The sequence below is a fragment of the Pangasianodon hypophthalmus genome, chromosome 1, assembly GCF_027358585.1.
Source record: "Pangasianodon hypophthalmus isolate fPanHyp1 chromosome 1, fPanHyp1.pri, whole genome shotgun sequence".
NCBI lineage: Eukaryota > Metazoa > Chordata > Actinopteri > Siluriformes > Pangasiidae > Pangasianodon > Pangasianodon hypophthalmus.
The window spans coordinates 15,764,758-15,886,653 of NC_069710.1; the positions used below are offsets into that span (position 1 = coordinate 15,764,758).

The 121,896-nt window shown below is 37.5% G+C and overlaps 6 protein-coding genes and 1 long non-coding RNA gene across 13 annotated transcripts; 5 read left to right on the forward strand and 2 right to left on the reverse strand.

Annotated features, from left to right (window-relative positions):
- Positions 1–47,275: 47,275 nt before the first annotated feature.
- Positions 47,276–56,567, forward strand: LOC113534231 (endoribonuclease ZC3H12A). The gene is made up of 6 exons (XM_026926893.3): positions 47,276–47,498; positions 48,008–48,441; positions 49,249–49,388; positions 52,736–52,970; positions 53,210–53,316; positions 53,520–56,567. The coding sequence occupies exons 2-6, from the start codon at positions 48,104–48,106 to the stop codon at positions 54,509–54,511; spliced, it is 1,812 nt and encodes a 603-aa protein (XP_026782694.2). The 5' UTR covers positions 47,276–47,498; positions 48,008–48,103; the 3' UTR covers positions 54,512–56,567.
- Positions 56,568–58,261: 1,694 nt separating this feature from the next.
- LOC117598409 (uncharacterized) lies at positions 58,262–62,567 on the reverse strand. Its single transcript, XM_034308647.2, has 8 exons — positions 62,453–62,567; positions 62,148–62,259; positions 61,922–62,003; positions 61,447–61,631; positions 61,212–61,344; positions 60,946–61,084; positions 60,528–60,767; positions 58,262–60,400 (listed from the first exon to the last, which is right to left on the reverse strand). The coding sequence occupies exons 2-8, from the start codon at positions 62,220–62,222 to the stop codon at positions 60,343–60,345; spliced, it is 912 nt and encodes a 303-aa protein (XP_034164538.2). The 5' UTR covers positions 62,223–62,259; positions 62,453–62,567; the 3' UTR covers positions 58,262–60,342.
- Positions 62,568–65,931: 3,364 nt separating this feature from the next.
- LOC113533889 (autotransporter adhesin BpaC) lies at positions 65,932–70,557 on the forward strand. Of its 2 annotated transcripts, none has more exons than XM_026926325.3 (9): positions 65,932–66,071; positions 67,594–67,650; positions 68,192–68,383; positions 68,554–68,579; positions 68,680–68,778; positions 68,958–69,114; positions 69,271–69,350; positions 69,455–69,550; positions 69,794–70,557. In XM_026926325.3, the coding sequence occupies exons 2-9, from the start codon at positions 67,617–67,619 to the stop codon at positions 70,052–70,054; spliced, it is 945 nt and encodes a 314-aa protein (XP_026782126.1). In that variant the 5' UTR covers positions 65,932–66,071; positions 67,594–67,616; the 3' UTR covers positions 70,055–70,557. The 2 variants fall into 2 exon arrangements, with proteins under 2 accessions (XP_026782126.1, XP_026782128.1); XM_026926327.3 differs by having other exon boundaries at positions 68,195–68,383.
- A 1,479-nt stretch (positions 70,558–72,036) lies between these two features.
- Positions 72,037–98,085, forward strand: inpp5b (inositol polyphosphate-5-phosphatase B). Of its 2 annotated transcripts, XM_053227184.1 has the most exons (23): positions 72,037–72,356; positions 73,626–73,705; positions 75,099–75,196; positions 75,663–75,692; positions 75,834–75,944; positions 81,005–81,125; positions 85,579–85,656; positions 88,917–89,087; positions 89,530–89,631; positions 89,820–89,934; positions 90,215–90,331; positions 90,631–90,818; positions 90,954–91,065; positions 91,168–91,277; positions 91,406–91,541; positions 91,622–91,732; positions 91,843–92,008; positions 92,993–93,228; positions 93,510–93,617; positions 94,009–94,093; positions 94,199–94,326; positions 95,011–95,122; positions 97,171–98,085. In XM_053227184.1, exons 1-23 carry the CDS (start codon positions 72,300–72,302, stop codon positions 97,278–97,280), a joined length of 2,682 nt encoding a protein of 893 aa, XP_053083159.1. In that variant the 5' UTR covers positions 72,037–72,299; the 3' UTR covers positions 97,281–98,085. The 2 variants fall into 2 exon arrangements, with proteins under 2 accessions (XP_053083159.1, XP_026782125.2); XM_026926324.3 differs by lacking the exons at positions 72,037–72,356; positions 73,626–73,705; positions 75,099–75,196; ... (1 more) ...; positions 75,834–75,944; positions 81,005–81,125 and adding an exon at positions 83,714–83,885 and having other exon boundaries at positions 85,575–85,656.
- A 125-nt stretch (positions 98,086–98,210) lies between these two features.
- Positions 98,211–115,172, forward strand: mtf1 (metal-regulatory transcription factor 1). Of its 4 annotated transcripts, none has more exons than XM_053227287.1 (12): positions 98,374–98,489; positions 99,167–99,388; positions 99,878–100,409; positions 105,774–106,012; positions 107,104–107,235; positions 107,561–107,634; positions 107,897–108,030; positions 108,523–108,594; positions 109,598–109,700; positions 109,792–110,360; positions 110,935–110,992; positions 111,154–115,172. In XM_053227287.1, exons 3-12 carry the CDS (start codon positions 99,930–99,932, stop codon positions 111,561–111,563), a joined length of 2,271 nt encoding a protein of 756 aa, XP_053083262.1. In that variant the 5' UTR covers positions 98,374–98,489; positions 99,167–99,388; positions 99,878–99,929; the 3' UTR covers positions 111,564–115,172. The 4 variants fall into 4 exon arrangements, with proteins under 4 accessions (XP_034158924.1, XP_026782113.1, XP_053083262.1 ...); XM_034303030.2 differs by lacking the exon at positions 98,374–98,489 and adding an exon at positions 98,496–98,968; XM_026926312.3 differs by lacking the exon at positions 99,167–99,388 and having other exon boundaries at positions 98,313–98,489.
- On the reverse strand, positions 115,087–115,842 carry LOC113533884 (uncharacterized). The gene is made up of 5 exons (XR_003403465.3): positions 115,828–115,842; positions 115,616–115,759; positions 115,485–115,528; positions 115,304–115,414; positions 115,087–115,222 (listed from the first exon to the last, which is right to left on the reverse strand). It is a non-coding gene; the product is annotated as an uncharacterized LOC113533884 (long non-coding RNA).
- A 3-nt stretch (positions 115,843–115,845) lies between these two features.
- On the forward strand, positions 115,846–121,661 carry yrdc (yrdC N(6)-threonylcarbamoyltransferase domain containing). Of its 2 annotated transcripts, none has more exons than XM_026926317.3 (7): positions 115,846–115,935; positions 116,978–117,095; positions 119,092–119,287; positions 119,367–119,481; positions 119,592–119,711; positions 119,796–119,926; positions 120,865–121,661. In XM_026926317.3, the coding sequence occupies exons 1-7, from the start codon at positions 115,849–115,851 to the stop codon at positions 120,929–120,931; spliced, it is 834 nt and encodes a 277-aa protein (XP_026782118.2). In that variant the 5' UTR covers positions 115,846–115,848; the 3' UTR covers positions 120,932–121,661. The 2 variants fall into 2 exon arrangements, with proteins under 2 accessions (XP_026782118.2, XP_026782119.2); XM_026926318.3 differs by lacking the exon at positions 115,846–115,935 and adding an exon at positions 116,010–116,080.
- The last annotated feature ends 235 nt before the right edge of the window (positions 121,662–121,896 follow it).

Below are 121,896 nucleotides of genomic sequence, written 5' to 3' on the forward strand. Positions count from 1 at the left end.
ACTGAAAAGCCAGCTAGAAATTCATGATGCAGAGCTCTTGTTTAATGTGTTTACCAAATAGTCTTTCGTAACTTGTGAGGGTGAATATTTTGTGTGTGTGCGAGTGTGTTTGAGTGTGTGTGTGTATGTATGTGTGTGTAAATATATATATGTAAATTTATATATGTAAATTTATATATATATATATATATATATATATATATATATATATATATATATATATGAGAAATATTTGCAACACTGCTTTACTAAGACAACAATTCCATCTTTCTTGATTTCCATAGTTTTGTCCATAGTTCATAAAACAAACAAAAAAAAAGACAGCTGCCCAAAAAAAATGTACCATGCAGCGAATTATTGTGATTTTTTCCTAATGTAATAATATCTTGTCTTAATTTGGGGTCTAACACTAGCTAAGGCTCAGACTGTCAAAAATTACTGTCAGTAATAAATAAATAAATAAATAAATAAATATATATATATATATTTTTTTTTTTTAAAAGACCTTTCTAAAAGGTCTAGGTGAGCATGGAAGGTGCTCATAGCACAAATGTTTTTTGAAAACTGGGTGGAAACTTTCCTTTCATTCTATATCTTGCAACAAAAGTGAAAGAGTCTTTGCTGTTAGCAAGCTGTTATTTTTTTGTTGTTAATTCAAGGCTATCAGACTGTCAGGAGCAGAGGTAGACATGGGAGCAAAACCTGTCATTTCAGAAACAAGCCAGACTATAGAGGCATTACAGAGATCTCGAAAACCTGACCTCCAAACCTTACAGAGTAGCCTGTAACTCCTAAATGCAGAAGAGGTAAAGGAAATAGATGTCTGCAGTTGTTCATCTGACTTTTGTAAAAGGCTTTTAGAGGGTGAGATCTTTTCACAGATGCAATACCCACACTTTTGTATGGAAAAAACATCAGGAAGGACATTTAATAGCTTGACGTAGAAGTTAAAAAGTAATTTTTAACAAAAAAAAAAGAATCCATTAGTCATCTTATGTTGTCCCTCATGTCACATCTCATCAAGCTTTATTCATAAGAGAGCTGTTTGACATAACTTAGACTATTCTCTTAAGAAAGCCTGATATCGCTGGACTGAAAAGCCAAAGCCCTCTTTCCTGTTCAAGTGCTTCTTTCAATTACACTTTTGTTCATTTTGAGGCCTCTCCCTGGAGGACATGGGTTGCATTGTCAATTCCCCAGGTAATGAGGGTTGATCCTTCCTGAAGAAGAAATGCCTCTACAGGTGTCACAGTCAATGTCCTCCCCCGTCTTCCCTTCCTGCTATAAATAATCAGTGTGGGAGAGACAGTTTGCTGTGTATGAGCGGAGAGCCGTCACTCTCAGGAGCCGGAGAACGGCAGTTTCTCTAATCATATTTTCACAAACAGCACAGCGCTGAGAACACAGAACCCTGGACAGGGCCATGTACACCTGACAGCTTCATGGTAATGCCCTGACACGTCCCAACACAATCAGACGTAAGTGTGTGTCTGTACTCAAACCTAACCTTCAGTATTACAGTATATTATTCATTTCTGTATAAAGATGACAGAAAAGAGAGACAGAGAAACAGAGAATGCATCTGTGACGCATATATGGATTATAAACATAAAATGAAAATTATTTTTAAAGCATGGTATGAAGAGAGGATGTTCTACTTCATATATGCTGTCATGTCTTAAGCTGAGACTTAGTGGCACATTTTACTATCTGAGTGAAGTTATTTTGAAGTGAAACCAAAAAGAACTTGACTGTTCTGGAAGCTAAATTTGATAAAAGTGACAATAAAGCTGTTTTCTTCAAACCAGGAACACTCAAGCTGTCTTATTTGATCTTTAATCCAGGAAGCAGGTTAGTCTGTTCTCCTTTAAGCTTCTTTAATTTTTTCTGTCTCTTTATGTCTGTCAGATTGTAAATTCATAATAGCAGCTGCAAAACTGTCTAAACAGAACAAGAACAAATTATTGGTGAAGTTAGCCTTGTTACTGTTGCTACACCATCATGGACACATTGTTTTCCTGTTTTTCCTTGTTTGTATTTATTTATCTTTTTAAATGTATTTATATATTTACTTTTTTTCTAAGTGCTGTGGAAAGTATTACTTACCGTATATGATTCATATTTATCTCACTAACATGTTTAAATGGTTAATTGACCAACTCATGTGTGCTCCCCTTTGGCATGGTTTGGGCTTTTCCTGGCACCATGTGTTCAAAATCTCCAGACAATCATAAATCTGCTGGGTCTGAAGGTCAAAGGACAGACGAATGCCAGCATGAGATGTCACACCAAGAAATAACGTGGCAGCCATGCACAAAATTGCCTACACAGATCACAGACGTCCACCCATCTGTTGGAGGACAGGACGGAGAGAGCTCAGTGTTATAGTAAATAGGTTTCAATGGGCACGCACCAGTCGCTTTGACGTTTTGGCCAATTTGTAAATGAAACATTTATTCACCAAACTATCTCAAGTGATTTTCATGGTAGGGAGCAGTTCTAATCCTCATATGAGGATTATAAGTCACTAGAAAAGACAATATGGAATAGTGGTTACATGATTAGTAACACAAGTCACCGTCAGATAGATTTTAAAACTCAAAAAAAAAGTAAATGTTTCTTTAACACTGCATACAAATGAAGTTTATATTTAGTTCATGTTTCATATTTAATGCACAAACACATTTCACAGACTGAATTAATATACAGTATATGATATACTTACCATATATTTATAGCATTGTCTGAATTATTAGTGAAAAATTCCCTGAGTAGTTCATTACATCATTATCCATAGTGCACTCTAAATCCAGTGCCACAATTAACAGAAATTTCTTTCAACATCTACATGGATGTTGTCTATTGAGTACTAATGGCAAAAGATACTTGTTAGTGGTGTATTTAATACAGAAAATGAATTTTATTTCTCATAAATTACTTATTCTTATAAATTACTTATAAAGTACTGTAAAGTACTGTGATATAAGCAGATATACAGAAACATATAAATCCCAGATATAAATTTTAAATGTATAAATTTATCCCTATTGAGCAAGCTAGAGGCATCGGTGGCAAGGAAAAACTCCATGAGACGACATGAGGAAGAAAATTTGAGAGGAACCAGACTCAGAAGGGAACCTACCATCATCTGGGTGACACCAGATTTACTCATTTGGCTGATGCTTTTGTCCAACGCAAATGAAACAGGATACATCTGAGCATTTGAAGGTTAAGAGTTTTGTGATAAAAACCCAACCATGTTAGCTTGGCGGTGCTGGAATCTGAACCCACAACCTTCCACTCTGAAACTCAAAGGCATAGCCACTGATCCACTTTCATTGATTCCACTTCTACTGTGGAAATTTGGACAGTAGAAAGATGCTCAAGTTTCTATATATAGTTTTTACTAATATATATATATATATATATATATATATATATATATATATATATATATATATATATATATATATTTATTTATTTATATATTTATATATATATATATGTGTGTGTGTGTGTGTATGTGTGTATACATATATATATATATATATATATATATATATATTTAAACTCGTACTTAAAAGGTTTGTGTTCACCTTAAATAGTCCCTTAAAAAAGGGCACACAAAATCAATCCACTAATTTTCACATTTTGACACAAAGAGAATCTTTACCATTCTCACTCCCACCTAAAACATTAGATATCCCACAATGCATTGCATTTTCTTGTATTTTACTCCAAATCATATGGCAAACTGTAAATTCTTGTCTTTTAATACAGTGCTCGAATTGCCCATTTGTTTACAATACTCTGCTGTAAAATAAATACTGTACATTTATAGCATTTTTTTACAGTGTGAGATTCTGACAGGTCACAAATGTGTGTTTCTGGTGAGCTTACTAGTAAGTGTAATCTTGGTCTTGTGTCTCTGTTACTGTTACCCTATTTCATGCTCATGTAGGAAAGTCTATAGGGCAAATAGTGAAGAAATGAGTGAGGGAGCAATTTCAAACACAGCGTATGTGATTCTTACCAACAGAAAACCTTTTTCCCTATTTCAAAGCCCCATCAGCTTAAGATTTTTACTGTATAAAGGTCCTGAATTAGTGGATAATAAGCAGATGGTGAGGGCAATGAAGTATTTCTAATGCTTTGTAGTTCAGTTTCAGCTTCTTGCACCTGATGTTTCCCATCTTGAAGAAGCCAATCTTCTTCTCAAAGGAGGATCCCTACTTCCCCAGAGACATTGTTTATTCATGTATCAGATTTATTTTTTGCTACTGCAGCCTCCCTGGAATCACCCTGCATTTATTACTGAGAGTAATGAAAATTGAATTCATATACAGCAGGCTTGTATGTATTGTGTGACTGGGGTAAACTGTGAGCCAGACATCCCCACATCCTCATTCCTTCTTCAGACCCTCCACCTCCAACATTTCCACATGTACACAAAACAGACAAATGCATCTGACTTGCAAAATATATACATTATAATTAAAAAGAATGTTTTCCAAATTAATCTGAAGCACTGTGTACTATACATAAAATTTATTTAATAATTATAGTTCAGACTATAATATTTATAGTGTCCTATTCACTTGGCAGATATTTTGCAGATAGTAATCACTTGAAATATGGAAAATTATATGGCAATAACATAAGTTAATTCAAGCCAAAAATTGTAAATTGTCTATAAATAGGCTTAATAATAATAAATATTTTTAACCTAGCATTTTTATTTGCTACAAGTTGGGGGGAGCTTAATTTATTTATCATTTTCTTATCTTCCTTTGCATTCCATCATGTATAACTGCTTCTGTTTGTGCATTTTTTTAAACCATAAGTGGAATTAGCAGTAATTCAACACTGACAATGCCATTGCCATTACTGCTAAGGTGAAGTTTATCCTTTAAGTCCTTTATTAGCTTCTGTTTGTGTTAGATAGCACTGATAAATTCCAATACAGATTCTTCTGTCAGAATACTTGATAAGTGAGCCTTATTGAATTTTAGAGTAGCTGTAGAAGACTTTACTTTTAGTTGCTGACTGTCTCATTTATGACTAGTGAACTCCATGAGGAATCTGCCAGTGATGAATACTCAATACTGCAAACCTGTAGTGAGTGACAGTGAATATATGTGAATATATTTCTTGAGTCTGGCTCCATCCAACAGATACCTCTATCTACAGAATAGGTAGCCATGACTGAGCCGCTTTCCCTCATTAAGTCACCTTGCCTTTTTCTCTCACTCCTTCTTCTTCTTCTCACTCCACTGCCTGTCTATGTTTACTCTTTCCCTTTTTCCAGAGGCAGATCTTTAATTTATCACCCTCCACACCCTCTTACTCTCAGTCTTCTTGATGTACTTAGCTGCTCCAAAATAAATTTTAAGGGGGAAGACTGCTCTGTTACTTGAAGACTGTAGGCCCAGTGATGGGGAAGAGAATCAGGCTAAATAAAGATATAGCATAGATAGATAGATAGAGAGAGAGAGAGAGAGAGAGAGAAAGAGAGAGAGAACCAATGATTTTAAGCACTTACATGTGACCTGTAAAAGGTAAAATTGTGCTGCTTATTATGTTATCATTCATGTCCATATCATTCAGGACCTTCTGTTTGCGATCTTAAAAATATTTAGTCCTTAAATGTATTAATGGAGACATATCTGAATGAAAACTGCGTAAGAGATGTAGATAGCTGCATTTTTGGTGAATCAGCATGAGGAAAATCTGATATTGGCAGCAGAAGCTGATTACGCCTGTAAAATTAATTATGAAAAGTAACACAAATCACTGTAGTGTTTCTCTGTTACAACCAATCCTATTTATTATGTGCGGCCTAATAAATACAGATGAGCAGTATTTATTAGGCCATACATAGCATTACTGTATATGAGAAACTTTAAATTAAGGTTAATGAAGATAGAAATATAATAAAGTAATATGTGTAGTAGGGGTGTAACGCAATGCAACTATCTTCATCTGTATCTGTTTAGTGTTCTAAGTATTTGTATCTGTATCTGTATTCAGATTTAAACCCAAAGTCGACATGGACCGGAAGTTTTGTTTGTTTGTTTGTTGTTTGTTCATTTGTTCGTTTGTTTAAATATGAACCCTACCAGCTGGAAACACTGGAAACACTGGAAATGGTATGCTCTACTAGTCACCATCTTAATGTAGCCTGAGTGTACAAGCTGAAATCTGGGATGATGAATATATGCAGTTGGGGGGAGTTGGGGGGAGTCGTGGGCAGTCATGGGCAGTCGTGGGCAGTCGTGGGCAGTCGTGGGCAGTCGTGGGCAGTCATGGGCAGTCATGGGCAGTCATGGGCAGTCATGGGCAGTCGTGGCCTAATGGATAGAGAGTCGGACTTGCAACCCGAAGGTGAACCTGTAGGTTGTGGGTTCGAGTCTCAGGTCCGGCAGGGATTGTAGGTGGGGGGAGTGAATGACCAGTGCTCTATCCCACCCTCAATACCACGACTGAGGTGAGACCCTTGAGCAAGGCACCGAACCCCCAACTGCTCCCCGGGCGCCGCAGCAAAAGGCTGTTCACGGTGTGTGTGTTCACTACTGTGTGTGTGCACTTGGATGGGTTAAATGCAGAGCACAAATTCCGAGTATGGGGCACCATACTTGGCCACAGGTCACTTCACTTCACTTATCCATGCAGGATTGGATCAAGCTTTCTGTAGTAGTATGTAATATGTAAGTTCTTGTTGGTCCATGGGTGACTTTTTGTATCACTGGTTCCTTGCTCATTTACCTACATAGCTGTCCTGTTGGATTCACTGTTGTTACTGAATAATATGTAGTAGTTCCTTAATAATATGCTTCAAATGGCTGAATAATAAGCTTTGACTCCAGGGATTAATAATTTATTGTATTAGGGTTTGCTCCACTGTACTTTAACAGTCTCTTCCCAATAATGTCAGTACCAAATTATTAGTGCCGCATAGCCTTAGCCCAAAGTTATAATGTCAAGAGACATTATTTCCCATCCCATTATTTCCCATCTTCTCAAGTACTTATTTTCCCAAAAGGTTAAGGCTCTAGAGACAGTTAATGAGTACTACTTTCTTTACAAACCACTGAGACTTCAGCTGATATTATCAACTGCCAAACTGATATGATACATATTCATTCATTATATCCAGGCCTCAGGTCTATTGCTACTGAGAAAAATAACTGCAACACATAATAGATAAATTCTTTTTTCAGTTACATCGAGTTTCATATCAGATCATATTACATATTAAATAAATACTTCACTACTCTCACATGGTTCTATTTGGTCCAGGTTTATGTTGTGTTATACCTACTGATTTTTGATACTAATTGAAATCAATCATGAAATGGCAGAAATTGCCAGAAGGTTTCAGACATATTGTAAGAATTTAGTATCTTAAAATGGTCTGGCTAATTATTCTAGCTAAATAATCATTTACTAATCATCCCTAAACATGCAACAACAAAAAAAACAAGTCAAGACAAATGGTTAAGTGTTTGTTTTGTCTTGTTCTCATTACAAAAACAGCTTTTTACTTTAACATTAAGCATAAAGTATAATTTAATGCAATTATCTTAGTTATTTTGCTTATCATTTTCATTTTTTTAAATTTAGGTAAATTTACACAATTACCCCCCTTTCACTTTACATTCCATTTTGCAGATCATTCATTCATTCCTTCATTACAACATGTTGTTTAATGTGTACAACAGGTGCTCTGTTTCTGAATCACAGCAAACGATGCTGATCACTGTGACTAAAGTGATGTAACCAAAGCTGTTCAGTCTCAATTTGTTTTCACTGCCTGGCTTCATGCCTCTTTTTAGCATGTTAATCAAATCAGATATACTTCCTAATTACTCTAATTCATCAATTATAACTTGATTATGTCACATTACAACCAATAGATGCAAAACATCCATTTAGTTTATAAATGTAATGTCTTGTGCATATTTAAGTCAGAGCAGAATAAGAGTGTAGAAGTTGCCCATTTATTGGCAATTGTGACAAGTACATGCATGATTTTTTTTGTCTTAATCACCATAAATCCAGTCAAATAAAGGTCCTTTAATTCCATCAAACAACTAATTATAGGAATTGTTTGGTCTGCACAACTAAAATGCACTGCAATTATTTCTAAAATGTATTGTGCCTCTAAAATCTATTACACCTCCAACTGGGGCAGCAGAGAAGAAACTTTGGAATGACATATCTACTCTATATCCACACATAAACCACACTTCACTACATTTTTTAATCCAGTACTGTAGCCATCATATACAGAGTACGCTTTATCCATTTATATGGCCAAGACTCTAGACCGAAAACATAGACCTGATCACTCCTTTTGACTTAATTTGTACAAGATATATAAAACCTTCTGAATGTATTTTACTTGAAGACACTAGAGCTTGCTGATATGGACCAGAGAAGCTCTATGTATTTACTCTTACAACAAAGTTTATGAATATGAAGTTTAACATGATATTGTATTTAAATGCACTTCTGGGCATTTACTGCTGTGGGCATGAATGCTTTTTTTCCGCATTACACATAAAACACAAGTGCAAAGAAAAACAACAAACCTTTATGTCATTCATAGACTGGCAAACAGTAATCTTACTACCATCATAATTTGCAGGACTACATTAATATTATTTCAAAAAAACAAAGCTGACATTATTATTGAATAAATATGAAACAGTTTCTCATAATCAGTCCATGTGGAATCACAAACTAATAATTATTGCACTGACGCTCATAATAACACTCTGTACATATTTGGTGTATGTCACCTCTGGCCTGCAGGCATCCTTTCCAAATAAATTTTCAGATATAACATTTGACTTACAGTCTTGTTTATGAGTGTGTGGGCAGCTACACTGAAAAGCTAAACATATAAGACAGAGGGACTGGGCATGCCTTTATATGTTTTAGAGAGAGAAAAGGAAAGTAAAGGAGAGACAGAGAGGGGGTTTCAGTGAATGAGACAGGAGAGGAGGCTAAGGGGCACTGCCCCTTGGGGACCTCATTATGTGGTAAGCCTCCACCAGCAATGCTGAGAGGTCATGCTGCAGTAGGACGAGGGTACAGAGTGCATAGCTACGACTGACTCGGATGACCAACTTGGATAGTCGACTACTAAGGTTCTCCCACCTAGACTGCTCTCCACAACCCACATGCACATGGAGATGAGGAGCTCTCAAGCAGCGTCAGTGGAATACTGGCTTTGCATGCTTCTCAAGGAAAAGATTTAAGGCTTACTGACTACTACATACGCCTCACATTACTTCCAGGCCAAGAGAAATCTGGAACCTCAATCTATGTGCTGTCAAACACAAAAGAATCAAAAGCATAGTTTAGTGATGGCATATGGATGAATTTGAGCTGCTCATGTGTAATGGAAGCTTTCTGATCAAATGGACAAATATAGCTAAGTACTTCACTAATTAATTGGATATTTTACTTTTGCAGTCAGAAGTAAAGCACATTTAATTAACTCATTTGATTTCAGGTAACTTACAATGTGCAATCCTATTTCAATTTCATACATTTCCATTGTAGCACAAATAAGTAGGCAGCATGGTGGTGCAGTGGGTAGCATTTCCTTCTCGCAGCTCCAGGGTACCCAATTCAATCCAGAGCTCAGGTTACTGTCTGTGTGGAGTTTTGTGTGTTTTTCCTGTGTCCGTCTGGGTTTCCTCCAGGTTCTCCAGTTTTCTCCCACTTCCCAAAAACATCCTGGTATGTGGATTGGCTTACAAAATTTGCCCCAGGTGTGAATGAGTGTGTGAACGTGTGTATGCATGGTGCCCTGCAATGGACTTGCTTACTACCCAGGGTGTATTCCCACCTCATGCCCAGTGTTCCCAGGATAGGCTCCGGATTCACTGTGACCCTGACCAGGATAATGTGGTTACTGAAAATGAGATAGTTAGTGAGTTAGTGAGTGAGTGAGGATTTCCTCAATCAAACAATCAATCAATCAACAAATCAGTCAATCATTCAATCAATAAACAAACAGATGAACAAATAAGTAAATGGAGTGTGTATTTCTCCAAAACACAAAATATCTAAAAAAAAAAAATATCATTTTTATATTATGATTATAAATGATAGCAAAGAAAAAACAAAGTAAAATATTCAGATGTCTCACTGCACTATCCTCGTAGACAATGGCACTCATTATGGATACACTCTAAGAGATCATCAAGAAAGGCATCAGTAAAACTTATGGCTGAGGTTTTAGAGATTACTTTATGCTGCAAGCATTCAGTCAATGAGGTCACAAATGGATAAAAGAGAAAAAAACAGCATGCCATTGGCTTCATGCACAGATAGCATTGCAAAGGCAGAATACAATGATTAATCATATTTTTGTACCTGACAATGCCATTAGAAAGCTGGAATGTGTGGAACTAGGAGTATTGTCTACAGCAGCAGTCTTTACAATCTGTCATAATGTTAATGCATGCCAGAATTTATGTTGTCTGCATTGTAATAAGTGCAGGCAGTTACCAGTACTCAATACAAAAGTAGGACAACTTAGCTCTCCTCTTGAGTGTGCAGGTTTAAGTCATAAAGGTGTAAGGAAGTAAAAGACTGACAATAAAAACATAACTGAGGAATGGCAGCAGGGTGTGAATTACAGGAGGGCTCTTCATGAAGCAAAGAAAAAAGGTTGAAGGAGATGGTATTTCTTAAAAATACTCATATTATTTTATTAGGAAACTAAAATATTCCTACAGTTGTGTGAGAAAGACACATATAATGCCTCTGAGTTATTGAAATGGTTCTGAGCCCCAATGCAGGAAGGGACTCAGGGCCATTTTTGTTCCAGACCTTATTTTTTATAATAATATTCTTATAAATCAGAGATGTTTACCTACACTTTTATAGATATTGGCATTGATAAGTTCTTTTAAGTAATGCCGAGCACTAGTAAATGTGATGAGCTAAGCCAGGGTTTCCCACACTTTTGGAGTTGTGATTATTTACAAATGGGGTTGTGAGTGACTTTTTATTTTATATACCTATTTAACAAATGAAATAAGTGCACTATTTTGAAATGTTGCTAGGCATCACTTTCAATCAAGCCTCATTCAAATGAATAAGATACATGCTATTTTAGTCATTTTTGCTAACCTCAAACACTGCACTAACATAGGAGTTCAGCAATAAAAATGGGCAAATTTCTCCATCCATCTACCTCTGGTAGATTCTCAACAACACTGAGTGACTCTGACTCTGTGGAACAGAAGTCAAGAAAACAAAGACAAAAACATGCAGAAACATTTACTGAGTATGAACTTCAAGTCCTAAATTATAAATCTTTAATAGAACAAGTGAAAAGTTACTGAAATAGAGACCTCGCACTGTTTGTTTTTGCGGAGAACTCCAATAGAAAGCCATGTTCTTTAACAGTCTTTGCCTTTCAGACGATACTGTTAAAGCAGAGGGTGTGTTAGTGAACAGAGAGATCAGGTAATGTGGAGGTGTGTGTGAGAGACAAATGCACATTATATATAGTGTATTCTTCAGTAAAGGTCCTTTCACACTGAAATGATTTACAAACACTAATTTCTGTTCACAACTAACCGCCAGCTGGTTTAGAGGTGAGCCACTACAGATAAAAACACTGAAAGTTAAGAAAGCACTGTGATCACACAGGTGTCTTGTTTAAGGTAAATATAATACGACAGTTACAATATTCTTCTCAACGTATTTTCTGTTGGATCGTTTAGGCAGGTGTATTATTGTTTAGTCCTGCTGTGAACATTTACCTTATGTTCTGGCGTTGATATGGGGCGGTCCTGTGAAATGTATATGTATAATTTTGTTTAAAAAGTGCTCCTATTCATGATCTGCTCCTGACTATAATACTTGTGCTTTGTACTGGACACATCGACTAGGATAAAATACTATTTTTTTCATTTCTAATGAGTGTCAGACTTCAGTTCACTGAAGCACATATTTGTGTTACAGTGTGTAGCTAGGATCCCTGTACAATCACTGCAAGGGGAGAAAAATGAATACTCAAAGAATATTGTTGAATGGAAATCATTGGATTTGACCTACAGCAAAAAAAAGTCTACCTGTAAATAAGGAATTGTCAGGAGTTATATTTAAAGGTAGTAAAGCTAGCAAACTGCTTAAAGTATTGTTTATTCTTTTAAATGTACATTCCCTTTACTTTTGAAGGAGTAAATGACAGACATGACCTGAAACATTCAAACAATATTGTAACCCAAAAAAGAACAAAACTACAAGGGGTACTACATGTTTGTCATGTGTGTGCAAGGGGACATTAACCACAAATAACCTCAGTGAAACTTGGAGCTCAGTTGTAAAAGTTAAAGTTCAAAGAATCACAAGAAATGCCTAAAAAAATAAGATATTACATGAAATCTGGTGAGATACTTTTGGATATTATGTGGTGTCTAGAGGGGCTACTCTTGAAAAAGCAGATGCAAAACTGCATCACATTCAAAACTACAAAGGCTCAAATTCAGCAAAAGCATTTGCAAGAATCAAAATTCACAACAGCAAACATGAGAAACACAGTCATGCAAATGCAATGAGGAAACACCATGTTTAAAAAAAAAAGCTTAGAAAAGAAGGTAAATAAATGAAACTGAAAAAACATACAGCATGCAGCTGCGTAGTTTCAGCAAATGGTGTTAGAAAATCAACCACTTCATTTTTTTTTTTTTTTTTTAAATGTAAATAGAGTAAAATGCATAGTGGATGAAGATGATGTTACTGATCCAGCATGGTCTACTGCTTGCAAATGGCAATTCTTTCATGAGATCAGATTCTACTGATCAGCACAGCAGCTTGCATTTTTGCATAGTGCAAGTACAGAAATATAAACATAAACAAGAAATTGACTCGACCAATAGAGAACAATGATTGGGTTTATAAGTAGATGGTTCCACAGGCTAACTGGTGTGCAGGATAATATAATGCTGGCTGACACATTAAGCTGGTAAGGACACACTGAATTGGAAAGGTAAGGCTCATCAAGCTTTGGACCATGATCAGTGTGTTGAACTTCAAAGACAATGCAGCCTTTCTGTGAGGGAGATGGAAATGCTTGTGGTCCATGACAAAGACTCAATCTGGTTCTACCAAGATTTCTCCAGGGACATGGTAAAAAGAGGGAAATAATTCCACCCACTCGTCCATGTATCTCTTATATATCTCCTAAATATATCTCCCTTCCTGGGTAGGTAAGAGGAATTCATCTCTGACACTCTGAAGGATAGTGTTGAGATTTTGTTGAGATGGTCTGAGATGGAGATGTGAGATTGTGATAACAAACTAGATCTTATATCATCGTTGCATATCTATGTGATGACCAAATTATATGAGTTTGTTTTATTTATTTGATCCTGTCAGTGGTGAATGTTATTAACTAACTTGGTACTGGTTTATTTGGTTTTCTTTTGATATATTGCTCTTGGTAGAATAATAACTAAAATAATAACTATTGGTCCTATATAAATATGATCTTTTCTTGTACAGGTGGACATTGGGCCTCATTTATCATGCTGGATATGAACAGATTTATGAGTAAGCTGAGTATTTACACAAAAAAAATATTGGTATTCATAAAAATCTCTTAAATTTTGATAAACGTTTTTATCCTACTCCTGTTCGTGAGTGTGTGTAAATTTACCTATAAGAAGATTAACTAATGTATCTTGACTGATCTGCCTCAAATACGCATATATATATATATATATATATATATATATATATATATATATATATATATATATATATATATATGTATATAGATATATAGATAGATAGATAGATAGAATAGATAGATTGCTAAAAAAGTGTTAATTTCCACTAGTATGGAGACTTTTGGTACACACCCTGTATATATACATACGCACTCACTGTCCACTTTAATAGGAACACCTGTACACCTGCTCATTTATGCAGGTATCCAATCATTCAATCATGTGGCAGTAGCACAATGCATAAAATCATACAGATCTAGGTGAAGAGCTTCAGTTAAGGTTCACATCAAACATCAGAAAGAGGAAAAATGTGATCTCTGTGACTTTACTGGTTGTTGGTGCCAGACAGGCTGGTTTGAGGATTTCAGAAACTATCATGGGCGGAGTTCTTTTTCCAGTCTTCAGCTGTCCAGTTTTGATGAGTCTGTGCCCATGATTGCTTCAGATTCTTGTTCTTGGTTGACAGGATTGGAATCCAGTGTGGTCTTCTGCTGCTCTAGCTCATCCATCTCAAGATTTCATGTGTTGTGCATTCTGAGATGCTTTACTGCTCACCATGATTGTAAAGAGTGCTTATTTGAGTTACTATAGCCTTCCTGTCGATTTTATGAGAAGAATAACTGTCAAATAAGGCTAGTTGTTCAATTAAGATGAAATGGCAGCATATCAAATGGAAGATCTGGTCTGTGTAGATGGTAGCTGTAACTGATATTATTGAAAGAGTTAGCACATGATGCCCTTAGGAGGCAAAGGATATTTAGCGATCAGTATGAGTTTTGGGGGTTTTTTTTTCTAGAGAATGAAAGCGACATATAAATTGATTCCAATTGCCATGGCATCTTGTCAGTTTTAAAAAGCTTTGTCATGGTCTGGTCTCCTCTGGAACAGAGAAACTCGATTAGGTGTAATACTTTTTTACTCAATTTTTGTCAAACCATCTTCTTTTGACCTCACTTATACTGCGCTGGATAGACAACACCAAATTCACCTTCATTTTTTCTCTCTATATTTTGGCCTTTTCAAGTACTGTGACTATGCTGGATGTGCTGCTAAATAATATTTTTTATTCTCGTATATGTGAGTTCAAAGTAAATTCTGCCTCTTTTTCTTCATTTTTTTTTTTTTTTTTTTTTTTTTTGCTGTTTAGCAGTCACGCTTCACTTTCCGCTCAGTGAACTTGGCCTTTTTATGGAGTTTTGTGTGCAAATCAGCTGTGGCATGCACTTATGATTTATCAATATGCATTTATCAATATGCATACAAGAACATGAACAAAATCAGTGACACTTTTGTAAACACAGTATACATTTTTAGTTCATTTTGGCTTACGCACACATACAGCACAAACAACACAGCCTTACTTAAATATTGGTGAATTAGGCCCATTGTTATTTCATTGTTTTTAGCACCTTTCGCTCTGTAAGTTTTGTATTACAAATTTTAATTTAAACATGCTTATTGGAATTAAAATATTATATTACATAAAATATATTATTATAAAATAATTATATCTTGTGCAGAACCACCCACTTACATTTTAATTCATCAGGGATTTTAAAAATTGGTTTCAAGAAACAGTGAAAATATCCTGTGATGTGTTTGCCATAATTTCCCTACTACTCCTCCAGGCTGCGAGATGTGTGTTTCTCCTGTCTGCCTCAGACAAGCCGTTTGGCCTTGGGTGCTAGTCAGACATGGTGTAATCCTTGAGGATTAAGAGAGAGAGCCTCTTCAGTGCATGATTGCATGGTATTAAAAATAGAGTACTTTGCTGAACATGGGCCATAAACAAAGCCCTCCTGTCCCCACTTCAGTAAAACAAACATGGATACACTCCTGCTCCAGGCTACCTGTGCCTGGGAACGATCACACTATTAAATGGAGACAGCTTTGGTGAAGCATGGTTAAATATTGAACATCCTGCATGCATCTTACACATTTCCTTTAAGATCTATATTTCAGCATGCCAGTTTGCTGTAAACTGTCATTTGCACGTACATGTCGATCTTGATTATTGGCATCACCACTGAAGTTATAGAGACATATGGAGAAAGTGCTATATATCCTCTCAGCTATACTGTTTATGTTTTTGCCAAAAAAACTCCAGTTTGAAATCATTGATATGTCACAGCAAATAACCTTGACTCACTTATTAGTGTGAAACATTTCAAAAGAGCAGTCTGTTTGAGTGTAATACAGTTCTGAATCTAAAGTGTGCCTCTTATCTAATTAATTTTACATCCTAGTCTTAATAACACAGTTTAAATATCAGTAGATTAAAAATATTTTGTAGGCAATAAGTATCAATTAACTCAAAATTTTGGACACACTACAATATTTTTATTGGTTTAAAGACATTTTGATAAAAGCTTGCGGTTGAAATTAGTTTCTAAGACATAGAATACAGAATAAAAGTATAATTTTAATGCCCGTGTATAAACTTATTTCTGAGAGGTTAATAAGCGATTTTTACTTAAAAACAAGTTATTTTTACTTAAAATTGAATATTTGCCCAACCAATTAGTTTTCATTTAGAAAGCAGCCAACATGTGCTCGCCTATTTGTGAACTTCTGGGTAAAGTTCCCTCATGACGATGGTTAAGAAGATGCCAAGAGTGTGCAAAGCTTCATCAGGAATACTATTCAGAATATAAAATATAAAATAGTTTTAATTTGTTTAACACTTCTTGGTCACTACATCATTCCATATGTGTTATGTCATAGTGCTAATGTCTTCATTGTTATTCTATAATAGTCTGAAATAGTCAATAAGATCCCAGCCTAAGTCCAAACCTTTGACTGTGTAGGTGATGCATAATTTAAATATTGTTTATTAAAAGTCAACAATGCATTTAGCATTTGAATTATTTTATATTTATATTGATTTAGTTTTTTAAAAATTATGAATTGATTTTATTTCTACTGTATAACTCTATGAAATATAGCTGAAAAGGTACATGAACATATGTCTCTTGGTTATGTTTCTGAAAAGGAAGATCCTCTATCCAACATCAGCAAACATGTCAATTTCTAGAACAGAGAGAGAACAGCCCAACTCCCCTCCATCCCCAACCCAACAAACCCCTACATGCGCACACCAGCTACCCAGGAATCCGAAAGTAGATTGATTAGGTTCCCAAAAGAGCAGCAAAACAAGTGGGTTTCAAAAGAAATAAAGAATCTGCTCGAGGGCAAGTCAGCTCTTTCAGATCCCACTTCACCAGGCATCAGCACAAACCGAAGACGATGTCAAGGTCAGCAGAGATATTTTGACTTAAATTAATCATGAGAGGAGTCATCACTGGACAATCTCGAATGCATTTCCACATCATTGGGCCACAGAACTTGAAGCACTTGCTTTTTCTCTCACTCTGCATGTACACATAGAAATGCACAGCATTCATCTGAATTTATTCAAATTTTGCTGAATTCCTGATTATTATGATCAATTCTTGGTCCGTATTCACTGGATCTGGTGGTCAGCGAACCTTGTTAAAAAAATTCACTCATCTCTGTCATCTCTGTATTTATGAACAGTAAAGCAGCACCAGCCCCATTCTTAGAGAAAATTCTAAATGCCCTAGCAGAAAAGTCACATGAACCTCACGTGCGTAATCACACAATTCACACGTGATGAAAATTACGTGTGTTTTTGGACATATTACATGTTATATTTTTCACATGTAGTGCATTACATGTTTTTATTTTCACATGATTCTTTTTTAATATGATTCATTTATTTATGTGATTTTTCACATGTAGGACATGTGATTTTGTTTATAACATTATTCACATGATGTCGTGTACACAAATGCAATTTCAGGACATAACATTTTCACAGGCTTTTCATATATTACTGTGAGCTTATCAAATATTATTTACATAACCACATGAGATTATTATCTAAGGCTATCCACAATCATAAACATATCAATTAAATGAATAACTTTGGGCTCCATTACAGGTTAAAAGAAAAATTTAGCACATGGCATTTTTTTTTACATTCCTGAAATTCAGAAGTTGTGTTGAACCACCAAGAGAGCTAGAGCAATGTAAGATGTCGCTGTTATTCTTCTCATTAAATTGAGTGTCGTCCTCTTAACTTTCTTCTCTAAAGGGAGACACTTAGAAACGCAGGTACTCTTTGGTTAGCTCAATGTTGTTAAAGAATTTGAACTCATTGTGTGAGAAAGAGTCACTGGCAGGCATTGTGCAGCTGGGAAATGCTCTCCTGCAGTTTGTGCTGCCTTAACTGTGACTATACTCCTCATTAAATACAACTCGCACCCACGCAAATCTCTCTCCACCATCAAGCTTTCAGCAGCCTTTAATGGGCTATTGCCACTCACCAAGTCAGTTCCCTCCTCCATGGGATAATGGCAGTGCCAAACATTTTCCGAGATCATGTAAGTAATTATGATGAAAAACATTAATAAGACTCATGTCCTCCTTGGTAAATATGTTAAATATGTCTAAACTGTGTTTTTGTTCATTCGGCACCGCACAAATGGAACTGATTGCTATGGACTTCCCACTGAGACTTTTCAATGTGAGTGACCTAATTATACAGTCCAAGCTTTTTTGGGTTGCTGAAAATTTGTTTGTTATTGATCCATCTCCCACCTCCCCTATTGCGATCTAAAATGCAGCACTCTATTGATCCCAGTTTGGCATGCACAGTCTAGCAGCACTGTATTCTTTTACCCCAGTCATTAGGCATTGATCTAGCTAAACTTTTCATTTTCCAGTCAGATGAATTCAGTAGGCTGGATACCAACTTTCATTCCTACAGTCAAGAGGGAGTTGACTTTTTCAGATACACCGCTACAAGCCATGAATTTGGACGCAATTAAACGATTCAGCCTTTGTAATCGTAAAATCAATAAGTCATATGCTGCAAACCAAGTGTGCATTTTCTTTGTTTGATTGTATATTTGTGTGGAGGATTTAAGCAACTCTTTATTCAGTATTCATCTTCTAAATGTTATTAACAAGGTAACTTATGAAGCATTCCTGTCAAAAGACCGTAATAAATAACAGCCTTCCAATTTTCGAAATGTGGAAGAAACTTCAATGTAGAGCTTTTGTGGTTTTGATTTGCAAAGCTTTTGCTGCTGCACTGAAGAAAAACAGAGATAAAGAAAACAGTGTCTATTTTTGTATAACGACAACTCTCTGCAGTCTTGCTGTAAGATGTTAAATTTACAAGGCAAAGCCAGGCTGCACTGTGAAGGCTTGCTGAGATTCTCCTGACAGATGGGTGAGAAATGAAGGATGGAAAGTCAAAAAGGAAAGCACAAAGACCCTACAAGTTGAGGTAACACTTTGGACAAGCTGTCTGTCATGAAAATATGTAAGTTAAACAGCATTCATTCTGTTATTTATTGTCTTTATTAAGGATTTTTATGCCTGTGTAATGTGTTGTTCCCCAGTCCTCATATACTTTCATACACTTTCCACACCAAATTTATAAACACTGCGATGACCACTGTGATATGACGAGACCTAATCATAGCTAATATTCTTTTTATGAATTAAATTAAATTGTAATTTCATTTATATATAGTACTGAGCACTGCTTGTCTGACCCTTCTTACTTTTAGTCAAGACACAGTAGCTAAAGTATTGATTCAATACTATGCGGGTGCAAAATTGCTTCTTTATGAATAAAAATGGTGGCATTTTGTGGAGAAGCGAAGATGAAGCTTGTATAATATTTAAATTTTAGTAAGTCTGAACTCTAAGAAAGGACAACTACTTGGACAACAAAGGGTAACTGTTGTCATTGAGCATTTGTTCAGTTCCAGCATTATTAGTTGAAACTCTAACTACTACTTTCTGCTCATTGTGGTTTTACCTATGATAATGGAGTGTAAATATAATACTGCAATAATTCTAATGAGTGCCATAACATTACAACAGAGTTTATACTGCTTTGAGATATGTATCTTCCCCACTGCCTGGTTTATTCAGAGAAGTCCCTTGGTGTGAATAAGTAATGTTATTCTCTCACACATCAGCGTACATAAATATGTGTAAACCTAGAGGACTTGCTGTAAGTTAGAGACTTCTGAATTCATTTCAGAATGATGGAATGATGTAATAGTTTGTGCAATTGATCCATACAGAACTATCAATTCCATCTGCGTTAGAAATTCTTCCACACAAGGACCTTCATGCCTTGGGGAGAGATGTGTATTGAGACTGTGTGTAGAAGGTTGGCCACAACAGTGTGTGTGTGTTTGTGTTTATACTGCAGATCAGACTGGGAATGAAAGTTACTACACTTCCTCACAATCATGACAGTCTTAACACTTGTGTAAATACACACTGTCTACATATATTAAATATGTCATGCTGAGCAAGGGGTTAAAGACTTTTGTCGTCGTTGTTGTTGTTAAAATGAATCCCTTATTGAAAAGGTCACATCATTCCTCATTCACAGACAAAGTCTTTTGGAATGGCATAGCTATTATGGTCGATGGTGTGAAGGTTAATATGCATCCATCTCTGGTTCCCAGGGGCAGAGGAAAGACCTGCATGTGGCTGCAACTCAAATACAGGCCTCCGTCCCAGTGTGCCCATTGCTGCCTGAGCCTAATTAATGCCTCCTCCATCAGCACGGCTGGCACTCTCACTCTGGGTGAGAGAACCTCTGGCATGGCAAATTAGGAAGATTTCTGTCCTTCTGTTAGCCTGATGTTGGAGCAATGGAACAGCTTCCATTCTCACCCACCATGCAAACTGAAATAATTTTGTATGGTTGAGACCAAATCAATAGCATCGCCATATTCTCAATTTGTCTCTAGTCATCTCTAGTTTAGTGTTCAGAGATATAAATATATACTGGCCACAATTGATTAGCAATTTATTATCATACTCTGGCCACAATTTATTAGCAAATACTGTACATAATTCCTAAAATCGGGTTGAGATGTGCATCATCTGTTATTGTACTGTAACAGTACTAATTGCACAAGGATAATTTAGGCAGTATAAATAGCCTTGCACATGCGAGGTCATTCTAGTATTTCAAGACCACTATAAAACGCAGTTACAAAAATAAGAAGGCAAACTATAAACATTAAAACTGATAAACTAAAAAAAACGATTATTTAAAATAAAATATGAAAATTGTATGAATTTAGGAACTATTTGTGTCTGTGTTTGTGTGTTCTTGCTCCTGTGGATGGATTTGTTTCTGATCAATGTATAGCATAGCTTTATGAGAAATAGCTCAGAAATTTTTTCAGTCCATTATTGAGAATAACCTCCATGAGCTTGTGTTAGGTGAGTTAGGAGTGGTTATTGGGAAGGTGAGTCATCCACATCACGTGGGCTTTTGTAGAAGCCATATGAGTGCTGGAAGATATGAGAAAAGCCTGTCAGGGCTGGAAGTGCACTGCCCATGATTAGATGGGAGCTCTGCAAGCTGACGCTGCATTGGGTTCTTAATCTGATTACTTTTGCCTTGAGCAAAGTGGTCAGTCTTTCAGTCACCAAGGGGCAACAGCTAAAGTGTTTGTCTCTACAGAAGGAAATCATAGATGATCTTTTTCAAATGTGCTAGATGACATAATAACCATGTTCTTCAGACTAGTTATATTTAAAGGAACTAAGGGACTGCCTGATGCTGAATCCCTTCACTTAAATTACTGATAATTCCACTAAAAGACACAAACTCCAGATGGAAATCCAAGCTGTGTCGTATGATTTCTGAGACCAGTATAAATAAAAATGGATTTACTGTCATCTTTTCTGTTTATTAAATTTACTAGAAAAATGAAAATATATTGTGTCATTATTATTTTGTATGTTAATATGTAAACTTCCAAGATGCTTGCTTTGTCCAGACTTAAATTTCTTGTGTCTACTTTAATAAATAATAAAAATCTTGCTTGATGAATAACTGAATAATGAGCTCAGACTCTAAGAGTTTAACTCATTAGATACTCTATCAAATCCTATTTAACTTTTTTTTTTTTTAATTAGTACTATGCGACTTGACAAAAACTATAAATATTCATATCTTGGGGAAACAATGAAATGTTGGGGAAAGCAAACCACAAAAGCAGACAAGTTTTCAAACATCTGAGACTTTGGTCCGATTCACCATTTGGTTTCCTTAAACAAGAAAGCCATTAATTATTCATTTCATTCAATTCATATTTCTAACAAACATTGCTGACATTTTTATTATAGTTCTTTTTTCTATCACCTTTTTAACACTTTCTTTCATCAAATATCACATGGAAAGACACTCACTTTAAAGATGAAATCAGAGAGTTAGGTTTGTTGATTTGCAAAGTTGAAACATGACTACTCAATAAAAAATACTGAGATATGTCATTGAAAACAACGATCTGTTCCAACCCAACACACAGCATTACTTTAGCAAATAAATACTGTGTTTTATCAGAGCAAGATATTCGGAATTAACTTAGAGTCACTATAAATGATTTTATAGTGTATGAATATTTTTCTGAAGATTTTTAGCATGTATAAAATATGAGTCTTGTACTTACTTATATAAATGAATCTCATGGCTCAGCAAAATCTCCTTCAGTCTCTCTCTCTCTCTCTCTCTCTCTCTCTCACTCTGTCCCTCTCTTTAAATATGACCGCTAGCATGCCCGGGTGATGAATTGGCAAGAGTGGATAAAGTACACAGCAATAACCTCCAGGCAACCCTCAGTACAACAAGGCATGGGACCACAAATTTATCATTCAATTGTCAGAGGATTTTATCAACTATGCCTTCCACTGCATCTTTTGATTTATTTCACAATTTATTACTTTGAGTCAGTGTGTTCACCAGCGTCATGAATCGTCACTGGAGAAAAGAATACAATAATAAAAAAAAGACATAGTAAATTTCAATGTAATCCGTAATTTGAATGTTTTCCACACAACAAATACAGCTTATCAAAGGCTGGTATATACTAAAAGCTATTTGTGAATGTGTTTTCAAATAAAATGTGCAAAATCTAACACACTACGAGTAAGTATGTTATTTAAGCAAATTGTAATGAAGTGGACAGACACAGGTTCTCTGATTGCATTAAAACCAATATAGCAGACGAACCAAATGTGCACACACTTATTTATTAATTTTTATGAAGTATTCAGTGTAGTGTTTCGTGATTATTTTTGCTTTGCTCTGAGCGTGTGTTTCACATATCTTCTTCACTAAATTGTGTGGGTTACTTTGGAGAGATGGCATGGATGTGTGAGTGATTTCACAGTGTGAATAAAAAAAAAATCACCTCTGGTTTTGAGTTGTTTCAGGGTCAGTCAGCCCTATAAGAGCTTTTGGTGTTCTTTCCCAGCATTGAATTCTCCACACTGGTGTGCAATTAAACTGCTTCTGGAAAGGTGTGCTCTAATTGTTTATTTTGTGTGGTATGACATTCATGTGGTTAACTGTGCTAAATTGTTGCACACACCTCTTATAGGAACAGTATACATTTTTTAAATGCCTAACAGCAAACACCTCTTTTAGCTACATGACTCAAGTGATGAGGTTGTGGGCTGAGGATCATGGGAGTTAAGGATCATGGGAATTGCAAACATGGGTGTGACATAAATGAGGACTACAACATTTACAAATCTAGATGGTGTTAGTGATCACTAAATCAAAAATGATGTAAGTCATGTGTCATAGGTCTCTCTCAAAGAAAGCATAAAAGGCTCATTGTAAAATGCTGAAGCACCCAGCTCACACCCTTTTATTCATATAGGCAGCCTTATTTACTGTATACTTACTGATACTACCGAAGGTGTGGAGATAAACGTAATATACTTAGCTTAATATGCAAAGTTTTTTTTGTTTTGTTTTGTTTTTTCTTAACTAAAGAACTCCATGGATAGTTCTCTTATGACACCAGGAACTACACTACCCTTCTACACAAAAGTACACATATTCCTACTCCTGTAATACCTGTAATACAAGGTTTAAGAAGAGGCTTGGAAATGATTAGTTAACTGGTTTATTGTGTATTACCATTTCAATGATAACCCATGAAAGCACTGTATGTCTCCTACCAACTGGATGCTAGTGCACATCTCCCTGCCTGGTGTTGAGAAGTGGGTGTTCATGAGTGGGAGGCAGAAATCATAGGAGGAAAAAAAATCCTGTAGGCTACAAGTACATCTGCAGCCCATTGAGTATGCTCTTCACATACTCCACACTCTTAATAGAGACAAACCACAACTAAGTTCCCATATTTTCAATAATTACACATGAGGGGGTGATCCATGAGTACAAGGGCTTTTTTAATATTTTTTTGAAATTCTTTGCTGTTTACAATTTAAATGCACTGGTTGTAATTGTTTCAGCGCGGATTTTAAGGGCTTTTTGCGTTTTTCAATTTATTTTCAATTATTCTATTCCTTTGTTTCCTACATCCGTTATTTTACAGTCTATTTTACATTAAATACTTAAGTTATAACATATATACATTGTGACCATCCTAAGAATAATTAAGAACAATAATAAATAGTTTCCCTTTTTGTATAGGTATTAGCTTTTGTAGATATGGTGAAGAATAATTAAAGATATTGTGATTCATGAAAGCAGACAACTGAATTGTTTGGTTCTGTTCAAAAACTTAGAAAGGTTTTTAATTTTTTGGAGCTAGAAAATGTAGATGGGACCAAGAATGGGCTAACTGTTTTATAATAAAAACAATGGGACAGCTACAAATTCAACATTAACAGAACTACTTAAAATAGGTGAAGGCCTCTAAAAATGCAAAATATTTAATATGTTAGGGAAAATTAAGGCTAAGGCTTGACCAAGACTTCTATTGTATTTCAAAGCTAATTCTGTGGACTGATAAACAGTACTGAGGATGGAGCTGCTGTGGATAGTCCCACATGGACCATAAAAGCACTTCCAAAAAACAGTTTGTATAAACCCTTGCCGTAGCAGACAATCTCACCGTGATACTGTAGATTTGTACTTTTCAAAGAACTGCTGCTGTAATCATAGAGACTGTCCTTTCTTATCCTGGGACTGTAATTCACAATGGGCCATATTTGGAGTTGAGTTATGCTCACACAGTGAGGGTTTAATACTGAAACTGTGCACATCGATATTCAGACCTCAAACATAACTACAGACTTAAGTGCTATTCTGAAGTTACACAAGAGTTACGCACGCAGGGGGAGGTTTGAGTAAAACAGAGACGTGTCCCTGGTACTTGCGATTCTGAACTTGGAACATCTTTCTTACATGATATCGGCTCAAGCGAGGAGCAGTATTAAGTCCGGCACCACTAGAGGACAGTTTTATGTAATCATAATATGTCATGCTGAAATGTATGTTTTGGGCTGTAAATACACAGAAAAATAGAATGCTACTTGAGGCCCATATTAAACATATTGCGTCCCTTTTATAGTCCACAGGACGTCCACAGAGAACAATAAAGGAGACATCATCTTAATCAGAGACATTGCTTATCTCAAACACTGAATTTATTATATTACATTTATGATATTATAAATGGATTTAATATGGGTCCCTGGAGGACTTGTGGTTAGGCCACAGCGCTCTCACTGCTGCAGCTCGGGTTTGATTCCTGGCCAGGGGACCCACCCCAGCCACTGGGGTTGCATGCAGCAGTGTGCTCTCAGTGCAGGTCCCAAGCCCGGATAAAATTGGGGAGGGTTGTGTCAGGAAGGGCATCCTGTGTAAAAACTGTGCCAAATCAAATACACAGACCAATGATCTACTGTGGCGACCCCTAACGGGAGCAGCCGAAAGAGGAACAATAACAACATGAATGGACTTAATGTGAGTTGTAAATTTAGTAGATTAGTGCTCAGTCAGCTTGCTCTTGAAACTATGGGCATATTTTCTTCAAATTAGCCAAAATATTGGCATTGTTTTATTAATTTAATAACTTCAAATAGAAAATTAAAAGAGTGATAAAATAGCCTACATCCCACATGCATTATGATTTCATCACCCCAGTTTAGTATCTTGTTGTGTGCAAAATTTACTGTCTATGATGATATAAAAATAAAATGCAAAATAATAGGATATGCGGGATCAAGTGCTATTTTATATGTTTCTGAATAATGAAGGAGGAAGGAATATTGTTAAATTAAACTTAATTTGCAGTAATATCATAATTATAATTAGGACTATTCATGCAGAAAAATATTGGCAATATACTAGACTCCCTTTAGATTTTATTTCAATCCTTGCCATTTCTTCATTCATATATCATTATATTAGTCATTTTATTTCTTTGTTTTTAAATTGTCTGTTGCTTAACACAAAAAAACCACTAATATGCTGTGGAATGTACAACAAAGAAAAACAGCAAAGCAATCTGTACAGCAAAGTAATCTGCATCTTCAGTCCATATTTTCTATCCCTTGATATTTTTGTCAGGTTTTAAGGCAAGTACTTGTGTTTACAGTTGTCAAGAACAAAACAAATTAGCAGAGATGTGTGCACGGTTCAAAGTCTAAATTAATAACAACAAACAATGGGAAAAAAAATCCTAAAATCCAGTGAGCACAAGCAAAATTCAATTTCAGGCACAGAGTTAAAACCAGCAAGTCAAAGTCAAAACACAGCGATCAAAACAGACTAGGGCAAAAACCGAATGATCTCAAAAACGTGAAAACAGGGAAGTGAACGGTGGTTATAAAAAACAAGAAAATCTTAGAAAACTAGGCAATATAGCAAAGACCTAGCAATGAGTAATACAAACTAAAAGGTACATTGTATGTGGAGAGGCTGATTAACCAGGATGAGCTACAGGTGTATACAAAGGTGTGTATGCCACTGCATAATCTGACAACAGGGTTCATCATATGTCTCATTTTTCTTTTAATTCTGCTTCGTTTTTTCCCTCTAACACTTTCTTTACAATATTCTGACCTCACTGAATATTTATTAAAAAAAATCAGACTTTTAAAAGTTGTCAGTAGACATAAGCTGTCACACCCAATGTGGTATCATGCTTTCACATTTGTTAAAATTTGCACGTGCTAACTGATATCATAAACCATAAATGGTTCAGATGAAAGGAGGGAATCTTTTCTCATGACCTTATTAGTATGAAATACAAAAAAAAGGAAAAAAAATTGTGTGACACAGTTGGATAAACCATGAAAGGAATCATTTAAATAGTTGTAATTGGGTTACCCTGAGAGTCTTTATACAGTTACCCTGGCTGCGTGTGGGTGGGAGGATGTCTGACAGTCCTGTGCTGTTCACTCTCACATTAAGTCTGGAGACACAGCCATTGAGCACAGCAGGAAAGAGTCACCCTGCATCCCCTGTGTGGAACTCTTCTCTTGGGGCTGACATATTCATGCTGCTCCTCCTCCAAAACAGGGTTCCTGTCCTCCCTCCTTCTGGATCTGCCATGGCTCCACACCGATGCCAGCACCCGTGTGAGAGGGAGGAAGGAGGGTGTTGATGGATGACAGGCCTGTGTTCTCCATGCTCTAGAAGCACAGCAGCAAGCACGGACCAGAGCAGCTGCATCGACTGAGACAAAGAGTATTGCCACATAGGCATGCCAGCTGAGCTTTTCAGCAATTCCTGAAATGTGAAATAAATATGTGACTCAAATATGTGTCAGTGTTGAATAGTGTTTTTATTTTTCTACAATACTGATGCAGGGCATTGATGATGTTCATGAGGATGTCACATCTTTTTCTACTTTTTTTTTTACAGCATAATATGATCATTTTGGAAGCCATTTTATCATACAGCAGGCAGAATGATGTGCAGCAGTGTAGCATCAAGCTGTGACCAATGGTGCATTATAGTGCCATGAGGTTTGTGGAGTTCCCCAATAGCTCAAGCTCAGTTGTGCCAGTTCATCGCAAACCTGGCAATTTACTCCATTTTAGAATATAAATGTGATTTTGTAAGACAGTATGCAAGTGTCAGAATGATTGACTTAAATGTGTCAAAATTCTTTTGATGTTGCAGGAAGTGTGTGAGTAAAGGAAGTTCTTCAACGCACCGATGAAGTGGGAGGAAGTATCGTATAATTGGATTTTGATTCTTCCTGTTGTCATGGCACCCAGATTCTGTCTTTTCATGTAAGGTCTTCTTTTTTGTCTGTAGAGGGGAGAAATCGCATGAAAAGGGGTGATGTTCTTATTGGAGCAGGCAAAAATAAATAGGATAGTCAGGAATGTTGAGGGAAATTATGGTTTTTGGACTCAAAATAATGGGTTCAGAAGTGGCAGATCCCATTCCATCACATTTTAAAGTATCATGTCAGGAAAACCTGTCAACTCTGAACTTCTGAAGCTGTTTAAATTAACAGAGCTATACTGACCTTGCCATGTTTTTTGATAATGTCAACGCAGATCACAATGAGTCATTGCTGACTTCCTAGAAATCAAAAACTGCTCAACGTAAACTGAAAATTGAATAAAAATGATATAAGTTCAATGCCATAGTGTCATTATGTCAACTTGACATGGAATTACAACCCGATTCTGTCCTGGGGTAGCTTATTAATAGCATAGCTAACAAGCAGTTTAGACAGGTCGAGAGTAAAGGGAGCAACTGTGTCGTGATTGCGTTCAGCTAGATTCAGTGCAATATGACATGATTCTAACTCATTCTGCCACAAAAAGACCTTAATAAGCATTATACTACTGCGTGTTAAATGATGATCTTTGTCATGTGCTCTGGTGTGTAAAAATGTCTTTGCTGGTACATGGTTTTGTTTTACCAGTTCACCTCTTCAGAGAGTGCAGCTGTCATTGCTTATTCAGTTATACTCCCGGGATGAGCAAAAGCACGTATCAGAGAACGTCTGGGATTAATTCTCATTCACACAAACTAATCCTAAAAATCCCTTGCTGAAGCAAAGGCTATTAGCTAATCATTTCCATTATTAATACATGCTGAAGTCATCTAATGTAGCAGTTTGTCAATAAGGCTGGCAGTATTCAGGAATATTAAGAAGGATACACAGCTGGATTAACAGTCAATCCTCTCAGCAAAAAACAAATTGAGTTATTGGCTGTGTATGTGTGTGAACTCTAATATTGTCACAGGCAGGACAAAATGCACTGCTGTCCACTCCCAGCTAAGCTCTCCGTTTATGAGTTATGAGCTTGCCTATGTTGGTAAGAAGACACTAAAACACTGCACAGCCTGTGTGCTTATATATCGGCGGAGTCACGGAGGGTGTAGGGTCAAGCCAAAGATGTGAGAAGTGGTGGGTCAGAGGACAAATGTCAAGTTCTGAACGCGATAACAGTTGTTGTAATCTTTACACTACAATGCTTTTATAGATTTCTAATTATAGTCATATAAGCTCTGATTATTCCCTGGACACACCAACCAGTGTTCAAAATGTGTGGTCTCTCAGGGGAAGTCCAGCTCTCTTAGTTCCAGGCTCTGTTCTAAGTTTTGAGTTAAGCTTCATCATCCACTTTAACTTCATTATCCTGGGTCACAGTGGATCTGGAGCCTATCCTGGGAACACTGGGCACGAGGAAGGAATACACCCTGGATGGGACACCAGTGCATCACAGGGCACCATGCACACATATTTACACCTAGGAGCATTTTGTAGCATAGCTAGTCAACCTACTGGCATTTTTAGGAGGTGGCAGGAAACGGAAGAACCCCAAGGAAACCCATGCAGAGACAGGGAGAACATACGAAACTCCAAACAGACAGTAATTCAAGCCCAGAATCAAACTGGATACCCTGGAGCTGTGAGGTAGCAACACTACCTGCTACACCACTGTGCCCTGCAGAGTTGCCATATTTATTTCCAATCACACATCCTTGTTGTTTATTGTATTAGAAAATATATTATGTGTTCAGGTACATTATGTGTACACACTGGAAATCTTATTTTTTTATGACATATATTTTACACTTCTTTGAAATTTGACATATTCAAGAGTTTGTGTATCTGTATATTAAATGTGTGACAAGAACTGTAGTATGTCAGAAGCAGCTTTGGGCTGGAGGTTCTTACTCACATCATTTGTTTTTGTTGTTGTGTTTGTTTTTGTGGGGTTTTTTATTAATCAAATGGCACCATGCAGGCTAGCTTTTGCATGCAAGCTTGCTCTGAGATAGGATTCGAATTAGAATTTACCAATTTGGCAGATGTGTAGTGTAATTGTAATGAACAACTGTCTCTCGGGATGAAAAAATGTTTGTCTCTGGGAAACAAAAAAATCTGAAAATATAAAAAGTTATTATTTGTGGAAAAAATTAAAAATGCCACCCAACAGACCTATGTTACATAAGACATAGCTCAGTGCTTCAATATGTGAAGCATTCACATAAAGTAGAACTAACATGTTGAACGAGCCAAGCCAGCTTTACTGTGAGCAAGCTTCGGAAAGCACAGCAAGAAAGTCCAAGTTGGCAACGCCTTTAGTAGGAATAGGGAAAGGGTAGGAAAGGTGTTTTTTTTATCACAATTACAGTTTTCCTCTTTGTTACTGTGTTAGTTGGCCCAATGGCTAGTTTCTATTCATTTGCGTATAGGTTTAGGACTGTTGGCTTTACGTTCTGTTGACTGGAGTCTCTTGCACTCTCTTGTTGTTAAATATAGTAGCTGAGTTTATTGCTGTTTGTCTTCATTTTATTAAGTACAATCTACAGAATGTAGCATCTCACAATTACTGATTTATATCCTGACTCTGATTATGTTGACTGATTCTTCTTTTGGTTATTATCCTACAATAAAATTGCCTACACCCAAATGGGCATATTTGTCTGAATATGAGTAAAGTACTTTGTGAATAATTTTATTCCTATTATTCATATATTTCAAATTTATCAAGGTTGTTGTGATTTGCAACAAAACATGGAAATTGTAATACACAGTTCTAATAAAAGCCATTGTGTCAGGTCAACTTTCACCGCGACAGAGCCACATTGTGGGACCCTCTACAAGTTTCAGCATTCACACACTGACACCAAACAAATCCGCTTTGATATAAAAATATTCATCTAAAGCTGACTTAACTTTGAGGGAGATGAAAAAAGCATGCCCTTTATAGATAGAGAACTAAATCTGTGCTCTTTACTTGATGTTCTTTTGTTATGAGAACAAAGACACTAAACAGAAAATGAGTTGAAGCCAAATCATCATCCAAATTTAGAAACAAGACACTGGAGTTAATTACTTACCAGGGCATTCGCAGAGAGAAATGTCTGTTAGAGGAAGAGTTTGTTAGAGCTTAGAAACATCACAGGAATACATGATTTAGAACATTATAAACACTTCTCTAAATTTATATAGATTGTTGCTATGATAAGGATGGGATCTATCATGAATTATAAAATATCATAGACTATTATCAATAAGTATACTGTATGTCATTGTGCAGTGAATAAAATCATCCTTACCTGTTTCACAGTTCACTTATTCTACAGAATATTACAATGTGTTCTTCTAATATGTCCAATAATCAATTAGAAATCAGAGCAACCATTTTAGGCTCAGAAACAGCATAGATCATCAGAGCTGAATTTCATCACTAAGCATCCAGACACGCTGAATCCGTGAGATCAAAACGCCTTTGTGGTCTTTGGGGATATTTGAGACAGAGATTATCTCTAACGTCTTTGGGTGAACCGAGAAGATGAGTATCTCCTGAAAGATAGAGATGGAAGTTTAGGCTGTGTACACACTTCAAATATCGAAACGTGTCTGCAGTACTGATTATCATGACTCACTCAGAAGTTTGGAAAGTCAAGATGAAATATTAACAGACGTTTAGGGGGCTTTCTGAAATTTAAATTTAAGTAAAGTCAATCAAGTAACTGATGGTAAAGGAGAATGTTCTCTGGAGGCTGAAACTCAAGCATATTTGGCTCAGAATTGTCTGCTATCTGGGCATGCATTCATGAAAGACTCCACAAATGTGACATTAACTGACACTGGGTGGTCAAATGGCAAATGGCACATTACAATCTTTCACCAGGGATGGAAAAAAGTACTGAAAAATTATACTTAAGTGAAACTACAGATAATGTGTCATAATCTTCCTCAATTAAAAGTGGACATATCCAGCCAAAAATGAACTCAAGTTGCTACTTTTTAATGTTTTTAAATGTATTAAAGTATTTTTAGTTATCATTTTTATTATGATATTAAGTTAATGTTGTGTTTTCCTGTGAAAATTAGCACAGAAATCAGGCTAACTTACTTAAATATAGCCAGTTAACATTAGCAAATTAGCTAAACTTACCTCAGTGTGCTTTTTTAAATTAAAGTAAAAGTTCATGCCTTTTAGGAAGGCAAATAAGACACCTCATTTTAGATGAGTCTCTGCTTACCCCAGCTTATTGAAACATTTTACTGAGGTAAGGCCTGGGGTGCTAGTGGAGTCCAGTGACTTACCCATCTTCAGATGAACACGGATAACTATAGCACGAACTTCATTGTGGTGCATGAGAAGGTCAAAGCACATAATGAATTGGCATGGTTCTAGATAGATTTTTTTGGCTGCTAAATTGAAATGATTGGACACCAAACTGAGCCCATTCTTTTGATGTATAGTATACAGTCATTGGCTGGATGAAAGAAGAGACCTTTGTGAATTGTAACAAGTGCTTTAAAGGTCTAAATGAACATGTAAAGAGTAAAAGGTTTTGTTTTTTGGTTTTTTTTTGGAAATGTAATTAAGTAAGAGTACAAGTATTCCATTTCAAAAATACTCAAGTAAAGTATAAATAGACCAAAATAAATCTTAAGCATAGTAGTGAAGTACAATGGCTCAAGGATTTCCACCCCTGTCTTTCACTGACTGGCTGTGAACAGAGAGGAGAAGGGTCCAGGTTTGAACAGTAGTGAGAGGAGAAGGGCAGCAATTGCCAGGGGCATATGGGGGAATTCTGAAAGATTGATGAGGAGAAGACGTGGATGGTGAGATTGCCAGTGTAGATAATTGGACTAATCCATTCAATTTTCCTTAATGGATCACTGCTGCCCCTTCCAAGTTGCACAAGGTTTTCTACCAGCTCATTAACCTGTTACACTAAATGGCACAATGTCTCTGTAGATTTGTATAGGCAGGCAGTAGTCAGTTCATTTCCACTGTCTCAGGACACTTCATCTCACTTCCCTTCTTAAATACTTTAAATAGAAGAGAATCTTAGAAGAACCTATCCTGCATTTCATTGTTGTTTCCTTACTGTCTGTCTGTCTCTCCCTCTCTCTCTCTTTCAGGCACACACAAAGAAATATGCTTTTTTCTCACCCTATATTTCCTTTGTGATAAATAAGAGCATATTTCAGGACTCAGAGTGCCCCCTGCTGGATCACAGCACAGCATCAGGGAACACGCATCACTGCTGTGTGTGAAACCAGCCATGAAATCAGTCTGGCACTGGTCTTGGCACACAGAGCCAGCGGGCCTCTTATTTCCCCCAAGTTCCATCTGAAGCCTCCAGGGAGTCGAGCACTGGACAGCAGGCCTGAATGGGCTGCATTTCCATCAGCAGAGCCCTGATCCATGGGGACAGGACACAACCACTCCTCAAAGACTTCACATAATGCATCATCTCATACTCCTGTCTGCATTCCAGCAGTCAGAGACAGATGTTTGTCCTGCTCCAATAATCTTGATCACCTTTATTTACCGTATTCACTTTTATGACACATTTTGTTTTACATAAAATTTATTTGGTGGTTCTTTGCCTTTTCATTCAATTCTGTTTCTGCCTCTTGCATCATCTCATGTACGATGGATATAAAAAGTCTACACATCCCTGTTAAAATGGCAGGTTTTTGTGATGTAAAAAAAATAATAAAACCAAGATAAATCATGTCAGAACTTTTTCCACCCTTAAAGTGAATTTACAACGTATAAAAATTAAGTGAAGAACAATCAGAAACATTTTAGAGAAAAATAGGAAAAGTAAAAAAGTTACAATAACCTGGTTGCATAAGTGTGCACACTGATAATGTGCTCAGAATGAACCAATTACATTCTCATCTTCAAAAGTAATTATCATACAGCTGTCATCAATGAAATTATTCTGATTAACCCCAAATAAAGACCAACTGTTTTTGTAGAATTTTCTTGACATCTCCTTGGTTTCATCTGACTCCTGGTGCCATGGTCTGCAAAGAGCTTACAAAGCCTGTACGGTATCTCACTTGTCGAAAGATATCGATCAGGAGAGGGGTATAAAAGAATTTCCAAAACATTAGAGGTACCATGGAACACTGTGAAGGTCATCATCAGCAAGTGGAGAAAATGGGATACCACATTAGCAAGAACAGGACGTCCCTCCAAAATTTACAAAAGGACAAGATGAAAACTTACCAGGGAGACCAATGCAACATTAAAGGAGCTGACAAGTACTGATTACTCTCTGCATGTGACAACAATCTCTTGTATTCTGGGGTATAATAATTCCATAATTCCAAAATGTATGTTTGGTGTCACCAAAAGAACACCATACCCTCGGTGAAGCATGGTGGTGGCAGCATCATGCTTTAGGGGTGCAGTTTTCAGCCAGAACTGGGGCTTTTATGAAGGTGGAGGGAATCATGAATAGCTACAAATACCAGCTGATATTAGTACAAAGCATTCAGGTGTCTGCTAGTAAGCTGAAGATGAAAAGGAATTTCACCTTTCAGCACAACAATGACCCAAAGCATACATCCAAATCAACAAAGGAAAGGCTTAACCAAAAGAAAATCAATGTTTTTGAATGCCCAGACCTCAATCCAACTAAAAATCTCTGGAGTGATCTGAAGCAGGCTGTGCACAAGAGATGCCCTTACAATTTGACCGATGTAAAATGTTTTTGCAAGAAAGAGTGGGAAAATATTGCCAAGTCAAGATGTGCCACACTGATAGACTCTTATCTAAAATGACTGAGTGGTGTAATCAAATCAAAAGATGCTTCAACAAAGTGTTAGTTTAGGGGTGTGCACACTTATGCAACTAGGTTTTTAATTTTTCCTTTTTTTCCTACAAATGTTTCTGATTGTTTTTCACTTTATTTGTATACTTTGCAATTGCACATTAAAGGTGGGAAAAGATCTGACATGATTTATCTTAGCGTCGTTCTTTTACTTCACAAAAACCTGCCGTTTTAACAGGAGTGTGTAGACTTTTTATAACCATTTGTATACACTATCCTTGTGCTCCCCAAAATTTTGGAAAGTTTTGGCAAAACTGTCTACTTTTGTCTACTGCTTCTTTTAACCAAAAGTTGTTCAAGTTTTTGTTTAGATAACTGACATGGCTTCTAAGTTCTTCTCATAAAAAGAATCTTTGAGAATATTTGTGCACGCCCAGCCAGTGCTAGAGCAATTTCATAACCCAAGAATAGCTCAAAGAGCTTTCATTACAAATGAATAATTATTTTGATATACTGAAATGTGAACAGTGTGGTTTTAAAAATGTGTACTTAAGTGTGCCTCTGTTTCAGTCCATACTACACACTGCTGTGATGAACTGAAATGGTAGATGAACACAAGGATAATCACTTTTTAATTCATTCAAGTTCATCTTCAGTAATTGCTTTATCCTTGTCAGGATCATGCTGGAGCCACAGCATGTAACAGGAACACTGGGCATGAGGTGGGAACGCGATGGGATGCCAGTCCATCACAGCGCACCATGCACACACACACACACATTCACACACTCATTCACACCTAGGGGCCACTTAGAATAGGCATTCAACTTGTGGGCTTGATTTTGGGAGGTGGGAGAAAACCAGAGAACCCAAAAGAACCTCATGCACACAGGGTGAGAATGTGCAAAACACTGCACAGACAGTAACTCAAGCTGAGGATTGAACCAGAGACTTTCACTTTTTATTAATTTATATTTGTAACTTCTTGCACTTTACATTCTAATTTGATTTATTACAAGTTGACTTTGATATGAAAGATTTGTCCAAATTCATGATTATACAAAGTAATAAAAAGCATCCATCAGTGTGATTAATAAACATACTGTGACTAACAGTCAGTTGCTGCAGTTTGTCAAGCATTCGGTTATGTGAAAACATTGTGTCAGATTCAGAATATTATGTACAGCATTTTCAGGATTTATAAAGAGTATTTGTTAATGGCCTGAAGGTCACTGCAAATATTAATATGTAATGTGAGAAATAGAGAATAATTTCGTTCAGCATTTGCACTGGAGAGGCTGATGATATAAATGCATGCAAAATTGTAAAAGCCCAGGTCCAAATTTTGTGCACACAAGTGTATTCTACACATGCAGACACCCACGCACAGAGAGAGAGACAGAGAGAGCGCTCTGAAAATCCTCATGTTAGTCAAGCACTTAGCACTCATGAATATAGTTCCACCCTGAGTAATTAGGTCCACACTAACTATTGCGCAGAAAGTGTGTGGTGGGTGGTGATTTAATCGGTATGCATGTTTGACATATAGTTAAGCTCTTGAGGCCTCTCAGCAGCAGTTATGGAATTGGTTAAATGAAGCGACGCCTGTTTTTTTTATTTGTTACTGCACATTTTTATTTCCATTGATTTGTCAGTTAGGTCAGAGAGTCCTTCATTTGTATTAATGTATTCTGCCATTGCTGTCTGTTTTGAGAAGTCTCTGGTGGAGTAGATGGTGCTCACCTACCACAAGGATTTAACTGGGTCATGGCAACGCACCCCCAGGCCATGTTTTTATATAACTCTTCATTTAGACGCCGTTTCAAAGCAGCAGTGATAGCAAAGTTCAATTTCACACCAGCCTATAAAAAGCATGTTGTTCCGTGCAATAATACAGGCTCAGACACCCACAGTCATTTGCATACAAGTTTGGAATTCAAATGTGGAAAAATTGCATAATGCTGTAGAGTAAGCAGTACAAAATGGTAATGCCTAGAAACGTAGGTTTTTCTCCTCATACTATGTTGAACTGTTTTATTTTAATGTGTAGTGTAGATGTCAAATTATGGTACCTTGCTATAGCATAAGGAATTCTGATAGGTGCTTATATGCCAATATTGTATTCTCACATTTTGAGATGAAAAAATATCAAAGTGTAATTGCTAAACAAATGTATTCACACCACAGGGAAATATGACTGATATATGCGCTGTACTCATTTCACGCCTGACGGACTACCACCTTTAACGAGGGTGGGGTTTGTGTTCTCCACAGTTTTCAGGTGCTACCATTCCAATAAAGCAATAATAAAGGCGTTCTCTTTTTAATTGGACGTTGTTAGACTGGCAAATCAATCTCACTGCTGGAATGCCCCTACCATGTAAATTGTAATTGAAACAGCCAGGGTTGCCATATGGGACAATAAGACTGCTTATGCATGGTAAACACACCCCTCCATTATAACCCTACATGCATATTTACATCTTGTTGTAACGTCAGTGTTTATTTCATCAATAATTTGCATCTGCTTTTTTAGCTTCTGACAACAATAAATGACGGAGGGATGCAGGTAGCAGGTAGCATTGACACCTCAAAACCCCTGTGTCCCCACTTTGATCCTGACCTCAGGTTACTTTTTTTTTTTTTATTTAAATTTTTCTAATTTTTTTTTTGTGTGTGTGTGTGTGTGTGTGTGTGTGTGTGCATGATACCCTGAAATGGACTGGTGCCCTTCAGGCTCTGGTTTGACTGTGACCCTGAACAATATATAATGGTTAATGAAGATTAATAAATGAATAAATAAAGGCTATGTAACACTGTAACCGTGTTAATTGTGCAGAAATCTTTACCATGACACATGTTGGGAACTTGGGATGCATCAATAATATTTTGTTTTTCAGACCGAGTAAGAGTGCATGTCTTTTTGGTACTTGACAATACTAACAAAATACAAAATAATTAACCTACTTATATGTGCAAAGTTCAAGAGCTACTAAAATCCCCCACTGACAACCATGCCCTCCTCTCACCCAAGCTGAGTGAACTCTCCTGTTCACTAATAACTTAAACATTTCTGAAGAGGTCTCTAATACAACAGATTGGTTGTAAAGCAACCAAAAAACAAAAGAAGGAGAAGAGCTTGTTTGCTCCCAGCCCTCATTACTAAGCCTATTTTGTCCTTAGCAATCTGCCAGCTGTAATTACAATACCATTCACCTAAAAAAACATGAGATGAGTCAGTGGGACACTGAATAACCAGGATATTTATATTCATTTTGTTTCGCCAAGTTTGTCGTAAAATAGGGCATCTTAGGGAGCAAACACTTTGCTATGCAGCTACACGTTGCACAATCATGACATCTCTGTAGATTATGGTTTTAACTGCACAGCATATAGATTTCAAGGGTGTTTTTATTTTAACTCTAATGCGAGTTAAAAAAAAATACATATGAAGCATAAAACAAGAGCAGAGCTGATGTAGAAGGAAAAGTTTTAAACAACAAGTCCAGTGTAAATTAGCCTTCGGAATTATTTATTTAGGACTGTTTATGTTTTCCCAGTTTAAATAATGGCCATGAAAAGCACACGTGTCCACGCACATACACTAGGCTCATGCTTTATTACATTAGCTGGATCAAGCAGTATTGTAGTGGAGAAGAACAGAGTGAAGATTCACTTCAGAGAAGCACTTCTATACGGCTGTACATAAAGCACATTTCATTGTCTTCATTGCATAGGAGTCCCTCTTTGTCAATGATAAGAAGCATTGTTTGTAGACATTTTTTCCTCACCCAGTCATTTGCTGCATCGTCGCTGCCATGTGCCACTAGCAATGAACGCCTCCTGCTGAGTTTCATGTTTAATATGTTTTATCAGGTTAATTGTACACATGCGGTTTGCACTCTGCTTTGCTTTGATTGCCATCATTAATCATACAATATGTCCAGATTTCATGTGTCTATTCATTATAGTGACAATGTGCACTAGGCTTACGTCATATATAGTATCACCTGGTATCAGACATAAGTATCAGTACATTTTTATGCGTATGGTTATGAGTAAATGATCACTGTATTGGACTGATACCAGTATTGGTATCAATGAATCCCTATTGGATATCATGTCCAGTGCAGATTTTTCAAAGCTTTAGGCATACTAATTCAGTTTGACAAAACACTTAATACAATGCCATTAATTACTGATTGCTACTGATTGATCTCATGATTAACTGATGATTAATTGTTCATCCTCAATAATGATTTTTTACTGAAAAACTAAACCTAGGCCTTTTCCCATGCCTTTTTCCACAGAGACAAAAATATTTACATTTACATTTACATTTATGGCATTTGGCAGACGCCCTTATCCAGAGCGACTTACAATAGTGCTTTGAAGTCTATCAAAAATACATTCTGATATTGGCTCGGTAGGTCACAAACTAGGAATACCATCAGTCCAAAACTCTGTTGGGGAGGTTTTTTTTTTTTTTTTTTTTTTTTTCTGTGAAAGTGCTAATTTAAGTATTTTATGAAGAGGTAAGTCTTTAGCCGTCGTTTGAAGACTGCCAGTGACTCAGCTGTTCGGACATCTAGGGGAAGTTCATTCCACCACCTTGGTGCCAGAACAGAGAAGAGTCTCGATGCATGCCTTCCTTGTACCCTGAGAGATGGAGGGACCAGTCGAGCAGTGCTAGAGGATCGGAGGGAGCGTGGTGGCGCTCGAGGTGTGATAAGTGCTTTGAGATAAGTGGGTGCTGGTCCGTTTTTGGCTTTGTAGGCGAGCATCAGTGTTTTAAATCTGATGCGGGCAGCTACAGGAAGCCAGTGGAGGGAGCGCAGCAATGGGGATATCTATTTACCAAGTAAAGGTAAGACTTCCAGTGGCTGTAAATGAGGAAAGAATGGAGACATCACAAACAGCACGTGGCAGATGAGAGATACATGCTGTACTTTTCGGTATGTTTGCGGTAAGAAGATAAACAATAGTCATTGTTTTTGTAGACTTCAGATTGACAGTAAGGAAAGCACACCCTAGAGCAATGTTTAAGACCAATGAATCAGGAGAATTGACAGGAAAATGGAGCAACAACATTCCCTAGTGACTAGTGCCAATTTTTAGCTGAGAACTCTTCAGTACTACTAAATGATTTAGTGATCATAATGTTGTGGCGTTACGTGAAACTAGCTAAATCTCATATACCTCATGTAGTCAATTAACAGTCCATAATGCCTAAGAGGGGTTATTATTTCTAACGGATGGCATTAATCAAAAGGGTTATCTGTCTTTCTCAAGAAAAGAGAACACACATCATCACTTTTCTCTGTGGGGAGCTGTAACAGTAATGTCATGTTCACCTGTTCCAGTAATGTGTGATCTGAGAACAGGAGAGATTTTCAGAAATGACTTCTCATCACTCAATTCTATATCCAGTATAGCTGCAGCGGCTTCTCCATCCTTAACTACCAAACGGTACTCTTTGTAACAATGTTATTTAGCGTGTTTCATCAATATGAGCTAAAAATGGAAGGTCATGTGAAGTCAGGTGCCAGTATTTAAATAAACTATATGACCCCATTCACACTGCAGTCAGTATAAATTCAAGAAAATACTCAAATCAGTGCCTCTTAAGCAGAGAAGGGAACTGAGTGTTGGGATGCTGATACTGGTTCCACAAATCCCCTCCTTTCACTCCCATGAGAAAGAGCAGGATTTCTGCTGCAGGCTTACAAGCATAAGAGCACAGAGTCCAAGGTCTAATGGTTGAGTGTTGCAGTGAGGTTGGCCAGGCCAGAGGACTCTTAGACCCACTGCTCCTCTGGAATCTGGCACCAGAGATACTGTTTATATGTGGCTGGCACTCATTCATCTGAGAAAACATTCTTGCTGAGTGCTGGCAGAATCAGGCAGAGGTCAAGGGAAACAACTCATGCCAACATACAATCAAACCAACACAGTTCATTGCAGTAATTCATCATATTTAGTCTCGTCTACAATCTATCTATCTATCTATCTATCTATGGTTTACATTTTATTATTATTATTATTATTATTATTATTATTATTTTGTTATTTTTCTATTTCATTTTATTTTTGTTACAAATTAAAAGAAGACCTTCCCTTTTGATGATATTAAATGTTTTATAAGGCAGAATATCTAATGATTATGTGCATATACATTATTGTGCAAAAGTCTTAGGCACATGCAAAGAAATGCTGTAGAGCAAAGATGCCTTCAAACATAATGAAATTAAATGTTTCTACAAAAAAAAAACACTTTAAAGGGCAGTACACAGTAATAAATGAAACAAAGTCAATATGTGGTGTGATGACCTTCTGCTTTAAAAAAAAATTAATAGTCTCAGGTACAAGGAGCATCTTGCAGCCCCAGCCGTATTTCTGCTAGCCCCTTTGACCAGTCTCTGTGGCTCACAGACAGAGCCGCCTGAGTCCGAGTCCAGGCTTCGACAGACACACCAAGCCACACTTCCTCCCTGCCCTTGTTGTCCTTCAATAAAACCTGTTTAACCTTTTGTCCTCAAGTCTGTGTTCTGCTTCTGGGTCCAAAACTCTTGTCTGCCATAACACATACAAACATACTTCTGTAACATTTAATAACTAATGTTTGGAAATCTAAAATGTTTTTGTACTTACTCAATAATGTAGAAGTCATAAAATAAAAATCTGTAAATATATAAATCAATCCATGGTTTTGAATATTATGCACATTGATAACTGCATATGACACATTGATTTTCTATTTGAGAGTCAACATAAAATGATGTCATATCCTTGCTAATATGCCATATTGATGATTCAGTGCTGAAAGCTGAATGAGAAAATACCAACCCTTTCATTTTATTTCAACCCTAGACTTGTTCTTATAGGTGCTTCTTTATTCTCTTAAGTGTGATATTTGCATATTTAGTAACTAAGCAATGAGCAATCTTTTTTCATGCTGTTCTCATCACCGTCTGCAGACGAATCATGGTGCCAACTTCTTGTGAAACAACAGAGGTCAGTGCTCCTAGTGTACAGCACTCTTGTCTCTCTCTCTCTCTCTCTCTCCCTCTCAATAATCTCTATTGACAGAGAATATGAATCACTACACAGCCTACACCTTAAAGATTATGAATATCAGCTGAATATCATACTCTTGCTATGTGATAAACAACAGACAGTAGTGGAGATTCAGCCAGTTTTACTCTACTTCTCTGATATCAGCGTTAGTGAACATCTTGGAGCGGTGCCACCTCCACTGAGCACAGGCCACCATCAGAGAGAATGTGTGTGTGTGTGCGCGTGTGTTGTTGTTGGCCACCGTGCTTATGTGACATGCAGAGAATCCAGGTAGGCCATTATGACCCATGGTCCACATGGACAGGCTTGATTAATTAGAATTCAACCAAGAGTCCTCACTGGCCAGTGGGCATGCTGTGCCATACACCTGCTGTGGCTTAGAAAACATCTGCAAGGCTTCTCACTTGGCTCAGAACTCAGCAAAAACCAACTGTAAAGCAGTCTGCCATTCAGCTTGGCCAAAAAGATAGTGTGTGTGTGTCTGTGTGTGTGTGTGTGCGTGTGTGTTCCTGTTTTAAGTAAGTAAAATAGGCAAGCACATTTTTTATAAAGCATTATTTTTATTTAAAACAACTAAAGTTAACCAAAGTGGTGTACAAAGTTTTAATTTGGCATTGAAATTTTGCATATTTCTGTTTCTGTCAGATTGATACAGTAACATACAAGTACATGTGCATTATTATGAGCTAAAAATGGAAGGTCATGTAAAGTCAGGTGCTACTCTTTAAATAAACTTGATGGCCACATTCACACTGCAGTCAATATAAATTCAAGAATTTACTCAATGCCTCTTAAGCAGAGAAGTGAGCTGAATGTTGAGATGCCTGTAATGGTAACACAGAGTCCAAGGTCTAATGGCTGAGTGCTGCAGTGAGGTTGGCCAGGCCAGAGGACTCTTAGACCCACTGCTCCTTTGGAATCTGGCACCAGAGATACTGTTTATATGTGGCTGGCACTCATTCATCTGAGAAAACATCCTTGCTGAGTGCTGGCAGAATCAGGCAAATGCATGGTTTTAAATATTATGAACCTTGATAACTATATGATACATTTACTACATATTTACTACATCTACTTGAGTGTTAAAAAAATGTGGTCATGTGCTTCAGTGCTGAAAGCTAAATGAATAGCTCTTTCAATCATTCAAGTTCCATTCCAGACCTGTTCTTCCAGGTGTTTCTTTATTACTTTAAGTGTAATATTTGCATATTAAGGGCTAAGCTATGAGCAATCTTTTTTCATACTGTTCTCATCACTGTCTGCAGCATGGTGCCCTGGTGAAACAACAGAGGTCAGTGCACCTAGAGTATGAAGCATAGTATGTTGAAAGTGGAATTAACAGGCAGGCATATGAGAGGAAACCATTTCACATAAGCAGTAGTGCATGTTTTAATAAATAGATTGAATTAATCAAACAGCATAATAAAATAATAAAAAGCAAAATGCCTAGAAAATACAGACAAAAAATAACAGCAGTTCAAAAGAAGCCCAATTCCATGATAAAAAAAAAAAACAGGCAGACCTGGTTCCACAGGTGATTTATTTTTAATTGTCTTACTGAAATACTCACATACACACACACACACGTACACACATACGCACACACCCTTTTCTCTGTGAGGCAGCACCAATATGCATTCCTTTTAAATGTATTCTCGTAATAGGTACAGTGTGGGTTTGCTGACTAGTTGCAGTCTGTCCTGCATGTTATATTTCTATTGATTGGAACAAATTCCTACATTTGTAGGTTTGTTTGTGATGTGAAGCGCAGCATGCAGGGTGCAACTGCAGTATACTTCAAAATGTGAAATAGTAATTACATATTTTCTCAGGCCCTGCCACCATTTCTGTCTCCATATGTCAATGAAAATGTATGGATAGTTCTTTGACAATTAGTATGCTATCACCTTAAAATCAGTACCCTCTCAATAAGAGGTGGAAGGTTCAGTGGCTCTGTGTGATTTTTTTTTTTATTTTTATAGTGCATAACAGAGTGTTGAAGTCTGCCAAAAGAACACAGCAGACCCAGGGTGAGTTGAAAGCTGAATGGTTTTATAGGTTAATGGTGCCCTTTGGCATGTATAGAGCATACAAAACGAAACAGACACATAGTGACTTCCCTTCTCATTGCTTTTGTCACCTTTGCATGCCAACCTGTCAGTATTACAACACACCCACAGACACACATACACACACGTACACACACGTACACACACACACACACACACACGCGCACCAGGAAAAAGAAGGTAGTTTTAGTGGCATTCAAAGAATTTAATTTTGGGGGAGGGGTGGGAGATGAGGAAGTAAGCTAAATAAATCTGTATCTATCTGAATATATCTGTACGATCTGTACAATTATGCTGGTAAGAGTGATGCGCTCATACATTTTGGGTGGATGCCAGACAGTAGTAGATGTGGTGATAGCACAAATTTGTTATTTAAGCATTTACCATCAACCAATCTTGCCATTTAAATAACACTGCAATAAAATACTTTGATGAGAGTTTCACTGAAAATGAATAAAATAATATGTCAGTAATAGGCCAAAATGGTATTTTATCTTATAAAACCATATCTACTCTCCTTTTTCTCCTCCTGCAGTAAACCTTCACAGGCCATCACCTCAATATCTCAGAGTGGGGATAATCTTAAGCAGTTCCCAAAAGACGCATAAAGGAGTGGGAACAAAGTACAGGTCATATGGGTATAAGGCGTCATGTTCAGTGGAAGGACATTAGTAAGGTAAATCACCGTCTAATAACAAAAAAAATAGTAGAGAGTATACTGTCATAAATTATTATTCATTCATTCATCTTTAGTAGCCACTTTATCCTGGCCAAGCTTATGGTTGCGATCAGGAGCCTATCCCTGGCAGGAATACACCCTGCGGGGACACCATGCACACACACATTCATTTGGTTATTTTTTTTTTTTTAATACACTATATGTTTGTACCAAATGGTTGTGGACACCTGACCATCACACCCATATGTGGGCCTTCCCCAAACTGTTGCCACAAAATTGGAAGCACACAATTGTATAGGATGTCTTTGTAGGCTGTAGTGTTACAATTTCTTCTCAGTGGATCTAAGAGGCCTAGTCCAAATATGTCCCAGCATGTGCACAAAGTAAGGTCCATGAAGACATGGTTTGCCAAGGTTGGTGTGGAAGAACTCAAGTGGTCTGCACAGAGCCCTGACCACAACCCCACTGAATAAGTTTTTGTCGACATTTAGGTATTGAACAAGTACGTAAAAAATGCTTGAAATCATGTTTGGACAATGATTTAAAGAATATTTGAATGATGGATTGACTTTAATTTGCTTTAAAAAGCAGGTTCTGTTGATTAATGCTGAGTTGGCCTGCCTGATTGTATACCACACACCACAGTTACAGGACAATACATGCCACAGCCACTATGCCACGTGTATGCGTCTCATTCCATTGTATACTGTATTCAATATACTATACTATGCAGACCAAATTTCAAAAGCTTCCTGCAAAGTCTGTCACAGGTTTTTAAAGAACCTGTCTAAACTGCTCAGAAACATTTTAAATGTCACATTCATTTACTTTCCTTCCGCAAACATGGTATCTCTTATAAAAAAAAAATCCCTTGCAACACTAAAATTGGTTCTTTCTAAAGACTTATCAAATAAGAACGGTGCAAAGGAGCTTAGGAGAAACTGTTTGAGTTTGACAAACAGGTTGTGTCATCATTGTCAGAATCCATTACTATCACTTCTTTTTATTGCAGTACCACCAAAATTGTACTGTATCCACAACACTAGTGGGAAAAAAATAATAATAAAAATAACATTTTATATTTCAGTCTGTACTGGTGCATGATGAAATGGAGTGAGGAATCGTTTACTGAGATGCAGTAAATACTGAAGGATGAAAGGTAATTTCAGACAATAATGCAAGGATGCAAAACTCCAGCCCAGGAGGACAGGAATCCAGCACATTTTGGTGATGTCATCTCGACATGTGTGGATTTCCTACTGAAAATACCTTCAACTGTAGTGCTCACAGTATAGTGTGTATGACAGACTCAGAATATGTGAGAAATGACCGAGATTAATGGCGTGTATTCAATTAAAAGCTCTGTCAGCATGTGTTTGTAGGAAAAAGAACAGAGCTGTTGTGTTTGTACAGAGCGGATCTCTTCTGAATTCAAAGTCTGGCTAAATTGGAAATCATGAATCATTGTGGCAGCTTGGGGTAAAGGGCTCTCACTCATTTCTTTTCTTTTCCATTTTTATTTCTTTATTTTTATATTTTGGTGATCATGGGAAAAATTATTTTCCTCAGTAACTCAAATGACCTTGAACGAAAGGAAAAACAAAGTCTACTTCATTAGTGCAACAGCCAAGGACATTAGTAGCCACACATCATCACATGCTGTGTTTAATGGGCAGTCAAGGGCATCTCCATTTGAATTCTGAAAAAGATAATTTGGAATACAATTCTGGAAGATTTATTTTTATTACAATATCACCTTTTTTAACACAGTCCAGCAGGATTGCTAGACTGAGGTAAGGACAATTAGACATTAAGTATGACAGGAGAAATTTAACTGTGACACAAATAGCAGCTGTGAGAAAAGCAATAGCTGTCATGACAAGGTAAGTAGGGCAGGTCGCACAGAACTCCGGCTTAGAAGGTAATGGTTTCTACACATCCCACTCCCCTCTGTAAATTCTTAGAGCCTCAAGGAGGGTTTCCATGGTAGCTAAATGTGGGAAAGATGGAAGGAGGGAAAGAGGGGAAGTCAGAGCAGGGAACTCATCTCTGTTTGCTCTAGCTCATTGCCCTGCAGCAATATCAATGCAGCAGACACCTGGGACCATGGACACCAGAGCTCAGAGGGTGCAGTGGACTGGCAACCTCTGCTGATTAGTTTCTCCAGGACCCGGAACTTCACTCCATACACGCCATTAACCTGCAGCCCAGCAGGAAGGGCACATTAGTGATCTCACCCATATTCACCTGTGCAGAACCACACAAACCACACATGCCAATTACTACGTACACGCTTACGCTTCTAACCAAATCCAACTGTCTGGATTAAAAGTTTCATACTGAGAATCTGATATCAGGTTCAGATTTTAACAATGTTTACTGATCTATCCATACAGAGAACCGTTTTAAGTCAGTGACAAAACAGTGTCTGTGAAAAGTGGGTCTATCTGTCTCGTTTAGAAAACATTCACAAAATTAGGGAAATGCTTGTCTTGTGGTAGCACTTTTCCATTTTCCTCTGACCAGAACAGTCTGTAGAACGACCAGCTTTGAAAATAATCTGCTAGAAAGCCTCAGAGAAAACGTAAATCCTGTTTTGTTTTGTTTTTTTCCATTTCTGTGGTGAGGAAAGTCGGGCAGCTGGACACAGCGCCATCTTGTGTCACGTGAGAGGAAGCGCGCCCCTCGCGCATGTTATATTTATAAATAGTATAGTAATGCGGTATGTTTTATTTTATTAGCTTATTGTTAAATGATCGTGCTAACACGTGAATATATCCTGTGGTTTTGGGTTTTTTTTTTTTGTAGGCCACACCGGGGCGTCAGGTGACACAGGTAGGCCATTCTGTGCTTCCGGGAGGAGGTGCAGGTTAGGTAGTGCAATATGGCTTTACCAGGAAGGGAGTATGAATAAATACCCTGTGGTGAAGCAGACAGACTTGCCAGAATCGTGCTATCAAGATTACCTTAAGGTTACTGTTTGTTTACTGCGATTAAATGCGATAGCTAGTAGTGTAACGACAACTCGACTGAAATGGGAGGTTCATGAATTCAGCAACACGGTAAGTCTTGGGATTTATTTATGTTTGGCTAACACATGGAAAGAGACGTAATGTTATTCTCAATTTCTGTACATACTTCTCTTCTAGCTAAGCGTTCAGTCAATGAAAGATAAACATACACTTAACATGTTCAAATATTGTATGTGTATATTTGGAAATATTTTGTGTTCCTTTACTTTTCACGAGTTGTCTTACTGGCATAGGCTACAGTTATCCCTGTCTACTTCCTGATGGGAATTCATGACGTTGTTCTGTAACACATTAATGAAAGCTATCATCTTTTAGCCTTGGCTGTTACTCAGGAGCTTTAGGATAGCTTAATAAGAATGAAGAAAATTAGCTTTGCGTAGACAAAACCTTCTCCCTTCAAGAAGTTCAAGAAGAATATTTACTTTTCTAGCACAAAGATGAATATTTTGACAGAAGTATGACTTTTTTTGGCTGTAGCTGTGGTAACTGAAGACATTATGTAAGTGTTTGACCCTTGTGCCCTGCTGTTTTCCTCACAGACACAGAAGCAAGCAAGCTCTACTCGTATACAATGAGACTGAAGTTGGAGCTGTCTTGATGTGCTGCTCTTGTTGAACTCCAAGTGCTCTTACAGAATGCAGCCTTCTTGCCAGCATGGCCCCTCTGAGCTCCAGTTGAAAGTGGACTTTTTCCGTAAGCTGGGCTACTCGTCACAAGAGGTACAGGCGGCCCTGCTGAAACTAGGCTTGGACACTGATACGAATGCTGTCCTGGGGGAGCTGGTGCGCTCTGGAGCCAGAGACTCACCCACAGCAAGTCAGGAGAGTGATGATGGAAGCTCTGGATTTAGCCACCGTGGAGGTGGATCCAGCACTAAAGAGCTCCACAGGGACGTTCACCGCTCACCAGCAATAGATGAAATTGACAACGACCTAAAACCCATCGTGATTGATGGAAGCAACGTGGCTATGAGGTACAGTGAAATAGTTGGTTAGTACGTTGAACTGAATTAGTTCGTTAATTCAGAGAACAAATATCTTTTTTTTGAAATTAAGTGACAGAAACGTATGTAATTGAGCTTCAGACAGGATCAATTACATTTAATAAGTAAATAAGAGATGCCCAAAAGCTCTTGCTATTTATCATAATGTTAAATATTTTAGTTACCTTTAGTCTACTTTAGTTATTATACATTTCTCCCTTGTCCTTGTATTGTTTTAATTAGAGCAAGTGTTTGGGGAAAGTCTGTAACCTTAGTCCATACGTATAAATGTTGTGCAACTTTCACGCATGATAAGTATTCTCTGTACATGTAGGCTAGTTCTATCCTTTGACCTAAACCTGGTCTGAATTTTTTTTTTTTTTTTTTTCCCCCCACTGAGACAACTCTCACCTTCAGTATTCAAATCATGGGGCAAGTGATCATCTATATGATAAGCCAAGAAACATTGCTACTTTAACACACCAAAGTTCTATCATATTTTTTAAATATTTCTTAATAAAGCATTTCCAGAGTCATTTCAAAAGTATCGTCCACAATATGCCATTCGTGCCATATTTCGCAGTGTGACATTTAAGAGTTATGCAAATCATTGGAGTCGGCTTTCAAGAAACATGCTGTTTTGATAACTAAACAGATGCGTATTTGGCAGTACAGTCAAATAGTTAAATTAGCTTTATGTAAATATTTATGAATGTATTTCTGCTCTCAAATCCTCATCTCTCTCTCTCTCTCTCTCTCTCTCTCTCTCTCTCTCTCTCTTCCTCGATTTCTCGTAAGTCATGGAAACAAGCAAGTTTTTTCATGTCGCGGAATTGAGCTGGCAGTTAACTACTTCCTTGAGAGAGGACACAGGAACATCACAGTATTTGTGCCCTCATGGAGAAAAGAGCAACCAAGGCCAGATGTCCCCATTTCAGGTAAAGACACTCCCTTCTCAGCAAATGAGTCATCAAAGAATCGTGTGTGTGTGCACATCCAAACCTCGCCAGTTGCAATGTAAATACACATCACATTTTGCATCTTAGATGATGATGTATTGGTGGCTGTTTGTTTTTGCCTGATAAAGGCATAAGAATGCATTGATGTAATGAACTGGCATGGAGGTATGCATGTAAATGTGTTTTATTGCATTGTATTGTTCTGCATGAAGACTGACGTACAGTTACAGATTTATTAGATAGCTGCACGTCCTACTGTCACGGATTTACATATATTGCGACAAAGAGAATGCTAAATTACATTTTTTATGCCTATATTATATTGTGTCTTATTAATCCGACGGTGATTAAATAACAGTTTTTGTGTGGATTAGCGGAGGATACTTTTACACTCTCTCTTGTTAACTATTTTGAAGTAATTACTATTAATTAGTATTATACTGCATTTCAGGCTGCATCTACTTTTTGTGTATTTAAAAAGTGAATATGAACACAAAAATAGTGATGCGTTCTTTCACCGAAGAATTCCTAATTTAAGTGCTCATAATATTCTCATTAAGACACCACTGGTGTTTTAACAATTCAAAACACACCTCAGACCATGATCATTGCATGATCAAAGCATTGTAAGTATTCCATGTTGGATTTGTGAAAGTCATAAGCCCAGTTATCATTAAGTTATCATTGTCTGTTGGGTACAAAGGTGATGTATTTTGCTTTAGAATTCTGAGAACAAAATAGTTGCTTCCTTGTAGAAATCAATCTGTTATATCAGGAAGAATAAACCTCCCTTAAGGCTGCTTTGGGAATTCCCCCACAAGGAAGTTCAACAATATTTTTCTACTTCCTTCTGTCACTCTACTGGTCCCTTTAGGAATTTGCCTCCAGTCATGTACTAGGTGTGGCTGCTTCCTGTTGTAGAGAATGTCATATCACCTCAAGTATATCATTGTTGGTCTGTCTAGCTTTTTTTCATTCTTTATAACCTATGTGTATAGACTAACATTAGTAATGCTATGTCTTTTCTGTTAGATCAAATAAGAAACTTGTTAGACAAGGATGCAGGATAAGAAACTAGATAATAACATAAACAAAACAGAAATACATTAGGATGATGAGAATGTAAATGACATGAGAACTGCTTTGTCTGCCGTTTGATTGGTTGGATGATATTAAACTTTTGAATGATTATTGTGTTGGAATTTATCCTGCACTTCATTCAGACAGGAAGTAAAATTGATTTTCTTTCTTCAGTTTTCACTTTAATGTGAAAACTTTCTTGAACTCTGAATGCACTGAATTTTTCCAGTTTAGAATTTGACATTTGAACATTGGATTATTTGTCTGGGCATGTATGATGAAAAGCATTGACTCTCTGCACAACAATGATCTCCTTAAAAGTCATTTGTAACACATTATGCAAATAAATACAAATTTGATGCCCTTTATAATAATAATAATTTAAAACTGTAATGTGGCTCTAAATCTAATGGAAACAGCAAACAGATCTTTCATATAGCAGAAATGTTCAACATTTACTATGAAATATTTGTAGGCTAGATGATTATCTGGCATGCAGAGAAGTTATGCACCAACTTTAGTTATGTTCATGTGAATGCGCATCATGCTTGTTTATAGAGCTAGGTGTCAGAAAAGTGTACAAATGAGGACAACCTGGTTGTTAATGTAAGTCATGAATGCTACACGTGCTACTTAATCACAGTGAAGTGCAACAGTGCCAACAAACCAAAGAGAACACTTCATTTTGGAGCACAACTTTTTTTTTTTTTCCACTTATGACCAGGCATGAGGCAAGATTTCATTGTCTCATATATTGCAATACAAAATACTTGCGAGACAAATTTTGCTTCTCAGAGGTATATCACAATATTTCCATTTAATATTCATTATGAGCTCCACCTCATCTTACACACTTGGCAGCAGCACCAGAGCTAGTTGCATACAGAGCATGATGTTTGCAAAAAGGAACTGCCTCGAAGCATGCTTACTTATTAGTCCATAATGTTAAGCTAATCAGAAGGAAGCATTGTGGCGCGTGTCAAACACAAGGTCCACACGACAAATCCAGCCCACAGCCTCGTTTCTTTTGGCCCAGATGAGCTTGGAAAAATAATGCTGAAATGGCCCATAATACACTACTGCTCAACGTTTTCCACACTATCCAGAACTCTCAGCAAATCCATAGCGTAGCTATTCGAAGGGCAGTTACCATAAACCGTCATATGTACGTGCACTCCGGTTTCAACCACAAGGGGCTTGTCCTTGATCTGAAAAGCAGGTTAAGATCAATGCCCATGTGCTGCTTGATGTAAGCCACACTCTCATCTAAAAATGATTCAGAAGCTGATTGTGTGTTGTGCTGGGAGTGGCATAACCATAAATTCATTTCAGAAAGATGAGGAAGTATACAAAATAAAGTCAGGACTTTATCTCTCATATCTAATCTAATATCTTTATTTTCTCATCAGTACAGTTAAATTGGTGAGCATGACACGCTCGTGCATTTCTGGTCGCTGTCAGACAGCAGTGGTAGTGGCGATGACACAAATTGGCTATTTAGCCTAATCATTTAAGGAACAGTCTACCACCAAACAATCATTCCATATTAATAGTGTTGCCATGAAATACATTTATGACACTGAAAATGATTAAAATAATATAGCAATAATAGTGGAAAATTACATCTTATATCATAAATCTTGATCAGCTTCTTTTACAATACAATGTATTGATATTGCAGTGATCTGATTTGTCATCATTACAAAATAAATATATTTTTATTTATAAATTTTATATTTTATTTGTGTCAATATTGCCTCCTGAAGCCTATATTGGGATATGTCTCATATCATGTGTATTGTCTAATACCTACTTCTGACATTTATATAAAGAAGCACTTACCTATGTTTTGGTGTTGTGTTTGATAACCCTTTAGTTGTTGTCTCCTGTTTTGTTTTTCCTCCTGTCATGATGTCCATGTGTTTTTGATGTACATACACACAGTGGATATAAAAAGTCTACACACCCCTGTTAAAAGTGTGTTTGTAATGTCAAAATGAAACCAAGATAAATCATTTCACATGAACTTGAACAACCAACAAAATTCAATTGAAAAACATCTAGAATCTTTTAGGGGGGAGAAAAAGAAAATGTACCTGTACATTAAAATACAATTACGTACCTGTGCATTAATATGTGCACTGAATACGCCCAAAGGAAAGAAACACAGAAACCGAGATATTTTGCCATTTAAAGGAGATGCAGAAAAAGTCATTGAATTCTGACGGTGTACGTTCTGATTTCAGATCAGCACATTCTAGCAGAGCTGGAAAGGAGAAAGATAGTTGTATTCACACCCTCCCGGCGGGTAGGAGGCAAGCGAGTGGTCTGCTATGATGATCGCTTCATCGTCAAACTTGCTTGTGATCTGGATGGCATTATAGTGTCCAATGACACATACCGTGACCTTCAGAGTGAACGGCCTGAATGGAAGCGCTGCATTGAGGAGGGGCTACTCATGTACTCGTTTGTCAATGACAAGTATGTGATCAAATCTTTGAAACATTCTTTTTTTTTTCTCCTGTTAACAGTGTATGTACAATGTACTCAATGTACTTCTTATTCTTAAATATTAAATGTATTGATGAAGTTTTGTGAAGAATATTGCTTGTACATTATAGTTCTGTTTGGTTTATTATGGTTTATCATCAGGACTATTCCATGTGTCTTTAAAATGAAAGAGTGTCTAATTATCTTTATTCTCATGTGCCCTTCCACAGGTTCATGCCACCAGATGACCCTCTTGGTCGCCATGGTCCAAACTTGGATAATTTCCTCAGAAAGAAACCTCTGCTACCAGACATCAAACGGCAGCTTTGTCCTTACGGTAGACACTTCTTTTTTTGACAGTATAGATCTTTAATTCTTTCAGTTATCATTTTAATGTACATACTGGAGTAATCAATAATTTTGTGTTGCGTGTGATAACTACCAACTATGGGTTTATGTTTAGAAATATTTCATGCTGTGGAGTTGAGGAGTTACGTTATTGTCCATGATGACTCAGCTGGACTTCTTTTTCTCTTTTAGGAAAGAAATGCACATACGGAATCAAATGCAAGTTTTATCATCCTGAGCGAACCAGCCAGTCACAGCGTTCTCTTGCAGATGAACTGAGGGACAATGCACGTCTGTCCAGTTCCGTCCGCTGCTGTTCAGAGGAGAGCCGAAGATCAGGATCTTCCCTCAGAGGGCCCTGCCACACTGAGTCTGGCTTTGGTTCATACTTTCCCTCTTTAGAGCAAGAGCTGGAGTACAAGCTAACCCTGGAACCTGCTGTTTGTGTACCAAGAAACCAACTCAATGAAAGCATGAAGCACTACTGGGATGATGTTCCTACCAAGTACCAAGCCAGCAACCCAGCTTGCCACACTCCTCTGGACTGGCATAGTCTGTACTCCGCATACCTCAATAATCCTTCATCTAGCTCAGATTCTGGCCTTGGCTCTTACGAGAGCCAGTTTTCAGAGGCATCTCAAGGACATGATGATTCATACAGGATAAGCTCTAGGCATAATAGGTTTTATGAGCAGCAAGATGTGCCTCTTGGTTGCACTTGCTCTTCTGAGCCAGTTGTCCAACCAAGCATCCATCAGTACCCTCTTTCCCAGCATCCATCCAACTGCTTTGATTATGGTGCACTCCAGTTCCATAGGCCCTCTAGCAATAAACCCTACAGCCTTCCCAATTACTTACAGGCTAATGGGTACCATCACAGCCAACCAGAAGTGTGTTCTGACAGAGTGTGGCTCCCTCAGACTCGCACACCTTTTAGTTTACCCAACTCTCTCCATGCTGTTGGACGCCACAGACCTGCTGACGTTTATGGGTGCAGCCAGGGAGCGCTCAGTCCAAACACTGTCCCAATCGAGGCAGAACGAGCAGAGACAAGGAAGAAACTCCATGCAATTTTTAATCCTCATCATGTGGATAAGGTTATGGGAATGTTCCCAAAGCTAAAAGATGCCCAACAACTTGCAGCAGAGATTCTCAAGCTCAAGTCCAAAGGAGAGTTGTACTAATTACTCTATGCTCTGTTGTGATAAAGACATACTTTAATAAGAGCAGAAAATATTTTTTCTCATATGAAACTGAGCTCAGGTTTAAACGCTGAATAACTCTGAATCTTAGGAAATGTATTTTTGCTATCTCTCTTAACAATGTTTTAATTCTTTTGTTGGATTGTTTTGTCTTTGGCTTTGGCCAGAAGTTTTAAGGTTAATTATACCTGAATGTCACATCACATAGTAAATGTGATGACTATGTATGACATGAAAGTCAAGTTATATCTACAAAACTTGTTCCTATTTGACTACAGCATCTGTATCATTCTGTATTGTTAAATGTATTGATAAGAGTCATTCCATATTGTTAAATGTTTGTCATTGATGCACATTGCATCCTTTAATATTTCTGATTTGGTATGTTATGATGAAGTATTGTGGCCCACAGATGTTATAATATTGCTCAATGTGTGTGGCAGATGTTTAAATGACTTTTAAAAATATAATATTGTAAAAACTGTATTCAGCTAAACTTTTTTGTACAGTAATTTCAGTTTTAACACTAATAAGTGGTGATGCATTTTTCTTTAACCAGTGTAAAAAAACAAGTTAATTTACTAAAGTATCAATTAATTGTTAGTAAATTTTAGTTAAATTTTGCAGTGCCACAATTCATTATATATGACATTCTACATTCTATATAACATTCTTTGGTATTATTTTACTTCAGTTTCCATCAACTGACTTCCATAAATTAAAAATATACAGGAACACAGTGGCATAATTTTGCACATTCTGATATCTGTTCTCATGTAGAGTCAGTCCCACTTTACCGCTTCCTAAGCTGTCTGTAGTCTGCTCCATAGAATTATGGGATTATTGGCACCGTTCATAATAAATGAGCAAAATGATTGTGTAAACTAAGCATTACACACAGTAAGTTAACATTCAATAAATAGGAGAAATTGTTAATCTTTGTTCTAATAATAAAAAAAAATCATGAAAACTACTTATTTTTGAAACAATATTTTCCACAAAAATATACATATGTAACAACATTATTGACTCTTTATTGACATCTTTTTATTTTTCATTTGCTCTCAGTCTCCAGGCTGAATTCTGTTGTTGTCATTAGCCATGTTCCCCTGTTTCCCTGGGGTATAAATATGAGAGAGCACACATGTAAAATCCCTTTCTCATGGATTACAGTGGGTGAATATTCAACACAAAATTGACAGATAGTTATTAGCTTACACAAATAAGGTAATGGATATAAAACATATCTACTAGTGTTGGGTTCAAGACCACCTTAGCTGAGACCATGTTAAGACCAAGACCATAGCCAATGGCGTCCGAGTCAAGACCGAGTAAGACGGGGGCAAGACCAAGATGAGACCAACACCTCACATGGTCGAGTCCATGTCAAGACTGAGACCAGATGCTAACGTGTTAATTTGCTGGTTGTAGCATTCTCCTAACCTGACATGAAATTTCTCTTGAATTAACTAAAATATCCCTACTATTTTGGTATTATTATTTTGAATAAATTAGTATGCAGCACATAGGACATGTTAAGCATAGCCCATTCTTCTAGCAAGTGCTGCAGTGTAATGTTATTTTATATCATTGCATTGGGGGTTAGGGAGCATGTGTGAGATAAATGAAATGACAGAGTTTGCTATACAAAAGATTTTTTTCTTTATTTTTTTTTTAAAGAAATCTAACAGCACGTGTAAAGATTCGCAAATAAAAGCCCATTACCTTTGATTTAAGCACACAGCAGGTAAATAAAATGCATTAAAAACTAGAATTTGTTTTGGCTCGTACAATTTCCTGAGACCAAATACAGCTGTGCATTACAAGTACTTGTGCTGTATTATTTTGAACAAAGAAGACAGTATTTTGAAGTATAGTCACTTGACATGTATAGATGCTATATTACTCCACATGGAAAGAGAAACATTTAGATTTTGTACTGTATTGGGACCATTACAAACTACACGTTCATGAAAATGATGTTATGGTTTTGGGTGGTGTTGGAAAAATATATCAACCGAGACAAGAGCGAGTAAGATTTCACCCAAGTTTATGACAAGACCGAAACCATTGATTTGTGGTCTCAAGACCATGACCAGTCTCGAGTACCACAACACTAATTTCTATGCACTTAAAATACCATTAAGTACAATTAGTCCATAACAAAAAGGCTTGCATGTCTGAGACAGTTGGAAATTTGCCCAGAATTGGACCCATGGACACACCGTCCTTCACTTAGTGAGGAGGATGGTGAAGGATGGAGCCCAAAGATGTGATATTTAGAATTCCCAAAAGAGCATCTCACAAAAGCCATCACATCTGAGCAACTGAACTTCACCAAGCATCATTAGGACTATAATTTGCATTATATATTGTGGTCATTCCCGTTAGCATGTTAACAAAATAGGACTGCATATAAGGAAAACTTGATACCCACTGTAAAATGTGGAAGATCAGTGGGGCTATGTTGTGGCTGGTGGATCAGAGGCTCTTGTGAAGCTTGATGGCATCATAAATTATGCTTGTAAGTACGAGGATATTTCACCCCAAAATCTGGTTGCCTCTGCCAGGAGGTTCAGACATGGCAATAAATAGCTTTCAAAAAGATAATGAGCCACACATACTCCCAGATCAACACAGACATTGTTAAAGAAACACGAAATCAGTGTTTTCCAATGATCATTTCAGTCTCTCAATTTGAACCCCACTGAAAAGCTGTTTGCACAATCATAAGAATATAAAGGAGCTTAAAATGTTCTGCAGGGAGGAGTAGACCCACTGACAAGTGTCTTCAGCTTTGTAAGACATATTAATGTGAACAATGAAAAAAGTTCTCAGTCATGCAGGTGGTTGTCACGGAAATTGTTTTTCACAGTTTCCTGTCTTGATTAATTTAAAAGACAGAAACTGAACTGAAGTGTTTATATCCTGCTGCTTAATGCATACTTCCAAGTCTAGTAATTTGGATTAAAGCAAAATATAGATCACTATTTCTCTTTATTTAAGCTAAAATTGTAAAACATGGGTGCTTTAATAGTAAGTCAGTTAAATGTTCAGATTAGCTGACAATAAAATTAAATATTACTCAGCACAGTATTCAGTAGAGAGTACTTTGTATGCCTGCATTTCAGCTGTGTTATGTAAAACCCTGTATGTCCAGAGATGCCCCTGCCTCTTCTGAAAGTAGGCTCGTGCAATCAAACTCAAGAGATATGATTTTATGTGCATAAGCTATTCTTTTGCATGCCTATAATTCCTATTTTATAGGAATTCTTATTTTAGAGGAATTACACAGGCACCTTGTTTATTTAGAGAAAAAGTCACTGGAGAAAACTGCAGCTTTTCAAGGGGGGAAGTTTACATAGTTTTAAGTTGTCCACCTCCAGCATAAATGTATGCTCAGAAATAGCATAAAAGCAGATCTGTGAAATCACCCTGTGATGGCTTGTTTACCTCACTGTTTTTCAATGAAATATGCTATGTTTTTCCAAGGCATGATACAAATCCACACAGGTGAATTATGACAAATACATTTATTTTACATATATATATATATATATATATATATATATATATATATATATATATATATATATACACACACACACACACACACAGTGTTTAAACAAGACCAAATGAACAAAAACCATTTCTCATGTCTGTTCATGTAAAAGATCCATAAGTTACACTAGGGACATGTCCCTACCACTTTTTTATATGCCTGGTTTTGTCCCCACCACTAGTAGGCGACATTAAAAATCTTATACAATAATCAGCCATAACTTTAAAATCACCTCCCTAATATTGTGTAGGTCACCCTTGTGCCACCAAAACAGCTTTGATTCATCAAGGCATAGATTCCACAAGACTTCTGAAGGTGTGCTGTGGTATCTGGCACCAAGAAGTTAGCAGCAGATCCTTTAAGTCCTGTAAATTGTGAGGTGGATTGGACTTTTTTGTCCAGCACATCCCACAGATGCTCTATCGGACTGAGATCTGGGGAGTTTGGAGGCCAAGTCAACACCTTGAACTCTTTGTCATGTCCCTCAAATCATTCTTTATCCTGCTGGAAGAGGCCACTGCCATTAGGGAATTGCGTTGCCATGGCGGTGGACAGGCGTCAACATGGGCACTCTGACTGGATTGCAGCTATACAGCCCCTATACAGCAAGCTGTGATGCACTGTGTGTTCTGATTCCTTTCTATCATAGCCATCATTAACTTTTTCAGCAATAAGTGCTACAGTACTGCTTCTGTGGGATCAGACAGCATGGGCTAGCCTTTGCTCCTCCACACGTATCAGTGAGCCATGGGCACCCAAGACCCTCTCGCCAGTTCACCGGTTGTCCTTCCTTGGACCATTTTTGGTAGATACTAACCACTGCATACCAGGAACACCTGCCAGGAACACACAAGACCTGCCATTTTGGAGATGCCCTGACCCAGTCTTCTAGCCGTCACAATTTGGCCCTGGTCAAAGTCGCTCAGATCCTTACCCTTGCCCATTTTCCCTGCTTCCAACACATCAACTTCAAGAACTGACTATTCACTTACAGCCTAATATATCCCACTCCTTGACAGGTGACATTGTAATGAGATAATCAGTGTTACTCACTGGTTTTAATGTTACGCAGTGGTTTTAATGTTATGGCTCATTGGTACTCATTGGTGTAACTGCCAGCAGTGGTGAGATTCACCTGGGTACCTTCTTGTGTACATGTGCTCACATGCAGAGCCTTTCCAACAAAGTGATGTTTGATGCACTATTTGCAATAGATACCACAGGTAACAACTGGTACTAACAATTGCTAACAATAAGTGTGCTTAAATCAGGCTTGTGGAGAGTCCCCTATATCCTGGCATAGGTGTCTCACTGCCAGGAGTGAGATTTCAATTGGAGCTACCCTTGCATAGGGACCAATATATGCAGATTCCAATGCTAACAGTCAAATAGCTAATATGTAGTTGGTGCATGCACATGATGTGATACTGTAACCTCTCACTAGCATGTCATCGGGGTGTCTGCATTCAGTGCTCGGGAAGGCCCATATAAGTGTAGAGCTTTGCCTGGTGAGACCACCAATGATGCAATGTAGGTATCAACTGTAGGCGTGTGACCCTCTCTGACCTGATAATGATCTGTCATATTAGCTAAGATGCACTTCACCAGTGCCAGAAGCTGATCCAGACTTGTTTTAAGACACTACTGAGGCCAGAGTTGAACATAGTAGTTCAATTCGTGGGTCATTATTAGCCTGGAAAATCTCTCAGATGTTGCTGTAGACATAACAGTCTCTCATTCCTAAAAAGAGGAATGGGAAGGAAGGCCAGTCATTGTGCTTTATGGAGGGCACCTTTGAAGGACATGAGCTTCCACACTGTGTGGTCTCATTTCCAGTACAGTTTAAGCTGAGCCACATCTGCCACCTGGTTGCCAATATGCTTAGAAAACAACTGAGGCTGCTTTCACAGCTTCTTAATATGCTTAATATTCATTGTAGACATTGGAGTGTTGGCAATTTGTTAGGCTATGATATTTGGTTCTGGGTTTGGCACTGGGTTCAAACACTGGCAAGACAAGTGGAAGTGGCTCATTAAATAACACAGTTAACCAAAAAGAGTATGTTGTGGTATGATAAGGCAAGACGAAGGTAGGGGAAATGGCTGTAGGACAGCAGTATTTATTACAAATACTGCATCATACTTTACTTTGTGACTTTGTTGAAAAGTCTCAGCATATATGCGTATGCTCACAAGGTGCCTCTCACCGGCCCTGGCAGTTAGAAGGAGTGAGAAAGAAATAATTGATATGTCTACTCCCAGGCCAGTAGTAGCTTGCTGAATGCCACAAATGCACCATGTCCAGGCTTGCTAGAGAGAGAGAAAGAGAGAGTCATATTATGAATAATAAATACTTGTAAATTCTTGTGAAAATTGTTGATCATTCTCTGATCAATTCTTTGTCTAAGAGATTAATTTTTGCAGCAAGGCCTGTTACCAGTCAAAGTAGCACTGTCCCTCATAGGTGCCTGCTTGCTTTGTATTCTCAGCCAGTTCCAGCTCCACACCCAAATAGAAGTCAGATGATCCATGTGGTCGGCCCAGATAGCGCAGGGTTCCAGTGCTAATTCGGCCTGTAGGGAGCAAAACCCTGACCCTGTGGCCAATCTGCAGGTCCATTGGAGAATGGGGCACAAAGGCTCTTTGGGGACGAGTGCCACTTCTCCATGAGCCCACACTGAATGATGAAAAATAAATTAAGGTGAGCAAAAAATAAATCAGTGTTCTGAGAATGAACCCTAATATTAGTAAACATGCATTCTGTGACTGCACACTTCTTTAAATAACAAAAATGCAGTTCACAATCTGTTTGCTTTTTCTAATCCTGTGAGTGTATATTGAGAGCTTGCTTGTACCTTGTGTTGACAGACATGGCAGATGTAGATCTGGAGTCAGAAGTAGCACAAAAGGAGTCCTGACTGCAGGGAAGACTGTTTGCGTAAGCCACATCGTGCAGTATTTTCATATCCAGTTGGTGGATTTTGTTCAAGCCACCTTATAGAGACCAGCAAGCAACAGTAATTAATCAAGAATTAATCTTAAGAGTACTGCCAAATGTAGCTGAGGAAAATCAACTACTCTTTGAGGAGAACCAAAAATTGTTGTCAGTCAAATAACTTACTGGACCAGCTACGTTTCTTTTCCTCAAAACTGTGTCCATTCTCCAAGTCAGACTCTCTGAAGTTCTCACTCATTTCTGTTGAATCACTTGCTTTGTGCAAGGCACCTGACCTAGTGACAATCTCAGAGTACAACTAAAAAGGATGCATTCGCATAAATTTAATTTCCAAAGTGAGTTTATCACCAGTCTAATTTAACAAATGCATGTAGTAACTACAACACAAATGTGCACATACCTGATCTCTTAGATCATGCTGTCTCTTCTGCAGCTCCATGAACCGCATTTCCCATGATGCCCTTTGATTAGCAATCTGAGCTTTCAGATCCTGAATCTCCCCCTCAGCTTTCAATAGCCTCTTGTATAAGGTACAGCTGTGCTCATGGTGACCTGACTTCTCCCAGATGTGTTGTCTCTCAGATTCTGCAAGAATTTTTTTCCCCAGAAATTTGTAAGGTTAGTGCAATGTGTTGTTTTTTCACACAAGAAGCATTTGTAATGTAGCCATCCTGCCACCTGATGGGCAGGATAAAGCATAGCATAAATTTACAAATTATAAAGTGTCACAGATGGCAATCCATGTAACACCTTTCTGTGACAATAAGAGTGCATTACAAATTTGGTTGCTACTGGTAATGGGAAAAAAAAACACTGAAATAAGAACAACAACTCATACTAATAAGTTATGTTTTATATTTAAAAGAAAAAAAAACCTGTAAAGTGTTTCTGATGGGTGCAGCTTTCAGATTCATGTGGTATCCGTGGTGTAGATTTTAGGGCACAGTATGGGTTTACCTATAATACAACCAACATAGCATATCCGAAAGATTTTTTTTTTAAAGATATTTTAATAGGAATAAATAGCAATAAATATATAAGAGACAAATTGAAGTATTACAGTAAACTGTGAATTAATTAAACGAAAGAAGCCATGCTCACCCAGAAAAACCTCCAACAGCACAACAGGCCATTCAGAGTCCAGACAACTGCTGACCACAGGACATATGTCACCATATTGAGGTATTTTTACTGGCATATGGTTGCCAGTTATCTGTAAAATCAGTAGAGCTGATCTGGTGAATGTTCACCACAAGGAAACATTTTAGTGGCATGAATGCAATTCTCCGCATACCACCATACAATTGCACATACAATGTTTTAAAGTTTACAGTTCTTCCCAAACATGACACATTTACAAGATTAATCACAAGAACAAATAAAATAAATATAAAATTTGGTCAAACCTTGATGTTGTAATTCCTAGTCTTGTAAGCTGTTAAGCATTCCTACACAGAATAAAAACTCTCTGTTCATTTTTCAGTCACACAATGGTCGTATGCACAGGATAATGTGTTGCTACGACTGAGACTGCTGATGCCAAAAAACGACCATGGCTGTAAATCCTATATAATCTGCTTAGGCACTGAGCTGCATGGTGCAGTTGTGTCCCCTCACATACTAATTTTGGTCTCTGATCCTATTTACACAAGTCCAAATAACTGTGCATTGTGGAGAAGTGAGGTCTTGTACTGCATGTAAAATCCTTAAGCCATCACATCTGAGAATTCTGTATGCATTTTGCGTACAAAAAAAAAAAGATTTAATTAGAGTGCATGGATAAAATTTAGTTTGATTGACACTTTGACCAAGGATGTTCTTTTAGTAAAATTGTCTTCTTATTCAAAGGCTCTTGCTGTTCAGCAGAATTGCCACAAGAGGGCAAAATAATACCTTTCTGAACTGTCTAGACTGAAAAACAACAATAATATGGATTATTATGTAGGCTGCTTAATCTTCCATTAGTGGACTCATGGGAATTCAATAATTGATTTTCCAAATGAACTCACATTTCATCTTTGTTACTCAAATAGTGTTGCTTGGATTGTTTATGTACAAACTAATAATCTTCACAGGATGAATAGGATCATTTTTGGAGACGTCTCCTATATAGAATTTAATAATACATAGTTTCAGTCAGCCTGTACTGTAGTAGCTGGTTCTGTCTGTTCAGTAATCGTTAGTAGTTGTCAAATAACAAGGACTGTTTATCTGATTGGTCAACATCAATTTTAAATTCTAATGCTCTCACATATCACCATAGCACATATCTTATCTGAGGCTATTGTCTGGACCCATGAATCTATGTTTAAACATGCCAATATTCATTCTTACTGTTAGGAATGGATGTCCTCAGGCAATAATATTTGCTTTATTTATACTGTTTGCATAGCATAGTGCTGCTTGCCATCAGGACATCAACAGCAAATGGGCAAATAATGGTGGACTTCATATTAACTAAACCCTTACCACAAAGGAGTAGCCTGGCATTTTCCTATAGGGATTTAGTTTATGATATTTGCTTGTTAATACAGTGAATATTCCAACGTATTTAGGATATGCTATCGAGGTAGTAAAAATGGCATGTATCATTAAGCAAACCTCACCATTACAACTTTATCACCACTAATGATGGAGATTATTGTAGTTTAACCTCGTGAACATGTACTGTATATACTGTCATGGATCAAGCCACCTTCTAAAAGTGTTGGAGGACAATGCTTCTTTCTTTAACTTTAAGGTTTTAGCTTGATAGTATTCTTAGAACCTAGCTTGAGGATTTGTTTGTGATGGAGACTACAAAGCACTTCTTTGTAGTCTCTCTGGATAAGGGTGTCTGCCAAATGCTGTAAATGCTGTGTGGATAACTGAGCTTACATGATAGTCTAAAAGCTTATAAATAAATAACTGTGATGCTTGTGTTACTGTGCTGTTCAGAAAGGCCACAGTTCAGCGTCATCTTCCAAACAGGAGGGTAAATACACTGAACTGAGGCTTCTTTCTCAGGGGCTTCATTAGTCTCCACTAGCCACGGAGAGCCAGATGCCGTTGTCTGGTTGCACTGTGTCTTCCGGGAAAAAGGCAGGAGAAAGCTCTACCGCCACCGCCTCACCACCCTCTCTGTAATATTTGCCTTTGAGATACAGCAATCATATACCATTCATTGTACTCTCACAATAGAAACAAAGATTACTTTTTGTTATGTCCTGCCACCTGTTCCACGCTGCTTTTTTATGGAGGCCTGGCTGGTTCATGTTCAGCTTGTGTTTATCTTGCCTCTTAAGCACTACAATGCGATGACATTGAGTACACATTCAAAAACTATTTTAATTTAACTAATTTAAATTACCTCTGACTTTCACTTTTAAAGACAATTATTTGTATATACAAACAAAACTCCAGTACATGATGCAAGCATTTTAAATTCATTACATACTCAAAGAATTTAGAGCAACATATATTTCATAGAGACACTAACTAATAATCTTGCGTTTATTCGTTTCCGAGCAGTAGGAACAAACCTCTTCTCTCTTTTTTCTTTTTTTTCATATCAGTAGAGTGGCAGTGAATTTGCTTTGCTCTTCTGAACTCATTCAGTGTACCTTCACTCACATTTACATGAAAAGTAAGGAGCAACATCACTGCATTTGTTTATAACCAACATTGTTTATGGAAATAAGAGAAATGGAGCAGAATAGCATGAAAATTCACAACCAAATATTTTGAATGCAAAATGTACCCAACAGCTGCATTATTGCTTTTGATACATGATTTTTCCCTCCTGCTATTTTTCCCTTTAGTGTCAGGCAATCACTTGCCATAACCTGCCTTTTATACTCGAAACATTATAACCTTTTGTATTTTCAACCACTACTTTAAGAGCAATACAGATCAGATGAAGAAGCATGATCTGGGTGTGAACTGTAATGTGGGACTTCTGTTACCTGAGTGACTCATATTCTTTTGTATCTGGGGATGGGTTTATTCTTTGCATTCCATAACCCATATCATTACAAAGGAACAATTGTACTCATGAGGTACGTGTATGGAGCATGGAACAGGGGAAAGTGTGATTTTTTTTTTAAGAAATTGCAAACACATTCCCCAGACTGCACGCCAAAATATAATACATAAGAAATATGTTTATATATTAATTCTTCTTAGTCTTTATTAAGCAATGTTTCTCTGGACTGCAGTGAGTGATGGTATACACCTGTATGCACCTAAGACTTTTTAAATTGAGCTCACTGGCTTACTGAGTTAAATGAAGTGATTATATTGATATTATATATCATAGTGCTTTAACTGCTTAATTACATTTAAAATTCTATATTTTAGTTTTTAGTGCAAAAGATAACAACATTACAAGCAAAAATAATCATTAAAAATCATTAATGTTGTTGTTGTTGTTGTTTTAAGGCCTTAGTGTATGCACCTGGAAAGAGTGATGATGCTGATTCAAAGCATTTACAAAGCATTTAGGTTTTATTATCATTTACATTCTATAAACAAAGGCAGACATTGCTAAATTATTGGATAAGCTTGGGGCGGGGCCATTATAAACCTATAATAAGCAATGTAATTGCAATGCATTTTTTGTAATTGCAGTGCATGTTTTTGAATTCTGATATTTCATTCGCATATATCACTGATCCCTGTTAATGCATGTTATTCCAGATCATGGCCTTTTCTTTCAATAACATTATCCATATTTTAGTCATTAAAATAGTTAATGTAGGAGTGTGCCTTCTGCCCCACTGAATGGACTGATTCTTCTAGCACAGCTGTCCAAATTCTGTCCCTCCCCTCCTGTTTGGAAATGCAATTAGGACACCAGGCCACAAAAAGTTTCCACTCATTAGGCTACCTCTCCTGTGATGTCAGCAGAAAGGTAGCAACAGAAGTGGGGAGAGGGAGGGAGAGAGAGGAGGGCAACGGGAAGAGAACAGGAGAGCCCAGGCACTTGACTTCAACCACAGCTGCCACCTCCAGGCAAAACATCACTATCCTTCATTCTCAACAAAAGTAAGTACAATTTCACCATAAATATTGTCTTTATAAAGATTACAATTTGGTGTAATGTGCAGATTCCCAGGGATTCCTCTGAAAGATGCCAAAGTGCCAAATGTACTGTGTTGCTATGGTTGCAGACAGGTGCTAGAGCAGGCACGGGAATAACAACCTTTTACATGTTTGCAGCAGACTAAAAGAAATGCAGACCCAAATATTACATATTTCCTTACATGTAATTATTTATTTCTTTTCTGAAACAGTTTGGAACGAAATGTTTAACATCATGGAATATATTCACCAACAAGTTTCTTTTATCATAAGGAATGCCTAGTCATCGTTATTCAGTCAGCTGTATAATTGTGGTGATATGTGATAGAGAAAAGAAGAAAAGGTTTTACCAGCCATCCTGTTGACATCTTATATTATAATCAGTAATAAATATTTATAATGTATTGCAGCCCTATCATGGAATTTGTGATGCCCTACCACAGCCTAAGTACCTCCAATTCTCTTGCACATTTGCATGTTAGGCAAATTTAATTACATACAGACTAAATGAACAGTGGCTAAATAGAAAAGTTTGCATTTTTTTCCCCACACACACACACACACACACACTCACACACACACACAAACACACACACACACACACACAGTAGTAGTCCAGGACAAACTCCATTATATGATGTTCTTCTTCCCTCTATTATATTATCACCACAATTAATTAATTAATTGCAAAAAGTGTTTCCTATTTTCTTCCTTTAATTGAAGTCAAATTGTCCTGTAAAAATGTAGAATACATGACAGGCAGATGAAGAGAAAGAGAGAGTTCGATTTTGGAGGGCCTGTTGACATATAAAGTGGTTTCCAAAGCAGTTTCCTGAAGGAGGTTATGCAATTTCCTCTGGGGATGAGTAACAAGCTGTGCTTTGCTCTTGTACCCATGGGATTTTCTAAGAACAAACAAGTTGTTAATTGTGTATGAGCAACAGGTCCCACTGAAAGTGAGCATTTTTGTAACTAAGGACGTGAGATGTCTTCCAGTACTTTTCCTAATATGAACCTATGAGTGACATGTTGTTTATCAAGTATACTTTGTAATAATCGAAACAACTTTATTAAAATAATTATTAAGACTGTTATTAATAATGAAAGAGCATTATTATTGATAATTAAAAACTGATAAATGCAGATGCAGGTTTTAATGAAGCAGCATGATATACTGCATGTTTCCTGGAATAATACAGATTAATTGGCTCTATAATAGCATACCTATAGCTAGGCAAAAGGTTAACCAACATGAAAGATGAGGAAATTTTCTAGAATGATTAGATTCACATCACATAGAGTTTATTTGTTAGGCATTTCTGCAACTGGAAAGCTTTAATTAATCAGTTGTTTGTCATTTTCCAAGTACCAAATTATACTGTCTGAAAATAAATGTGTAAATTAATAGGCAACCACTGTAAAAACAAATTAGAGTAGCAACACGGCTAGGTTATGAATAAACTACCATGTCATTGTGTGTTTACAGGTGAAAACAGAACACACCAAAAAATGAAGGGCTCTGTACTAATACCTTGTACTAAAGGTAAACATAAACCAAAATAACATAACAGATATGACATATAAACTATTCCTTTTATTAAAAGGCCATGCATTATTCCTGCCATTCAATCCCTGCCATTTATATTCAATAAATATGACAAACGTTATGAGCATGGACTTTCTAGGTTAAACAGTAGAATATGTGATATATGACATTATAAGGACATTTTGAAAAGGAACAAAAACTAGTAATAGCAACATTGTGATTCCCAAATATGAAAGTTACTGTATTGGGAGACAACTGTGTTGTATTTTCCAGTGAAATAATATATATAATTATATATCCACTTTGTAACTTTGTAATAAATGTCACAAACTTCACATTCAGGGTGTTTACAGATGACAGTATCTGAACTATTCCCAGCCAGCATTCAATATAATTAGTCCTCATCTGAAATTTCATTATATGTCAAATTGACATAGATTGATCATTCTGTAAACCTTTCCAAGCCTTAGCTCAACTGGTCTGTGCAAATAAATTGCATAGTAGTCAATGCAGTTTGACTCTCTGTTTCTCTTCCCAGCAGGTTTCCTTCTTTTTGTTTTATTGCAAACGAGTTTGATTCTGTATGCAAGTGCACAGGAAAATTCCACAAATTCCACAAATTCCACAAGCAGCGAAACAGTTAGTCCTGTCAATGTGACCTCACTGACTAATCAGACTGTAAATGCTACAGTGACTCCCTCGGGTAATGACACAAGCAATGGCAATACTGGTAAGTGGTCATGTTATAGCGATCTGATTATTAATAACTTTAAATATAAAAAATGCTCCCCAAAATAACCATTACGCAGCAGGCACTGACGGCATGTTATTTTATGTCATCTGACATAGCACTAAGAAAAGTCATTGACTTCAGCTCCTAATTTGGTATATTTTTTGTAGGCACAAATGGCACAAACTCAACAACGGTGAGTAACAGAAGAAGCATGGTAGCTTCAGATATAATAAACAGACTGGAGTGTTTTCTGAGGCTTTCTTTTTATTCAGTTCTTGTCTGATTTTCAACAGGTGTCCTGTCGAGTCTTCTCTTGTAATTACTCAGCATGCTACAGTACTTTCACAAGCACAAATGTCACCACTTGCTCAGCTCCTGAAAATTTTTGTGAGGTATAATAACTCACCACATGTATTATATATATTTGCTGAAGGTGTGTTAAATGTTGCAGATTTATTACAATATTTCTTTCAATTCCATACCCCACCACACTGTGGATAGGGTGTGGTTTTCAAAGCAGGTGTTTTGCAATGTTAATGAATCAGCTGATTGATATTATGTGGTGTATTAGCTGAGAAAAGACGGAGATGCGACATATTCGGTGAGGTGCACGAGCAGCTGCCTCAGCGCCTGTACGAACTCCTCTCAGAACAACTGCTCCATTAATTGCTGCTCCAACAATTGTGTCAACTCCACTCTCAACAGTCTACTCAACTCTTCCATCATAAGTACTCCTTCTCCCACTTTTTCTTTTTTTTCTAATCTTAATTAGATTTGCCTGAAGTGCAAAGTTATATAGACATTCTGTCGTGTAGGTGGATAGATGTGTATGTGTAGCCCTGATTCTTATTATTCAGTTCTTCACCATTTTGTTTTTCAATCAGTGACTACTACAACAACCTCCACCACCACTTCTACCACTGCTAGGAGTTCTACTGTTGCGTCCACCACCATGGCAACCAATGTAAGAATGAACAGAAAGCTCGCTGCTCTAGCAAAGATAATTCATCTCATTAGATTTATTTTATACACTGATTGTTTTTTTTTTAATTATTACAATTATTACAGGGCAAGAAGTGCCATAAGTTGGGCTGTAGTGGAGACAACTGTTATCAAGGCAATACTAATGTTGCACTGTGCGCTCCTGGTCAGAACTTCTGTATGGTAAAAAAAAAAAAAGCTCTTCCCATATCTTTCTATGCACTTTTTGCTAAAATAAATTTTTAAAAATCACAGATGTGCCTGCAAAATATTGTGAATTGTGGTAATAATGGTGTGTATTTAGTGTATATTGTGATATGAGATATCAGCGCTGGTTCTAGTGAGTCAGCTTGCTGTACAGGCTACTTGAGAGTGAGCAACCAAAAATACATTTTATAAAATTTTATAACTCTTTTTCCCTCATAGCTGAAGAAGACACTGACTGTAACAGTGACAACCTGGACAGCAGGCTGTATCGAGGACTGCAGCAAAGAGACAGTGTGCACCTCCAGCAATAACAACTGCATCCTAGAGTGTTGTAATGCTACCACCACAGCCTCCTGCCTCAAGCTGAACGGCCAAGTAAACATTGTCGGCTCTGGCACTACGGCTCCAAGCTCTCACGTGCCACTCGTGATATCTTCCTTCTTCCTCTGGTTGCTGATCATGGGCAAATCTGCAGATTAGATTATAAGTGTCCAATGAGCATGAGCACTAGCTGTTGATCACTGATGGGAAACATTGTGTGTGTATGTGTATGTGTGTAAGTGTATGTGTGTATGTGTTTGTGTGTGTGTGTGCGCGCATGTGTGTATGAGGAATTGTGTGCTATATTTATTTAACTGCATGTCAACTGAAGCGTATACACGATATGTTCTATGAAAGAAAATATACTATATGATGAGAAAATGTCTATAATTTAATGATGTATAATCCATACCTTAAGCTACAAGCAGCATAGCGGGAACAATTGCATTAGTGCTGACAAATTCATTATATAGAAATATATATTAATTGTCTATCTTAGTTTAGTATGCTTTCGTTACCATTTGCATATGACAACATGACTTGTTTTGCAGCACACAGTCCAATCACTTAGATCCTTTTCGATTGGTGTCTATTATTTTCAGATGTTTGGGTAATGTGGATCACATTACCTGTTAAGCAGTCGTTCTTTCTCCTGCCAAAGCAGATAATCCAAACCTAACAAACAGAACAAAATGTTTTAAGGCATGCCCATTAAGACTATTTGAAAGAACACTGAGGATATCATCAACATACAGAAATGACAAGCAATGACAACCAAACAAAAAGGAAAAAAAATATATATATATATATGCACTTTATACTTATACTAGATGAATGTAATCTAAACAATATTTGCATATGTGAAATGGCTGTGTGGCAGAAGACTTTTAGGTAAAACTCAAAAACAAAAAACTTTATTTTTGAACAGACACCTATTGCACTATAAGATTGTATACATATATCTACATTTTATGATACAAATTAAATAATTATGGATAACATTTGATTTTGCATGTTTGATTTATAAGGATTCTTGTATAATTAGAATTAAACAAGTCCAACACCTAAAATACCTTGTCAGAATTATTCAAAGGACTTCTTAACAAAACTTTGAAAAAGAAATTTTAATAAGGCAAAAAAAAAAAAAAAAACACACACAAAAACGAAATAAAATCTAAATGATTTAATAGTGTCCTATACAGGGTCTTCCCGGGCTAGGCTTCAGATTCACGCAACCCTGAGCAGGATAAAGCAATTGCTGAAGATGAATGAATAATTGAAAATGAATAATTTAATACTTACCACACCTGCAACCTGTTTGTACAGCATTTCTGAGGCCTTCTGTGTCCCTCTCTCTCCTCCCTATCAGCTGAAGAAATTCTAATGACCCTTAAAAGCTCGCCACTACAAACTAACACACCCAACACACACACACTCACTCACACACACACACACACACACACACACTTCTTGCTCTCTGCCCACTGGAACAAACCAGACCATGTTTCAAAGGTTGTCTAATATATGACCACTGGCCATTACTGCACCTAATCAACAAATAGGCCACCTCTGAAAAAAATCATTTGCATTTTAAACAGACAGTGTGATGTCTCCTTGCTGTCTGACAAAACGACCCAAGCTGTCACGCAGCTTCTGGCAGTTGATATAAACTCCTGATCAAATATTCCTTACAGTAGTTCACTTTCACCCTAAATGCTTACACTTCTCTAAATGTGCTGTTTCTCAATTAATACCATAAGCATTAAATTCAAAGTCACTGATCTCAAAAATGAGTCACATAACAGGCTATATTAGACTTATGACTCAAATGAGAGAAATCTACACAAATGCTATAGTACCATATAGTAGGTAGTTACATTAAATTGTACTTTAATGCATATGCACTAGTGTGCAACTGTTGGCAGTCAAACCCAAACCCATAAAATGCCTTTTTCTTTCCAACTTTTTTAAAAGGCAAAGCAGCAACACGTCAATCTGCGGCTGTATCCTACCGCCCGGATAAGTGCACCAGTTGCTGCATGGAAAGTAAAGGATTCTACACCCTATGTAGTGCACTATTTAAGCAATAGTCTGCCGTTCCGGATGCGGCCAGCGCACAGCGCGAGCTGTGGGCGTGACGTCATCTCCAGCTCGCGAAACCTCTGCGTGGCAGAGCAACGGGAGAGAGACGACGAGCAACAGCTGGAAAAATCAGAGTCATGTTTACATGTCGAGTGAGAGCCTGTTTAAAACGCTTCCAACTTATCATGCGACGACGGAACATGTAAACAACGATTTAGAATTTGCAAATGCAGTGTCTTACGTGGTTTCCTAAGTTTGTTATCAGCTCGGGGCAAGCTAGTCGCATCAAGCTAACGGTCCAAGTGAAGTTAGCCTGAGCGAGATGGATCAGTCTGTGGCGATTCAGGAGACTCTACATGTCGGCGAAAACTGCCTTATAGTATCCTAGCTTTGTTAACGTGAAAACTTGTTTTTACAGTATAAAGACTTCTGTTATTTCTGTGAAGTTATTTCTCTGTGGTGAGACAACTAGTTAGAAACGTCTAAAAATAGTTCAGCAGTAATGTTAAACTTGAGTACTTCTTCAGCATGCAGGCCCAGGGTTCAGCTCGTATAACAATAATACTAATAACAAATGTCCCATACACGTGTGGTTATTAGAAGTACTTTAACTGAAGCTTATATTGTGGAATATATTGCACAGGTTTGGAAAAGTACGTGTTGCAATACTTGAGAAGAAGAAGAAGAAGTAGCTACAGTTGGTATTTCTCCAGCCGCAGCAGGATGAAGTCCAGTCTCAGCTATCTGTCAACTAGCAGCTGTGTTACTGCAGTCCTCCTCACGGGGGCGCTCATGTTCAGGCTTAATCACGTACACATGTGAGGCTGTGGGGCTGATTACTAATGGCAATAAAAAAAAAAAAACACACATGTAAACTGTGGGTTGCATGAATAAGGATTTAAATCCGAGTTCAGACTTAATCAAGGGATTGTTGAGCTTTGTTTTGATTTGTGTTGATTGTGTGGAAGCTTTATTTTGATTTGTGTTGAAGCTTTATTTTGAATTGTCTTGCACTTTAAATATGGACTGGTACTCTAGATACTCAGTAATGCACTTGTAGGAAAGAAGAAGTGGAATGGACACTTGGTCTAACTGCTATGCCGAATTCACTAATCATTATCAAAACCTATTTTTTTCTCCTTTCTGAACAGAAACGGTTAACACTTCATATTAATGCTCCCTTAACTAACATTAATTACTTCATATTAATGCTCCCTTAACTAACATTACATTACTTACTAACACATTAATTGACATTTGTTTAAATGTTAACAAAATACACCTGCATTGACTAATGTTTATTTGATCTAGACTAAAAATAAGTCCACATAAATTAGATCAACTTAAATTACAGCATGTTCGTTAATGCTGATAACTTAAAGAACTCGGATCTCTAGGCCTAAATATTAGTAGAATTAGTAGATTAGTAGTAGAATTAGTAGAATTTAGCAGCCGAAAGAACAACAACAACAACCACAAGCATGTTTATTAAATTGTTTGTTAATTATGGTCATTTTTTTTCACTGATGGTATGAACATTGCTTTCGACAGAAACTATTCTTTAAATTTTTCTTATTCTACTAGAGCTAGTTAAAATTTCTCCTACATTGTAAGACTGATGATGTCCTTAACCAGCTGCTTTATCCAGGCTGTTCAGTGTCTTTTACTGCTGAATAATGGCACAGAAAGCAGACTCCTGGGGCTCGTGGAGCATAGCAGAGAGCATGCGTAAGACTCCACATCACACTTAGAGCACATTCCTACACTTACTGGCATAACTTGCACTTGGCTTTCACCACTTTTTGAAAGTATAGTCAGTTAAAGTTTTTTTTTTTTATGTAATAGAAAAAAAACAAACATAGAAACATATCCAAATGCTTTCTAAAAAATATGACTTGAAGGTGCATTAGTTAAGATTTGTGAAAAAAGGTCTCTAACAGTTAAATGGGTGGAGCAGAATAAGATTTAAATGATTTTTTTACTCATTAAGCCCGCCCCCATTTCCACCCATGTACACAAAGCTCCGCCCCAAAACCTGTGGTGGTTCAACTGGAGTTAGCATACTAACTAGAGTTACAATTAGCAAGGAGTGCCACTTCATCACGTCCAAGCACATTTGGACATTCAGCTGATTGAAAGCCAAGTTACGACTCTGTAAACATGCACCTTCTCCTGATAACGATTTATCAGGATATGAAGGGGCATGGGGGGCGTGTCTATAAAATGACATAGAAGAGGCCAATCCAATTTTATTTTATATAACTATGTAATACACTTGTTCCGAGATGATGGCTTAAACTATTATTTTTTATCATTTCTACATAATTTTTCCCATTATTTGTATTAGTAAGAAATGAAATAAAAATATTGACTATTGCACCTTTAAGGCCTATTCGTATTGTTAGTTTACATATGTAATATAATGTCTCGTCTATGATAAAACTGTCCTAAAGGCTATAAATTAATAGTGAGTTTCTACAGCTTAGTTTTCCTGCAAACACGAGTGTTTGAGTCACACATAGCTATATGATCTGGTTATTGTATTGCACAAACTTTTTTGTTTTTGGGCAAGCAAGATTGCGCAAGCTTTTTTCCCATTCTTGTCCCTACTACTTTTAAAATGAAAGTTATGCCCATGCATACACTGTTACAAAGCCAATATTGTATAATGTTTATATTACATACAAAAGTTTAAATGTTTTAGATAAAACCACGTGTATTATGAGCCTGAAGAATCTATGGTTACAGAAAATAATATTAAGTAAAAGATTTAGAACTTATTTAGATCTTATTTAGATTTAGATCTATGATTAGCCTCTATGCAGATTATTTTATCCTTATCTTCTACATGTTAGCAATCTACATTGAGAGATCTATGCACTGCCCTGTCAAGTGTGTGTTGTTTTATTTTTATGGCAGCATAATTATTATTTCTCCAAATGTACTATAGCACTAAACTGCAGTGTCAAGTGCAGTGCCGGTATGGGCCTAATATTTGATATTAATATTAGAAATTTTGTTCTTGTTTGATTCAGTTATAATACTGGTGGAATTTAGTATATCTGCTATTTATATTTGTACATATGCAGTGTTTATATGCTCTGTTCCCTTCCTCTTTCAGATTATTCATATTTACCCATAGAAGAATGGCAATCACTGGCAATGATGTAACACTGCAGGAAATCATTCCTATTTCATATGACTTTTCTGTTGTTGAGGGTAAGTCTCAACACAGCGTTAATGATAAACAAATTTTCTGACAGTTTTTGACATTTGTGACACTGAATTTCTGACATTTTGTTCATGCACAGATGGATTTTGAATTAAAATGCTGATGCTTATAGATACATTTAATTATTCATGTTTCGAATACTGCAGTCAAAATACAAGGCAAGTGTTGATTGTTAATGAGGGAACATACATTTATTACTTGTTCACTGCCTGCATTAAGAATACAAGCGCTCACACTTTGCCAACTTGTTTGTAGTACTAGCACCTGCGGGTGAGTAATAGCTAGCATCAAATGTGCCAGAAAGATATTCATTAAAAAAATGAATTTTCGGTCTGAAACAATCACTGTAACATTCATTATTAGTATCACTGTAACAGAATTAGAGTGGACTGTTTGCTGTCTGTGATTTACGGGTGTAGGATCCTAGAGAGCTTCTCTCTATCTGTTTTTCAGTGTCATCTCCTGATGAACTTGCTGTAGTTGGTAAGTACACAGGTTTGTTTTAAATAAATAAAACAATAAAACAACAAAAACAATTTTTCTGTCACTTTAAATCAAGTCCAGCCCAATCTGATCATATTTAAAGAATGCACTGAGTCATTCTACTTCCTTGTCCTCTGTAAGGTGCCGATACTAGAGTTAGAGTAACATTCCTTAATGAGGAGATGGAGCTCAAGTTGCCTTTCGGTTCCCACACACGTCTCTTCCTCACTGAAGTCAACAGAGCCTGGTGTGGTAAGACTTCACCTTCTTCTTATCAGCAGCTATCGTTGGATAGACTGGACAACCTTTTAGTCAATTCCCAGCTCTGAAACCTCTGCTTTTTTTTTTTTAAGACTGCAGATTTTATTATTAGAATAAGAACTATGTTCAAAGCTACAGCAGGTAGCATTGCCACTTCATGCTTAGATTACTGTCATTGGGGAGTTTCATTTGTTCTGTCTGTATCCACGGGGGTTTCATACGGGTTGTCTGGTTTCCTCCCATCTCCGAAAAACATGCCGGCAGGTGTAGTGGCTGTTCTAAATTCCTCACCTCACGCCTGGTGTTCCCGCCATAGACTCCAAAACCACCACAACCCTGACTTGGCCTAAAGTGGTTACTGAATATGAATGAAGAACAACTGAATGAATGAATGAATAAATGAATAAGAACTATGTTATCGAAAACATAAGTCAAGGCAAGAGAAGCTGAAATTGCCTTTTTTACCGGGTTTAAAAATTAGTATGTAATAATAAGGTCTTCCAAAATTAAACGCGAGTCAGGTCCAGTGACACAATTTTCATAATTTTGCCTCTGTACATCACCACAATGGATTTGAAATGAAGCAATCAAGATGTGATTGGAGTGTAGGCTTGATTGCTTCATTTCAAATCCATTGTGTTGGTGTACAGAGGCAAAATTAAGAAAATTGTGTCACTATCCAAATACTTATAGATCTGACTGTACTTAGACTTATCATACTATTTGCGCTTTATGTTGTCCTGTGGGTTGAGTTCCTGTATTGTCTTATTTGTTGCATTCTGGTCCTGGAGACATAATATTATCCTGCTGTATAAGTGATTTGGGACTTGATAAATAAAGTTAAATTGATTTAACTTTACATATACAGTGTGTTTTACAACTTACCAGACTGTAGAACTGTATTTACAAGGAATCCTTATTCAGGATGTTGTCTGTAATAAAATATTGGTTTAAATATACATTTATATTGATATTATTACTTCTTCTGTTAAACCTTTCCCATCCCAATACAGTAGGTAGGATTCTGCTTTATAAAGCTTTCAGTCAATCAATGCGTTGATTCAGTGTGTTAGTTCAGTCTTATTTGCAATGTCAAAACTCTGCAGTGATCCTTGAATGGTATTGAATAAAAATCTGTAGAGGAAATGTGTATAGACTTGGCAGGATGTCACTTGGTCTCTTTTTGGTCATGCTTAAACAGTTGGTATTTGGTGAAGTGCGGCATGAGTTTTATCTGCTAATTTTTTTGTTTGGTTAATGGTACAAGCTTGTCTGTGTATGAACGTGAAAAGGAAACGCTTACTCTAATTCAGCAGCTGAATTTAGCACACACGTGTTATAAAACACATGCCACAGACTAAAGGCGGGGTGAAACGCTGAGGGTAGAAGAGAACAAGGCTGAGGAGTTTTTCTTCTGGTTTGATGGTTTATAACTACTACATGTGAATACTGAGTGTTATCATAAATGAGATCTTTTGTTTCCTGTAAAAAACATCAAGCTGCATGTTGTTTTGTTTTGTTTTGCTTTTTCCAGTTGCAGCAGCCCTGACTTACTGAATGCTAAATGTATAGGAAGTTATTTGTAGTCAAAGAGGAAATGGTTTTTTTCTGATATTAACTTGATAATGTGTGAGACATTTGTTTTGTAACTGATGTCTCACTGATATCCCCAGCAGATAGTTTTATTACCAGGAAGAACATGAGAAACATGCAGGTTAAGCAGTAGCACTGAAGTCTGTCTTAGAAATTTGTGGTTGAACCGAAACACCAGGAAGAATTTTTCTAGAAAGGGAAGTTCATGTCTTTTGTGCATGACAGCAAGAGAAGAAATGAAAGAATGAGTTAGAGTAAGTGATCTTAAATTCTTCATTGGACTGAGTTACATAATTTGGTTAGAATAAACAAATTTAATTGTTTTCATGTTTGAATTGCATAAAAGGCATGTACACCACTATCAGATTCTGAAAGATTGAAATTGAAATTGTAAACATTTGTGCTTATATCATCACATTTTCAAAGACAACCACATTCAATGCCATTTAACACTAAAATGGCACTGTAAGTGTTGAATTATTTAGCTGAGGAAGATACTAGGTCTTTTAAGTGGTTTTGTTGAGGGGATTAAGCATTTTTAAAGTAACTTAACTCATTTTCCTAATTAGTTTCTTTTTTGCTATAGCTTCTGTGGTGATTTACCACTGACTGCAAAAGTGTATGTAATAGTGTGTGGTAATGGTGAGCAGTTCTAAATCTTGTTTATTTTTTTTTTTTTATATTGAAAGAAATGAGAATTAGCAACGTGGCTGCACCATGATTCTGATAAACCCAATCTATACCTGGTAGGGTAAAAGGTGGCCAGGCTGCGCATTTGGGTTAATTAACTCATTTTAATAATACTTACTGTTTAGGCTTGAACACAAGACAGTTTCTGACAGTGTTTTTCACATTTTAATGAGAAAATCTCATGAAGTTATAAACAAAAAAAATGCAATAAAGTTAACCTGATCTTGCAAAGCTTCATCAGCAAAGTTTGCAACCCTAAATTAATAAGGGCTCACCGTAGCATTTAAATGAGAGGAGGATAAAGCTAGAAATACAAGGCAATATATTTTCTGTGCAGAGAAGTTGGTTTTAAGGGATGTACTTACATAGGAATAGCATTTGTGCAATGCCATCTCTCAACAGTGTGTATGTATGTATATATATATATATATATATATATATACATATATATATATATATATATATATATATATATATATATATATATATATATATATATATATATATATAGATCAGCCATAACATTATGACCACCTACCTAATATTGTGTTGGTCCCCCTTTTGCTGCCAAAACAGCCCTGACCCATTGAGGCATGGGCTCCACTAGATCCCTGATGGTGTGCTGTGGTATCTGGCACAAAGACGTTAACAGCAGATCCTTTAAGTCCTGTAAGTTGCGAGGTGGGGCCTCCATGGATCGGACTTGATGGCCAGCACACCCCACAGATGTTCGATTGGATTGAGATCTGGGGAAATTGGAGACCAAGTCAACACCTTGAACTCTTTGTCATGTTCCTCGAACCATTCCTGAACAATTTTTACAGTGTGGCAGGACACATTATCCTGCCGAAAGAGGTCACTTCCATTAGGGAATACCGTTGCCATGAAGGGGTGTACCTGGTCTGCAACTATGTTTAGGTAGATGGTATGTGTCAAAATAGCATCCACATGAATGCCAGGACCCAAAGTTTCCCAGCAGAACATTGCACAGAGCATCACACTGCCTCTGCCAGCTTGCGTTCTTCCCATAGTGCATCTCTTCCCCACGTAAACGATGCACACGCTACACAGCCCCATACGCAGCAAGCTGCGATGCACTGTGTGTTCTGACACCTTTGATCATAGCCAGCTTTAACTTTTCAGCAATTTGTGCTACAGTAGCTCTTCTGTGGGATCAGACCAGATGGACTAGCCTTCACTCCCCACATGCATTAGTGAGCCTTGGGTGCCCATGACCCTGTCGCTAGTTCACCGGTTATCCTTCCTTGACCACTTTTGGTAGGTACTAACCACTGCATACCAGGAACACCCCACAAGACCTGCTGTTTTAAAGATGCTCTGACCCAGTCATTTAGCCATCACAATTTGGCCCTGGTCAGTCTCTCAGATCCTTACACTTGCCCATTTTTTCTGTTTCCAACACATCAACTTCGAGAACTGACTGGTCACTTGCTGCCTAATATATCTCAACCCTTGACAGGTGCTATTGTAACAAGATAATCAATATTATTCACTTCACCTGGCAGTGGTCATAATGTTATGGCTGATTGATGTGTGTGTGTATATATATATATACATACATATATATATATATATATATATATATATATATATATATATATATATATACATTAATAAAATTCTTAAATGTTTATACTGTTTCTCTTAGTTTATTTATAAGGCTATGCAATGAAAAAAAAACAAGATGACATCATTAAAGACTATGTAAGTCTGTTTAGGACTTAAATATGTTACTAAAATTGATTATTTGCTAGTTTGTACTTGCATGCTAGATAGATAGTATTTATAGGGGTCTGTGGGTGAACCAGCAGTGACAGAGATAGCTAAGTGCCAACAAATCTCAACCCTGATGTGTGCTATCTGGGTTGAAGTAATGATGTATTTGTTGAATACCACCAACTTTAAGGACTCCTTTAACTGTAAATGCAGCTGCAACTTTTTTCAGTAGTTTTTGAGGTTGTATGTCAGAGAGAGAATTCCTCTTATACAACAGCAATTTGCCAAAGATCACAGTTTTTTAGTTATTAGCAACATCACGCATTTTAACTGTTCATAGTTTCATTTAATGTTACAGAACGTCCACGAGACTTGAGGAATTTGCACTTTGCAGTTTCTCTGTAACATGACAAGCAGTGGGTTTTTTTGACTCATTAACTTCAAGCGGTAAAAAAAGAGGCTGGTGAGGGAATGACTGTATATAGCTCCTATACCGTAAGTGATAACAGGAACTAACTTGCTGACATTTACAAAGCCATGACACTCCTTCCATAAATGTCTGCTAACAGAAAACTTCACCATATCAATGATTATACACTTTTCTTTGTTATATAACAACACATTTTTATCCATTTATTATTAGGCTTAGATTATGTGGAGCGTCTACCGTATAAGTCCCTGTGGATGAGCTATTAGAGGAATGAAACATAATAAAACAAGCACATTAATATAAACCTGTCATTTATGTTAGTCGTAAACATTCAGATCAATGATGCTTTAGAAAATTAATCAACACCTTCTGATCCGAGAATTCAACCATGCTATGTTCTAAATATTGCAATCAATACATAATGTTGGTTAAAATAAAGGTTATTTCACTATCATTCCGGTGTGCCATCATAGCTCATGGCACGTAGCTCATCGTGAGATACTGTCATAGCAGTACACTGTCACATAGCTAATCTTGAAAGTAAATAGTGTATACCTGTACGTTTCATTTCCTTTATTCTCCATTTTCTCTTTATTTTTAGATGTCTGCGAGCTGTACCCAGAAGCTCCCACGTTTGCCTGGCTTACTAAGTACCAGAAAAACTCCAACGAGCCTGGATCATTAACACCTAATGCAACACGGAAGATTAAAAAAAGAGGCAAGTGATACTTGTGCTCTCTTACGAGAGCTTGTCTACTTCTTTTACTCATTCTGTTTGATTGTATACTGTACATAAATTAAACATTTTACAGAGTTTTCCAGGCATGGGTAAACATACACAATGTTCTCAGATAGCTGCTCTGATGTTTCCCCACACTGGGAACATCATTTAGGTTTATATTTAAAGGTTGAGCGTGATTACATTTAATTGTAATGTGGTAGTATTTTTTAACAACAGTAGTTGTAACAGTAGTCATGCTGAATATTGAAGGGAAGTGAATTCAAAGCTTTAGCTGCATGCATATAAAAGGCTGCATTGATACTATCATTTTTTACTTGTGAGATCTGATAAGTTTGTTTATATTAACTGGACTTTTAAAATAACCAATCAAGCCCTCGGAAATGAAGAAGTAGACCTGGGTTTTTAGGATGTATTTTGGAAGCCACCAGTAACCAAAGAGTTAATTGTAGTAAATAGTTAATATAATAAACACATTTTACATAATGCTAAATGCTAATAGTGATGTGTGTAGAGTTTTTGTAGAAGGCCTGTAAAAGGCTAGAGAACCACATGCTAGAAACGAAATATCTTACAATTTGAAGTAAGGTGAGAAGAGAAGTATGTATATAAGTATTATGTAAGCATCATATGTAATGGCAATATTACAATGGATTAATGTCAAGCTTCACTCTGTCCCATTAAATAACCTTTCAGACAGAGACAGAAGAGGCTGCGTGTTCAAAGGAAGCTGTGTGAGGCTCACAGTGTGAGTGACATCATTCTGTGATGTCAGATATGTGTTATGTCTCTCGACTATGTTAACTAGACATAGTATACTTTGAGGCTGTTGCTGAGTCAAGAATAGTTGCCATGTTTGTTTTTAATTTACGTTAGCTGTAGGCTTTTAGCATTTCCAGTTAATCTCACCAGGCCACCTGGGGTTCTTTTTTTAGAAAGACAGTGCTGGTTCTTTGACCATTTGGCAAACCTCCCATACAAAACCAGACCAGTATATCAGCATACCACATTGTAGTGTCTCTTTCCTCTGAATGAACAATGGCCTCCACTTGGTATCTGTGGTATCAGCTGTATCAGATCTGAGTGACCTTGGTACGAGTAAATTCATATATGAACAATCTGAACTTTGAACAAAGCTGTTTGGTCTATCAAAAAAAAAAAAAAAAAACAAACAACAACAAAAAAAAACACCCCAGATAAGATATTCATTATATTGTGTGTGTGTGTGTGTGTGTGTGTGGAGTTTATAGTAGATGATCACTAATACCCTTTTCCAGACTGCAGTATGTTTAATGTTTAATTATGAATGTTTATGAGATGACCATATATACAGTACTGTGCAAAAGTCTTAGGCACCCTATTTTTTTTTTTAGTACAAACTTTGTTATAGATTTTTATTTTATTACTTCTACATTATTGATTCAGTACAAAAACATTTTAGAATTCCAAACATTAGTTTTCCAGCACAAAATTAAATGTTACAGAAAAATGTTTGTATGTCAGTAAAGAAAGCAGAATATTACATAAGAGACACTTTTCAGACAAAAAAGAACATAATGAAGGCTGCTGGGTTTTTGCTGCAAAAATAAGAAGCGAGTGTGACAGTCAAAGTCTCCAGAAGAACTGTGGCTGCTTCTGCAAGACGCTCAGTAACACTTACAGCTCATTTCCTTATAAAACTGCACACATTGTACCTGAGACTACTATTTTTTTTAAGCAAAGGATCATCACACGAAATATTGACTTTGTTTCATTTATTACTGTTTACTGCTCTTTATAGTATTGTTTTTATTATTTAATTTCATTATTTTTGAAGGCATCTTTGCTCTACAGCATTTCTTTGCATGTGCCTAAGACTTTTGCACAGTACTGTATATAAATGTGTATGTTTGCACTGATAGTGGTTAAGATGATTATATTGAACACAACAGACTATTATTGCAAATGTATAATAGATAAAGTGCCATTTTTTTGTTTATGCCGGCTTTACACAGTAAGGTTTTTGGCCGTATTTTGCTGTCACATCGTGAGTTGAGGTCAGTGGTCTTAGAACGCCTAATGTGTTGTGCTCACCCATGGCCAGTTTAGTGCCACTGCAACCAAGGACATCCAATGACTAAGTTCTGGCAGTGTCAAAAATTTGTTATTAAAATCTGCTGACAATGAAAAATGACAATTATCTGAAAGACAGCAATAGAATAGTATAAGGTGATGCAAACTCACAGGACAGCTATAAATACTGTGGTGGCAATAGAGAAACATAAAGGAAACATGCTAATGGACAGAAAAATAATCCTTACTACCCCAAGCTCCCTTCGAAGCAGGAATGTAGAATGTAGTGATTTTCTTTAATCACAGGCCGGTCTTCAGATGATTTCATTCCCATGATATCGCACAGTCTGTTATGGAATCAGAAGATTTTTAGGGGGTTATCTAGTACAGTGTTAAAGAATAATTGTAAATTACAGCTGTAATCGCGCAGTGTAAAACCCCGGCTTGTGTTTACAGCCCGCTCATAACGTGGCAGCTCATTCAGCTGTGGGTTTTCGAATCGACTGCTCTGTTGATCGACTGCTCGTGTCTGAGTGTGCTTTGTGCTCACTCATGCCTGCGGTTGCTGATGTTCACAGTGCAGACTGACACTTCAGCTCCATGGCTCGAGCGGCTGGTGTGCTGTGGTCGTTACCTTCTGCAGGATGCCAGTGAGAATAGAAGGAAATGTCTGATACTGGCGGATACGTTGGTGAGGAAAAAGGCCTAATGTTGTGTATTAACAAACTGATTAAGACCAGTTGAACGTTAGAAAGCTCTTTACATGCTTTTGCTTTAAGACGATGGTCGTAGGCAGCGCATCGATTTTTTAATTTCCTTAAACGTAAATGAATGTCGGTAGTAACCTCGCTAACTAGCTTCTCATATGGTTTGATAAAGCACAGCGAACGCTGAGGTGAATGAATACTAAAAGTAAGCTACTGTTGAGAATACAGCTACAGCTTGAGCCCATTTAGTGCTAGCGTACTAGCTAGATAGCTAATTACACTGATTTCCAGACCTAATTAGTTAACCAGGAACATTAATGTGTTTCTGCATTTTATGCTAGCTGATGGATCGTCTGACACTTCAGATCGATTAAAACTGGGAATATTAGTTGTAGTTTTGACTGAATGAAAAGCTTCACTTGGGAATTACCTGTGTTATAGAAATGGTACCTTAGAGCTCGTGTTTGTGCAGCGATTATCCCCATAGGAAGGTTTTCACTGAATGGGATAATACACATACACTGTCTGCAGAACAAGTACATTTGAAGTTTTGCTGTAAATAACAGTGTCGTTGTGCACTGGTTTCATTTGTCACCCCTGTCACGTGACGTGTCCTCGATGTTGAGCTGAGGGCAGGACTTGTGTAAGTAGTGCAGGAGGGTTTGCTGTGCTGTGTGTGCTTTTTGTGCACTTTGTCTTGTAGCTATCTCTCTCTAACACCCTTTTCTTCCTAGTGCTGTTTGTTTTTCATTTCCATTGCTGCTGGAATTCCAGTAGGTCTCACCACAATATTTTGCATTTTATTCTATGGAAATCACCATCCGTGTTGTGGTTAGTAATCATTTTGCTTCTGAGTAGGTAGGAAGGCGATGTGTTGTGCAGTTTTGTGTTGGAGATTCTTGTTTTGGGTCCTCCCACCTTTAACAAAAGTGAAGCTAGTAAAGCTGCTGAAAATGCAGAGGAAGATATGCAACCAAAAAAAACACTCTGGCATTAGTGAAGAGCATGCTATTACACTACAGTTTAAAATTAGGATTTGTTGCATTTCATGATTGAGCGATATGATTTTTTAATTCTCGATCCCACCTGTCTATTGTGTGTTTTGTGGTATCATTGTTGCATGTATTACAGAAACATAGTAATATTTGTTTGTTCGTGTATGTATATTTGATCTAGCTCATGATAATCACGCTGTGTCAGTTTCACTGTTACTGCAGGCTGTGTGCCGTAGACCAGTGGTTCTCAACGTGTGTAACTAGTGCAGTAGGGTTTGTTCAGGGATTCTTGCTCTCCATGAGCAAATTGTATTTATTATTAAGTAATTAGTCTGTTTGACTCGTCACTTGAATGAAATGGGTTGAATGCAAACTTTAATAACCATAGGACTATAAATAATGACAGCTTGGGTCTAATGTATTCCAATAAATGGCTGGAATATTATTGTACACATTTGAAGAATGAGCCTACTATTTGAATAGTTCATTAAATCAATCTGTACTGAGGGGGTCCGTGGCTTTTATTATTATTATTATTATTATTTTTATATCAGAATGGCTTTGTGGCTGCAAAATTTTGTAAGAACCCTTGCCATAGACTAACTGCTGGACTGAAGTGCTTCCCAGTTAGACTGAATATTGTGTCTGATCAGTGATAATTCCCTGTGCTTCCTACAGACAGATCCCACACTGCACACAAAGAACACAAACACGCCAGTACCAGCACGAAGACGATCAGAGGAGAGAGTCTCCATGAGAGGTGGGCAATGTGAAATAATGAGTTCTAATTACAAGTGTAGTTGTGTATTTCATTCATATATCTATGGCTAGTTAAGAAATTACTGTATAGGCACAGATCAGCCATAAACACCATGTAATATATAAGGAAAAATGTGCTGTTATAGGAAAATAATCAGAGACATGGTGGTGTTTGATTCTTCTTTTACCACAGCAATCTGCCAGTGATCAATTTTCTATTAATCAAAGAGTGACACCTTGTACTTTTATCTTATTATAGTTATTTAACGTTGTTGAATGTCTACAGAACAAGTTTGTACCGTATAACAGCTATAAAAAATCATTCCCTCACCAGGAGTTAATAAGACAAAAAACAAAAAAATAAAATGCAGCTTGTCATTTCACAAAGAATCTAGAAAGTGCTCTTTGCTGAAGACTCTCCCCGTAGCGGAAAACTTACTGACCATTACAAAGCTCTGACACTGGAGACTCCTTCCATAAACGTTAAATAAATGCGTCCTTACAGAAAGCTTCTATAGCAATGGCTATATATTTTTATTTGTTAAATAAGAATCGCTTTTTTAAAACCTGTTTATTGGTTTTTTTAAGTTTAGATTATGCGGAGTGTCCATACAAGTCTCTGTGAATGAGCTGTAGAAAAGATAATGTTTTAGAACGAGTGCAGTTGTATAAAGCTGCGATTTGCCTTGCAGCCAGAGCTATTGTCAGAGCTGCTGTTATTTAAAAAAAAAGAAAGAAAAAAAAAGACTAAACTAAGAATTCAGCTGAGCTGTGATATAAATCATAATATTAAATATTTAGAATACTTAATAACTGCAAAGGAGATCAAAATGTTAACATACTGTTGTTACTTTGTGGGCAGCCTACAGTGCCTACGACTGAAATTCAGATACTTATAAAAACATATTACATATGTAATATGGGTAATATTACATATACATGATCTAAAAATAAAGCTGCTTTTTGGACCTCTGTGATATTTATAGTATTTCAAAATAAGACTGGTCTGGGAAAATGACTTTTCACAAATGGCATGTAGGTTTATAAACCATGGATTGTTAATCCTCAGCTGACTGAGTTTTCAGCTGAACCTATTACTAGACAAGCGCTACTCCACCCTTAAGCATACCAAGATAATACGTCATCATATTGCCCAACCCTAGTTCTAATGTTTGTGTTTGCCAAGCATTTGTGATTGAAGTGCCTGTAAGCTAAAGGCCATGTGTGTAGTCTGATTGTATAGCAGAGTTTTTCTGCTGAAATATGACACCTCTCCAGTGTTTTAATTTATAATTAAGTTTAGATTTGTCTTAGATTTGACAGTACAGGGTTGTTAGTAGGGGTGTAACGGTACACTGCAGTCATGATTCGATCTGATTCATGATACTGGCTTCATGAATCATGATTCAGTTTGATTCTCAGAATATTTTGAACAAAATTAATGAAGAAATTTCTGAAAAAACTCCTCCTTTTATTTCTGAATCATAAACAGTGCAAAACATTGTGCATTTTTGTCTGTATAAAACTAATTGAATCAGAAATTGCTATGAACAGAGGTTTAATATTGTAAACAAAATGTACTACAGATTCACCATCTTAAAAATAAATAAATTTATAAATTCTCCCAAAAAAATGTTTGAATAAAAAAAGTCTTTGACCCAGGGAAAATAATTGATTGAAACATAATGAGCTCCGTAGCAGCGTTTAAGACTTCATTTTAACAGGAAATAGTGCTTCAAAGTGGGCTAAAATGCCCTACTTCCATGGCCTCGTTCTCAGACACTGTAGATCGCAGGGCCGCAGGGCTGCGGAAAGCAACCGAAGAGCTGTTTTTAACTGTTATAACATGGTTGTGTAATGGTATAACTTATAGTGCGTGTCGGTAGCTGCAATCTGGAGTTATCAGTCAGCACGCTCTCTATATATTTTATGGGTTGCGCAGATTGGGACCTCATCTGTTAAAATGCATAATTAATAGAATGCTGATATGCACAGTCGCACATATATGGATATGTGGATCGCACAGTCCCACGATGCACTTCATCAAAATTTTGCATCGTGATGCATCGTTTTGCCTATTTGTTAGTGATTTGCCCTCATTAAAAGCTTTTGGAAAATGATTGTCACAGTGAACATTATTGTGTTCATCGCTCTCTATAACACCCATTTTGTACTTAACATGCAAGGCTTTGTGAGCACTTTTGTGGTGTATAACAGGATAGGAAAATCCTGAATTAGACCACTGATTTTCAGATGCTGTGATCTATACTGAACCAGCAGCTTCTTTAAGCTTTGATTTCAGCTTGAACTTTGGCTCTAGCATTTTCTGAATAAAAATGTAGTGACTAGCTGTCATAGTTTCTTTCTTACTTTTCAGAAGACGTTTTTTTTCTTGAGGATACAGTGTAAGAGGTAACAGTACTGTTTTAACCCACAGCAAGTTGAGGTATTAGATGAATTTTTATTTACTTACTTACCCAAGGTAATCTTTAGTTGTCACTTCTTAGCTTGATTTTATGTTTCTTCTCTGAGATCTAAGATATTCTAGTTAGAGGAAACACACTGTCCTTACATTTTCTCTGAGAAAAAAACATCAACATCACACATTTTAACAATAAATGAGATATGCCTGGTTGCACATTCTAAAATCTCTCTTTTTTGTGCGTTTATTATGAGTAATATATTACTGTACACGTCTATCACCGGTCACCACCTGATTAAGTCCAGAGAAACTTGTCTGACTTTCACAGGTAGAGTTATGTGATGAGAAGCCAGCACACACTCGGCCAGAATGTGGATATCTCTGGGTCTCTGGCGGAGCTGTGACTAGCTGCGTTGCTGGCACTTATTCTATAACCATGTGTAGATTTACTGTGTGAAAATGCAAGGATATTTTTCATAAACTGAACAGGATACATCAGTGAGTTCAGTTGCATCTCTGTATTTTCCTACAACTACCTTGTGCTTATTTTTATTTTTACTCAAATAATGGAAATTTACTGTAGTCCAATTCCAGTCCTGAGGACTAGAATCCAGCACAATTTACTGATTTTCCTGGTCTGACACACCTACTCAGCCCGGCAAGTTGCACCAGGTCTCCCAGCAGGGAAATTACCAAACTGTATTCTGCCTCAATTCTAGGTCATTCTGGTAAAAGTGTCTGGCAGATAAATACATGTCAATGTAAATTTTCTAAATATGGCTGAGGGCCTGTTACTTTTGGGATCATTACTGATGATTGCATATTGAACTTTGCAACAGCCAGGAGAGAGAGAAAGTGGAAGTAAGGAATGAGCTGGTTCGCTCGTCTCAACACACTGTATCCAACAAAGCCCAGATGCTCACCATGCCCCAGTTTGGCCTACGTGACAACCTCGTCAAGTGTGAGCTCCTTAAGAAAGAGGAAACTTACACCTACATTGAAAACTTCAAGTAAGGGCTTGATCTGACACATGGCTTTGTTTTCTTTTTTGAATGCCATTATTCACAAATTTCTGTTTTTTAAGGCAAACAACCTTCAGTTGAAAATACAGAATGAAAGAAGACGTTGCATGGAAAGTGTGCTTATGAGTAGTTTTACAGCCATTGTAATAGTAGCCATGACTGAATGACATGACATTTGAATGTGTTTGCTAAAACCTCCAGACATATTAGGGCTTATGATATGTCAGTACTGCCCCTTTAGGATACATTATCTCATTGGTAAATTTGTATACACACATTCACTTTACAGTTCTTCCATTTCCCAACTGTAAGATCTGCACTTATGTTTTCAGATGGTATGTGAAAAATATTCTTGATACAAATATCTGTATATATGTAAATATAAATGTACATAATATAGCTGTTATTTGTTTGTTTGCTGTTTCATCAGCTTCTTCCTGGGTACATACAACGTAAATGGGCAGACGCCGAAGGAGTCTTTGCGCACATGGCTGGGTTCCACTTCTCAGCCTCCTGATCTCTACTGTTTAGGGTAGGCATTAAACTGTTGCATTCTTTGGCAATTTTGCATCTTTCCGTGCACTGTACTGAAAGTTCAGACAACGGCAAAACAAAGAACTCCTTCTAAATAAGATAAGGATTTGGCATATGTGCACTAGAACCAACATAAGGGATTCCTGGATGGGGGAAAATGCTTACATTATTGGGTTTTCTCACTAGGTTCCAAGAGCTGGATCTAAGTAAGGAGGCATTTTTCTTTAATGACACACCCAGGGAGCAAGAATGGATGAAGGCTGTATCGGACGGCCTTCACCCAGACGCCAAGTATGCCTTAGTAAGGACTTACCCTCACCATGACAAATATCTGACATTAGTTTATCCAGTGAATTTTCCTGTTTTTAAATTTCATCACATAGTCATGTACTGTTTGGAATAAACAACATTCCATTTTCAAACTACACAGCATTAAAATATCTAGTATTTTAAGTGAGCAGAGTTTAAGGCATTTACTTTGTTGATTCACTGTCAAATATAGGTTAAACGTCTTGTGTTTTCATTGTGGGCTCAGAGCTTGTGTGAGAGAGTAGCTGTTGAGCGTTTGCCGTGTCTTACAGATAAAGCTGGTACGGCTGGTGGGGATCATGCTGCTCTTCTATGTGAAGAAGGAACATGCTAAGTACATCTCTGAGGTGGAGGCAGAGACTGTGGGCACAGGCATCATGGGAAGAATGGTGAGGTTACCTACACATTAGATCCTCAGAGTATGCATGCTTGCCTATAGAGTGCCATAAGCTACTGGGGTGTCGAAAGATCTTGTGACTTTATGATGCCATTGCTGGTCTGGTGTTCAGGTAGTTATAAGAACATTATTATAACTGATTATGGTGACTTCTTTTCATATCTATTTAGTTTATACATAATGGGAATTTAAATGACTAACCAGAACAGTATAGCGTAATCCCAATTTATACTTTTTATTGTTGAAGTATACTGAATATTGTACTCAATTAGTCTTGATCTGTGCTTTCAGGGTAATAAAGGGGCTGTAGCAATTAGCTTCAAATTCCACAATTCAGACATCTGCGTGGTGAACTCCCATCTAGCAGCTCATATCGAGGAGTACGAGAGAAGGAATCAGGACTACAAGGACATCTGCAGCAGGATGCTCTTCAGACAGCTTGACCTGACACTTCCTCCACTCACCATCATGAAGCACAGGTAACGTTCACCACCACCAATTTTTATTTTCAACCTAATTCCACTGATCAGCAAGTACAGCCTGAGGTTCGCTTAAGCACACCTGATGTGGTTGTAAATAATTTGGCTTTACTAAATCCACTGTTCTGTCTGCAGTGTTGTCCTGTGGATTGGTGATTTGAATTATCGAATAAGTGACCTTGAGGTTGACCATGTAAAGTATCTGATATTGAAAGGGGATTTTGAAACACTTCACAGTCATGATCAGGTAGACGCTAATGCCTAAAACCTTTTTTGAATGCAACATGTTTCCAGTTGTGTTTTCAGTGTTTTCAGTGTGTGTGTGTGTGTGCGCATGTGTGTGCTTTAGCTGAAGAGGCAAATGGATGAAGAAGCTGTGTTTGTTGGCTTTATGGAAGGTGAGATCGATTTCCAACCAACATACAAGTATGATACTGGCTCAGATGAATGGGACTCCAGGTAAGAGTACATCTGATCTGGATTTTATTAGTTGCTGCTTTGTTTTGTATTTGCCGTAATATTTAACAAGAGAAACAGCTTCAGGTGAGGGTGTGTGTGTCTGTCTGTCTGTGTGCATGTCCACTCAGTGAGAAGTGTCGAGTCCCAGCCTGGTGTGATCGTATTCTGTGGCGAGGGAAGAACATAACCCAGCTGAGTTACCAGAGTCACATGACTGTGAGAAACAGTGACCACAAGCCTGTCAGCTCCCTGCTGGAAATAGGGGTGAGAGAGGCAGCCTAGCCTTAGTCTGTCTGCTTTGAACACTTATGGCTGTGCATAAAATTTCCCATTGCTCTTTATAGATCAAAGTGGTGAATGAAGAAATCTATAAAAGGACATTTGAGGATATAGTGCGGTCTCTGGACAAGCTGGAGAATGAGTGTATTCCATCAGTTTCTCTGTCACAGCGAGAGGTGAGAGTACTGTGTATAACCAAGAGAGTGGAAATGAATTTGGTTTATGGCTATATTCCCACTATTCTTCTGTAATGCATTTTTATTTCTTCCTTTAATGTTTCTTTCAGTTCCACTTCAACAATGTGAAGTTCATGCAGCATCAAGCACAAACTCTGACACTTCACAATGACGGACAGGTACCATGTCAGTTTGAGTTCATACAGAAGCTGGATGAGCCAGCCTACTGCAAGCCCTGGCTCACGGCCAACCCACCCAAGGGCTTTGTGGCCCAAGGTAAGCACACTGCTCAAATGGGTTTTGTAATTCATAAGAGCAAAGTAATTATAATATGCAATGATGGTTTGAAATATAACAGTAGATGCAAATTTTGTTGTCCCATGATGCTACACCTCTCTCTGCTTGATACTGGTGAGCATTTCTGTGAAGATTCTATAAAGTTATTGAGTTACTTATCAGGTGAATTAAGTGTCAAGCCCTCAGCTAATTGGCTTCACTAATTGCAGTGGGTGCACCTATTTGCATAAAACTGAATTTTTGCCACTGCACCGAGGGAAATTTTGCCTTCTCGCAACTGTCATGCACAACAAAGGTCTGTCAGAACTCCACTGAAATTATTATTATTATATATATATGTTATTATTATAACATTATTATAATAATGTTCAGATACATGTAGTTGGTCTAAAAGGAAAGATGAAGTCTGTGAACATTGAACTGTTGGAATTATTTAAATACAAACACAACACACTGAACATCAAAGATTTTGAGGTTTGGTAAATTAAAGCTCCTGGCAATTTAAATGTTTTCTTTTTTTTAATGTCAAATGTTAAATAAGTTCAAATGTTTAAAAAAAAAACTTTGATGCTAAAGAACTGTCATTAAATAAGCAGTTACCAATAGAAGTTCAAAGAAATAAATGGTGTTTTGTAACTGGGGTTTTGTATAGATTTGTTACAGTCACTTTTACCAAATATAGTCTTGCCTATAAGTCTAACTGGCCGAAAGAAGAAAAAAAAAAGACCAAAATGTTCTTTCTTCTGTAGTTACTAGTAAATTCACCACAGAATGGATAACAGCAAGGAGCTAATTGTGGGCAGGGTGGGCAGGGCTTTACGGTTTTAATAGGGCATTTAGTGTATCTGTTTGTGACTGAATATTACTTTAAAATTTTTCTCTCCTAATGCAGTAGTCTGTTAAAGTAGTTGAGCTGTAGGAGTGGTGGCTATTAGAGATTTGGAGCTTCTTTTCTGGCTGTAGGGGCCAGTGTGGACATTGACCTGGAGGTGTTTGTGAATCGCTCTACCGCTCCGGAGTTGAACTCGGGCCAGCAGAAGCTTGAGGACATTCTCGTGCTGCACCTGGAGAGGGGCAAAGATTACTTTATCTCCATCACAGGCTCCTACTTGCCAAGCTGTTTCGGCTCATCCATCCACATGCTCTGCCAGTTGAGGGAGCCAATCCAGGAAATGCCTCTGGAGACCATCCACAAACTAGTGAGTTACACTGGACATGTCACACTGAGCTTATGCAAATGGTTTAAAATTGTGAAACTAAACTGTTAACTGCTGTACCAGATTTCTGAAAATGTTATTGTTTTCCATTTTGTCAATCTTTTGCATAAAAAATGTAGAAAATTTTTGGAATGATGAAAGAAGATCTGGTGGTACTTGTGAAAGCACTCCTACTCTAGCCTTTCAAACATGAGGAGAATGTCAAAAGTAACTGTGTTTTAGTGTGTGACTCTGGATTGCTAATTTTGTGTTTTCTGTGAAAGAACTTGTCACCCAGCGAGACAAGCAGCCCAGACACTGAAAAGGCTTTAGACATTCCAAAAGAAATATGGATGATGGTGGACCATCTCTACCGTAATGCCAGCAAACAGGTCAGGATGCCAACCTTATCGTGTGTGTGTGTGTGTGTGTGTGTGAGCTTGTATGTCTGCCAGCGAGTCCAAAGAAAGAGAATGATGAAATTTTCAAATTCTAAAGAAACTAACTTTCGATCTTTTTTTAAACAAATGAACAATCCAGTTGCTCCTCAGCAATGCCAAAACTAAAGGAAGGAATTTGTAGAGAATGTTATTAAGCCTTTGTCTAAAAGAGTCACAAGGACAAAAAAAAACACAGACTCAAAAAACCATTCTGACTACACTAATGATTTATTGAACTCCCAGTGCTGGTTAGTAAAGCAAACCAAAGCCAACGCTTTTTTTATTTATAAAACTATTACTGAAAGTAGATGTTAATTTGTTGCTATCTGTGTTTCTATTAAAGGAAGACATCTTTCAGCAGCCAGGACTACGCAGTGAATTTGAGGAGATCAGGGACTGCTTAGACACAGGCTCACTTGACTTTCTCCGTATCCTTTAAACTCTTTTGAATTACAATGTAATGTTACTCTTTCAGTAAATTCTGTGTAAAAGCTGTCTGTTTTTTCTGTACATACCCTTGACTAAATAATTAGCTGGAAGTAACCACTCTGTGGCTGAAGCCCTGCTTCTGTTCCTTGATGCCCTTCCTGAACCAGTGGTCCCTTACTCTCTGTACCAACAAAGCCTGGACTACTGCTACAGCAGCAGCCAGTGTAAACAGGTTTGTGTCTCTTTAAAAATATACAGTACTGTGATAAAGTCTTAGACACATGCAAAGAAATGCTGTAGAGCAAAGATGCCTTCAAAATAATGAAATTAAATGTTTCTACGTTAAAAAATACTATAAAGAGTCAATATTTGGTGTGACAATCCTTCGCTTAAAAAAATAGTAGTCTCAGGTACAGTGTGTGCAGTTTTATAAGGAAATTTGCTGTAAGTGTTACTGAGCGTCTTGCAAAAGCAGCCATAGTTCTTCTGGAGACTTTGACTGTCATACTTGCTTCTTATTTTTGCAGCAAAACCCAGCAACCTTCATTATGTTTTTTTTTTTTTGTCTGAAAAGTGTCTCTTATGTAATATGCTGCTTTCTTTACTGACATACAAACATTTTTCTGTAACATTTAATTTTGTGCTGGAAAACTAATGTTTGGAATCTAAAATGTTTTTGTACTGAATCAATAATGTAGAAGTCATAAAATAAAAATCTATAACAAAGTTTGTACTAAAAAAACTAGGGTGTCTAAGACTTTTGCACAGTACTGTATATACAGTGTATTTAATATAAATGCTTTTATTGTTTTAGGCACAACACGTGTTGAAAAGAGGGGATTCTGTTTATTGTATTTAAATATAATTTGTACATCTTACTACAGCTGTCTTTTTTTATTACTTTTTCTGTTTCTAGATTATTTCTATGTTACCTCAGTGCCATAAAAATGTTTTTAACTATTTAACGGCATTTCTCCGGGAGTTGTTGAAGAACTCTGCACAGAATCGGCTGGACGTCAACATTTTAGGTAGGTCAAACAGACACTTTCACTTCACGGTGTCCCAGTAGTCTCCATGCATAGGGGAAATTACCACTTTTTAGCAAAATGCAAAACATCCTCTACATGATTGTCATTTCTTTGTAAACACGCACAGAGTCATCTCTCCCAACTTTGGCTCCCAGTTTGGCAACAGCACAACAGTGTCGTGTGTGATGTGCCTGCCATGTTTCCTGTTAAAGTCCATCGCAGTTCCGAGAATGATTTCAATACGTTGTTCTTCTGTCAAAGGCATTCTTAAAGGCTATCTGAAAAAAATATATATAATATAAACTAAGTATGAAAAAATTTTGGAAGACATTTTGCTAAAAAGTGTTAATTTCCCCTATGTGTGGAAATGTTTGGTACCCCATGTAGTTTTCTGCATATTCTTAGACCTTTGGATTTTGAGAACATGGGAAAAACAGAACTCAAAGATTATTTACACAAGACATGATTTGTTTTTTACTTTTTTATTAACAAAAAATAGAAATGAAGATTAAATACACTGGTTTAAAATAAATATTATACTGTATCCAGCATTACCATATAAGGTTTGTACATGGTACAATATGTTATATACTTTGTATTTATATTTATATGTATTTATATATTTGTGTGTGGATATACAATATATATGTAATTATTTATTAATGACTGACTCCAAACCTCTGTCCTGACCAACAGGGACCTACACTCACTGTCCAATTTATTAGGAATACCTGTACAACTGCACATTCATGCAGGTATCTAATCAGGTGGCAGCAGCACAATGCAAAAAATCATGCAGATACAGGTCAAGAGCTTCAGTTAATGTTCACATCAGACATCAGAATGGGGAAAAATGTGGGCACAGACAGTTGAAGACTGGAAAAAGACCAGGTGATCTTCAGCTGTCTTCAACTGTCCAGTTTGGGTGAGTCTGTGCCCATGATAGCCTCAGATCCCTGTTCTTGACTGACAGGAGTGGAACTTGATGTGATCTTCTGCTGTTGTAGCCCATCCACCTCAAGGTTCGATGTTTTGTGCATGCTGAGATGCTTTTCTGCTCACCACGGCTGTAAAGAGTGATTAAATGAGTTACTATATCCTTCCTGGCACCTCAAAAACATGGCCATTTTGTTCTGAGCTCTCTTATCAACAATGCGTTTCCACCCACAGAACTGTTGCTCACTCAGTGTTTCTTGTTTGTCGCACCATTCTGTGTAAACTCTAGAGACTGTTGTGTGTGTGAAAATCCCAGGAGATCAGCAGTTTCTAAAATACTCACAGAGTCACAGAGATCACACTTTTTCTTCATTCTGATGTTTGATGTGAACGTTAACTGAAGCTCTTAACCTGTATCTGCATGATTTATGAATTGTGCTGCTGCCACACAATTGGGTGATTAGATAACTGCATAAATGAGCAGGTGTACAGGTGTTCCTGACAAACTGGACAGTGAGTGTTAACTAACTTTCACTCTTTAGTTTAATGCCGAATGCTAGCTAAAAATATATTATAATGGGTTCCCAATTAAGTATTGTCAGGAGATCGAGTGTTTGAATCATGGTATTTCTCTCTCCCCTCTTGATTAGTGTGACACTAGCCAATCATGGGCATCAGTGAGCTCATTTATAACGAAGAGGGCAGTTAATGTTCTCCTCCAAGCGCATTCAGCACATTTAGAATGCTAGATCTGGTTATCTAGCTGTATTAGTTGTTAGGCCTATCTGCTGTAATGTTAAGTAGCTATGTTGATTAGCTTTAACCGCATTTCTTCGGACATTATCTGCTTACTCAGGCACTGATCCATGTTCACCGTGCATTACAAATTCAAAAACTAAAACTATGACCTTTGACAGCCAAGCTATCACCAGTCACAAATGAAACCTTACTAGGAGTAAATAAACAAGATTGTTAGTTTTATGAAAACTTGAGCAGTTATCAGTTTCTGAACATAGATGAGGAGCATGAGTTCTGTGATATCAAACTGATGTGTTTGGACGATATGAAATGCATGAGCTGTATTCATTATATTATGTCTGTTTTGTTCACAGCCACAATATTTGCTGCCTTAATGCTAAGGTCCCCCACAAAGCAAGACATTTTGGAGAAAAGGAAAGCAAAGGAGTTTTTCCAGCATTTTCTGGTCCAAGAATCCCATTAATATACATCACTGTCTACTTATTTTGCTGCACAGTATTTGACTAAATTTTTGTAGCTATAATTTGTGTCTAACTTGTTCATCATGTATTTTATCGTCTTGTTTGTGTTAAACCGCTACCATTTGAATTCAAAGATTTTAAATAGCATATTAAAGACAGAGTTATTTTATTATAAAAGGAATGGTTATGGGGAAAATAAATTTTATGCACATTTTCCACTTGTGTCAAATGTACTTGATCAGCCATGACATGTTTGGAGTACAGATTTTGCACTAGATTTATGATGCTAAAATAGCTAGTGATGGCAACTTTTACCCTTGTAGATCCTTCATAGATTTCCAGTCATTCCAGATCATATTTTAGTAGAATTTTAGTAATTGAAAGTGACTGATGTTTATCATTTTAAAGATATCTCACTAACTTATCAACTTCCCGCAGCCAAGTGCATGTTGAACTGAACACACTTGGCTCAGACATCCCTTAGCTACTATTACTGGAAGCAGGTATTAAACAATTTAAGAAAGTTGTTAAAATATGTCACATTAAATATTTTTAGCCTTCAAAGTCTACAGCAACTACGATACACCCTATAGCACCATTGTGGTTGCTGCAGTGCAATGGTTAAAGATTTGGACACCAAATATTTTTGCTGACCTGCTAGATTTGTGGCAAGTGGAAAACCTGGGCAGATTTCACTATTGTAAGGCAGCTGGATCGTATAGAAGTCATTATTTAAAGAGCAAATGTGTTTGTATTTTGATGTAAATACAAAACATTTTTATATTAAAAGAAAATAGAAGCACTGAATTACAAGTGTCCTCCTTTTTCTTTTCACTTAAAGCTGTGCTGATTTTGAAATGATTGTACTTTGCTTTATTCTTTTGTAATGTAAGACTACAGATGGAGTCCATATGATCAGGTTCTGTGTCCATGTTTTTATAGAGTTATTTACTTGGTAGCATACTTGCACCCAGTATGGTAAAAGCTTTAAGAAGAGGAGAAGCTGTGAGGATGTGTTGAGGGGGCGTTGAGACTGCTCTGAGCTCTGAGTGGTGAGGAGGCAGAGCGGTAAACAGCGCAGACATTCCCTTCCCAGGATGCTTCAGGATGAGGAACTGGAATTTGACGTTGTTCAATCATGGTGGGGAGGGGAAGAGAAGAAAGTGCCAGTAATCACAATTATACAAGCATTTGGTGTCTACTTGAAACAGGTAAGCTTCTGTAGCGTTTCCTGTTGGACGTGTGTATTGACGCAGGTGCCTGGTGTGTGTTATTCGTGCAGCTTGTCTTGTTCTCGCAGTGCCAGGACTTCACCCTGCTGACCCGTCGTTAGCCGCTCACCCAGCTGCCTCATTTTTAGAGGTTCCTAGCTAGCGTTAGCCACATAGCTCGCCTTTAATAATGGTGTGCTTATGATGGTTTGTCGTAATGTTTTGTAGCGTGCTGCTAAAATCTTACCTCGGGTCATGTTCTGAGAAATTGTTAGCCACACTAATTTTGCTAGGTAGCGGTCCTAATGCTCACACCCACTGTCAAAACAAGCTAGCTGGCTATCATATCTGATTCTGAATGAGCCTCAGAGTTAGCAAATAGCTAGCTTGCTAATATTGAGCTAGAATTATTCGTCTAAGGACCTACCAACGTCAGATATTTCAGCCTGTCATATGTTGTCGTCGTGTTTAAGCGTTGAGTGAGTGTGTGTGTGTGTTTTATTGAATTATGTAACAGTGCACAATGTAACATGAGAACATTGTCATACATGCTAGCTTAGCTACCAGGTTAGCTAGTTGGGCTAAGCAGCTGGTTGTGTGACTGTTAAGTACGTGACAGTCCTGGTTTCACATGATAATGTAGCAGACAAAATGAAGCTTGAACTTTCTCTGAACAGGTAACAGCAGTATTTCAGAGGTGCAGTGTGTCAGTGAGCTTGCAGTAGGAGTTGGAGCGCAGCGCTGGGTTTAACGGTAGCTGTCACTGTCACTGTCCCGACAAACTCGGAAAGTTCCAGAAACCAGCAGAGCGGCTCGAAAACTGAGGGAAGTTTCACACGGAATTCAACTTGTGCTGTTGAGTTTAACAGTGCTGTTAAACTGTGAAATGGGCATAAAAGGTTAGCTGCATAACCTATAGCATTAACTTCGACTTGAGAGAGAATGTGTTCAGTTTGCTCTTTTGAGGACGCGAGGGACATGAAGGATGAACATGCTTATAGTGCAGAATATTGCTGATTTGTTTACACTCTTGTGCAGCTGGAACATGGCGGGAATGTCCAAGGTGGCCCTCAACTGCTTTCTCATTTCGCCCTATTTGTTTTTTTTGTTTTTTGTTTTTTTTTGTTTTTTTTGTGGCTCTTGAATTACAACCGCCTACATTTTATAATCTTTCTGGCTGGTCAAAGTTCATATAACAGTGAGAATTGTGGTGCTGTATTTTCTAGAATAATCCAGATTTCCTAGCTCAGTAGATCATGTTTTTATGTGTCTGGCTTCTCCGGTAAGATCTGCATTAAAGGGTGTTAACTATATTAAGCATGTTAAGGAACGCTGAGCCAGTTTTTATTGACTTTTCACTCATCTGTGAACTTCTGGATGGTTTTTAGGTAACATAAGCACTTGGACGAGTGTATAGGACCAAGCAGCCTTGTAGGGATCATGGGCGAGAATGGCCCTCAAACTGACACAGCCATGCTCTCATCCATGTTCTTTGAAGAGGATGAGGACGATGTCGACAAACTGGGCAGAGAGGACTATGATGAGTGCAAAATGGCCGATTCTGACAAAGAGGACATGCAGATTCCCAAACCCTCATCGTCCTCAGCACGGGTGTATGACCGCACCACGGTACTCATCGAACAGGACCCTATTCATCTAGATGAGGAAGGAGAAGAGGAAGGTCACTGTGGGCCAGACGACGATGGTGTGGCGTTTTTGGCCAATGGTGATGGAGATGAGGAGGGGACGCTGGCCTTCATGGCAGACCCCGACAGCATGGCACAGGGCTATGTGCACCACACCATCTCACCTGATCAGATCCAGTTCATCATCAATCCCGGGTCCACCCCCATGCCCCGCAACATTGAAGGAGCCACGCTTACGCTGCACTCTGAGTGCCCAGAGACCAAGCAGAGAGAGGTACGAACCTTTCAGCAAACTGGAGTGGCAGAGTGTGCTTTTGTTTCACTTTATTCACAAGAATTTGTTGTATTATAGCCCTGAGTGTAGTTAAGGGGTGGCAACTTCCACCCTAGTGTGAAGCATGGCCACCTGCCTGGCCTCCCCAGTAAGACATTATCATTAGTAGTAATAGCAGAACTAGAAGTCAGAGTGGTTACTCGTGTCATATTATATGAAACCGAACAAATAAATCTCACTGTCATAGCTTCATTAACAAAACTCCCACTATGACAAGTTTATTTCTTCTTTGTCCAGCAGAGAGGAACAAGTAAGTTTAGCTAGCTATCACACAAGTTTGGCCCACCCTAGACTGCCACTCCGGTAATGTTATTGGGTCTAATCTTGCCATCCCATTGCAAACGCTCTGGCTACACACCTGATTATATCAGTGGCAAAAGCACTTTAGAAAATGTACTCTAATTGTACAAAGACTCCTGAAAGACAGATTTCAGTGCAGAGCTGAGAGCCATACCTGTACCAGGACTTGGAGGGTAAAGGAAAATTAAGATATTTAGCATATTTAAGTACAGTTTCAACAGCTATTTTGAAACATGGTTAGGAAAGTAAGTCAGCATGTAATCTGCACATGTGTTATTTTTCCTTAATGCCTAATGTAGAGTGGTGTGAATTCTTTGTGAAACAAATCAAGCAGGTGTTTAAGGCAAGTGTCCTGAGTTGTCCTGGGTTTTACAACATCGAGTTCTGCTGTTACTGCTGTTGATTACCCTGTTATTATTAATTGGTCTGTCTCATAACATGTGCAGAGAAAGTTAGGACTGAGAGATGTCTCGTTCACATATGCAGCGACAGGGAAGTGAGGCCATGTGATGGATTGTTTTCCTAACATCTCTTGCTCTCACAGCTGGTTCCGCCATACAAACCCTCTTGTCTTACAGAGTCAGCTAAAATTTAAAAGAGCAAGATTGCAGCACTGTACAGCCAACCGTCTTTCAGTAGAACGCTGTGTTTCCCTTGAGATTAGCACTCTTTATTCATTTCAGAAGCATCAGCTCAGGAGTTTTAATGACCTGGTGTAATTAATAACTTAGCCCTCTTTGCTATATGTTAAATGAGGTGTTCTCCAACCTTCTGCAGCCAGATACTCCTTTAAAATAAATTCCACAGACCTCATCAGTACAGATTTAGTTTATGAACACAATCCAGCTATTCATATGTTACACTCATTGTTTATACATGTACATTAATCCTCTGGCTGTTTATTGAAGTCACAGAGCTTTTTATTCATGAACTTTTCTCCAACATAACGCATTAGGTCAAAATTGACATTTTAATATTGACATTTCCTTTTTTTTTTTTAGTTGTTGAGTTTTGATTTAAATATATTCTGTCTAAACAGGCTAATAAATATGATAACTAAATAAATAATATAATAACTTAGGGTGGATTGTGATTTCCACCACTTGAAGATAACATCACAGACCGTTTGACGGATCCGGGGAGGTTCCTGGATCCCACTTTAAATGCCGCTGCACCCGACAGTAGATCTGTTTCAGTACTGGTTATCTGAAAATACACTGTTGTATCCCTGTGATGTCCTTTAGGTTCTAACTGTTTTCAGTGTTACCAAACGTAGAGTATTCTTTATTCGGCACAAACCTGACTTTTGGGTTTTTATCAATTCAGTGAATCACAAAGCATCCAGCAGCCAACAACTGGACAAAGCCATAATAAAAACACAGAATTATAAAAGTTAAGTGCAATGCTTTGTGAAAACGACCTGAAAATGATCTAGAGATGTAAATTCAGAACATAAATGAAATTTATATTTGAACTGTTTAGTTCACTCTGAGACATTTTTCCTTGTTTTTGTTGTCTGAAATTCTTGAAGACTTTCTTAAAGCCAGACATAAAGGTCTCATTCAAATTATCTACATATAAAGTATCTTTTCTCTGCCTCATTCAGCCCTCTTTTTCTTTTTCTGTATGACATAAAATTATTTACTCAAATAGTAAACAGGCAACCATTTCTCTGCTCTTGCCATGTCTTTGACAAGGGCTTTTTGGATCTGAGATATTATCTGGTTCACATTTCTGCCACTTTTTTTCCTAAACAAAACTATGGCAAAATGTCTTGGCAAAAAAAACAATGTCTTTTCTTTCAGTAAAACAAGATCAGATGTGGAGAAAATATTTCTTCTCAGGAAACACTGCTTCTAGTAAAAAAGACAAATGTCAGATTGAATAAAAGTTTACAGTCTACATGCTGTGCAGTGTTTCCTGTGAACAGGAAACACAGTAAAATGGTGACTTATAGAATAAAACACAGATCATCAGGCTCAACTTGGTAAAAGGTGTAGTAAGATTTTCAGGTATGCACTAGTGAAGAATTTAATAATTATAACAATAATAATGTTCAAATGGATTTTGATGGTAGTGTGTGATGTGGAAATTATCTTTCACCTTAGAGAACTTTAACACTTGCTCTAAGTCTGCTCTAAGACTTGTGGTATATACACTATTTTTTTTTTTTTTTTTTTTAACCTTAGCTGCTGGAGTTGTTGACGATAACTACCATGTTTGAGTATTTTTAGCACATCTGATACCGTGGATGTCGTCAGTACCTACCTTTATTTGCATCACAGGGACATGCAAATGGGCCGCTGCATTGTGTTCCCAGCCCATGGGATTTGTGTAACACACAGGCCGCTTTGCTCAGTCTGTCACTGTGTAGGCGGAAATGGGTTGCACCTCACCACCCATTTACAAATGATACAAAGCCTGATCCAGGCCAGACAAAACCAGAGGCTGCATTCAGAAGCTTTCGATTTGGTACCACAATCTGATTTCCCAAGAAAAAGAAGTGATAAAATACAGACTGATCAGGGTTACAATATAGGAAGTTTTCTGCACAGTTATGTTGTGTATGAAATCTCTGGTTAAAATAACCAGTGATCACTGATGAATGATGCTGATGTGCACTTTAAACCCTTTATGGTTCTTGTTCAGTGTAAGTAACAGACTCCTGTGAATATGGAGGGAAATTTGCATGTACTCATACAAATATAAACTTATTGCAGTTTTAATTTGTCTAGCATGATTGCATCATCCTTTAAGCTCTAGATTGTCTTTTATCATTTGTTTGTTCTGTCCTTATCACTAGGGACATTTTGCTTATTAATTATACATTTTATTGTTGAAATGGAATAAGATTAGACAACATAAGCCACTTCAGCTGTTTTGAAGTGTTTGTGTCAGCTAAAAAAAAAAAATCTTAAAAAAACCGACTTGTTCTTTTGTGCTCTCAATTTATGCAAGATTACACAAATTGTGTATAACACACATATAATAATAATAATAATAATAATAATAATAATAATAATAATAATAATAATAATGGCTTTATAAAGGATGCCTTTTATAGAACTGTTTTTAATCCCTGAGCAGGTGACGCCAGTGTAACTTAGTGAGAAGCTTAGTAAGAAAGAAAAGATGGCTTTACTTTTGTTATAGCACTATTGTGCAGCTGTACGCTGAGTATAGCAGGACAGTCAGTTTGGCAGTTAAGAAGTGAGGCTGTTCACCATGTACTTGCTGGAGTTAATGTGTGCATTCTGTTCCCTTGTATGGACAAGATTTGCTTCACAGTCTAACTTTTAGGTTGTTGTAAGAGCATTCTGTATTTCATTTAGTACTACATTTTTTTATTATAGTGTCGCTTCTCATTTTAGAGGGCCACTGAGTTATTATACTATGAGATCGAACACACCTCATTTTAGCCAACCAGATAAGTATTTTAATTCTTTACTACACTGAAAGAGTAATCAGCATAAAACCTGAGTTCATAATGAGTGCAGAATAGGGGTGTTTGACGTTTTTCACAATGTGATAACCTAGTCAAAAATATTAAGCAACCATTAAAAACACATTTAATTTAACATATTAGCATTATACTTGAACAATAGGCTTGACAGTTATATTCAGCAGGGTTTTTTTGTCGCTAGAGATACAAAATCCTACACTGTAAAGCCTCTTGTTTTTTCATATGCAAAAGAACAAAGATTTAACCCCTACCACTTGTATCCAGAACGCTCCTACACAGCTGATTTGAGCCAACTGGGGGAGGAGGATAAGAAGTTTCATTTAAGCAAAATTAAGCCATTTTTCTACTTAGGCTATATATTAGGTGAACACCATCACAGGAAGGCCATGCAGGCTGAAAACCACAGTTAAGGTGGAATATGTGTGAGCGTAATTATTTTTAGGTCCGGTTACACATTACAAATAACAAGTGACCAAACTCGTCTTTTCTCTTTGTAGTCACTGTAGTCACATTTGCTCGCATAATCACATTAGTAGTTGTCGTAACAATGGATGCCTCCATTGTCACCACAACTACCAGTGTACACTTATTACTGTGGCGCAGAGAAGTAGTTACCAGCATGGAGATTCTGCTGAGCTTCCAAAATCCTTTAAAAATGTTTGTTATATTTAAGTAAAATATTTAGCATATGTTTGTTTAGTATATCATTTTATACTACAGCAGACATAGTGAACAATAGGATTAGTGCTACACTATTCACTCATATCCCATAAACAACAATTGAAAACTGTGTCTGTTTCTTGAGTAAAGAAAAGGTGTAATTTATCAATAAACTTATTTAGCTAGATTTTACATAGCTTAAGCTTACCCATGATCAACGTGATCGAGTTAGGTTGAATGCCATTCGCTGTTTATATTCACTGTAATAGGGTACAACATAATGGTGTTATATGCACAACACTACAGAAAATCTTTGTCATTGTGGTAGGTGACACAGAGTAGATCTTTGAATCTAAAAATAGATCTTAAAATATAAATGTAGTTTTTGCCTTTAAATGTTTAAATATTATGAAAATTTGAATCAGAATTGAAACATTTTCACAGCCCTATCATGGATTATGACGTCAAGGTAATGTAGTGTCATCATTTGTAATGCATTAAGCGTAGACAGCGACTAAAGAGGTCAGTGTATGCTGTGTTGCTGCTGTTACTGTGGGTTCTAAGGCTTGGCATGCTTTCACACTGATTTACATCAGCGTTGTTGTTCAGGAAATTCAGCACAGTGGGAAAGAAACCATAAAGATTTTTTTTTTCTGTATAGCTTCAGTTGGATAAACCAAGAAATCGGATTTGAGTCACAGAAATGCTGTAATTAGTGTATTTGTTATAGTTTTGTCTACTAAATGTTTTATTCCATAGAGTGAACTGTATTACAAACATGGTGGCAGCAAGTTCTGTTCTCATCCACTTCTTTTAAAAAGTATTAAACAAGAAAACCAGAGTTGTATCTCTCACAGTCTTAATAATTTGTGTCTGTGCAGGTAAAGAGGTACCAGTGCACTTTTGAGGGCTGCACTCGCACCTACAGCACAGCGGGAAACCTACGCACACATCAGAAAACACACCGTGGTGAATATACCTTTGTTTGCAACCAGCAGGGCTGTGGTAAAGCCTTCCTGACCTCCTACAGCCTAAAGATCCATGTTCGAGTGCATACTAAAGAAAAACCATTTGAGTGTGATGTACAGGGTTGTGAAAAAGCCTTCAACACACTGTACAGGTGAGGATCACTTCAGGAGAAAGACTCTAGGCTTTTCAGGGTTTTTTTTTTTTTTTAAAGACATGTATAGCCAAGCATTATGAGTTTCAAAAAGGCAACGTGCCTTTCCTATTCAGCATAGTGTAGTTGTCGTCTTGTCGCTGTGTAGAACTTGCCTAGTGGACTATATGCCCAATACAGTACCACTTGAGATTTAGCTACAGAGAAGTGTAATTTGGATTGTTCTCTTTTTATATTAGTTAACAACTTGATACATACTTTAAAAATATGTAGAAAAGTAAGTATATCATACATGGCACACATTTCTCCAGAGCTCAGACCTTCTTCAGAAGGTCATTTCATGAAAATAGTATTGTGTTTTAAAAGAAGCAGAAGAGTTATACTATTATAAGAGTTATGCTAGGAAATAAAATCAAAATGCATTTTATATCAATCAAAATTCAAGATGCATAAAAAGTCCTTTTATAATCACATTGTGGCACACGGAATCAAAATCACATGCCGTTACCTCTAATAATTATTGTCCCCTGGGCATTAGTTCATGTGTCCTTGCCCCATTCAGGACTTTTGTTATGGGACAGCTGCATGTCGTAACTCTCTTATAGTACACTTAGATAGGAGAGGTGACATGACTCTGGTGGCCTCACACTGTCAGAGAGAATTCTTGTGTAACACCGAGCCCAAGGTCACAGAGTAGAGTGCAGACAGCTGTGGCCAAATAAGTTCTGTTACCCTGCCTTCACACTAGCAAGTGACAGGCAGTTGTGCCAGCGTAAGTTCACATGACTAGCACACTGTGCAAAAATCACTGAAATTTTCAGGGTTTGTTTGTTTTTTGTTTGTTTGTTTGTTTTAATAATCCAGAATGGTACTCAGAGGCTAGTGTTAGTCCTGACACCTGTCTATAAGACTTAGTCCTAAGACTTGGATAATCGTTTGTGAAGACCACTTTTCACTTTTTAGACTAAAACTGTAGTCTTAATCAAGTATATATCTTTTGAAATCTTTTGAAGTCATTTAAAATCTTGTCTTTAATATTTGCAGTTTTAATTTTGGTGAACATCTTGTGACTTCTCACTGTCTCATGTCAGGCTGAAAGCACATCAGCGGCTGCACACAGGAAAAACATTTAACTGTGAATCAGAAGGATGCACGAAGTACTTTACCACTCTCAGTGACCTGAGGAAGCACATTCGTACTCACACAGGAGAGAAGCCGTTTCGGTGGGTTACTTTGACACTTTGAGTTTACAGACGTACCAGGGTCTAATTTTCTCCTGTCTCTTTATTCTTCTTTAGAAAAGAAATATCTGTTTATCTATCTATCTATCACATTTACTCTGCAATATCCCTTCAGATTAACATCTGTCTGGCTTGTCTGTCTGAGAAAATCAATATCTTTTAATTACCAATTTGATGGTAATGTTGATTAAAAAGAATGTGGAAATAAACATTGTTCATTGGTCAAGTTGCAAATGTGCATGATTTAAACAAGAGATTTGGATGTAAACATGTAGTCATCTGTGGACATATTTCACCATTACTTCAGGTGTGACCATGACGGCTGTGGTAAAGCTTTCGCTGCTAGTCACCACCTGAAAACACACGTGCGTACACACACTGGTAAGATATAGTGTTTCATCATTTCACTTTTTAATAAGGGAAATGGGCTGCCAATCATCAAACCACTTACTACATGATGCGCTTCATGGTCTTTTGACCTATCATTCTGTCACAGTCATAATATAAGGCCACATTTTCTGCATGAATCCCCTTATAACACTAACTAAACATAAAATGTGTATATATTTTATACAAAATATATTTGGTATTTGGTATTTGTTGTTAAATACCTTAATTAATCTCTGTCCTTTTTCCCAACCAGGAGAGAAGCCTTTTTTCTGCCCTAGTGATGGGTGTGAGAAGACTTTTAGTTCACAGTACAGTCTGAAGAGTCACATTCGGGGCCATGATAAGGGCCCTTCATACCCAATTAGCCTCAGCCATCCTCTGTCAGAGGTGGGTCACTTGGTTTTGTTGTGAAGTCAGCAAATTTCCAGATTCCTTCTTATACAAAATCTGTTGATAGTATTGGTGTTTTAGTGAATTACCATAGAAGGCACACTTCAGATTACAGATCACAATTCAGATTACATTCTGTGCTGTCTGAATGCATTAAAACGTAAAAAAAAAAATGAATGTTGCAAAAATGCAGAACTGGATATCAATGGCTGAAACTTTTCACAGTAACACACCTGAGATCCAATCAGTAATTTATTTGATTATTTACTACCAGTTGATCTTTTGGCCATTGGCACAAAAAGAAAGTAAAGGTCAAAAACTTTTGTAAGAATAATTTGGATTGCTATAAAATCTCACCAAAGTGCAAGATGTTTCTTAAAAACAAAAATTGCCTAGTCAGTTAACACTTAGCTGTTTTATCATGTGAATTCTGTTGATGGTGTAAGTGTTTTTCAATGGTTAACAAGCTTAATGAATGCTCTTTTACAGGATGCAAATCATTCTCTGTGCCTCAGTGATTTGAGCCTCATTTCTACAGACTCTGAGCTTCGAGAAAACAATGTGAGTGCTTGTCAGTTCTATAATTTTTTTTTAATCATTGAAGGCTAGTGGTGTGACTAATGATTGTTTTTTTTCGTAATCATTTAATGGATCGACTCTTTTCTAGTTAAATCTAGATCAATCATTGAATCTGATATTTTCTTCTTTTAATGACAATTAACAGAGTTAACAAATTATACACTGCAAAGAATGCCATCTTAGCAAGCAAAATATCTTCAATTTTGACACATTTGAGTTTCACTTCCTGTGTCCATGTGAGTTTCCTCTGGGTTGTCCGGTCTCAACCGGTCCTCCCCGCCCCCCACACACACGCACACATCACCACTCAAAAACATACCAGTGGGTGGATTGGCTATGCTGAGTTGCCCCCAGGTGTGAATGTGTGTATGAATGTTGCTTTGCGATGGACTGGCATCTCATGCAGAATGTATTCCCGCCCCAGTTCCCAGGATAGGTGCTGGATCCACTGTGACCCTAACCAGGATAAAGTAGTTACTAAAGAATGAATGAAGTATATAACAAATCAGCTCATTTTACATGAGAATCAATTTACATGTCACCCACCGGTTAGCAGTGCCATCGGTCTAGAATCTAGAAAGATGCAGCAAACTAACCTCTGTGCTGCTGAGCAGCTCACTTTCCCCATTTAAGTTCCTTTGATCTTTTTAATAGGAAATTCATAGCTTCTGAGTCCATTTCTCTTTTTGTGTCTGTCATTATAGAATTAATGTTAATGTATTAAATCAGGCAGTTGTGTAATTAATGTATTAAATCAAATTACTACACTCACAACTATCAATAAATCACAAATGAAAGAGATAAGTAAGAATACTTAAGATGTAAAGTTATACAATTAATTTCATGTTCTATCTGAAACTTTTGACCCTAACGTAACTGTTTTATTATAATAATATTTTTGTCTTGCCAGCATTTTTCATCCATTTTTAATCATTTTTTTTGTGTTTATGTGTTTGTCACTCACTCCACTATGTACATGTTACAGTCTCAGAGCTTGGATCTGAATAATATAACTCCTGTGAAGATATTCGAGTTGATGTTACAGAGCCCTGAAAACAACGTTAGTCAAGATGACCAACATCCGTCTGGCAAGTACCTCTCAAAATTAATCAGACAGTATGTGTTACACAGGTATCAAGCATGGCACCACAGTCTAACTTCATTTTTCTGCCCTTCTAGACAACCTAGTGGAGGCTTTTGGCTTGGAGACGCCACCACCGGCAGCAGTGACAGATTCATCCACTCTCCTACCATTCTCTCAGATGCCTTCATCCTCCTCTTCTTCTAGCTCTCTCACCACTCCTGTCCTAGAGAACTCCACACAGCCTGGCTCCTCCTCCTGTCAGGCACCATCCTCCAACAGCTCCACACACACTTCTCCACAGTCTGCTACTTTCCCCTCTTTCCTCCATACCTCACTACAAACACCAGAAGTGCCCGCTCTAGCTGCGCCCGCTGCCACCCAACACTACACCCCAGTGGTGCCCACAGCACCTGCCAGCTCCATACCAGTCTCTGTCCCGACAGTGGCCAGCGTCTCCAGTCCTGCATCAGACATCAGCACAGGAGCAGCTGCAGTAGTAACGCACACAGTGCCTTTAGCAGGCAGTGCCAGTCTGGCACCCACACCCACCATCACCATCGCACCCACGCAGGGCCTCCTGCAGCCCAGCCTTGTCATGTCTGACCAGAATCTGCAGTGGATCCTCAGCAGTGCTGCCAATGCACAGCACAATCCTGAACAGCAGGTCAGAACCAAATCAAGTCTGTGATTAACTTATTCCTTTAGACATGACATGCCTTTTCACTGCCTATATGTAGTTGATGTGCAATTACTGCAGACAGTTTTGACATTTTCGTGTACTGAAAGAAGGGAAAACATGTTTACATGGAACACACTTATCTTGAAAGCACAGTGTATTTAAAATACATCACTGTGTGACACAAATTCAGAACTTTAAAAGTTACGCCCTGACAATAAAGCTCTTGAGATGGGAAAGACATGTCTAAAGACAAAGTCTAATCAACATACTTCTTCTCTAATTTTGTCCATTTTCCAACACTGGAGCGATTCAGTAAAAACATAATCAGATTACTTACACTTTCCAAGTTATGTGTTCTCCATGCGCAATCAACCAAGGTGTGCAATGTTGCAGTGAACGTAGCAGATTTCACATCCTTTAAAGCCTTGCAGTGTAGTTGGGCGATATTTGCAATAATGGGATCTGACTGATCTCAGCCTACCGCCAGAGCAACATATTAATTACTTTTCTAATTATTCTTATTCCAAGTATTCTTATTATTTTGCCTTCTCTTACTTAGGGCCCAAAAGTGGAAAAGGTCTTCTTCACAACAGCCATACCTGTAGGAGGACATTCAGGTATGATTAAATGTGCATCCAATGTTTCACTTGAGCATTGCACTGTTATGCAAGCCACACTTTATTTTTATAAGTTTTTGTGAGGATGGAAACGCAGGCTTGCAGAAGTGCAGTAGGCACCCTGTATGTATGTGATGAGTCAGTTGTTTGTTCTGCCTCAGGTAACCCTGTGCAGCAGATTGGCCTTAGTCTCCCCGTCATCATCATTAAGCAGGAGGAGGCATGCCAGTGTCAGTGTGCCTGCAGAGATTCGGCTAAAGAAAGGAGCTCCAGTCAGAGCGCTGCCTCCTCACAGCAGGAGCCTAAAGACATTTCTCCACCACCTCCAGCTCCTTCGGTCACGCCCGCTGTTCCAGAGTGCTGTTCCACCAAGGTGAGCGCTCCCCTTTCCTCTGGCTCCACTCAGACTTTCCACAGCGAGGCAATGGTGTCCAGCACTCCCTCAGACAGCCTAACAAATGTGGACGTAGTGGACCTACTCAGCCCTGAAACCACAGCCAACATCGAGGCACTGCTGATGGTCGCTGATGAGTTCTCCATGGGTGAGGGCAACAGCAACACCACCACCTAGAGGACGTTGAGGGTCAAACTCCCTCAGTCTTTCTTTGCATTCATTTTTTTAATGGGCACCATTATTTCTACTGTTATGCAGTTTCAGTCTGATTCATAAGGGTATCTTGTGTAAACCAGGGGTCATGTGTGTCAGACTTCCCAGTGTAAGAAGGCTATGATCTATGATCAGCTTTGGTCTTTCCTGTTCTTTAAAACATGATCTTCCGGACATGGGCTGCTCAATACATGCGAATCTTTAGCTAGTATTTTACACACAGTGCACTCTGATTAATTCAGATCTGTGCTATTTGTGTACTTTCAGATTGTGGAAATGTCCCCACTGAAAATATAGGGCTGTAAGTAGCCATTTGCTTGAAGTTGCTTCACCGTTTGCACTGTATAATAATAGTCCTTCCAGACATTCTCATGATGTGCTATGGTCTGTTCAGACTACTGTAATAGTCTCTGTAGCATATCAGAGAAAGAGAGTATAAGGACAAAAAAACAAAACCATTTGGAAATGCAAAGAATCAAATAATTACTATCTACTAACTCAGATTATACAAAACATAAGCAATATTATAAATCTTTAATTATTCAGATGGTAACATTTTGTTAGTATGATTCAAGTTACGTAGTCTAGTTTGGAGTAGAATTTGGAAATTTTATAGGGTACAGGCCAGTCATAGATTGACAAGAACTCAATGCACTGAGACGTATTCACCAAGACAAATTTGACTTGTTGACCAGTCACACTGAAATTAACAAAATGAAATGTTCACTTGTGATTCACCAGAATGTACTGCATGTAAGTGTAATTGGCAGTTCGGGCCCTCTGAATGGTTATTAAAGCCCTTTCAGAATGTGGTCTTTCAAATCTAGGACATGCCATGTGATAAGAAAAGTATTTTATGTGTAATTTATTTAGGAAGACTACAGTAGCCCATGAAATGTGATTCTAATGTAATCTTGAAGCAGTTTCTGTCAACAGAAAATACTTGCTTTTAAGTGTAAATGATAGCTATATGTGGTTGGCTGCCTGTAACATTTATTTAATTTTTAGATGTTAATTTATTAAAATAATTTCTATCATTAGATCAATGCAGTACATATTTTCGATAAAATAGCCTACTTTTTAACTTGGTGGACCAAGTTATTTTCTTCATCTTTTTATTTTTGGTGGAGTCAGCCACCAAAGGTAAAGAAAGATATATATTTTCTTCTCCTTCTTCTTCTTGCCTTTGGGTTGCAGGTCAGGCAGGGTAATGCAGCTGGAGTTGCCCAGCCTTGTTGCTGCTTTGTTGTTACTGAATTGATTTCAGCCTCTGACCTTTCTTCCTTTATTTAGACCCATGTAAGTCTCACTGTTGTGGCCTGCTCAGGGATATAGAAAATCAAAGCAGAGGTATACAGTCTGTCCCTGAAAATACATACAAATGGCAGCAGAACTGTAAGAGCTCGAGCTGTTGCGTAATACATGCTTGTTGTGCATTACCAAGCCAAGGTTTAGATAATCAAGAGAACGTCTAGTTAACCTCCCTGCACCAGGAAGCCAGTTTATACACCACTGCTGTAGAGGTTTTAATGAGTTTATTATAATGTAAATATTGTGTATTTGAAATTACAAATGTTTAAGCCCTTAGATTGTATTTGTATTTTTGTATAGAACTATGTGGGGTAATCACACTTTGGGTTTGACGTGGAGGACCTGACACTGCACTGCCCATTTCCTTTGCAACCCACCCGTCACCAATTCACAATGCAGTAGATTTTGGAATGTATTATTTTTCCTGGGGGGGGGGGGGGGGGGGGGCACCTGGGTTAGTACAGGAAATACACAAACATATTGTGCACTGTGGCATGGAATGGCTACTGTATTTCTATTACCCACATTCAGGAAACTGCCTTACAGTTTTGATACATGATAGCTTTTGGGCTACTACATCTTTTAAAAAATGTATAGGACTTGCTTGCCACAAAACTTCACAGTCCTCACAAATTGTGACAAAATATTTCTCATTACATGACATTAAGGATGAGAAGTTTGGCTAGATGTCACTGAGAATTTTATTTAAAAGGACTTTTTTTTTCAGACAATTATTATTTAGTCATAGTAGACACATTGTCACAGGTTAATACACAGACAGTTTCTGACCTTTCATAAATTTATGACGAGCCTTCAGCTATTGATGCAAATTAAAATCTTTGCATGTCAATGTTCCGGTTTATTATTTAACAGTCTTTGGTGTTCACATAGTATTTGGAAAAATGAAAACATTTTGATTGTGCAAATTTAAATGATCAGTGTAATGAAAAGGCTGCTTTTGCCACTACTGGTACTAATCAAACGGGGTCCAATAACAAAGAACTTGTTGAAATCATAAAAGGTTTTGTGTTGTACTCATTATAAATACTTTTGTTTCCCTTACTGTTTTGTAAAATTAGTCAAGGCAGAGTGAGCACTAATTCTGGCCAAACCATTGTAGAATTATCTATGCAAAAAAAATAAATGCTCGTGTATTTTATGAACCCAGATCCCTCAACCCAGCCTCAGCTCCCTTTGTAAATACTGAGTGAAATAACACCTTGCTTCAGTATTTAGTCGTTGTTATGCAAGTTACCACTAGCGCAAATCAACTCTGTCAAATTGCAATTAATATGTAAATATACTACACAAGCCTTGCTACTGGGAGCTGTAATATCTGGTCTCTAAAGGAGGCCTACGGTAGTCAACAGCTAGATTTAGAGTTAATCTTTTGCTATTTAATATGATTGACTTGTGTATGGGCATTGTAATCTTTTAAGTTGTCCTTCCACTGAAAGTTTGAGGTGCCCCAACATTAATGCATGTTATCCAAAGGGGAAGTGTCCATTTTTTTTTTTTTAAAAAAAAGTAATACAATTCTGTTGTAAGAATTGTAATTGTCCAGTTTTGTTTTTTCTCCTTTTTAATTTTGGTTAGAGTTTGAACATGTTTTTTCCTCCACACTGGAATCCAGTGAGTCACAAATCACAAATCTTGCTCACTATACACCATTTATTCCTAAATTATGATTTAACTGTGAGATCAGTTATTTCACATATGAACGGGTCAAATCACAATAAACTGCCAAGTTCATCTTTCACTTCTCATAGTAGCTAATTAATTCAGACTGCTGTTTATTTTAGATACTAATTTTCTCCCAAATCTCAAGTTGCTCAGATTGTGACAGTTATTAACATTATTTTCCAGGCTAAAGCAGAACATTGTAGCATGCAGTGGTTTGTTAAAAAAATAAATAAATAAAAGATAAAAAAAAAAAATCAGAGCAAAATTGCAAAGGTGATGAGATGGGGAGACAAAAATGCTTCCAGCAGACTGCTTTTGATACCCAAAGTGTGAGGACAAACTCTAAAGGATCTGTATTTTTAAGGAATGTATAATGTGAAAATGCTCTCTTATGCTTGTTTTGTATAAAGTATTATGGCAAAGTACTAACTTTTTGAACTAAATTAAGCAATATATCTGAAATCTTCACAGGCTTGTCTCCATTATTTGTACATCATTTCACATCATTCATTTTATTGGTTATTTATGTACAAGTCTCAACTCAAAAAAAAAAAAAAAATCCTGATCATAGTGTAAAATCAGCTCAAGTCATTTTGTTCCTGCAATGATGCATCACAAAGGCCTTTTTCCTGCAAATAAAAACACACATTCGGAGAGTCAGCTGGGTCAAGCAATCAAATGACAGTTATACAGCTTGGGGCATAGTTTACCTTTATAATTCTCTGAACAGCTAACAGATCTTGAAAGACCACATCACACAGAGAAATCCTCTCTTCTATGGACTCTATCATTGCACCTAGAGCTTCAGCATTGTCTGGAAACTGAAATATACAGTTAGTCTTTCAGTACATGTCCAAGAAATAAGTCTGAGCTCCTGACAGAGGAAGTCACCTGCACTTCAGGACAGTCTGTCAGCTCTCTGTCTTTGGATTCATCTGTAGGAATTTATTAACAGTCGATACTAATACATTTTGTAAATACTTCTTTTTTTTTTTCCCCAAGTAACACGTCATGTTTCTCACCTGCACCCGACGCCATCAGCACATGTGAATGATCAGTAACCCTGAGTTAGTGTAATGAGACTACTCTAAGTAGTGCAGTTAATCGGCTACACGTGTCGAGGCTTGTTACTGATTGCCTTTTCTCGCAGAGCATGAACTATAAACCTGAACATGTCTACCAGGAGCATGAACTATAAACCTGAACATGTCTACCAGGAGCATGAACTATAAACCTGAACATGTCTACCAGGAGCATGAGTAGCACTTCTGAGCTCTGGGAAAGGTTCATGTCATTCCCCTGCTCTGAAACACCGCGCGTACAGGGCATGTTTTCATCTGATGTACGCAAAATACCTAAAAAATCAACAGTAACTGTGTAAACTGCTTCATGCATCTCAGCTAGAGAACAACACTCGCCATTTGAGCAAGCAGCTCACTGCTTAGCTGGAGTTCACGTTAAATCTAGCGGCTGATATTTCAGATGAAGTGAGTTAGCATGAGGATGAGGTGTGAGATGAGCACTGACACACACACACACACACCTCTCTGAGGACTACTACACACACGCTTTATGGGGCTGTTCAAAACTGCAAGCCTACTGGAACTTTTTAGCAAAAACTAATTATTTGGGCACATTTGTATTAAACTGATAATTTGAAATGGCAAACTAAACACAAAGAAATCCTGCCCAAGCGTTATAGATATATACATGCATATGGCAAAACCTTTGAATTAGTATTATTGTGATGTGGAAAGAAAATATATACTATATACTATCACAGCGTGTACCGTTTCTCACCTACAAACAGTGACTGATCGCTGAGGCAGCGTGCGCGCGTGTGTGACGTCACGGAGGCTGCGTAGTAATACCATATCCAGCCACCAGATGGCAGTCAAACTATATTTGTTAAATTAAAAAAAAAAAAATTAAACTGTCAGTAAATTGTAAATGGTTTTGTAATGTAGTTAGTTTTATAAGATTTTATCGACTGCTGGAGATTTTAGAAAAAAATATAAAAACTTTTTTAAACACATTTTTTAAACTCGTCTGTAATTATTTGTGATTAATACTTCTGATTGATGGCGTTTGTTTAAAGGGATTCCCCACTGAGTTATGGCTCGTTATATTTTGTATCTTAAAATAATTTCTAAATTTGAAATGTAAGTTATATATGTCCAATGACGCTGCTCTAGTTGTTTGAAACCTTTCGTTAACTTTTAATACAGCGAGGACTTTTGTTTTGAAGTTTCCGGGCAGTGCTAGTCGGCGCTTCCGGCTTGCGCTGTGTTCAGGGACCACGCTGTGAACTGTTGAGCAGTGTGCGTGTGAGTGAGCTGATGAGTGTGTGTTCACTTGGTCGTGCGTTGATCTTGTCCCCACAGCTGTCTCCTCATTACTCAGTGCGACTCAGAGCCATGTGTAAAGAGCTGAAGACCTCAGTGCTGCGCTTACTCCCGGCCGGCGCGAACACACCGCTGGCGCACAGCACACACACTCCAGGTGAGTTCAGGGGCAGCATGTGGAACCAGCTGACTAAACAAACAGCTTCACATGTAAATAATTCAGTTTCACACATGTTTATCCTCTTAAAACCGTTTAAAATGTGTGCGTCATCAGTTTATAATTCAGTTTATCAGTTAAACAGAGGGTAAGATGTGCAGTCGGTTATAATCCTGAATGAAAAAGTCCACTCTGAGACAGTCAGTATGCTGAAACACTTGCTGTGTGTGTTAGTGATTGTAGTGTTAATGTGTTTGTTGTTGTTGTTCCTTTGAGAAATGAGCCGCTGTGTCCCGCGCTGACGTCACAGAGGGACACTGTTAGTGCAGCTACAGTGGTGTTTAACAGGAGAGAGAGACTCTCACGGTGATGACATAGCGGCCATATTTTGCTTAATACAAAAGGCAAGAGCTTCTTTCCTCCCTCATCATTTTCATCGACGGCTTCACGACGCAGCTGTACTGACTTATGCTGCCTTCACGTGCTATCGGATTGATCGTAAATACGAGTTTCCCACTAGGAAGTTGCACATGAATGAAACTCGGAGATAATTCTGATACCTGAGTTTCTGAGATGGCAGGAGTCCTAAACATTCACCATGGCGGAGGAGAGGACAGTTTCTGTAAAACAACAAGATTTGTTCATTTTTCTAAATGCAGCTAATTTTTAGCGCTTGCAGTTTTGGTCATGTTTAGTTATGTACTACATCAGCAACCAGTCTATACATGTACATTTTTACACCGTGAAATTAGCTTGTATTTGACCAAATTATCGTCAGCAAGCTAGCTAACTGAATAATGAGTGTTATGGTGTCAAAAGAAACATATATATGTATGAATGAACCATGAACACGGCATACTCGTAATTCCCACTTCCCAAGTGGGAGAATTCCGGTAGCACGTGAAGGCAGCATGAGAGCAGAGACTCAGCTCAGCTATACTATATGGCCAAAAGTATGTGTACACCTGACCATCACACTCGCATGTGGTTCTTCCCTAAACTGCTGCCATAAAGTTGGAAAAACACACAATTATATAGGATGGCTTTGTATAATATACTGTAGCATTACAATTTCCTTTCACTGGGAGTAATGGGGCCCAAACCTGTTCCAGTACAACAGTGCCCCTGTGCACAAAGCGAGGTCCATGAAGACATGGTTCGCCAAGGTTGGAAGCACAAGAGCCCTGACCTCAACCCCACTGATCACCTTACTGCTGCCACATATTAATACCACGCCTTTGGAATACGATGTTCCACAAGCACACGTGGGTGTCATGGTCAGGTGTCCACATACTTTTGGCCATATAGTGTAGTTATTGAGCTACGAGATGCCGAGCAATATATTTTGTTCCAAAAAGCTTTGGCACCGTATCTGCTTGAGCAGAGTGTATAGATGAAGAGGGGAGAGATGAACAGACTAAAGGGCTAAAGCACTGCTGCATCACGCTCTTTAGGTAGAGAGAAGCAAGACGAGCTCCACCATGAGCAGCCAGTCAGACAGTATTGTGAGTAATGTAGGAAACATTTAGCCAAAGTGAAAATAGACCAGCTTGTTGATGAAAGAAGATTAAACCAAAAAAGTAAACTCAATTTAACCATAAATGAAATCTTTTGCACCTTTTGTAGATCTCATTATTGATTATAAATATTTATATGCAAGTGGATTTTTTTCCTTAATAGATAAGTCACATATTTTTTTTTATAGAAGATTTGAATAATATTAGTATAGGGAACAAAATGACTCAGAAAAGACTTGTTTTGCAAATCACTACTAGGTACCCAGGCTATCAGGTGACCGCTGCACACCTCATTAGTAATGTCAGATGTATGTGAGAGAAAGAGACTTTTCTGATATTCATGAATTATCTGCCATTATGTTAATAATCTATTCATATTTGTGAAAAAAAAGCACATGCTGCCTCTTAGACATATGGTAAGTGTATGCGCATTGTCCCTTGTGAAATTCATTATTATTTTTTTATTTCTTGCCACACAGATGGAGCACAAATCCTCCACGCTACACTAAAGGCTCTAAAAGAAGGCCAGGTCATCGCTGTTCCCACTGACACCATCTATGGCCTGGCTTGCTTGGCTCAGAATTCAGAAGCTATCAAGAGGGTTTATGATATCAAGGGCAGAAATGGCAATAAGCCTTTAGCCATTTGTGTTGGAGAAATACAAGATATATACAAGTGAGTTTTCTGTGATTTATTGTTATATCCCATATCATGTTTAAGTTACTACAACATCCTAAGTGTGTTTTGTTCTAAGGTATTGTAAAGTGACTGTAAAAGAAGAGCTTCTGAAAGATCTTCTTCCTGGACCGGTCACTCTGGTTCTTGAAAGGTCCGAAACACTGAATGCAGACCTCAATCCATTCACTAAGGTGAGTCTACCAGCACAGTTATACCTGTTATAAACGTTGGCAAGCACACGCGATGATGTTTTTTTTTTTCCCTGATGTGTCCCTTCCTTGTGTTTGTGACTGACCTGTAGCTTGTCGGTGTCCGCATCCCAGACCACCCCTTCATGAGACACTTGTGTCAGATGTGTGATGAGCCGCTTGCTCTAACAAGTGCTAATATCACTACACAGTCCAGCACTCTAGCAGTTCACGTGAGTACAGCTGTGTCAGGAGTTTGTTTTTGCTCTCTAAGAGAACCTCACATGGTTATGCCTTTTAATGATTTTGCCTTATAGGAGTTTGAGGAGCTGTGGCCAAGACTAGCTGTTGTAGTGGACGGTGGCCCAATAGCAGATCAGAGTCGACTGGGCTCAACAGTTGTGGACCTCTCAGTGCCTGGCAGATATCGCATCATAAGACCTGGCTGGTAAGCATCCTGCCATTAAACATCTAGGGTAACTTTTTCACTGTTACTAAAAACGGGTTCAGGGTGGAGAAATCACCAGCACAGGTGCCTGAGACAAGCAAATTTCATATCCGGACTGTTAGTTTTTATTCGTAGTTGCCTGGTGGAGATTCAACACCTAGAGACAGAAAATAAACCCTGCTACTTATTGATCTTTACACAAACTTTACAGTGTTTCATTTGGTATGTGTGTGTGTGTGGTTAAACTTACTGCAGTTAACGGTGGTGCAACGTACTTTTACTCTAACTGTTGTGCGCTACTCATTCAGAATTCAACCTGCTGCACTACACACGTCAGCCGAGGTGCAATCTGCTTGACGTTAGAATGATTTTTACTAGGCAGATTAAATAACATACACAGATGAGACAGCCTTTTCAGAATCAGGAACACGCGGGTATGTGGAAACACTGACAAAACTGAGCAAAAAAAAAAAAAAAAGCCACTGTAACTCTTCTACTTACTACTCTTACAATTAACCTCACAATTAAACGTACTGAGAGAAATTGAAGTCCACAGTTCATAGCCAAACTGTTGGACAACAACTCAGTGACTTTGTTAATGACGCAAACATGATGTGCTGTATTAGATTTTATTAGTTGAGGACTCCTTTGTTTCCCCTAATATGTATTAACACACAGCTAACTAGCTCATGAGACGTTATTACATTACATTAGCTACAACATTTTGGCCTAGTCAATTAGATTTCAGGAAACGTGTAACTGTGCAACACGCTGGAACTTTTACTTGCCCTGTGAGAGGTAATAAATTTATGATTTGTCCTTCCCAGCTGTAACCTCTACTCTTATTTTACATTCTCTTAGTACACAAATTACTTAAATTCAGAAGTTGTTTTTGGTTATTTACAAACCTTCTCCGAAAATCTCTTCTTTTCTTACAGTGCCTGTTCAGCCACAGTTGCTATACTTGAGAAGAAATATGCATTACTGGAGGATTCTTCCAATTAATGAACGTTTAGCTCTCTACTGTTATCCCGCTAAAGCGCACAAACCAGGACCTGTTTGACAGCCATCTAGACTCTAAATTATTGGACAGAGAAGAAAGGACAAAGTAGCTACAGACGTGTCTGGAAATTAGAATAGTCTCCTCCATGTGAATCTTTGTCTTAATCTTTCTATTGTCTGACTTTAGGGTTTTCATAAAAGACTCTTTTTTTCCATACCCCTTTTACTATATAATCAACCTTTGCATCACAGTGCAAACTTTACTTCAGTGGTTAGTTATAATATGTACCAGAGCATGAAGTGTAAGGCTTTTTACTTTCTTAATGCACAAGGATGGTGTTTTGGGTCTCAAAACATTTGTTAGCTTAGAATATTGGGATTATGCTCTCAGACATCAAATATAGGTCGATTGAGCACTCATTTATAGACTTTACTGTAAAGTGCTTACTTTGAAATCAGGAAACGTTTTGCTTATGATGTTCTTTTACTTTTGACCTGTTTGAACTTTTATTTATTGTTATTTTCAATAGTTACTCTATGGATTTATATCTTGGAAATACAAATTTCTAGTTTATATACAGCTGATGGTGCAGTTAACATTGTACTAGGTTGCACTGAGGACCAAAGATGATTCAGTAATGCTGAGCATAATATTGAAAATTATCTTCGGTGCCATGTCACTCAGAACAATGTATATTAAAATGAATACAATTTAACTCATATTTTATTCAAATTTACTGTGTAGATTTTTTTTTTTTTCACCTCTGTGTATGATTTCATAGAAGAAGAGAACTGGCTCCATGGGTTCACTCTGTTCCACTGATTCTATTTGTCCAGAAAATTTGTCAGTTGTGTGTGTGTGTGTGTTAGTTAGTGTTAAATGTACCTGACAGTGGTTCTGTGACTAAGCGGAGGACTGCAAAGGCTGTTTCCTTGGAGAGTGGAGCACTTCCATGCGGAATACACAA

Bases quoted from the DNA above. Each gene is read 5' to 3' on its own strand.
- LOC113534231 (XM_026926893.3), top strand. From the start codon at position 48,104: ATGCAGCCTTCTTGCCAGCATGGCCCCTCTGAGCTCCAGTTGAAAGTG. The intron at 48,442-49,248 runs GTACAGTGAAAT...ATTTCTCGTAAG, and splicing joins GGAAGCAACGTGGCTATGAG to TCATGGAAACAAGCAAGTTT. The intron at 52,971-53,209 runs GTATGTGATCAA...GCCCTTCCACAG, and splicing joins TACTCGTTTGTCAATGACAA to GTTCATGCCACCAGATGACC.
- yrdc (XM_026926317.3), top strand. From the start codon at position 115,849: ATGAGTAGCACTTCTGAGCTCTGGGAAAGGTTCATGTCATTCCCCTGC. The intron at 115,936-116,977 runs GTACGCAAAATA...TTGTCCCCACAG, and splicing joins AGGGCATGTTTTCATCTGAT to CTGTCTCCTCATTACTCAGT. The intron at 119,288-119,366 runs GTGAGTTTTCTG...TTTTGTTCTAAG, and splicing joins GAAATACAAGATATATACAA to GTATTGTAAAGTGACTGTAA.
- LOC117598409 (XM_034308647.2), bottom strand. From the start codon at position 62,222: ATGGTGACATATGTCCTGTGGTCAGCAGTTGTCTGGACTCTGAATGGC. The intron at 62,004-62,147 runs GTGAGCATGGCT...GTTGTATTATAG, and splicing joins GCTGTTGGAGGTTTTTCTGG to GTAAACCCATACTGTGCCCT. The intron at 61,632-61,921 runs GTTTTTTTTTCT...AAATTCTTGCAG, and splicing joins CCATCAGAAACACTTTACAG to AATCTGAGAGACAACACATC.
- inpp5b (XM_053227184.1), top strand. From the start codon at position 72,300: ATGGATCAGTCTGTGGCGATTCAGGAGACTCTACATGTCGGCGAAAAC. The intron at 73,706-75,098 runs GTAAGACTCCAC...TTCCTCTTTCAG, and splicing joins GAGCATAGCAGAGAGCATGC to ATTATTCATATTTACCCATA. The intron at 91,066-91,167 runs GTAGACGCTAAT...TGTGTGCTTTAG, and splicing joins CACTTCACAGTCATGATCAG to CTGAAGAGGCAAATGGATGA.
- LOC113533889 (XM_026926325.3), top strand. From the start codon at position 67,617: ATGAAGGGCTCTGTACTAATACCTTGTACTAAAG. The intron at 67,651-68,191 runs GTAAACATAAAC...TTCTCTTCCCAG, and splicing joins ACTAATACCTTGTACTAAAG to CAGGTTTCCTTCTTTTTGTT. The intron at 69,551-69,793 runs GTAAAAAAAAAA...TTTCCCTCATAG, and splicing joins CTGGTCAGAACTTCTGTATG to CTGAAGAAGACACTGACTGT.
- mtf1 (XM_026926312.3), top strand. From the start codon at position 99,930: ATGGGCGAGAATGGCCCTCAAACTGACACAGCCATGCTCTCATCCATG. The intron at 100,410-105,773 runs GTACGAACCTTT...GTGTCTGTGCAG, and splicing joins CAGAGACCAAGCAGAGAGAG to GTAAAGAGGTACCAGTGCAC. The intron at 110,361-110,934 runs GTCAGAACCAAA...TCTCTTACTTAG, and splicing joins AGCACAATCCTGAACAGCAG to GGCCCAAAAGTGGAAAAGGT.